Genomic DNA, 143,470 nt, shown 5'->3' on the forward strand with positions numbered 1-143,470 from the left:
AACAAGCAAAGTCCTGAGATCTACTGTCCAAAGTTCTGCGTGCAGGCTTGTTTGGGTGGGCCACTTCTGCCAAACTGGCTTTCCTCTATTTAACGCAGATTAGGCCAGTTTATCAACTTGACATAAAATAAATCAAGCAGCCCTTAAACCCTCAGGCTTGCAGTCTATCGGTCCCCTGAAAGCAGCTTGGTGTAAGGCTGTTGCCCCTTTGCCTTCTCTTTCTCTATCTGCTCTCCTTCCTTTATAGCTGGGTTTGCTTTCTTTATTGCTCCCAGCTGTGGGTGCTTTTCTCCATGGTTGGCAGTTCTGGTAGCTGTGCTGGGGTATGGTCAACTTGGTTCTATGAGCTGGGGAAGGCTCTTTTCTGCCTATGTTCTGTCTGGGGTTTGTGTCATGGAGTCACTGGGCATGCTCTCAAGCAGGGTCTCTCCTCTATGCCGTATGCTCAAACTGGGAAGCTCCAACCCCCTTGCCCCTTTGTTAAGCTTGCCCCACCTGCAAACCCTGCCATAGAAAAATCATTGTTCTATAGGAGTGGGCCAGTACTTGAGTTCTTCACTCAATATTGCTCTGTGATGGTCGTTCAGCAAAGTGTTATTCCAGGGCAGAGCAACTAGTCTGGAATGCAATTCAATATGCTGCCCTCAGGCAAGTTTAGATGTGTGTTCCACTCATCATATAAAATGGAGTTAATAAATTGATACTCCACTCATGTTATACCCTGCATACACCAGTGCAAAGTAGGTATAGCAAGCTACCAAATCAGAGTGAAATGAAAGTTTAATCTCTTAATAAGTTCTGTGCCTTTGTTCTATTATAAACCAGCATAAGATATAGATCAAATATCATAGATCAAAGGGGGGCAGAAGAGGGTGCAGGAAAAAACACATAACCCAACATCCCCCAACTAACACTACAATAACCTAGTACCCTGCATTAACATATAACATGAAGAAACATCTTAAATATCTGCTTCCTTTAAAGGACAGAACATTTTCTAGTAGTTAAAGGACAAGACAGGGAGCCAGGAGATCTTGATTCTATTGCTTGCTCTGCCACTGAAAACTTTACAGTCTAAATAGGACAAGACACACAAAAGGTGTGTGGGGGGGGAAACTGAGGCACAGAGCGGTGAAGTGACTTGCCTAAGGTCACACAGGAGGTCAGTGGCAAACCCAGGGACACAACTCAAGCCTCCTGACTCCCAGTCTAGTGCCATATCCACTAGCCCACAATGGGTATCCACCAAACTAGGAGGAAAAAATATAATGGGGCAAGCAGGGGGCATGCTCTGCAACCGCAGGGATTATTACTGGTCCTTTAGCTCTTACGCACCTAGGCGGAGTGCCTCTTGGTGGCATCTACTGGCTCCTTGGATTCCTTTGAAGAGAAATGGGTGCTGTCTGGGGTTCTCTCTGCAGCCTCTGGGGTTGGAGCATACTGCTTCATACTGTAGAGTGAGGGTTCCAGCACATGGTGATATCGAGTGACCCCAGAGTGTAGGCACTTGTGTACCTAGTGATTAATCAAGCCCTGGGTGGAGAGGGCTGATCCTGCAGGAGAGAAGGTTGCAAGAATCCATGGGGTGGATGCAGCAGTGTGGGGGTGCAAGGGGCTGGGCTCGGGGTTGTGGGGGGAGGTTATAGTGTTGGAAGGGCTAATCCTAAAGAGAGTTGCAGTGGGAGTGAGGGGCAGGGGCAGGGGCTGCTCTTATGTATGGGTGTCTGTAAAAGTGTGGTCCTGGGGAAGGGGTGGGGTATAGTTAGGGATGCTGGGGGCCCTGAGGGAAGCTTGCAGTAGGGCAGGTCAAAGGTGCTGGAACTGGGGGTGCTGCTTCACCTCCTGGCTTCAAGTGGTTTCCATGAAATACAGGGCTCACAGCTGGAGTCAATGGCTCTCACCACTCCCACTACACAAATTGTTCCAGCAGCCCTGGGGCAGGTCCCAGTGGGGCTGGGGGAGCAGCAAGGGGTGGTCCCACGGCGGGGGGGCTGGAGGAGGTTGGGCGGCAGGGGGCGGTCCCAGCAGGTCGGGGGGCCCTGGAGCGGCTGTGCGGAATGGGGGGGGGGGGAGATGTCCCAGCAGGCGGTGGGTCCCGGAGGGGGCTGTGGGGCCGGCAGGCGGACTGCAGGGCGGCTAGTCCTGGGGGGCTGGTCCCTGCGGTGGGGCGGGGCGGTGCTGGGCACAGGAAGCGGAAAGCGGCGGCGCTAGCAACTGCAGCAGCGGGGCTGGTACCGGGAGCAGCATGGAGCGGCCGCGAGAGGTGGGTGCGGGCGGCCCGGCTCCCCCTGCCTGGGGCTCCCCCGGCCCGCCGCGGGGCGCGGGCTCCCCCTCCGCAGCGCTGCCCGCCGCGGGGCCGGGGCTTCCCCGGGGCTCTGCCCTGCACGCGCCCAGCACCCCCGGGGCTGCTCTCGCCTCCCCGGGCTGGCCCCACATCCCCTCCCCCGGGGGGGCGGGGGTCCCGCTGCGGCTTGCGCCCCTCAGCCCTCCCCCCGCGGGGCAGGTAGCCCCAGGGGGCTGCGGCCGTGCCACCCCTTCCCCGGCTTCCTCCTCCAGCAGCCCCCTGCCGGGCCTGTTCAGCCCTCGGCCCCAGCCGGGCGTGCTCTGTGCCTGGGGGCTGGCGGGCCACAGCCCCTCTCCCATCGGGGGCCGCCCGGCATGGAGGATGGTTCTTAGCTGCTGGGCTGCATCTGAGCTCAAGGCTGGGTGGCCCCTCGGCTCAGGCTGGCAGGCATCTCGCTGCCTGTGTTAAACCAGGGTCGGGGAAGCAGTAACCGGGCTTCTGTGGGTCTCAGCTACCCGCCAGCGTGTACTTCACTTGCACATCCTGGCTAGTAGGTGCCTGATCCGTTTGGGCACTCCACGCTCCTTGTGGAAGGGAGAAGGAGCTTTTTGTCACTTCTCCTCCCCCCCCAGCCTCCTGGCTGCTGCAAGGGTTGCCCCAGCCTCTGTTTCCTAGATCTTCTGCCTTTGTTGCTCAGAGCTTTCCCATGCAGCGGCATAAATCGGACCAGAGTCTTGTCGTTTGGCATTGCTGCCCACACAGTCCTGAATAACAGCAGTGCACACAACTGGAATCTTGCTAACTTCAGGCAGGGCTATGAGCAGCGGCTTAGGCACACTGGGGCTTGCCTGCAGACCTGGGAAGGCAGCACTGCCCTGCGCAGGGTTGCCAGGGAAAGCGTCCCACTCACCAATGGCAAGTGAATTTTTAAAGCCCTGTGTTTGGAGCAAATTAGTCATTGATTAATAAATCAGTGAATTAAAACTGAGTTCAGTGCTCTGCAAATATATCTTAATTCCCTGGATGACGTTTAAGTTGTTTAAATTCCAAGTCTGTTTGGGTAGGTGTATAAGACAAAAAAGCTAGTAAAGCATAATGTGATCTAGTTATACAGAACTTAGTTTGATCACTTGGACTAATGTGACAATTCATGGCTACACAGGTCTGCATGGCTGTCTGTTAAGTTTAGACCATGGCAACTTACAGCCTTTCAGTGATAGAGAGAAACCTGAGATCCTTCTGCTCCGAAAGCACAGGCCTGCACTTGGGCTGCAGGGGACACTCCTTTTAGTTTTTAGCAATATAGGTGGTGATTGTGTCCCCTCAGAAGACTGAGTTATTACTTTTGCCAGTTTGTTGTAACAATTGCGAACTTTGAATGGGTGCTAAAAAAAAAAAGACTTAATTTCTTTGTTTAGAATGTTACTTAATGGTTCAAAATAACCATTCTTGCACCAAAGGCTGAGCTCTTTAGCTACCTTTCCTGAAGGTGCAAGTGACAGGTCATCAGCTTTATTACTCTAGGGAGGCAGAACTAACAATTGTACATAGCGTTAGAATATCAGTTAGGGAAATAGTTTTGATTAGTGGGAGAAGAATTGTATTTTGCTGTTTGGGTTAGTAATTCTTGCCTCATAGTTGCTGAGTATTTAACCTTCTAAGAATTTGATTTTAAAGAGGCTTGGCTTTTTACTCCTTTTGGGGTTTGAATATATAACTGGCTGCAAAGCTGAGACCAGTATTGGTCCTATAGTAATTTAACTTGTTAATCTTTAAAATAAATGGTGAATAGAGTTACAGAAAACCTCCTATTTAAAAAAAACTTCTTGCAAGTCAAAATTCTGGAAGGATTTCCAGCCCACATTCAGCCACACAGAGAGGTAGCTAACCGCCGATGGCTATCAGCCAGGAGCATGAAAACTAAGCAGATATACAGACTGTGTCTAAGTTAGGATACTGCTTCTAAATTCCCATGTTTGCTATTGTCCTTTCGCCTCCACCATTGGAGTGAAGGTTAGTGCATTCAGGGCTCCAGATAGCCACTAACAATCTAAGCACCATAACATCTGACCCTGATCAGAGCAGTGTTTGCATGAAAGAGTGGTTAAAATAATAGTGGCTGCTGGTACCTTGGGTATCTAGTGCTCCAACAGAAGAAGAAAGGGCTGACTGGGTGCTATGGGTAATATTTTTTGCAAATAAATTGCTTACCATCACTTCAGGTTTACTGTCCCATTGAGATGAATAGAAGGAGTTTACACTTCTCTTTGGAGCAAATCCTGCCACTTCCTCCATCGTTACTGAGGACATTGCAAAGCCAGTGAAATTCTACTTTCAAAAGGATGGGGAGCCCCTGTAAGAGGTGCATGTTATGAAGCCCAGCTGGGTTGCCCAGTTCCACCCCCTGTAGTTGAAGTGTAAGTTGCACAAAGGATGGGGTACAAACAGACATCTCAGTTGTTCTCCAGAGTCTCAGCTTTCATTTAGAAGAACCCCCAAAAGTCTAGCTATTACGGTTTCAGAGAAAACCTTGAAAATGTGACCTTTGTATAACCAATGCAGATTACTATGCCTGAGTTTGCCGAGGGCCTGAAACAATGGCTCCAAGGTTGACCTGCCCTGTTCGTTTCAACAAAGGCTAACTCGGAGGCCAGGACCCTTTAAATGTCAATGTCGTTCACTATGTCACTGCTCATGAAAGCATAGATCATATAATGAAGACCAGTGTTTCCTAAAGTGTGGGTTGTGCCCTCCTCCCCAAGGATACCACAAAAGATTAGGGGCGTGGGGGGTATGCAAACTAAGAGGTACAGACTCAGCTTCCAAAAATTTGGAGAAGGCTGCAATGAAGCGCTGCTGAGTAACTAGCCGGGGCCCTAAAGAAAGCCCGGTAGGAGCTTTTCAGGACGCAGTCTAGCGGCTGCACATGGTGTGGGCTGTAACTCAAATCTTTTGCTTGGCAAACACTTCCGTTTGTTACAAAGCAAACAGCACTGCTGCATTTTTGGACCTGTAATACATGTTCAAATGATTCACCCATGTGTTTGTATTACCTATTTAAAACAAATTCAGACTCTCCTCCTGCAGGAAGATCCATGCCATATAATGTGAAGGCCTTAACTTAGATATCGGAAATAAAAAAGCTGCTGCCAGAGTGAAAGCTGAAACGTGCCACAAACTCAAGTGCAAAAAAAGTACGTAATGGGGGTTGCGCACTTAAAATGAAAGTCCCGAGTCCTACAACTGGATTCACGTGGACAGACCATTCTGCCCTGGTGGGTGTGATTTCTGGATTGGGGCTTGAGTCACGAACTGCTGAAGTTAATGTTCTTGCCACATTAATTTGGTGAAGTTGCTCATATGTGGCTCTTTCTATTTGTTCTTAAGTGTGCAATTTAATATATTAAACTACATGACTTTTACACTTAAGGAAAAGAGGAATAGGGAAACACCACAGATATACTGTGCAGCCAAGTTAATGCTGCTGGAGGAACTTTTAACTTGTAAATTTCCTGCCTCTTGGTCTTTGGCTGTGCAATCCTAACATTGCCTTAACACAGCTTTTAGGTTTTTGTATTTAATTTCCAAGTCTTTACTAAATTAAATTGGGAGAAATTTCCCTTGTTTGCCAGCTTATGGGCCTCCATTGGCCAATACACAGTTGGTGGCATTTAAATATTGAGGCCAACTGCACACTTAGCTGAATATGTGTGTACTTGTGGATGCTTTCTGCTGCTTATGCTCCAAATGGCATTTTTAAATGCACGTAACTTCACAAACTAACTGCCAAACTCTAATTCAGTAGAAGTTCTAAACCTGCATAAAGATTAATTCCTTACTAAATTTGAAACTTCAAAGCTGAGCTGATCTAGAATTATCTTCCCAAGCACTCCATGAGCAAACCTCGAAATGGTGAGGAAACTGGTGGGGTAGCGTAGAAGGCTGGGTATTTTTGTTCACATTTGTAAATCAAAGGGCTGAATGCGACCAACTCAACTCAACCTTTTTGGTAATGGCCTGGATCTGGGACCTTGCTCTCTTGAAATCAATGACAGACTGACTTCACTAACAGCAGGCTTGGGCCCTAAGCAAGGAAAATGGCCATTCCAAAGAAGAAATTTTTGTGAGCGGTTTATGAGCATGTGAAACTAGGGAGTTACAATGAGTTACTTAGCAACCTCAATTACAGAGATCTCTACTGTACCCTGTGGAGACTGTCTTATCTAATATGCAGTGATTCATCTTGATGTGAGGGGCTAGTGCTCTTCTTGCCAGCATAACCACCTTCCCTTTAGGGAGCGTAGCAGGGCTCTGTATCCCCATGTGCTCAGCAGCTGGATGAAGTTTGAAACACCTTTATGGGCTGCGAAAAGGACACATACAGTCAAAGTCCTACCCAAGTCCTGCCCCACCACACTCTGGTACCCAAAAGGGCTTCCTTCAGTGCCAGTCCAAAGTGTCTGAACACAATCAGGGCATCCTTGAGTAGTCACACATGATGATGAACTTAAATTGGGGTTTAAACTGGTGCAAGCTTGTGACTAGATAAGGCTTCTGTACAGTACAGTTGCCCATCCCCTAGGGCCATGAGGAGATTTATTGTCACTTTTATTGTGATAGCATCTATAGGCCACAACCAGGTTCGGTCCCATTGTGCTAGGTGCTGCACTCATGTCCGCTCTGTGCAGAATGTTAATTTTAGGAGCCTTCCCATTACTTTCTGGGCCTGCCAGTCAAGGACTACTGTAGCTCACGAAAGCTGATGCTCTAATAAATTGGTTAGTCTCTAAGGTGCCACAAGTCCTCCTTTTCTTTTTGCGGATACAGACTAACAACACTGCTGCTCTGAAACCTGTCATTATACAAGGCACTGAATTTAGCCGTATGGCTTCATGAGCCACTGCGTGAGTCCGATGAAGTGGGCTGTAGCTCACGAAAGCTGATGCTCAGATAAATTGGTTAGTCTCTAAGGTGCCACAAGTCCTCCTTTTCTTTTTGTCTTCTTATGGCTTCCCAACCTAATTAGCCCTCCCTTGGGACTCTTCTTTTTTCCTTTCTCTCACCCCCATTGGCAGTTCTTAGGAGTTTATCCCAGCTGGTCTTAGCCATTTCCTACTGTGGGCTACATACCGCACACCCGTCCCTGCCTGACTTGGGTGTGCATGCTCCATGTCAACGGAGCATTGTAGGATTGTGGTCTCTGCAGTCTTCCAAAGGAGGTTGCCTGTGGTGTTGCTCTGTGTTGCTCAAATTGGGTCTGGTCTTCAGGCTTCTGGAAAATTGCCAGTGCAGCCCTGGGTTGCCCAAAGTTTGGGTGCCCTTAGCTGGCTAATAGGCAAAGCCAGTGGTCTCTCTATCCGTTTGAATTCAGTTGGGAGAGAGAGTGCCCATTCATAGCAGCCCTGCTGCAGCCTTGGCAGAGCGCTCTGTTTAACCGTCAGTGTCGCGTGGCCAAGGCTGTGAGGTGTTGCAGAACTCTCGCGTTAAGGGTATTGCTGTTAGTGGTGACTGATCCAAGAGGTTTTACTTTTTGGGACCCTCTCGTTGACTTTTTGTGGCGCTGCATCACAACCATTGCTTTTGTTTACATACACACACACACACACAACTTAGTGGGTGCCTGCCTGCCTGCCCTGGTGTTTCTGTGTTAGCTTAATGAAAATACTTCCTGGTATAGGGTGCGTGTTCTCCACTTGATCCCTTGTGTCACCTCTCCCTACCTCAGAATGGGAACTGCCCGCTCTTGATTCATGCGGGGAAAGCCTGGGTACTTTCGCTGTAGTGTTGGTCTGCTGAAATGCTACGTTGACTCTCAACAGAGATCCTCGTGCCTGTAAAGCAGTACACCATGTGTTATCTCTCTGCCGTCATCCCCTCAACAGGAGCTCCACTGCTAACACACAAGGAATTGCTACATCACAGCACTGGTTACTGCCTTAGGGTTGTAGTTAGAGGAGGGGTTGGGTTCTTGGCTCTGCCACTGAGTTGCTGTGTGATCTCTGGGCAAACCACTTGCCCTCTATGCCTAAGTTTCTCCATCTGTAAAATGGGGATAATACCGACTTTCCAGGGAGGCTCTGAGACTTAAGTAATGTATGTTTACAAAGTGCCTGGAGAACCTCTGAGAGGTAAGAGTGTTAGTCTCTATAGTAGAAGCTAGTGTAATTTCTATCCTGGGGTGGTTATCCCATCGTAGGGGCACATGTATTAGTGGAGAGGACAGCTGCCCTCACAGAATAGATTTGAATAAGGTCACAAACAATTTGTGATTGGAAATAATGACTTTGAGGCCATGCCTGTTAATTGCAACTTCTGTCTAATTCAGGTTGTTCCTCCTCTATTGCATGCAAGTGTTGCTGATTTACAGGAATTGCAGATTATGGCTGTAGGTGGTTTCTACTGATCATGTTCTGGTAAGGGTGTCTTCTTCTCACCACCATCCTTGCGCACACATCTGCACTAGCTTCCGATCTTCTCCTGGCTATACTTCAAGCCTCTCCTACTCGCTTTCAGATCTCTGCAGGGTTCTGCTCTTGCCTGGGTCTCTACCCTCCTGCATCCCACCCAGCTTTGTGCCTCCTTTCATTTGGAGACCTTCCTGCCTTATAGCTGCAACACCCTCCCAATTAACATGCACACAGCCAATGCCCTCTCCATTCAAATGACTCCTGCAAGCGCCCAACTATTTGACAAAGGCCTTGCAGCTCCCACCATCCATGTAACATTTTGTAATATTGTCCCCATTTGTTCCATCAGACTGTGAACTCCATGGGGCCAGCATTTTGTTCTTTGTTCTGCACACTTTATACTGTGTAATGTGGTGTGTGCTGTACACTTACATCACTAATTAGCACATGAGGTGTTAAAAAGATTAGCCCACATGAGTTAAAAAGCCAACTCTTGCTCCTTTTGAAGGAGGTTGAATATTTCTTGCAAGAGGTTTGAAGATTGCTGTGAACAGAAAATAATAGAAGGATTTAATGAAAGCAAACTCTCTCATTTTAGAACTTGTAAATAAGTGTAACACCGATGAAAGTAAAGGCCACAACGCTGATGAGAGGCAGGAATAGCCTGAGCAGGAAATGTATAAGATTGCTCCCTCCTTCCTCATGCCAAACACCAAGCTCTGCCAAGGGCCCGCAGTCTTGAGCTGCAGTCCTGCCACCTACTATTCTAGAGTCTGGGGATCTGTGTGGTGACAGTCCTGATTGTGTGCATCGCAAAAACTGGCAAATTGCTCCTCTCTCCGCTAATCAGTTTAACTTGTAACCTAATCCAAAGTGGGAATTTGGGTTCCCCAGAATGAAAGGGATTAGTGTCCACCAGTCCCTCGCACAGAGCTCCGACTCTATCGGACATGTTTGATTGTTGTTCCAATATCTTGTTCTTTCCAAAGCATGTTCCCTTTCCTGCTTGTTACAAAGATGTCATAAGCCAGAATGCCATACCAAATGTACTCCAGGAAAGAAATCTTGCACAGATCCAGGGTGTGTGTAAAATAAATGTGATCTAATAGTCTCTACCCTGACTCCTGTGACTTTTAAAAAGCTGCAGTTCAGAGCCCAAGTAGCATGTAGATGGTAAGTGATAGGAGGCCTTGTAATCGATGGTATTTTATAGTTAGTAATACTAATAAAATGGACACACCTTGTACTTTAGCAAACAGTTCAGGTTCAGGCACGGTGGGTCTGATTCTCTTTTGCCTTGCCCGCTGGTACGCACCTGCGCAATGTGAGTGTAAAATGTTATCACTGCGACTTGGTAACGTTTTTATATCTCCTTTGCACAGGCGAGGTGGTGGTGGAGACTCGAACCCACTGTATCTTTGTGCATTTTCCAGGAGTGAGTTACAGTCCTCCACTGTGCCGCAGGCATGGGCTGCGTTGCCTTTCCCTCACCAGACCCCTCTGTTTACCCAAAGATTCTGCTGTCCCCTGGAGACTTTGAGATAAATGAGGCTGCGTTGTGCGTAGCAGGAACTGCTTATTTTATAATTTATTACTCCACAAATATATGGACAGAACAAAAAAGATGTGATATCTCTCCACAGGAGTTTACATGCTTAGAACAGGTGTGACAAATATTGATAGCTGCTACAGGGGAAGGAGGGAGGAGGCCTACCACGGTCAGAATGTGGCTGCTTTGCTTAGTAGAGTATCAGTATTGTACGCCCATCTGTTTCTTTTTTCCTAGGTTGGTACTGAAGATTAAGGCACCTGCTCTTCCCTCCTTAGAGTTTCTTTAGGTGGAAAGTCATTGGCTGCCTGATGTTTTGGAGCTACTCATGATTGGGACGCTGAGAGTATCCAGGAAGGTACTTTCTCTGAGGACCCCACCTCAGGAGCAACAGCTGCTCACCCTCTAAGGAAGCCGATCAGTGCCCCTTCCAGCGCGGGGGCAGGCGTCTGCTGCCATGGATACCGAATCGACATACTCGGGATATTCCCACTACTCAGGTCACTCCAAAAAAGCCCACAGACAAGGGTATGGAAACCGTTATTAACAAATTAGTCCTTTAGGCTGGGCAGTGTCACAGTGTCATGACCTCTTCTGTAGGTCATGCTGAAGCCCCTCGCAGACCAAAACACTGTGGATCTAGAGGAGGCAAAGTGTGGGACGACTTTCTCTCTCTCTCGGGACACTAGGAATAGGGCCACGGAAAGTGGAGATGGAAAGAACTCGGTTAGTTCGGTCATTAACTGAGAGGGCTGGATAGAGTCCCCAGATGGAGGACTGACCAGCTTTTTAAAAAGTTCTTGCTATTCCTTCTCCTTTTTTCCACTCCTGTTTGTCTTTCTCAGCTAGGGGCAAAGTCTCTCTTCCCCTCAGCTGCCTTCCCCCTCAGTTAATACCTTTTGTGGGTAATTCAGGTGTTTAGAAAAACAGCTAAAAATCAAAGTTTGTCTGCGGCTTATATATATATATATATATATATATATATATATATATATATATGTATTATGGCAGCCGCTAACAGGTTCCATCTGAGATCAGGGCCCCATTGTGCTAGGTGCTGTATGGACCCAGACATTCCCTGTCCTGAAGATCTTAGTCTAAATATTGCTGTCAGTGCTCCCTTTAGTACTACCTCAGCCCCCTTGAGACAGCTTGATTACTGACCCCCCTCTTCTCCCCGCCACCCCCCAATCTCCCACTGAAATCCTTAGGGGAGAGGGAGTACTCCCTGAGTTTACACTGAGGATACGTGTGGGAGGCTTTCCCCTTCTCCAGGCCTTTTCTGATGTTGCTGGGCTAGGAGGAGTTTGTGACCAGGGATTGAGAAGGGAAGAAATAGGTACAAAGCTTCTAATTTAAGTCCTCTAGGCTGGGGACTGTCCTATACAGTGCTGAGCTCTCTGTGAGCACCGAATTAATGTGCCGTGCCCTGGGGGGACTGGCATGCAAGATGGCACCTGGAATCAGGCTGTCCTTTAAAGTTTGGAAAGAGGGTCATGTTGTATGGGCAGGTGCAGGCTCCTCGGTGGAGCGAGTCCTCTACAATCTTATTGCCAGAAACCATCTGCAGACGTGGGATCTACGTTGGCTCCCACCCTTCTTGGAGGCATAGCAGGTGGAGTTTATGTTCTGGAAGGTTGTATCGCAAAGGTGACTGGCAAGAGGCGAGGGCACCTCTTGATTTACAGGAGGTTAATAAAGTGGGTAGATCTCACTAGGAGGGCTGAGTCTGTGATGCCTTCTGGTGATTGGGTCCTGTAATCTTCTTCTCCCCTTGCCTTTATTTATGGGAAAGGAGTCGGGACAGGCACAAATCGCCGCGGAGTAAAGATGGCAGTAGGTCAGAGAAATCAGTCACCATCCAGACGCCTCCCGCAGAACCGCTGCTGGGGAATGATGCCTCTCGGACAGAAGAGGGTCAGGTAAGGAACGGGAAGCAGATGGAGACGTGGATGGGCGAAGTGTGGGCTGTGGGACAGCATTCTGCTTTGGTGACTGTCTTTGCCTGCCTGCGTGCTGATGGAAATGTGTTCGTTGCACTCTTGGTAGCAGGCAGGTATGGCTCGCGGGTCCCTTTGGATCATAGTTAATGCTGTTGGGGTTTTTTTTTCAGGCCTTAAACTGCTTTGCAAAACTCTCTATCTATAGGGACTGCATCACTTCACCTACCACCAAGATGTAGCCACTTCTGTGGTGGGATGTGGTAGCAATTTAACAGAGCACACCACATGATTTAAAGATAAATACGAAGAATTGAAATGGTCACAGGCTTTTAGAGAGGCAGAATGCAATGATCCAGTTATACCTCCACGCTTGTATTAAAAGGTATGGGACCTTTGAGCTTACAAGCTGTCAGGACTTTTGTTTTGTCTCTTCTGAAAGCATCACTTTCAGTAGTACAATGCCCTGTCTGGCCACACTGAGGGCTTTAGCTCACTATTGATTTCGAAGAGCACCTACTACTGAACCACAGGTGCTTTGTGTCCTGCCAAACGTACCAAGCCAGCTGTTTTTACCACTGATCAAGGATAGTTACCCAACCCAGCCCCCTTCGCTTTTCGGCTGAGCGACATGCCATTTTAAAAAAAATCTAGACCTTTTAAAAAAGAACTCTTTCCAAGAGTAACAGAACAGGCGACCAAGATGCTGAGTGGAGGGAGGAAAGCAAGAGACAATGTACAATAAATATAAGAAAAAGGAGTGACAGCAAAAAATTGAGTCCATGCAGTAGGTATATGGACACTAGGTCAGGCAAAGAATAGAAAGATACTGTTTCTATATTACATCTGGATCAGAACAGAGGCCCTTCTATACTGGGAGCTCCACAGTTTGAAGCAGTCATACTGCGTGAATAGTGGCCTTAAAGAGCTGTGACACTTCAAGACAAACTTGGAATAGTGTCCAAATAGTGTTTCAGTGCATCCTACGTTTCACTCTTCATCTGCATGCACTTTTTAGGTTAGTACTGATGCCATTACACAAAACCAGGAACTCTGTCAGGGAATTGGCCTGTCTACACTTAAAAAAAGCTGCACCGCTGTAGCGCTTTAATGAAGATGCTCCTACACCAAGCTTTCCCGCTGATGTAGCACTGTCTACGGGTGGGGAGAGGGAGGGGGGGAAGCGGGCAGGTGGGGGTTAGGTTCGTATAACTACTTCACTCAGGGCTGTGGATTTTTCACATCCCATGAGCGCCGTAGTTATGTAGACCAGACCTCAGTCTGCTGCCTCTTCCCTGCCAGCAATGTACGCATTAATAGTTGTTAGAGCACCCAGATGCCACTGCAGAGGGTGCCAAATGGAGGTACATAAATAAACCTTCTTTGTTTTTTAGGACAATAGCTTTCACAAACTGCCAGTTAAGCAGTTGTGAATGGGTGAGTTTGTGTCAGGTGGGGCAAAATATGCTGATGAGTTTTTAAGAAACAAGTCTTTATCTTCATGCAAATCTCTCTAGTAATGTAAACTAAAAAGCGAAGAAAAATACAGAAACAATACAAGAAGGATTGTCTCTTAGCAACTCAAAGACATTATGCTCCAGCAGGTTTTCAGCACAAATTTTTAGCCCGGTAGCTCCACTTGACTGCATGAACTCTTGGTAATACCATTTAAAATGGGAAGAACTGTTACAGCAGTGAGGCTGGGAACCAGGGCTTGTGTGTTGTTCTGTTTTAGGCTTTAGCCCTGGCTTGCTGTGATCTTGGCAAGTCAGTTCCCCCTCTGTCACTGTTTTTCCATCTGTAAAATGGGGGTAATTATATTGGTCCACCTCACTGAGTGGGAGAGGGGTTAAGAGTCGACAATGCCTAGATCATCATATGGAAGGTGCTAGCAGAAGGCAGAGTACTCTAGTACTGCACTCCATTTGAGAACTCGTTAGGCCTTTCCAGGGCCTGTTTTTACAAAAAGTGTTAATGTTGCTGAGGCTGTTTCAAGATGCTGGCTGTGGTTGGTCTCTCACTCTCCTTTTAAAACCTTAGTGCTTTAGGCCCAAGATTTTAATGTCTCAAATTGCACCAGAAGTGAAAATTCTTGGAGCTATTCTAAACAATTATGCTGCCTCAGTCTGCTCCTGTTACAAGGATTCTTTTAGACTTAATCTTTTTTATAACTCTTTTGAGAAGTGATTGTGATGATTTTATTAGATACTGGGCTGATGGAGATTAGATGGAGGCCCTGAAACCACAGTACAAGAACAACGCAACATCACTGCCTCTGTCAATTAAGTTAAGCCTGTTTGTTAAAACACTTTTGTCAGCATATTTCCATGCAGAAGCCCAGAGGGTTTTCTCCTATCAGTCACAGACACACTTGCACTGGGATATCTTTTTCTCTTCCAAAAACCATGTTGGGGTGCTAATGACTGACTGGGTGACTATAAAGGCTTAAGGTGCCACTGGGTGGAATGAAGGAATCTACCTACTGTCTAGAAGTTTTAATGCAGTTTAGAATGCACTGGTGTAAATTGTCAAGTCTTCAGAAGTCTGAGTCAGTCCCTGAACAGCAGCTCCACGTCAGATCCATACATACAAGGATAAAGAGTTAATCTGACCTTGTGTAGGTGTGTTCATGGAGTAGGAAGGATCTCTGTGGCAGAAGTTCTCTGAAGTTGGAATCCTTTTATTGCTGACTTTCAGACAACTTTATTGTAGACTGAAATTTGACTCTTTGGCAATTGTCTCTACTTTTCAAATATGCTGGCTTCAGGTTGAACAGCTTTTGGACACATCCAGTACTTTAATATAGGAGCTCACAAGTGTTGTAGAATCCCACAGAGTCACGTGGCCCAGCACCTCAAATTACTGGAGAGTTGGTTGTTAGCTTACCAAACATTGGCTAAAACAGTTCAGCAGAGGATGTGTGTAATGTTTCCTCCACTAGTGAGGGAGACTGAGAAAATATGCAGTGAAAGTGCAAACCATGGATGAGGTTTCACTATAACCATAATTGCACTCGACTCATTGCTGACCATTGAAACAGAATTTCTCTTGCAGGTGGATTCTGCACTGCACTTATAAATACTTGCGGACTGGAAGAGCACTAGTTCCTGCATTTACAGAATGTTCTGTATCTGCAGGAGGTGGGCTCCTCTATTTTTAACTCTGGCTATCTTTATCAGGGCTTGTTCTCCAGATCTCTAAGTAGCAGGAGCAAATGCTCCCAATCTTTCTCCCTTCATGAATCCCCTTCCTTCCTTCTACTCACACTCACACCGTAACATATAATCTTTGTTGTCCCTACAGATTGGGCAGGGTATTTGATTGTCTTTCAGGGAACTGAAAGGAAAGACCCATGCACGGTAATCAGCATGTAAAGTTGTTATGAAGGCCAAGACTATAACAGGGTTCAAAAAAGAACTAGATAAATTCATGGAAGTTAGGTCCATCAGTGGCTATTAGCCAGGATGGGAAGGGATAGAAAACCATGTTCTGAGTGTCCACAGTCTCTGTTAGCCAGAAACTGGGAGTGGGCAACAGGGGATGGAACATTTGATGATTGCCGTGTTCTGTTCATTCCCTCTGGGGCACCTGACATTGGCCACTGTCAGAAGACAGGATCCTGGGCTAAATGGACCATTGGTCTGACCCAGTACAGCCGTTCTTATGTTGAGTCATCTCTCCTGGGGCTGTAGATGCAAGAAAAAATTCCAAACTCGGTTAGACCATTTACCCCTGCTTCCCACCCTCTCACATTATCGTTGAATACATTTTTGGGGGATTCTAAACCTGCTGTTCAGCTGTGTTGTGGCAGTTTCCAGTCCTCTTTGGTGACCATGTGGCCCTTTGGCTTCTAAACGCAGAATATCAGGAATTGATATAAACTGATGTTTCCTTATTCTCTTTCCCTTTCAGGATGACAACTGGGGTGAGACCACAACAGCTATCACAGGCACCTCGGAGCACAGCATCTCCCAGGAGGACATTGCCAGGATCAGTAAGGATCTGGAGGACAGTGTTGGCTTGGATTGCAAACGCTACCTTGGTTTAACAGTGGCTGCTGTCCTTGGACTCCTCGTCTTCCTTACCCCCATTGCCTTCATTCTCTTACCCCAGATCCTGTGGCGGGATGAACTGGAGCCATGTGGCACTGTCTGCGAGGGACTGTTCATCTCTGTGGCTTTTAAACTCCTGATTCTTCTGATTGGGACCTGGGCTCTGTTCTTCCGTCAGCCAAAGGCGGATATACCAAGAGTGTTCATGTTCCGGGCCCTCTTGTTGGTCCTTATATTCCTGTTTGTTTTTTCCTACTGGCTCTTCTATGGCGTCCGCATCTTGGACTCCAAGGACACCAATTACCAGGGGATAGTGCAGTATGCAGTGTCTCTCGTAGATGCTCTCCTCTTCATTCACTACCTAGCCATTGTGCTGCTGGAGCTGAGGCAACTGCAGCCCATGTTCACGGTCAAGGTGGTGCGGTCGACAGACGGAGAGTCGCGATATTATAGCTTGGGGCACCTGAGGTAGGTTGAAAGTTCTTGGGGGCAGGGGAATGTCTGGAAATCTGTGTCAAGATCCAAGTGCAATAGCAGAGAATGCAATCCGTGGAGCATGTTTTTTTTTATTGTGATATCCAGTGGGTTTCTCTAACCTTCCCCACCTGAGGCTCTCTAAGTCCTTCATGAAGAAAAGATTAAACCTGTCAGCTCCCCAGTGGGGTAGGAAAGGAATGTTCCAGCTTCACAGCTTGTGGAACAGGTACAAAGGCTGTGATTTGCCCACGGTAAGGGCCAGTAGAGCTGGGGATTGAATGCAGATCTCCTCTAGTCCTTGCCTTCCTCTCTTCTCTTCCTATGAAGAGCCAGCATTGGGACTGCCTGAAGAATCCCTAAATGCTCCTGCATTGGGTAGCCAGGGGGAAAGGGGTCCTGTCTGTAAGTGATCAGCAGTTGATGAGATTAGAATTTTTTTCAAACTGATGATTTGGCTTGGCAAGCCTGTGATCAAGACGGCGGGGGCTATGTTCAAGGCTTGTCCTGTTGTGCACCTGGAGCCTGACGCTACTTGATGTGAAGGGGTTCTGTTTGCATGCCCTAGGTACACAGATGAGCAAGCTGTTGCTGTGGCAGCTCCCAGGATGTGGCACTAGCTCCTTGTGAAAGAGCTGTCCCAGCTTCTCTCTCCCCTCTTAGGGTAACAGAAGACACGCACTCTGTAGTATTTGTTTCTGCTGCTGTCAGCCCCATGTGTAAGCTTTGGCTGCCTTTTCAGTTGCTCTGTATTGTTACTAATGTACTTAGTTTGGTTTCTGGATTATTTGCTGCTTCAGGTGGTGGTGGGTGGTATGCTCTACTTTATAGGTGTCCAGGTGGGGCCGTGGTGCCTAAAAGTTATTAGATCTTCTTAGCACTCCGGCACCTCCTAGATGTCATTTGATACCCTTAGTTGTATGACTCACGCCTGACAGCCCCACCCCTTGTGCTGAGGTACCTGCCTCTCTCAGGTGTGGGAAAGGCCAGGTCACACTGGCTAGAACTTTTTTGTGGGGGAGAAGACTTATTTCTGGTTCCCTCACCCCATGAAACTGATGACTCCTCAGGCTGGGGGAGGGAATGACTTTTTAGGGAAGATGCTATCAACTAGTGTCTGGATTAAACATCTGTCAAATGTATCCTGTCCAGATCCCTGTGGCACGCACAGATCTACTGCAGATGGAGAGATTAGTGTCTGCTGGTTTAAATGGATATATGAACAGTCTCCTGCAGCCTGTTAGCAAAGCAATGGAATTGCTTTGAAGTAGGGCTTAGTGGTTAGAGCAAGAGCCAAGGAGTTGGGATTCTTGGTCCTCGTTCCCGGCTGTGCTGGTGACTCATGTGACTCTGAATAAGTTAGTTCAACTCTTTGCCCCTGTAAAATGGGAGAAGATACCTATCTTCATAGAGGGTGGTGCAGTAGCGGGGCTTAACTTGTTGTTTGTAAATCACTAAGATCTGTAGGACTACACTGTTGTTATCAGCATAATTAGTCTATTGCCTGTATGAGAGTTTAGATCACGTAATGTTAAGATTCTTCAGTGATAGGTTCTAGTGTGTTTATCAGACAAAGGACCAAGACCCTTCAGCCCAAAGAGATTGAAGGGTAGCCACCAAAGGAAGAATTCATCTATACACTAATGCTTCACACACTGGGATGTGAAGATACCATTGTTACAAGAAAAAGAGTTCTGCGTTTTTAAAAATTACTTTTGTATCTGTTTTTTCCTAAAGAAAAAAAAAATGGAATTCTTGCTTTTGAGTGTTTTAGTAGAAAATGGTGGGAAATCCTAGGTTTGTATTCATAGACAGTAGGGCCTCTGTTGCAAACGTGTTTGAAACTAAGCTCGTAGATGTGAATAGTCCATTGACTTTGTGCTTAAGGTTAAGCACCTGCATAAATCTCAGCAGGATGAGGCCTAAAGTGGTAACAGGTCTTCTATTAGAGCCTGATATATCTGGCTTTTTTTTTTTTTTTTGGAAAACCCCTAGCTGCACCTAACTATTCTTTCAGTGACATTTAACTGGCATGGTAACTGAAATAAATGGACTAACTTCTCATCCTAAGACCAAGCAGTTTACTCCTGTCTTCACTTTGTCTGTCTTTCTCCATCTCCACAGTTTTGAGCCCCGCTTCTCCTCCTCTACCCCCTTCCCTTGAGTGTCTAGCATGCTTTTTGGGGGTGGGCTGGGGTTGGGGAGAGCTTTCAACATATCTCCTCCTAATGTTTTCTCAGAACACTTCCAAACTGAGCTGGTCAGTAAAAAACAAAGTTCTGTGGAAAAATTTCAACTTTGTCAAAACTGAAAGCATCAGGAGTTTTGTTTTTTTTTTTCCAATGGAACAACCAAAATTCTGAGGCAAGCAGACACTTTCTGCAGAAAGTCTTGTCACAAACCTAATTTTCTATCAGCAAAGGTTCAGATGGAAAACTTTCCGCCAGCACTGGCTCCAAATGAGCGAAGGAATGGAGAGGAGCTGAACTTGCCAGTAAGGACTTCTCTCTACCCCTGCTGAGCTGGCAGGCTCAGGTCACTTCTCTTCCCAGAGTGGTTCCTATTAGCAGGCTGGCTGAAGTGCTGACAGAGGGGCCACACCAATTCCAAAGATTTCAAGTTTAGCTGCCCAGTTTAAGATCCTCCTGGCCTGTGATTTTTTTGTTTAGGAGAAGGGGATTGCAATGCAGGTGGAAGGTGGAGTTGTACCCATGATTGTGCAGCCAAACCTAAGCCCTGCTTTATTTGGTAAGTTTATAATGTTTGCCGCACTGCTGGTAACTGTGAAATCACTTGAGGGATGCGGAGGAACACAACATGAGGGCTGTTTGCAACCCTGTTCAGCAAATGCACGTGGATACAGAGAGTGAGAAAGAAAGAGGCGAGATGATCAAAACTCAGAGAAAGGAAAACTGAGGAACATGCAAGTGAGACAGGGTAAGGAAGCAGATGGTAGGAGTGAAAGCAGGAAAAAGGGGTGTGAACAGAAAGGGGAAGGGAGAGAGAAGGAAAAATAAAGCATTCTCTATCAGCAGGACTGATATTCTGGGGACTTAATTTTTTAATGTCCCTGTTTATATCACAAAACCCAAGCATTGGTTGCTCTTTCAGGCCAGTTCCTCCCAAAATTTTCTGGATGCCTCATAGGTTGTTAGCAAAGGCCCCATTAAAAAACCCCTCCTATTCTTAATCAGGCCGCTAAATGTATTCTCTTCCTTTCAAATGGATAGACATTCTTCTTCCCTCCCTTTTCCCTCCCACCCTTCACCCTAGAGCAGTGCTAGTCTAGACAGCTCAGGAAAATGAATGGTTTCAGAAGCACATGGTGATTATTGGTCTGTAAACATTGACAGAATTAGTGTCAGGCGCCTGCATTATCTCTGAATGATTTGGGTTAAACAGGGCCATTAGTGGGTCATAGTCTATTTCCACCCTGTTACATCGGTGGGATGCCCAGAACAAGGAGCAGTGGAGGAGGGACAGGTGACACTGTTCACAGTTGCCCATTTATAAATCACAGTTGCCCATTTATATGGGTCTGTACAATGCCAGGTCAGTGGTGAACACCAGACTGCCCTAGCCTTTCACCTCTTGGGACATGGACTCACCTCTTAAAACAAGCTTCCTGTAAGATCAGCTTGTGAGTCTCAATCTAGCTTTTATTGGACATCTGGCCACAACATTTGCAGTATGATCCACACAAGTGGACATACTTGGCTGTCTTTAATCCAGAGAGGCTGAGTACTTGGAAAGGAATATAGCAGAGGCGGCCAAACTTACTGACCCTCCGAGCCACATATGACAATCTTCAGAACTTCGAGAGCTGGGGCTCGGGGCTTCTGCCCTATGGAAGGCACCTGCTGGGGCTCGGGGCTTCAGTCCCGCTCCTGCTGAAGCCCTGAGCCCTGGCAGGCACACCCTGTGGGGCTGAAGCCCCGACATCCCCTTCCCCAGTGGGCAGAAGCCCCTATCCCACAACCGTGCTACAAGGCAGAGGTCCCAAGCTCCCCTCCCTCCGGGTGGAGGGGAGATGGAGAATGGGGGCGGGGGCATGGAGGGCTCAGTGAGCCGCACTTCAACTGTAAAAGAGCCGCATGCGGCTTGTGAGCCACAGTTTGGCCACTCCTGGACTATAGGTTTCAGAGTAACAGCCGTGTTAGTCTGTATTCGCAAAAAGAAAAGGAGTACTTGTGGCACCTTAGAGACTAACCAATTTATTTGAGCATGAGCTTTCGTGAGCTACAGCTCACTTCATCGGATGCATACTGTGGAAATTGCAGAAGACATTATTATATACACAGACACCATGAAACAATACCTCCTCCCACCCCATTGTGAAGAGAGTGGTCACTTTGGATGGGCTATTACCAGCAAGAGAGTGAGTTTGTCTGTGGGGGGGCGGAGGGTGAGAGAACCTGGATTTGTGCTGGAAATGGTCCATCTTGATGATCACTTTAGATAAGCTATTACCAGCAGGAGAGTGGGGTGGGAGGAGGTATTGTTTCATGGTGTCTGTGTATATAATAATGTCTTCTGCAATTTCCACAGTATGCATCCGATGAAGTGAGCTGTAGCTCACGAAAGCTCATGCTCAAATAAATTGGTTAGTCTCTAAGGTGCCACAAGTACTCCTTTTCTTTCTACTACAGGACAGGCCTAACAAAGAAAATAACAGAACGCCACTAGCCATCACCTTCAGCCCCCAACTAAAACCCCTCCAACGCATTATTAAGGATCTACAACCTATCCTGAAGGGTGACCCAACACTCTCACAAATCTTGGGAGACAGGCCAGTCCTTGCCTACAGACAGCCCCCCAACCTGAAGCAAATACTCACCAACAACCACATACCACACAACAGAACCACTAACCCAGGAACCTATCCTTGCAACAAAGCCCGTTGCCAACTGTGCCCACATATCTATTCAGGGGACACCATCACAGGGCCTAATAACATCAGCCACACTATCAGAGGCTCGTTCACCTGCACATCCACCAATGTGATATATGCCGTCATGTGCCAGCAATGCCCCTCTGCCATGTACATTGGTCAAACTGGACAGTCTCTACGTAAAAGAATAAATGGACACAAATCAGATGTCAAGAATTATAACATTCATAAACCAGTTGGAGAACACTTCAGTCTCTCTGGTCACGCGATTACAGACATGAAAGTTGCGATATTACAACAAAAAAACTTCAAATCCAGACTCCAGCGAGAGACTGCTGAATTGGAATTCATTTGCAAATTGGATACAATTAACTTAGGCTTGAATAGAGACTGGGAGTGGCTAAGTCATTATGCAAGGTAACCTATTTCCCCTTGTTTTTTCCTAGCGCCCCCCCCCCCCCCAACGTTCTTGTTAAACCCTGGATTTGTGCTGGAAATGGCTCACCTTGATTATCATACACATTGTAAGGAGAGTGATCACTTTAGATAAGCTATTACCAGCAGGAGAGTGGGGTGGGAGGAGGTATTTTTTCATGCTTTGTGTGTATAAAAAGATCTTCTACACTTTCCACAGTATGCATCTGATGAAGTGAGCTGTAGCTCACAAAAGCTTATGCTCCTGGACTATAGTGTCAACTAGATCCTTGCCCATCCCTTTGCAAAGGTAGGATATAATCCTTGCTGAAAGCTATATGGGATATTTAACCTGACCTTAATTGTAGTCAAGAGGCCAAGAAAGAAACTGGTTGTAGCTACACCCCCATCTGCTACTACTCTGCCCATCCCTTCTAGACACATCTCCCTCTAGTAGTCATTAATGCCTCCAGGTTAGAGGTGCAGTTGCTCTGTTGATCACTGTGCATGCAGATGCAGTCACCACATCTAGGCCTATATGAAAGGCCCCAGGGAGAGCTTGCCACCCACTGTAGCAGAAGATAATATAACCGTGGCATACGTGGTGAATGTCCACCCACACCTATGGACTGTAATGCAAAGCAGGAGTAATTTGTGCTGGCAGAGCTGTATAGGGAAAATTTATGCAACCTCTTTTCTGATTGTATGCAGTACAAACAGCTTCTTTCATCAATGCTCAAACTTAAACAAACAGCAGGCCAGGCACTTGTGAAATTGCTCTCTGGGTTTTCAGCACTTAATGATCTCATTTGAAAAGCTGCCTCTTGTATCCAGGCTCCTCCAGCTGGTGTAGTGGGCGTAGGTGGAGTGTGGAGGGAGGGGAATGGATGGAAAAGGAACAAAGGGGTAGAGGGAAGTAGGTTACTCAAACCAAAGTCTGCATGTTTAAGCCTTTCCTTAAGCGTGGCTCACTAACTCCAGGCAATGCTTAAAGACTGACACGCTCTTAGTCAGCGAGAGCACTTGTGCATCATCTGAATGGAATAGAAAACTCTGCTTTCTGTCCAGAGTCATGTTGAAACTTTTTTTCTTGGTGGCTTCTCACACTCTGTCTCAGCCCCACAAATGCAAGCTCTTCATGGAGTACCACCTCTTACCCCCATTCTGCATCACAGGATTTACTGGCCCAGATCAGAGCAATGGCCCATTCAGTTGTCTCTTGGTTCAGGCAGGGCATGATCTTGCAGATGATGGTGGTGAAACTCCCGAATGTATCTGGCCAATTTGTTCCTTCCTGAGGACTAGTCTACGCTGGCAATGCTAAAGCGCTTTAACCTGCCTTGTGTGGTTGCGACGTGGCTCCACGGGGGGGCGTAGCTCCCAGCGCTGGGGCACTGTCTACACTGGCCTTGACAGCGCTGAAACTTGCTGCACGCAAGTTGGGTTGGGTTTTTTCCACCTTCCTGAGCGAGAAAGTTGCAGTGCTGTAAACTGCCAGTGTAGACGATCCCTGAGATTCATAGATTATAAGGCCAGACAGGATCGGTGTGATCTAGTCTGACCTTCTGCATAATACGGACCACATAGGACTTCCCTATTCATGTTTGAACTAAAGCATATCTGTTAGAAAAACATACAATCTTGACTTAAAAATTTCCAGGGATGGAGAATCCAATCCCTTGACAAACAGGTTAGGAAAGTGTGTTCTTCCAAACCTCCTGCCGTGATCAGCCTTTGCTCTGAAGCATGAGATCTGGTTACTCGGAGTTTGGCCTATAACTACCAATTTTATCAGTAATTTGAAATATATTCAGCTATGGCATCAGAGACGCTGACCTCCTGCAGCAGTAAGTTCTACAGGCTGAGCATATGCTCAGTGGAGTAGCACAGCCAACTCTGCAGTCAAACCCAGTAGCCGAAGCGGAACTGGACACCCTCTTGCTCATTCCCTGCTAAATTGTGCCATCTCTAAAATGTTCACGTTGGTAGAATTGGAGGGTGTTCTCAAATCAAAGCTAACCTACCCACTTCTGTATAGTACAACTCTTCTCTACTGTTTTCATTCCCCACAGCTGCCCCGCTTCCTCACGCTAGCCAGTCCAGAACTTCCTGGGAAGCTGAGTGTCATTCTGCTAAAGTGGCTAATTGCCACTGAGGATGTAAAGCGCTCTCGGAACCTATGCAGTCAGCCCCAAGGTAGCCTTTTAGTGCTGGTGAAAGGTGCCAGACTGATGCCCTGGAGACTGAAGTCCTTCCGACTACAGAACTGGCCCAGCACAGACAATCGCAGTGCAAGCTTCCCCATACCTGTGTGTGCCACTAGACTGCACCAAGAACAGGAGTACTTGTGGCACCTTAGAGACTAACAAATTTATTGGAGCATAAGCTTTTGTGGGCTACAGCCCACTTAATCGGATGCATAGAATGGAACATATATATCTATGTATGTATGTATATATACACACAGATAAGTTGGAAGTTACCATATAAACTGTGAGAGGCTAATTAGTTAAGATGAGCTGTTATCAGCAGGAGAAAAAAAACTTTTGTAGTGATAATCAAGACGGCCTATTTAGACAGTTGACAAGAAGGTGTGAGGATACCTAACTTAAGGAAATAGATTCAATACGTGTAATGACCCAGACACTCCCAGTCAAACCCAAGTTAATGGTATCTAGTTTGCATATTAATTCAAGCTCAGCAGTTTCTCCTTGGAGTCTGTTTTTGAAGCTTTTCTGTTGCAAAATTGCCACCCTTAAATCTTTTACTGAGTGTCCAGAGAGGTTGAAGTGTTCTCCTACCGGTTTTTTAATGTTATGATTCCTGATGTCAGATTTGTGTCCATTTATTCTTTTGTGTAGAGACCGTCTGGTTTGGCCAGTGTACATGGCAGAAGGGCATTGCTGGCACATGATGGCATATATCACATTGGTAGATGCGCAGGTGAACGATCCCCGATGGCGTGGGCTAATGTGATTAGGTCCTATGATAGTGTCACTTGAATAAATGTGTGGACACAGTTGGCATTGGGCTTTGTTGCAAGGATAGGTTCCTGGGTTAGTGTTTTTGTTGTGTGGTTGCTGGTGAGAATTTGCTTCGGGTTGGGGGGCTGTCTGTAAGCGAGGACTGGTCTGTCTCCCAAGATCTGTGAGAGTGGGATCATTTTTCAGGATTGGTTGTAAATCTTTGATGTGCTGGAGAGGTTTTAGTTGGGGGCTGAAGGTGACAGCTAGTGGCGTTCTTTGTTATTTTCTTTGTTGGGCCTGTCCTGTAGTAGGTAACTTCTGGGTACTCTTCTGGCTCTATCAATCTGTTTTTCACTTCAGCAGGTGGGTATTGTAATTTTAAGATCTAGATCAAGCATTCTTGTAGGTGTTTTTCTTGAAGGATTGTCTGAGGGATTGGAGCAAATGCAGTTGTCATAGAACTTGGCTGTAGACAATGGATCGTGTGGTGTGTCCTGGATGGAAGCTGGAGGCATGTAGGTAGGAATAGCGGTCAGTAGGTTTCCGGTATGGGGTGGTGTTTATGTGACCATCGCTTATTAGCACTGTAGTGTCCAGGAAATGGGCCACTTGTGTGGATTGGTCTAGGGTGAGGTTGATGGTGGGATGGAAATTGTTGAAATCATGGTGGAATTCCTCAAGGGCTTCTTTTCCATGGGTCCAGATGATGAAGATGTCATCAATGTGGCGCAAGTAGAGTAGGGGTGTTAGGGGACGAGAGCTGAGGAAGTGTTCTAAGTCAGCCATAAAAATGTTCGCATACTGTGGGGCCATGCGGGTACCCATAACAGTGCTGCTGACTTGAAGGTATACATTGTCCCCAAATGTGAAATAGTTATGGGTGAGGACAAAGTCACAAAGGTCAGCCACCAGGTTTGCCGTGACATTATCGGGGATACTGTTCCTGACAGCTTGTAGTCCATCTGTGTGTGGAATGTTGGTGTAGAGGGCTTCTACATCCATAGTGGCCAGGAGGGTGTTTTCTGGAAGATCACTGATGGATTGTAGTTTCCTCAGGAAGTCAGTGGTGTCTCGAAGATAGCTGGGAGCGTAGGGCCTGAAGAGAGAGTCCACATAGCCAGACAATCCTGCTGTCAGGGTGCCAATGCCTGAGATGATGGGGCATCCAGGATTTCCAGGTTTATGGATCTTGGGTAGCAGACAGAATACCTCTGGTCGGGGTCCTAGGGATGTGTCTGCACAGATCTGTTCCTGTGCTTTCTCAGGGTGTTTCTTGAGCAGATGGTGTAGTTTCTTTTGGTAATCCTCAGTTGTGAACAGAGGATAATGGCCTGTAGAATGTGGAGTTAGAGAGCTGCCTAGCAGCCTCTTGTTCATATTCCAACTTATTCCTGAAGACAACAGCACCTCCTTTGTCAGCCTTTTCGATTATGATGTCAGAGTTGTTCCTGAGGCTGTTGATGGCATTGTGTTCAACACGGCTGAAGTTATGGGGCAAGTGATGCTGCTTTTCCACAATTTCAGCCCGTGCATGTCGACGACCAGTCTGTTGTTTCAACCTTCGGGAGGAGTCCACCCAGAATCCTTCTTTTTTGTAGTGTTGGTAGGAAGGATTCTGTGGGTTAGTATGTTGTTCAGAGGTGTGTTGGAAATATTCTTTGAGTCGGAGACGTCGAAAGTAGGATTCTGGGTCACCACAGAATTGTATCATGTTCGTGGGCCTGGAGGGACAAAAGACTTGCTTGGGCCCTCTCCAGGGGTGAGAGGCTAGCTCTTCTGCCTCCAGACCCATTCAGTTCTTGACCACTCTGGGCATGTCAGCAGTAGATTCTGATATGGGCAGTTGATCACTGGGAGTTGCACTGAGAGCCAGACACGTTTCACCCACCAAATAACAATCTGATCCATCTGAGTTCTGGTTGCTGTCTAGTGCCGGGTTTCCCAGACGCTTGACCTACCTGGTCCTCCCCTACCCCCACTTCCTTGTACACACAAGGAGCAACAGCTGCCTGCTGCGTCATCCAGCTGTGGGGGGTGGCCACAGCGATAGAGGTATCATACAAGTGACTGTGCCAGTGTTCTCTGAAAATCCTTGTTGCCTTCCCAGCAGCTGGTATTGTGAGCTCCTTCACACCTGGAAATGAATGCTGGTAGGAGCATTTTATTTCTTAATTCCCTTTTATGAGGGTTCATCTGTCTGGCAGCTTGCTCTGACGCAGTCTGTATTGTGCACCAGCAAAGGGAGTATCAGGATTTCTTATGGCAGTCGGAGCAGTGCCACTGTCTAACGGAGCATTTCTTTGTGACTGAATCTAGCAGCAAAGTCTGGTACTACCAGCCCGCTCCTGTTACAAATGAGCATTCTCAGAGATCTGTTGGAGGGTGATCTGGCTGTGTGCTACAGTTTTCCCTAGGTTATCACACTTAGAAATTCAACACCCAAAGTCTGTTTGGTTGACTGGTTTTGTGTGTGTGTGTGTGTGTGTGTTTGAAGAGCGTGGATATAACCAGCATACTCCCTTATTGCACAGATTTGCCCAGCAGGCTTTTACATACTGATTTAAATCTAGAACTGGACTTCTGCCTCCAAAAACTGACTAAGCAGTGGGTCAGAATGAAAGAATGGGAGCTGAGATGGCCTGGGTCCTATTCCTGCCTCTGCCCCATCCACTGTGTGACCCTATTCCTGTCATTTTACCTCTATGCCTCAGTTTCCCCATCTACCTCACAGGTTTGGAGGCAAGGCTAGTGTAGTGAAAGTTAGTGCAGTGGGATCCTCTCCTGAGATGTGCAGTTGTAGTACACAGCTATTCTTGACAATCTGTTGAAATTGGATATGTTAATGAGATAATGATGCAGCCCTGGGGCCTTCCAAGGGAGCCTGAGCTCGTTTTTTCCAATTGTTTTGCGTCCCAAAAACATGAGTGTGGAGTGGCGTATGATGCACACCAGCCAGTGCAACAGTTGCTCTCTGCTACTAGCAGCTCCAACCAAGAGACTGGGGAGTGACCTTTATTCCCTGGAGTGATGGTTTCACATTTTTGGAATACTTGTAACTTAATATTTTAACAGTCCTGATTGTGTACTTGCAGGTGAAGGGCCTAGAGTTAATTATTAATCTCTGGCTTTCTCTTCCTCTTACTGTGTGATCTCCTGAAGGGCAGACCGAGGGGCTATGTCTTCCAGACCGAGAGGTAGCAGAGGAAATGCCATGGCTTAGTCTGCTGGGATTTTTCTCCTTGTTTTAGTTCTGCAAACTGACAGCACACAGCAGTAGATGTACAAGCACTTCAGCATACCCTGTACTTATGGGTTTGATATCTCATTTCCTCTTCCATTGTTGTCCTGCTACCCAAAAGGCTAGATGACCTTCTCTGAAGTGCCTACTGTGAACTTTTTTCAGAGTAGCAGCCGTGTTAGTCTGTATCTGCAAAAAGAACAGGAGGACTTGTGGCACCTTAGAGACTAACCAATTTATTTGAGCATAAGCTTTCGTGAGCTACAGCTCACTTCATCGGATGCTTATGCTCAAATAAATTGGTTAGTCTCTAAGGTGCCACAAGTCCTCCTTTTCTTTTTACTGTGAACTTTGTGGCCACTACAGAAAAGGCTCAGGCATCTACAAACACTGAAAAAAACAACCCCAAAACTTTTAACACAGACTCCCTGTGACAAATCATGGGGTACTAGGTTTGCATCAAAGTAGCACAAGTCCAGATCTGGTGTACAAGAAATTGTTTTCAATAAATATGTAATTCTACCTATCTATACATAATATTAAAAATATCAAGTAAAATGGCAGCTAATCCTAGACCCTCCCCTTAGGGAACAGGGGAGAAGTGCTAGGGAATTCAGTCTGTACTGCTGACCTTAAGTCAGACTCTGCAGACTTGTCTTCACTGCAAAGTTAATTTGACTTGAGTGTTGACCCTAACTTGAGTCCCCTCCAGTGTCGATTTGATTTAAATCAGGGCAATTTAAATCAGTGATTTAAATAATGATTTAAATCACCAAGTGGAACGCCTTGATTTAAATTATCAATTTGAATCACTTTTCCATTTGTAGTTCAGTTATTTTTCTAAAGAAACATGCATTCTCCAAGGCTGATGTAAATCAGCATGTTTTAATGGTTACAACTAAATAAGCATTTACACTAGAGTTGGTACACCTTTTTGTGACCTAGGAGGATACACTATACCTATATACATTTATTAAACAATTATACAGTTTAACGTTTTCAGATTCTTCTTGTACAGTTTAGTATGTTAGAAAATGGTGATTATTGCTGCTTTAATAGAAAATTAACTTTTTGCTCATTTGTGTCAAGCTGCATTAGGATGGTAACTGGAATTAAACACACAACGGCATTTACAATCTTTTTATTAAACAAAACAAACCCTTAATATGGTACATGACTTGTGGCACCATATTTATTAATCTTGATCTCAAAAGTTAGATGTTTTTCCCCCCTGATTCTTTCTTTATCTAGAAAAGCAGCCTTTAACACGGTTTTTGATAGAGGCTAATGGAATCAGCTTTTTTTTTTTTTTTTTCCAATTTAAATGTCTTAACAGATAATAGGTTTAGGCCTTAACACTTTCTGTATTATACTCACATTTCATTTTAAACAGGTTTATTTTTAAAATGAAAACTTATAATAATTTAAATCATAGAAAACCTGAATTAAATTAAAAAAAAAAAAAAGTTTTCCCCACCATGGTCCCCTCCACATATACAAACCTTAATCCAAGTGTACTAGTGCGTTTAACTCAAGTTGGCTGTCCTGTTTAGGGGCAGGGTATAAGCTAAAACTCGTACGAGCACAACTACTCTAGTACTGGATGCAGGCTAGTATCACTCAAGAGCCACTTGTTCTCCAGCGCCCTTCCCCCCAATTCCCCTGTGTGCTCAAGTTCTCCCGCAACTCCCTGGGGAAGAATTTATAGAGCAGTTCCTCTTATTGCAGCACTAAGAACCATGGGATGTGTTCCCAGATGTCCCAGTGACACACACAGGGGTGAATGCAGCGCCACTGTGGACACTGAGGCTGTATCTATGCTATGGATGCTACAGCGGCATAGCTAGGGTGCTGTAGCTACACTACTTTAATCCCACATCATAGATACTTCCTACAGCAATGAAAGAAGTTTTTCCATTGCTACAGGAACTCCACCTCCCTGAGCGATGGTAGCTTGGTCAATGGAAACATTCTTCCATCAGTCTAGTTGTGAACACAACATGGGTTAGATTGGCTTGACTATGGCTCTTAGCAGTGTGGATTGTTCGCACCCTTGAGTGCTCTAGCTATATCGACCGAAATTTTAAGTATGGACTGGACCTGAGTCTTGTTTCACAGTGGGCTGCTCTCACTTGAGTTGGACTAACTTGAGAGGAGTAACTCAAGTTAACTCTGCAGTCAAGACGTGCCCTGCATGGGAGATTGCGATCTGGCTTGGAAATAGAGTGTGAGAGATGGGGTCCCTCAGAAGCACAGGGCCCTGTATGGCATAGTCTCAAAACCGCCCCCAAGAGCTGGTCTTTTGTGCACAGACCTGCACAGAAATAACAAAAGGTGTGAATTTAACCAGTTTAGTTACTTCCAAGCAAGTCTGTGTGGACTTCCAGTTTGGAAGAAAGTGGCTAATGTTGGTTTTGTTTAGTGAAAGTCTAGCCACTGACTTTAGCTGGTTCCCATCTGAAATGAATGTCCTCACCCAGACTGACAGATCAAGGAGCAATGGTCTCAAGTTGCAGTGGGGGAGGTTTAGGTTGGATATTAGTAAAAACTTTTTCACTAGGAGGGTGATGAAGCATTGGAATACGTTACCTAGGGAGGTGGTGGAATCTCCTTCCTTGGAGGTTTTTAAGGTCAGGCTTGACAAAGCCCTGGCAGGGATGATTTAGTTGGGGATTGGTCCTGCTTTGAGCAGGGAGTTGGACTAGATGACCTCCTGAGGTCCTTTCCAACCCTGATATTCTATGGTTCTGTGACTGACACTGAAATAACTCATCTGTTTTGGGACAGAGTAGTTACATCTCTGCAAGTCCATGTGCAGACTAAGCCTAAAATGTAGTTTAGGTTATTCCCCCTGTACGTATGTGTTCAACCCCATTGTTCAGCTATGATTAGCTTCGTGGCAAAATTTGGGGGTTTGAGAGAGAATCATGAGAAATCTCCCCAAAAGAGATTAAAGCTGTTCTAATTCAGAGTAATGGCAAACTGCCTTTGCATTCTGAATCTGCTAATCCTGGGCCCTGCCAGGAATCAAGTAATGGAAGATCCTTTCCCTGGGATGGCACTCAGTCAGGTTGCTGGCCAGGACCTGGAATGAGACCAAGTGCTTTTGTCTTGTTGCAACAAATGAGACCCTTTAAACAAAAAGACTCTCTTCCTACATTGATGTATGAATTTAAAACTGTTTTAATGGTTACTTAGAACATTTCCTCCTGCTTATTTACTTTGAGGTAAAACTGGGCAAATACATTAAATATAATTTCCTTCCTTAACTTTCAAAGCTATTATTGTATGTGCATGGGGGCGAATTTCCTAGTAACGCTCCCAAAGGCTCTTCAACCATCTCACCGAGCATAAGAAAGATAATTGATTTAGCCTTACGCCCTTTTAAAAACATTATTTTTAATGAGGTTTTTTTTACGCCCTTCTAAAAACATTTATTACCTAGTGATCTGATTCAATTTTGCATATGTACAAGAAATAGAATGTTTTTCCATATTTAAAAAGAAAAGGGAAATTGGAGGAAGGTAGAGTTTTTATATTAGGGTTTCTTCATTTGTTTTTATTTTTACTGTGTTTTTTCAGGTCTGAATCCACCGCAGGTATAAATTGGGACAAATCCACTGATGTAAATGGAGATATTTGCTTAGGCTAGTGATGAATTTGATGTAGAAGGATGAGTCTCTATACCACCACCCCACCTCAGGAGCCATAGATGTATGGCCAGTGACCAAAAGCAGCAAGGTTAGGGTGCTTCTGTATCCTGGCTGTTTCCTGGGTGCTACGAGGTGCACAGGGGTCATGGTAGCTGGAGTGCATCTAAAAAGGGGCAGAACTTGATTGTGGGAGCCCAAGCCCCTATCCCCTTCTGTTCCTGTGCTCACCTATACACTGGCACTTAAGTCCTGGGATCCTAGGCATGAGTTTCTGTTGGGTCTGGAAGACTTTTAGGAAGTGATGAGCACTCCCTGTAGACAACTTTCATTGTTAGGAAGCAAGAAAATGGGAGGAGGTGGTGTTTACTCAATCAAGCACCAACAATACGCTCTGTACTCTTTTGGTGTCTACCTTGTTTCTAACTCTTTATCCAAAGTGCTTTGGTGGGAGTTTAATCCAAAACTAGAAAGTTTGTTTTACACTAAAATCCTTTTTGGAAGTTAAATGTTTCTGTGCCTCTTAGAAACACACACTCACACTCTTCTTGTTGATGTTCTTTATGTGCTGGTGTCTTATGTTACTAAGAAACCTGAGAGAAAAGGGTTGTGTCTACCTGTTCGGTGGATTACTGATGAATATTGAAACAAACGTGTTCATTTTCTAGGTCTCTCTGCAGTTGCTTTTTTAATTGCTAGTGGACAGTGTGGAGGGACAGCATTGGAGACTGCAGTCTATTTGTCTGCAGAGCAAGAACAGCACTTAATAGCACATGCCTCCCCCAGTATGGTGCCAATTGTGTGCCTCATTCCCTGTCCTAAAGAACCCACCTCCAGAGTGGAAGTGACATTGACTCTCCATGGCCTGGTCAGTCTTTGGCACCCCTGCCAGCAAAGGGGACTGTTTGTGATTTGGACATCAGGAACGGAGACCATCAACTCGCTTTCTCATAAACTCCCAGATATTGTGTGATAACTTCTGTTCGCTACAGACTTAGTCTGGACTGGAAGAGCTGACCTAGAAATGAGACTCAAACTCACTTCCAGTCTCCGGAGCCCTCCAGATCTCTTCCTCCAGCACTTCTTGGCACCTGCTGTTCCACTCTCTCCTCCTTCTGAGATCTTTCTCCTAAGACCAACTTCTGTAGCAAGCATTGATAGTCCCCAGCAGTAGTTAGCCTGCAGATTGTTCACTTGGATTGATTTAATTCAAGCTTTCAAAGAGCTAAGGGCGGATGGGTTCACATTACTGTAAGGAAGCTGGAATGACCAGCTGGCTTGTGCCTGCTTACTGCACCTGAGTGTGCTAAGCTGGGTGATGCTGTGCAGGTTCAGAGTGCCTGCTGAGCCGTTAATTTTGAGACTTCGTGGATCAACTTCCTGAAACCATCCCTTCGTGTAAATTGCCATCTCTGTGGTTTGGTCAGCCTTTCCCCCTAGCCTTGTCGATCAATTGATAATGGAGGCCTTTCACTGCTTAGGCCTGTTTCAGTGCTAGCAGTTGGTAGGTTTTTTTTTTTTTTCAAATGAACAAGTTAGTCTTCTCTCTCACTCCCACAGGGATACTGAGCCACTTCACAAAGCCACGGTGTGGAGACAGTCGGCATGGCACACTGGCAGCATGCTTGGCAGAATCCTAAATCTGAGATAGCTTCTGAGATCCAGTCCCCGCCTCCTCCTAGGATTTGATCCAGCTACCGTTAGCTTCAATAAGAACTGGCTCAAGCCTGTAATGAGGGTTTTGGGCATCTGGCCAGGCCTTGGTTCATTTCTCATTGGGTGTTCTTGGTTTGTGGTGGTGGTGTGGCTAGGGAAAGACAGTGACTTATTTCTTCTTTCTGTTCCTTGTGCCAGCCTCAAGTGTGAATTGGCAACAATAAGATGGGCTGGCGCTCTGCTCTGTGAGCGTTAGCGGCTTATACGTATATATTTTTAAATCTGTTCTAGGGGAATTAATGCTTAGGGCTTCTAGGTGGTATGGTAATACAAATAAATACTAACTGGACACAGGGCCATTAGCTTCTAAGGCTGTGTGAATACAGCAGCTGGGAGCATGCCTTCCTGCCTGAGTAGACAGATATGCACTAGCTCTGCTCAAGCTAGCATGCCAAAAGTAGCACTCTGGACGTCATGGCACAGGCAAGCCACAGGGTGGGACAGGCTTGTACCTATGCCATTACGTCCCTGCTGCTATTTTTAGTATGCTAGCTTGAGCAGAGCTAGCATGTCTGTCTCCCCTGAGTGGCTATACTCTGTTGATGCCTTCCAAATTTGTATTATCAGCAAATTTCACTAGCACATTGCTACTTTTTTATGCCACGGTCATTAATAAAAATATTGAGTAAGACTGGTCCCAAGACCAGACCCTGAGGACTCCATTAATAACCTCCCTTCAGCATGATAGTTTACCTTTTAGCACAACCTGTTGCCTTCTCCCCTTTAGCCAGTTCCTTATCTGTCTTACAAGTCTCATACTAATCCCCGTCTTCTCTAATTAAACAATTTCCCATGTGATACTGTGTCAAATGCTTTACTTGAAGTCCAACTATATTAAATTTGCTGCATTTCCCTTATTTAAAAAAAAACCATATTTTTCTCAAAAGAGGAAATCAAATTAGTCTGGCATGTTCTACCTTTAGTAAACCTATGTTGTATTACATTCCCTTTACCTCCAGGAACTTAATGATTCTTTCCTTCACAATTTGTTTTTAAGTCTTGCGTACTACTGAGGTCAGACTAACAGGTCTAATTGCCCAGATCTGTTTTGTTTTGTTTTTATTTCCCTTTCTTAAATATAGGTATGACATTAGCTATTCTCCAGACATATGGTACTACCCCCAAATAGTTAATTATTACAATCCTTGTTCTGGACGAGCAATCTCATGTGCCAGTTCTTTCAATATTCTGGGGTGGAAATTATCAGGTTCCCATGATTTGAGCACCTTAAACTCTTTAAGTTTTTTTCCTTCCACCTCTGATGTGGTACCTTCCATTTCTATACACTCACTTCCATCAGCCATCCTGTCGTTCATGGCCATGTTCCATATTATCACCCTTATTGAAAACAGAGGCAAAGTATTCATTTAGTTTTTGGGCATACCTAGTTTATCTTTAAACTCCATCCCATCCACACTCTATAGCAGCCTAATCTCCTCCTCCTTTATTCTTTTTATTTATATAACTGAAAACCCCCCTCTTGCGTATTTTAATTTCCTTGGCAAGAGCTAATTCAACTGGACTTTTGGCAATTCTCACTTTATTCCTCCATTTTCTAACCTCCATGATGTAGCTTTCTTTGCAGATCAGTCCCTTTTCCCATTCCTTGTAGGCTCTATGCTTATACCTACTAACCTTTTTGAGGAGGCTATTCATCCAGCTGGGCTTGGAGCCTTTTCCTGCAAGTTTTGCCCCTTGCTTGGGATGCAAATGGCAGATGGAATTTCTTCAAATCAGCGATACAAAAGCTAAGTTTCCCCCACATTTAAGTCTTTGAGCTCTTCAGACTGGTTAACTTTAACTTCCCTTAAAACCATAGTTGTTCCATTTAATTTAAACTAAAGCAGCTCTTGATCACTCAATCCAAGGTTATTTCCTAGGGCCAGCTCTTCTATGATGTCCTCAGTACTTATCAAAAAGTCTAAAATTGTATCATCTCTTGTTGGTTTGGTGATGGTCTGATGAAGAAAACTCATCTATCATATCCAGGAAAAACTAGACCCCATCTGTATTAGTAGCATTTATTCTCCAATCTCTATCTGGGAAGTAAGTCTCCCGTCAGGACACGGTTCCCAAAGGTAGTTCTCTCTCTCTAATGTTCTTGAAGAGATCTCTGTCCATATCGGAGTCTGACTGTTGAAGGTCTGGAGGAGACCCAAACGCTTGCCTAATACAGCCTCTCTTACAATCCTTCCCCAAAGTGATTTTGATCCAAACAGGTTGTTTTGTTCATACTGTCGCTTCTTGTCTCTTTACAATTTACCACTTCTTTGGTGCACAGTACTACCCTACCACCGTGACCTTTTTTCCTCTTTCTCCTAAACAGCTCTTACCCTTCAATACCTCTAGGCCAGGGGTGGGCAAACCTGCACTGGGAAACCATGGCCAATGGGAGCTTCGGGGGAGGTACCCGCAGGCGCGAAGCCCTCTGCCCCCCTAACTCCCAGGGGCTGCAGAGACATGGTGCTGGCCACTTCCGGGAGCGGCATGGGGCCAGGGCAGGCAGGGAGCCTGCCTTAGCCCTGCTGCACGCTGCTGCCACCCCGGAGCCACTCAAGGTAAGCAGCGCCAGGCTGGAGCCGCACCCCAAACCCCTCTTGCACCCCAACCCCCTGCCCTGAGCCCCCTCATTCTTCCTGCACCCCAACCCCTTGCCCCAGCCCTACATTTATGGCCCTTCATGCAATTTTCCCACCCACATGTGGTCCTTGGGCCAAAAAGTTTGCCCACCCCTGCTCTAGTCCATTCATAAGTGTGCTATTCCACCATGTTTCTGTCATTCCTATAATATCTGGTTTGACCTCCTGCATCAGTAGTTCAAGTTCTTCCATTTTATTGCCCGACTCCTTGCATTCATATATGAGCTCTTCAGTCGTTTTGCTCAGATCTCATCCACTTTTTCTCCTGGATTAGGTATAGTCCTTTACTAATTGTAACATCTACCTGACTGCTACTCAAATCAGTACTTTCACCTTGCTGTCCATACTCTCACCTTCTGATGTTCCTTTATCCCTTAGCATATCTTCATTTAGCTGATTTTACTGCTCTGTGTATTGAAGCCAAATGTGGAGATTTCTCAAGGTCTCTCCCAACTTTCTCCCCTAGTCTCCTAGTTTTAAAACCCTTCTTATCAATCATGCCAGCTTTGATCCCAGAAGGTTAATACTCCAGGTACTCAAGTGAAGTCCATCAATAGAGGAATGTCTTCTTTCTGTGAATGTCTCCCAGTGGTCGATCATCCCAAAGCCTTCCTCGTAGCACCAATCCTTGAATCACCTGTTCATCTTCGTTAACTTGTCCCTCCTTCTCTGGGGACCAGAAGTATTCTGCTGAAAATCACCCAAGCTTCCACTTTAAGTGTCTTACCCAGCATAGTGAAGTCACTCTTTGACACTGCTAGATTCTCTCTAGAACGGATATTCGTTCCGACCTGCAGCACAGTTCTCCTCGGGATCCTTTTCAGCCTCATGTCCACATCTCATAGCCTTGCTCCTCACAGACCGCACGCTCTTGTGTTCTCTGGATGTGTTGTGGTGATGACAAGCTTGTTGATTCTGCTGACTATGGAATCCCTGATCACATAAATCTTTTTTTTTTTTTTCCCCCCTTGTGTAGGTATGAATCTCTTATGTTCTCTCTCTCTCTGTCCCCTGTACATCCTTATTTTTCCCCCTAAGCTCCAGTCCTTGATACCTTCATCTCTTCCTCTCTCCTGCAGGGACTGGCTTCCCTTCTTTCCTTCCTTGTCACCCTATTTTCTGCCTGCTTCTCCTTCTTGTTGCTCAGTGCAGCAGAGAATTAATAGACTTTTAAGGCTGGAAGAGACCTTTATGATCATAGTCTGACCTCCTTCATGACATAAGTCCATAGAACTTCACCCATTAACTCTTGCATCAAGCCCATAACTTTTGGCTGAGCATATCTGTTAGACATCGAATCTTGACTTACACTGAAAGTGATGGAGAATCTACCACATCCCTTGGTATGTTCCACTATTAATTATCCTCGCTGTTTAAATGTGCAGCTTACTTCTAGTCTAAATGTATCTGACTTCAGCTTCCAGCCATTGGATCTTGCTATGTCTTTGTCTGCTAGATTAGAGAACCCTTTGCCCTCATATCTTCTCCACGTATAGGTACTTTCTTATACTGGGGAGTAAAATGTTTGGCTATTTGGTTGTGGAGGGATTAGTGAAGTGTGACACATCTTACTAGTCATTTTCTGTCCCTGACAAGCCAGCGTCTTATTGGACCTTTTAAATCATATCCCCCTTCACACACACCAACAGTATCTTTGAATTTTGCCATGACTTATTGTACTAGTTGCATTCTCAAACTTCTAGAGCTAAAACCAATGCCACTTACCATCTGAAAGTAGCTTGTACTTCATCTTACAAATGGCAGGAAAACATTAATCTTGAACTCTGTCAATTGAAGTCTCCACTACTAAAACTGCCTGTTGCAGAATTGCTTAGTGGGCAGTCCAGTACAAATGCTCTAAAGACCATAAACGTCACCAAGCTCCTGGCCTGGTCAGTTTCTCAGAATAAAAGTTTCAACCACTGTGTGTCGGTAATATAGAGTGTTACAGGATTTATAGAACCGCTATGAAAGCGTTCTGGATGAAATTGTGGACTTGAACATTGGCCTGGGAATATTTGTACAGTTACTTTTTAAAAATAGGTTGTTCTGGACACTTCATTTGAAGTAGTGCTTTATTTTTTTTTAAAAAAAAAAGGTTTGCTGATGTCATGCTGCAATGAAACTTCCTTTTTAAAATGTAATTTTTCATGCTGTTTTTATCTCCAGTGTGGACTAAATTTTATTTATTTATTTTTAAATAAGCTAACCGCATTTGTGGTAGACTTATAAAGACTTTTTTTAAAAAATATCAGATGAAAAAAGTCTATATTTCCTGAAAATTTTAATTGAGGTTGTACAAAATCCCTGCTGAACTGTTACCAGGGATGTTTTGCACACAGTATTTTGTATGAGGTTTTTATCTTGTTAAATATGTAACTTGATGTTCGGTGTGATGTATGCCAAAAAATATTTGGGATGTTCAAAGCAGCTGAGAAAACCCTGCTGCTGGAAACTTAACTAATGCATTTCCTGACTAATGTTGCAGTGTGTTTGTTTTTTTTTTAAAAAAATCCAGCTAACGTTGCATTAATATAGGTGTCTTGCACTTAATTTCCTAAACTGTCTTTAAAGGAAGGGAAGAAGCTGACATAGGAAGCGATTCCTGGAGCCAGTCCAGCAAATCCCTCATACTTGTATGAAGTACGTGTTCCTTTAACTGAACCATTAGCACGCATTCAATTAATAGAGCCAAGGATGAAGTGTTTACAAGAACTGTTCTGTTGCTGCCATACAGTCAGCGGGGGAGCAGGCTGGGGACTCCTTCCCTCCCGGGACACGGTAAATCCAAGGATTGGCCGTGTGGATCCCCTCCCCATCCCCTTGGAGAAGAATGTCCAACAATTGCCTGGGGTCCTGCTCCTTAGTCATGTATTTAAAACAAATTCTGGCCATCCCAGTGCATTTCCTGGGCAGGCTTGCGGGGTGAGGAATTTTGCGCACTTATTCTTAGTTGCCTGTAGGCTTCAGATGTGGTGGTCTGACAAGAAAATGTGGTTTTCCTCTCGTTTGAGAGAATGAAACCACAGCCCAAGTAAACTAAAACGGAATATTGTTGCTGTTGCACTAGTCTGACGATCTTGTTCTGACACAATAGTTGAACGGGTTTCTTAAGTCGTTTTACGTGTGTGTTCTCAGATATAAAACCGAAACGCTGCTCCCGCTGCCTCCAGTTTGACACCACCTTAACCCTGCGCCCTGACAGCCACCTGGGTCAACGGAAGAGCACAATAACCTTCCCCTCCCTTAACCTCTTCCAACCAGGAGCAAGTACTTCCTGGATCAGTGGTGCTGCCCCAAGCACAGTGCGGGTACATATGAATGATGCTGACTTGGAGTTGTGGTAGGCACAGGGACCACAGCACATTTATTGAGAGAGGGGTAAAGTCCTGTGATGTTCCTATTCCATACTGCCATCCCTACAGGGGCAGATTCCAGTTTGTGTGGGAAGTATCCTCTTCGTCCTGGGTTTCCAGGTTTTGCAACACTTGCGTTTTGGGAGCTACACTGTAATATCCTTGCAGGACATGGCAAGCACAGGGCAGTGCTGAGTGGCTTCGGCCTCCGTGCTTGCAAGGGGGTTTTGTGTGTGAATTTCCCTTGGTTTTTGAGACAGTGGGAGTAACGAGGGGGGCAAAGTTGAGGGACAATTTTGGGAAGATGGGGAAAGTTTCCTGGGCATTTCTCACAGCCCCTCAGCTACCAGCGGGAAACAGTGCCAGGGGATGAGAGTAGTCCTGAACTGGCTTACCCCTACGTGTACCCAGCAGATCCATATGTTTTAGACTTGCTGTTGATCGCCTACACTGGATGAGCTCAGGGCAGCCCAGTAATTTGACATCTCTGTGGATATGGCTGTAGTTTTAGGCTTGGTACAGAGCCCATATGCACAAAACTAATCACAGGAATCTGCCTAGAGGGGGACTCGAACTCATGGTCATTGGGACTGCATGTTGGTGCCACTCTCTCTAAGCCATCAGCTGCGTGAGGGTGTCCCACTTAGCTCTTCCTTGAGGATCCAGAGCTCAGTTTCTGCTTCTGCCTGGTCTCAGTATCATGTGACTGAGCATGGAGCGTGTGTCCTCTCAGCTACCCACCTCAGTTTCAGTGCATTGTGCCAGTTTCTAGAGCACTAGAAAATTTAAAAGTAGGTCATTTGGGGGAGAAACTTCTCTCAGGAACACTTTGACCAAACAGACCCCAGTGTGCACCACTAACACAACCCAGGTCTATCAACTGGCACAGGAATCGTCAGGCCCATCTGAGTACGCCTGTGGATTTTAGATACTTTGTTTAGAGCCACCTCTTCAGAAACCTCTGCTCAACCTTACCCTGGGTGCTGGAAGGGTTGCCCAGTAACATACCTGGGAAGACAGGGACTCCAGTGGTTAAAAGTCTAGCTGCGCATGTCTGTGCACTGTTACTTGTTGCAGATTTGATTTGGACATAACTGCCAGGATTGCCTTTCTCTGCTCTAAGCTTCATCCTAGCATTTCTGGTCTTCTGCAAAGCCTCCAAGAAGAATCTTCTCCTTGAAAAGAGACTTCAGTCACAGCGTGATTAAGTCCATCACTGAAGCCAAGGTTAATGCCATTTTGGCCTGCAAGTTGCAAAGTGTTTCGTGATCTCCTAAAACTGAAATCACATTTAGCACCAAGTTTCCAAGTGCGGCTGTTCCTGAGTTACCTATGGCAGGAGGGGGAAGTGTTTCACACAAAGAAAAAACAAATCCCTTCTACTCAGGGGCATTATAACATTTAATTCATTACTGTTTTGTAAAGGGCTTTGCAATCCTCAGATGCAACATATTACTGAAGTTATATCTGCTTATTGGCTTCCCCTAGTCGCAGCATGCTCTGACATGACCCTCTTACTGATTTCACATCACAATATCCAGGAACTTATCTACATTAGGAATATCCTGATTTCTGCAGCCTAGACAAAGGGCAAGTGTTTTCTGCCTTGCCCCAACAGTGATTTGAGGCTGACCTCATGTTGTAAAACACTGAAATTCTTGATGAAGTTTTCTTTACGCTGTTGTAGGTTAGCATAATGCTAGAAGAAAAGGAGGACTTGTGGCACCTTAGAGACTAACCAATTTATTTGAGCATGAATAAATTGGTTAGTCTCTAAGGTGCCACAAGTCCTCCTTTTCTTTTTGCGAATACAGACTAACACGGCTGTTACTCTGAAACCTGTCATAATGCTAGAGCATGCTTTATCTCGTAGCCTATTCTACTGGATGCTGTCATATGTAGGATACAGGTGAGACTTCCAGTTGCAGCCATCTGAATGGGTCATTTCAGTACAGTGCACGGAAATCTTCCCAGCCCATCCCCTTATTTTAATTGTAAATGGAAGGAATAACCTGCAGGGGTGCTGGGTGAAGTGTTACCAGCTAACATAGGGCTGAACTCCTTGTAGAGATGCTCTGCCAGGAAAGTCTCAGAACGTTGGCCTGGGACCTTAGCCAGTTTCCATTTGATCTGGAGTCCAGGGTGTGTGGGAGGAGAGGAGCAGGCTTTCTGCAGCAGCCACTTTACTTCTCTGTGCATTACTAAAGAAGCAGCGTAACCTGCCTGCAGCAGAAAGTCTCAGAGAATATAAAATCAGAGCTGAATTTTGTGTGTGTATTTAGCATTCTACTCTAGTCAATTCACTTACCCATCTTAATCCCTCCCTCTAAGGCAGGGGTTATCAGCCTTTTTCGCTCTTAAATCCCCCCCCCACACACACACACACTATAAAAACTCCATAGCCCATCTCTGCCACAACAACTGTTTGTCTGCATATAGAAGCCAGGGCCAGCATTAGGGGGTAGCAAGCAGGGCAACTGCCCAGGCCCTATGCCACATGGGGCACTGCGATGCTAAGTTGCTCAGGCTTCAGCCCTGGGTGGTGGGGCTCAGGCTCCTGGGCTTTAGCCCCATGCAGTGGGGCTTCAGTTTTCTGCCATGGGCCCCAGCAAATCTAAAGATGGCTATGCTTGGTGGCCCCCGGACCCCTGGTTGAGAACCACTGCTCTAAGGCTTTCCATCTACTCGAGGCTACACTAGTCCCTGCACTTTCCCCCAAATACATCTGGCCACTCTGCATTCCTTCTCTGTGCCTTTTTCTCACAGCTGTGGGAAGGGCTGGGTGTGTATTTGGGGGCGGGGGATTCTTGTTGCTTTATAGCTGGTAAGGCAGAGCAGAAATAGTTTTCCTACTGCACAGTTGAGGGCGGAGCTTCCCCTTGAAGTGGGTAGAGAGGTTGAGCAATACAGCCTGGAGGCTCTGATTCAACCATTTGCTCACTCTTCTAATTATTGTGACCCTTCTAATTTTCTTATCTGTACCATCGGTGTCTTAAAAAAATTCAAGAGAATTTAGCTTTAAACCAAACACAAAGCCCTGCAAGTGAAATTCTAGCTGTTTCCTAATTTCATGCCCACGTGACTGTATGTGAGCCAGAGTTGGGCTGACAGGAGGATTTAGGAAATGATGAAACTTTACTAACATACTCTGTAGCAGCTCTGGAGTGGGGAGGGACTTGTAGTTGAACAGGCCCCACTGAAGGGGATGTCTTAGAGTGTCTATGTGGTAGTGACATTTTTTGCAAGTTAAATTCTTTCTTTCTTTTGGGGGAGGGGGGTCATTGGGGTATAGGGGACGTCTACATTTTAATGTTCTTTCTAGATTGCAGGAAAATTTTTGTTAACTTTAATGTAACATTCTTTCTCGGAGCTGTATTGCCCCTGCTCACTGAGGGGTGAGTCACTCAACACACCACCTCCCTGGAGATGCTCCGCCCATTTTCATGTAGTCTTATGCAGCCCAAACTGTCCACAAGCAGAGCAGGAGCATGACAGTCTGTGTTCTAACTTTGTTCTCAGGAGCTTGTCACTTTCCAAACCCTTCACCTTTCCAGGCATGTGGGTGAAACTTTGGGAAGCTTGAGCAAAAAAAGTTGTCATGTGTAAGTATGATGGGGGGGACAATAGGCACTTATTTAACAGTTAGAATGACTGGGGTTGACCAACAGAAATTTGGCAGGGAAATCACCCTTGTTGAGGAGAGATACCGTTGAAACTTCAGGTGAAAATTTGGTTTTGATTTGTCATTGGGTGAACCGTTGAGAACTGTGTTCTGTGTGCGTGGTTCATTTTATTCAACTTTCTCACCAAGACTTAAATTTTCAACAGTGAATGGTGGAGTGGAGCGGGGGGGAGAAATATCTCAAAGATTGAGATGCTTTTAAGGGGACCATTCAGAAAGTGACAAGCACTTGCCTTCTGAAAATCAATCACCTTTCAGGTGTCTCAAGTTGGATCCTCAAGAATCAAGTCTAAAATCACTGTTCACTTTTGAAAATCTAAACCTCAGCTTTTAATGTACACAGCTAAGGAAAGCAATCTAGCTGTGCAGTGAAACTTAATGAGGAAGGTGCCCAACGAAAGAGGAACAGCTTGCTCCTCCTTGCTCCGCTAACCCTAGGTAGTTGAACAGGTATCTGGATTTTGACATTTTTTTGGAAGGCTATTTATGTATTATGTGGGCTCAGAGTAGCATGGTATGAAGGCTTTTATCAACATTAGACACACAGGTTAAGTAACTTGTCCAAATTCATACAGTGAGTCAGTGGCAGAGCTGAGAATAGACTCCAAATGCCATTTCTTGATTCGAACCTTTCCTGCAATGCTGTCCTTCCTATGCATACGTGTCCTACAACCACCACCTTATAACATGTGTGAGAATCATCTGCTGTTGTTTTCATGGGGGAGTTTGCTTGTTAACGACAAATGTAACTTAATTAAAACAGATTAGGTTGGTTCTAGGAGCTAAAGTGCTCGCTGTTGAGTTCAACTGCTTGTGAGTTAAAAGTGAAACCAGCTTGGTGTTCTTGGCTGGTTCCCCGGGTAGTGACATGAAGAAATCTCTACTGATGGTCTGTTGAGGGGGATGCTGAGGAAAACGGTACATTGGCAGAATTGTGTGATGGGAGCCAAGGGCTTGTCTACGCTGTGCAGTCACAGCCTTGTCACTAAAAGTCAGCATGTGTAAACGCTCTGTCGGTATTTTGTCGGCACATTTGCCAACAAAATACTTCCAGCCCCGTGAGCGGCGTTAGCTTTGTCGGCAGGAGAGTGCTCCTACCGGCAAAGCTGCGTTCACGCTACCGCTTGCGTCGGCAAAACTTTTGTCTTTCGCGGGGGGGGCTTTTTTAAGTATCCGTGAAAGACAAAAGTTTTGTCGACAACTTTGCAGTGTAGACAAGCCCTAATCTGTGGAGCATCTCCCTGCAGCGTGCCTGATTTAGCCCTGGGCCGTGGCTCATTTTGAAACACTTCAGTTTGTAATGTCTTTAAACAATGCCTATCTTTATATTTTGCTTGACAAGCTGATTATGAGGAAAGGAAACCTTGCAGCTGAGCACTTTTTTGTGTTTGCTTTGCTTGTGTTGGCTGTTATATTAGGAATAGAAGCCAACTCCAAGGGAGGAGGTGACACTATTTTACGTCCCAGCCCTAGTGTGGGATGTAATCAGAAATTGTGAATGTTGCTATAATGCAGCCATACTACCTCCAGGCTGTGACCTTATCTGATCTCACAAGTTGTAAAGACTGTGCCATGTCAGTACTTGGGTGAGACACATCTCAAGAACCACTAGGTGCTGCAAGAAGTAGTATAGAAGATTTGGAGGGGAAAGCCTCAATCGGTACCGAACCAGTGCCTCAACCTGAGGCTGGCTGGCTGGCTAATATGAGCTAGTACTGCATCAAAGCCAAGATGAGATGAGCTATTGTTTTTCCAGGCTGTCTACAGATTTGAAGAGGATACTATGTCAGTTTACCCCCTGTTTGCATTTAAGAAGCTTTTCTTAGCAACTGTAAAGGCAAATTCTTCACTCAAAAATGAAAGCTAGAAGATCCTGGAACCCAATTCCGCAAGTCGTGGAGTCTGACAGATTTGTCAGTTGCAGAATTGCATAGTACACAGAGCCATGACGCTAACAACCACTTTCCCATTAATGGGGTTATCTGTTTTTCTCTATATAATGTTAAGTTGTCAGTTTTAAAATGTTTTGTTGCATTTTATTTCTAGCATCCAGCGAGCTGCATTGGTGGTTCTGGAAAACTACTACAGAGATTTCACCATCTATAACCCGAGCTTGTTAATGGCCTCCAAGTCTCGTGCAGCCAAACACATGGCTGGCCTGAAAGTCTACAATGTGGATGGTAGGTGAGGTGGAATAGTTGCTGAGAATTGATGTGTGGGGTGGAGACGAGCAGGACTTGTTATCCTTTGTTCCAGGCACATGCCCTACCTTCTCACCATCCAAAATTCTTGTCAGAAATCTTCCTACTACTTCTGAGTACATTGCTCCCAGATCACTTCAGGCTTACAAAGCACAATAGAACTTTGTCTTGACTAGGAAAAGTGGCCAAGTTTAGGTCAAGTTTAGCTAGTATGTATTAGCTAAGCCCAATTTTAATTTGATTGTACTTCCTACTCAACACAAAGCCTAGATGGGTATGGCACTTTATAGATAAATATAAGGACGGGCTTAGTGTCCTGCAAGCCTTTGTGAGCTTAGGGCTTGTCTTCACAAGTTGTACCAATTTAAAGGGGTGTTTCTTCAAAAGATGTAGTTAAACCATTGTGAGGCCCTTTGTGACCCCTCTGAACCTGATTTAAACTAAACTTGACTCCATTCTTTGCTGATTAAATCTAAATAAGCCAGGTTTAGAGGAGCAGAGGTTGTGTCAGGACACACAAGCCTTGATAAAATCAGGTGTTCCAGTAATCGGGTAGCTTCAGTTCTATGGGGAAGCTTTTAAACTCCACAGGGCTGAAGCTAAAATACAAAGGAGAGAGGCTGTCCCAGGAAACACGGCCACCTTTAATTTCACAGGCGTTGGAAAAATCAGGGCTGCATTATACATGTGTGGATTAGCACTGAAAGGCTTTGCAGCAGGATGTGTTCAGAGGGGATTTGACTTTGCAGAGAGCGACTGTTTTCCACGCACAGCAGGAATGCGGGAGATGAATCTAAGACTTCTTCTGCCGTCTTTCGCACATGGCTTATATCTTGCTTTGCATTGTTCGGTGCTCCCAAAGGGTTCAGAGGTTGTGTGGATGCTTCTCCAAACCTCCTCTGAACCTTTAGAGACAGCAAAAATTGGACCTGGAAATGTTGCCAGAGCAGCCTCCTCTAGCGAGACCTACTGCTGATGGTGGGCCCAGAAACCCAGAGAGGGGCAGCTTTGTTTTGTAGCACTTCTGGTCCTGGCTAGTGCAGGAAGTGCAGAGTGGTGTGAAATAGTAAGTAACATCAGTAACAAGGGATGTAAGCTAGCATATTCTGTTGTAGAAATGGGCTATGTTTGTGTGTATGTGGGGGGGGTCTTGGAGAAAAAATAAACCATTTTGACCAGGTGGAAACTTTCTCTTTCATTCTGGTCATGGGCTAGTGTCAGGGGGGAACTTACCTTCTGGACAAGTATTTCCAAATTTGATTCCGCGAAAGTATTCCCAGCCTTTTCAGGTTGTAAGGTATTAGCCTTAATTAATGTCATGTTTTCCAGTTACCATCTTGCCTCTCTTCTAGTGCAGTTGCAGCATAACTGTAGGAAGTGGCATGGCACAACTGGTGCAGGAAGAGGCTAATGATGTATACCACTGGAAAGCTGGGACTCCAAACTTTCAGAGGAAAAATCCGTGATTTTTTTTCTAACACTAGCAGTCTGTGAGCTAGCATAATTTAAAATCCGAACTCAAGTAGACAAAAGCAAGCTAGGGATCTGGATGGGATGCTTTTTCAGTTCCAAAATCTTTCAGTCTGGCAGGGCTAGAAACAAGTGCTTCATGACATTGGATAGGAGGAACTCCCAACTTTCCAGGAGCATAAAGCATTTATTTGTGGCACTAGTGGCTTCTAACACAGGATCTTACAATCGTTGTCAATTCCTTGGTCTCTCAGTACTTCTTGGCTTTATTGCCGTAATGAATACAGCAGGGCTTTAGCCGTTGCAATATACTGTGCAATCCCAGAGTTGGCAGAGGTATTGGATAGCTTCTCTTGCTACGCAGCAGGGTTTTTTTTAATGCACACTGAACTCAGTGGCATAGAAGCATATCCTTTAGAAGAATTCCTGTGGATTTACTAAGTGGACTGTGTAGCTCTAGCCAGGACCCTCTTAGCAGAGGAACAATCTGTCTCGCATGCTCTCCGCGTGAGAGGACAGTAATGCTGTTAAGACCTCTAATTTGTTGGCAGCCTTTGAGTTTGGTGTTACAGCAGCTGGGTGTGGGGGGGGGTCGTCTTGCTTAAGTCCCTATTGTGCTGGCAAAATGGGGGCTAGCCCAAAGGCTGTATTTTCATCACCATGCATGATGAATCAGACAATTAATAACTCTAAACCAAACTGGAACTGCGCCTCTCCTAAGCCGTACCACTACACATCGCGGCTGTCAAATGAAATCTAAAGTGTTTACTCTTGAGAAGCTGTTTGTTTGAATTCCTAGACTATCCATCATTAAACATCAAACTTATGTCTTGGAACTTAAAAAAAACCTTACTTTTTTAAAGAAAAAAGCAGCCTTTATTGTGTGAGCAGAGCATTCTTGGGACTGTCTACCCTGCAGAATTGATAATGCTTAAAGACTGCCAGTTTAATGGCGTAGACTGGCTCTTAAAGCATAAAGAACAGGAGTACTTGTGGCACCTTAGAGACTAACAAATTTATTTGAGCATAAGCTTTCGTGGGCTAAAACCCACTTCATCGGATGCATGCAGTGGAAAATACAGTATACTGCATGCATCCGATGAAGTGGGTTTTAGCCCACGAAAGCTTATGCTCAAATAAATTTTTTAGTTTTTAAGGTGCCACAAGTACTCCTCAGTCTGAATCAGCATAAAGAACAACACGGCTACCACTCTTAAAGCATAGTTACAGTCAGAAAAGTGGCTTTTAAAAATGTATACATTTTGGGGGTGGTTTTATATGTCTCTTTCTCTGACTCCAGGTCTGATGTGCTTTGTTCATCAAATGACAACACTTTTCCCTAACTCATAGCGCTGCAGGCTGCATGTGGGATCACAGAACCTAGCTGGGCCATTCCTGCACTTTAAAGCATCACTAGTAATCAAGTGATAGATACTTACTTGATACTGATGTGCGATGTAGAGCAGACTCCAGCTCCTTTTCCTAGAGCTAAGTGGGCTCTGCTAATAGGCATAAAAACTCTTGAGACAGATGTAACTTTCAGCCCCACAGAGAATCAGTATGGAGCCCAGAGTTACATTCTGCAGAGTCGCTTCTCTGACAGTAACTACATTTTTGAAAGTGTCTGTCTTTTTTCTGAAGATGATGCCACTGCCCAGACATCCCAGTGTAGCTCTGTGTTTTCCTGTGTGTGGCTGTTGTGTCCATGTCTCTTGATGTTCTTCTTTTCTGTCTGTCTTTCTCCCCCTCCCAACTCCTCTTGTGCTCTCTCATTGTCTTGTTGCTGAAATGTGATGTGTTCCAGCTGCCCTTGTGGCCAAACTGAAAATGTATATAGCGGATGGTAAGTAACATCCTTAGCACTCTGTTTCCTAGTTTGTGTAGTCAGTCACTGTAACTGTTTGGCTACTTCATTCCCTCTGAATTCTCTTTCCCATCTCCACTGACTGCAGCACTTGGAGTGGACAGGAAATATTCCCTCCATATGCACACTTCCCAGGGAGAGTATCTGCAGGGAGGGTTTTTCACCCCCTTTTCCCCCCCAGAGCATTGGGCAGGAACAGCCCAACTTGGCCCACAGATTGCCTGTGACAGGCACTCTTGGATTTTGAGCCTTTTCAGCTCCCCTTCTGCAACAGTAAAGTCTTCCTCTGACTTCTGTTTCCCCTTGAAGGCCCAGGTAACAATGCTGCTGGCCAGTCCCGGGCCATGATCGCTGCTGCTGCCCGGCGCAGAGACTCCAGTCACAATGAGCTTTACTATGAAGAAGCAGACCACGATCGCAGAGTTAAAAAACGTCGAGCAAGGTAATGCTGTCTTCTTCACGTTGTAGCGATTGTTTCCTGCTGCAGTCAGTTTGCTGGCCTGCTGGATTCTCTAACTGTATCTGAACAGCTGGGTGGGCCCATAAAAGAGGGGAATTGGATTGAGAGGTTTTTGTTGAAGGGACTGAGTGTTTGGTATAAATAAAGTCCTTTATATTAAAAAGGTATAGGAGAAAACAGACATCCAGGGGCGGCAATGGCTTGTGACAGGAAGTGCTTATAGAAATGCATACGCAAAGAACATGTGTAAATGTTCCAGATCAGCTAACAGAATGTTAGGGATTAGGGAAGGGTCCAGTGCCTGCGAAATCCATAACAACTCAGTGCATGAAATCCCATTATTTCCCCAAGTAATCCAAGGGCTGAATCCATAGCGCTGTCAGTGCCACCTGGTCTCTACAGGGAGGAATTCTCCCTCCTTCGGAAGCCGGCGAATGCAGCATTTGATATGGCAATGCAACACTTCAGCTTAAACTCTGTAGTCTTGCTGTCCATCTGAACAGGTCTGGTAGAGGCAGGGACATGACTAGCTGGATGTTTCTGCTGGAATGGTCCTCTGTGCATTACCAGTTCAGCATGTTGATTGCAGGGTGGTGTTCACCTTCGGAATTAACACCCAACTGAAACTAACCTGGGTAGGTAGCACCTCCGAGCTATTGTCTGAGGCAGGTCACCTGCAGCAGGCCGACGTCCCTGAGCTGAATCGCAGTGTAACCAGAGGGACTAAACGAGTTGCCCTAACTGAGGGTTTAGAGTCAGCAGTAAAGTGCTGATATGAGGTCTGTCTCCGTGCTGGCTGAGCCTGACCCCTGGCCGCTGGTCAGGCTTTCTCCAGTCTCTCGGCAAAAAGGGAAGCATGTGTCTCTGGGCTTCCACGGGCTTCCTTCTGTGTAATCTAGCAACTTGGGTTCTTTTCACATACTCACTGAGCTCAGCTGGAGCAGCTGCTGGCTTAAAGACAAACCATCATTTAGCGGGAGATGCCGCCTGCTGGCGTATACATGGGGAATCTTTCTAAAACCATCAAAACCTAACTAAAAAGAGCTCTGAGGACCTCCTGGTGTTTCCTGCACGTGTCTGTCTGAAGCTTCCTGTGTATCTGGCTCGTCTGTGATATTTCTGTCTTCCTACGCGTGATCAGGCTGACAGCGCAGCTTCTCCTTGCATTAATATCTAAAGGTTTTATATGCAGGGCATTGTAGAAAAGTCATTATTAGTGACTTAATTCCATTCATTTAATCCAATGTGAAACATGAGTATTTTACAATCCAACAGCTTTCCTTTAACTGCACTATTCTCTTTTACTCGTTCAACACGGGTAGCGTAGCTTTTAAACATCCTCTGGCATCTGTGTTGCTTTGCTCCAGGGGGGTCTGAGTTTGTTTGCACAGCTGTGCTGAAACAGGGATAGTTTGCATAGGATGCGTTCTTGGCTGCAAGTGCCCTGAGCTAGGGCAGGGAACAACCCAACCCTTGCCGGATGCAGGGCCACTTGTGCAACTTGCCAGGAGCCTGAGGACTGCAACCCGGTTTGTATAAAATGGAATAGAGTGCAGGTCATGAACAGGGAGAGGTATGTGGAGACTGTGGGTCCCAGTGTATGCAGCGCTCTATCTTGAGCCAAGCACCTTCCCCCAGATCAAAATTGGAGTAATGCATGCTGGTTCCACTACTCTCGTACCGCTGTACTCAATATGAGAGCAGCTGTGGGCCAAAGTTACAGCTGGAGGCAGGACTGTCTAGTGACCTGAACACAAGACTGGGGCCAGGAATTCTTGGGTTTTAATCCTGGCTTTGTCACTGATGTGCTGGGTGACTTTCTGAGCGAGGAAAAGCAAACTCCCATTCACCTCTCCATGCCTCCATCTCCCCCTCTGCGGAAGGGGTTAAGTGACTTGCCTGACGTGTCACGCTGGGCCAGCGGCAGAGCCAGGAACAGAGTCCAGATCTCCTGACTCCCGAGCAATCTGTGCCCTAACCACATAACCGTCCGTCCTCCCGGGTGGTGAATCTGGCTTCCTTATGTCTTTTTTTTTTTTTTTTTTTTTTCTCTAGGCTTGTGGTTGCAGTGGAAGAGGCTTTCACTCACATTAAACGTCTCCAAGCGGAGGAACAGCAGAAAGCTCCAGGTGAAGCGATGGATCCCCGTGAGGCAGCCCAGACAATTTTCCCCTCCATGGCGAGGGCGCTGCAGAAATACCTTCGCACCACCCGGCAGCAGCACTACCACAGTATGGAGAGCATCCTGCAGCACCTGGCCTTCTGCATCACCAACAACATGACGCCCAAGGTAACGCTGCCTTCAGCGGAGAGCTGCAGGAAGTGTGTATGTTAGGGAAAGTGGGCGTCAGGCAGGGAGTAACGAGACTTGAGGGCTGCTATTGATGATACAGTTGGTACATTTCAGTCCTTTGCTTGTAACTTGGCTTTAGGTCTTGGAGTGAACTCAGACCCCACTGCCCCTTCTCCTGTCTGCCTTTTTAAGCTGTGAGCATCAATGAGCTACGATCGCCGCAATTCTAACAAGCCGAGTGGGGTCAGGCCTGGCTGATCCTTGGTTTGGAGACCTCCAAGGAAAGCACAGATTGCTACAGGAAGTGGGGTTCGCAATTCAGTAGGGAGCTCTCTAGCTCTGTGCCTTAGTGTGGTAGGGGGGGTGGAGTGGGTGATTCAGGAAGGAGCAATTTTCCCGCTGCCAGCACTGACCTCAGAGGCGCAGTGTTGGGCGTGCTATTCTTTGGATTGGATTTCTACCCAAGGAGCTGTGGCCGCTAAAGACCCCGGGGCACGTCGTGTGTGTGTGTGCGCGCGCATGAATAGGAGTGTTAGTCTTCATGACCTGGCCAAACACCCAGTTTGTATGACTGCATTCTGCCTCCCTACATTTCCCTGCAGATGCAGCAGAATAATTATGCTTCACTTCCTGCCCTAAGTTGCTGTGCAACTGTTAAATGGCTGCCACAGTCCTTTCCAGAGGGGGCTGCATTTGAGTGCTGGGGGAAGTGAGGCTTGGTGCTTTACATATAGTCCTCTTTGGGGTAAAGGCCGCTGCAGAAATGCAAAAGCACTTACTATCTTACCCCGTATTAGTAGCCATATGTGATAGTAGCAGGGACACTGTGGGCAGGATGGGCGTTTAGGCTGGCTTTCGCACAGGGTCTGTTATGACCTTATACCCGTGTTTGAATCCCAGCGGGCTCTTGGCATGATGTGTGTTGACAGCTGAACTTACCCCCTGAGTTTGCAGTGGGAACTTTAAAATACAACAATATCAAGTAAACTGCTTGAAGTGATGCTTGTTCTTCCAGGTGTCTGAGTTAAAGTACTTTCCTGCCAAGGACTGAGTGGGTCACGGAGACTGAAATCTCCTCCCACCAGGACAGGGGATTTCTCCAGGTCAAGGATGGGGCTTTTTTGGCAGTGGGTTGTATACATGGCGGAGGGGAAGTTGTGCTTTGCCCAGGCTGCACCTTTCTGGAGAGAGAGGCCTCAGCTCTCCAGCGCTGTCGGACCTTTCCCCAGTGCTAAATTTATATTTAAAAGGCAATTTTGAAACTGGAATTGGAGCCATAATTTTGTGAACTGACTTGGATGACATAAAGCAGATCTCTAGCTGTCACCTACTTGTTCAGATCCTGGGGGTAGGAAATGGCAGGAGGAGAGGAAGGTTTACCAAGTGTGCTAGCTGAAACAATTTGCTACAGGGAATACCTCTGTCCACAGGGCTAAATCATGAGATTGAAAGAAAGTATCAAGGCAGACCTGAGTCATGGGAGGTGGAGTTCCCCTGGCACTAATTCATTCTTTTTCTGTCTGTGTCTGTCTCTGTCTCTGTCTCTCTCTCTCTGTCTAGGCATTCCTGGAGCGTTACATCAATCCAGGCCCAACCCTCCAATATGACAGGGATCGCTGGTTCTCCAAGCAGTGGACGCTTGTCAGTGAAGAAGCAGTCACACGTGGATTAAGGGATGGTGTTGTTTTTGTTCTCAAGTGCTTGGACTTCAGCCTTGTAATTAATGTGAAGAAAATCCCCTTCATCAAACTCTCGGAAGAGTTCATAGATCCCAAATCTCACAAATTTGTCCTTCGCTTGCAGTCTGAGACTTCGGTTTAGGGTGCAGGGCAGTGTTCTCTTCTTCTTGTGCTTTTGGATTTTGTGTCCCCAATTCTGACTGAAACTGGCAGATGACAAAGACCAGTAATATTTGACCATCTGCACTTTATTTGGAAGAAGGGCCGGGGGTAATGGGTTGGGATATCTATCTAGAAAGTAATATCTTAAAAGCTCACAAGGCAACTTGGTTGAGTTAGCTCAGCCTTTAAGACAGAATGGTCCTCCTTGTTTTCCAGGCTTATTGTAGACACTGTGAACAAACAAACGGCCTTTATATTTCCTTTGGAGCCCTGCCTTGCAGTGATCAATACTGTGCGTACATCTCCCTTACTCAGGCCTGACCTGTCTCTGCGTCCTGTGCGTGTAGATTTCTATTGGGAAGCAGCTTTTAAAAGTCTGCGTATGAGGGAGAATTTACAGTTCCCCTTCTCTCAGGAAGGAGAGTGTGGTGGGTGGGGAGAGAATTGATAGTTGTTTGTAAACCAGGCTGTCTAGTGGTTGAAGAGCCCTTCCCCCTCCAGGGATGCTCTTCTCCAATAGCACTGGACCCCTGTGAACCAGGGGGTAGCAGGGATGGGTTTTGCCATCTGTTTCCTTCAGTCTCTTCAGTTGATTGTATTGCTGATCATTGTACGGGCACTACTCATTTTGCAGCTGTTTGAATTATTACCAGATGTCTTAATGAGATGTCAGGGGATTGGTGCATGATGCAACTCTCCCCCTCGGCCCCTTGATCTCTAATCCCTGCCCCACTAATTTGAACGTCCCATGCTCCCTCTCCTCTGTCCCCCTTGCAGCTTTCTGAATGTGTTTCTCTAGCAACGGCTCCTCTGGGGTCAGTCGTGTTATCACGTCCTCCCCACCCCCCTTTCGCGTTATATTTGCACAGTTACAGCCTGGCTGAGTAAACGTTCTCCTCGGAGGTGTGTGGCGTTTACCTAACCCTGACGGCCTGGTCCCAAACAAAGGGAGCCTGCGCAGGAATGTAGTATCGTATTCTAGAAGGGCTTCAAGAGCATCTTGAAGGAAGGCGGAATGCTTAACCCCTGTCCCTCACAGGGCCCAGAGAGAGTGTGAGCAGGGGAAGGGCAGACCTTGGCTGACACATGTGGTTGAGTGCCATGGTTCTTTAAGACCGTATATATAAATGCACTACAGTATAGTCATCGCCCCCCACCCCCACCCCGCTGTAGCTAAGAGAGACCAAACTGCGTCTGAATGTTGCAACTGCTTTTTAGAAAAAAAAGTCCTTGACCGTTTACCCCTATGTTACTGTTCTCTTAGGTATTCGTCACCAAGCTAGCCTGGAATTTGTCTGTTCTTGGGTGAGGGAAGCTTAGCTCTCCAGAGAACTTACTTTTTAAGCCTTTTTTTCTGTCAGTACAGCTCTGTTCTCAAGGTTTTTAAACAGGATTGTTTTAAAGCTGGGCCTAAACAGAACCTCTTGATCTGAACACTCTCCCTGCACTCTGAATTCAAGGAATGTTTGGGTCCAGGTCTCCACTCCAGAGCCAGCTCCTACTTCTGTCATGAGCTAAACCAAAACCCCAGTTCCAGACGACCTCCAGACTCTGGGAAAGTTCAATACAGGATCTGGAGGGGGATTTCCTGGCTTGGGCCTATGTCTAACTTTATTTTGATGAACAGGAAAGTCTGGGGGGAAGTCTCTTACAATGTGAATGTCTTTGTTTTGCTTGCCTGTCTTTGTTACAGACAGATGTTTAACACACTAAGGCAAGGTACTTAAGCAAGTCCCATTGAAGTGTATGGGACCAGTCACGTGTTCAAGCAACTTGGTGAACCAAGGCCTAAAGTGGTGATTTTCAAGTCATGGCCTATCTGTGGTCTGCCAGGCCCTTCCTGCTGGTCCTAGGTATCTCCTATGGTATTTATAAGGACCCTATCCCCTTTGTATTTATGTACCAGTAACGATTACAAAGAAGCCAAATTGCACTGGTGGTTGCAGGGTGTGGGATGGGCCTATGGGAGGATCTCTTCTCATTGCCACATGCGATGTTTATAGATATCCCCTGCCCTAAAGCACACCCAGTTCTTTCAGTCAGGCTTTCTGGCAGTTTTCGTTGGTTTTTAACAGTTGTGGCCTTTTGCTGTATATTCATTTTGAAAACGCTGTTGGTTTTGTACCATTTTTTTTAAATGAAAGTCACATAGTGTTGTGCATGATGCATCATAAAAAGTGAGTTTCTTTAACCTTTGGGTAACAAGTGCAACTGGAGAGGGGAGACTGTGGGGCAGGGACTGTGGGGGTAATTGGATAAAGCTGTGATCAGGGCTGAACTGGCTGTCTGAATTTAGGGCCCCAACCCTGGCTTAGTTGGCTCAGACGTGTGAATTTAGAACAAAAGCACCCAGTATGAATTTCCTCCTTTCATGATTCCTGCCGTATCACCTCAGAACTGGAAGTTGTTTGACAGTCGCTTTGCTCAGGAAACGTGTCTTTCTGTTTTTAAATGTGTGTAAGGATTTAACACAAAACCAAATAGAAGCCGAGTGTATTCACAGCTGCTACATAACCTACCTGCTGCGGTTCAAAGTGCCACCATTTCTGTCTGTCACTGAAAGGGGCACTGTTAGCGTAAACCTCCTTTAAATGGAATGCCCTTAATTTTGTTACTGCTAATGCTTGAGAGGTCTCAACCCCAATGAGAGAGAAAAGGTCATTTACTCTTTGCCATTTACCTTTCTGCACTTCGCTGAGCTTGGAAGGAGAGGGAAGTGGTTGGAGTGGAGGACTGGGCGCCAGGACTTCTGGGTTCTATTCCCTGCTTTGCCACAGGAATCACTGTGAGACCTTAGGCAAGTTACTTCACTTCTCTGGGCCTTCATCTCTCCATTTGCAAAAGGGGGGACCATGATGATATCTACCTCACAGGGATGTTGTGAGGCTAAACTTAACCTTTGTGAAGTGACTTGAGATTGTCTATCGAAGCACAAACTGTCTTCTAATAAAGATTTGAACAGTGAAACTAGACCGGCCTGTTTCACTTGCCATTTATAGTCTGTTAGTGGATGAGAATCAGGTGTCGGAGACAGCAAGGTAGTGTCAGCATTTCCAACCCAATCCCACAGTCCTTGCTTTACGTTCATGTCCATGGGAAGCATGGCTTGCAGGGTTTGCTCTGAAGGGGACTGTTTCACTCCGACCGCCCTCCCCTTTTCTCCTCTCTCTTATTGGAAAGTTCTTAAATGAATGGAAACCTACTTTAAAGTGTTTAAGCCTTTGACCATAAGCTAAGTGACCGAGGAAATTCCTATTGAACAATGTCAGGTGAAGACCATGTAAGGCTAAGCCTTTCCCTAGGGAGCTAGGTCTCCTGGTTGCTCAGGGACGAGCGATCTCCTTGCTCCCTGCTATTTCCCCATCTCCCCACTATGTAGCTTGGACTGCCAAAGACACTATTTCACGTCTTTGCTCTCAGTCAGCAGCATGGTGCAAATCCTAAAGCCTGGAGGGGTCGAGCAGAACCTCCCAAGTAGATGCAAGCAAAGCTGCTGTGATCAGTTTGAGATCCATGGAGATTGTTGAGGTGGCTTTTCTGTAGTAAAGTGGTATGTGGTGTTTGTAGGGTGGAGTGGATGGATAGTGAAAATGGTAGGGTCCCTGGCCCCTTGTCGGAACGAAGGGGCAGATGCTTGTCTCCTGGTTCTTGCCAGTCCCATAACTAGGGCCGTAGCATAGGGAAAGGCCGTGTATGAACTGAGCAGTCCACCAGAAACGCAGTTGAGGTGCTGCTGTTTTCTCCCCATGGCATGCGGGTTCAGCATGCTGCCCCTCTGCTCTGCAGGGTGAGGAAGGAATGGAATTGGAATGGACCTAGAGCAAGGTGATTGGTGGTAGCGCTCCCACCCTGTGGGGGCGGAGGGGAGAGGATTTGGTCCCCAACCAACCCTTGCTGCCAGGGGGCTACGGTGACTTTCTGCCTCCACCAAGTGCTCTCTATCAATAGCGGAAGAGGGTGGTAGTGGAAGAATAGGTGGCTGCTGGTCATCTCACTGCCCTTGGGGGCAGGGGTGCTTGAGAACAGAGGCAGCAAGCAGAGCGAAAAGGTGGCATGACACAACTCTTGCAACTGGGTCTGATCTAGCATAGGCCTTGACAGCGGCCCCCATTCCTGCATAGCAGAGGGATAACATAAGTGTCTTTGGATGGGGCCAGTGGTGATAAATATAAACCAGCTTTCAGCACCTCTGCCCATGGCTACTCCTATCCTCTTCCCTCTCCCCCTGCCCTCTGCGGGGCTGGCTGCCTCTGATGACCCATTTGCCAAAAACACCCACTTCCTCCTCTGTTGCTCCAGCCTCCACTCCCATCTCCCTGTTGTGTTTCTCAGGCCAAGGTGAGGAACTAGTAACAGGCAAGATGGATGTCATCAGGAGCACAGGCTGGAGCTCATGATAAGGCAGGGCTCTTGGGTGGATCCCATCCTCACCCCAGTCTTGCCTCCCAGCTGCAGGAAACACTTCCATTTCCCTCATGCACCCACCCCTGTTGCCATGGACTCCACCAAAAATCCTATAAAATCACACCACTACCAGTTTCTTAAAAACTGGCAATTCCATTTAGCCCCATGCACTGCTTTAAAGTCTTGTTGGCATAAACATATTTAAACAGTAATGATAAAGAAGCCTGAAAGATCACAAACTTGTTTGCCCCGCTTCGTAGGAAGACTTATTCAAGTCGATTAAGCTAACATAGCTATCCCATTAAAAAAGCCTGCAAACCTGGCCTCCCCTCTTAAAAAATTGACTTTGGGTCTTTGGAGAGAACTGTGTTCTGGCTCCAGACTTTATCTTCAAAATGTCCTTAAGTTTTCAGTCTGCCATCCAATAGACATTTAGATGAATAGGAGATGTATGTGCAGATGTCTGTTTTCATGTTCAGCTTGTATTTGTACGTGCTGTCCCCTTGTAGGTGTGTATTATTCCTGTCTAATGCCTGAAAAGCCAGGGGTGGTTGTTCAGTAATGCCCATTAGGACTGTATGGAGAATGAAGCACTCTTGGGATCGAGTCATAAAATTACTTCTGTAAAGGGGCTGTGTGGCTGCAGGTGGGCAATGGGATGGATACACAGATCCTTTCACCTCCCGTTGGCTGGCTCCGACTCCATTAAGGATGATGACCACAAGTGACCGTCTGACAGGTGTTCAGTAACCTGTGCGACTTCAGTGTTCATCTGTTTGGTTCCTCTTGGGCCAGGTCTCCACAGCACCATGACTGCCACGAGTATGGCCTCTCCGAGAAAGGGGCCCGTTAATAGAGACCGAATTTTCACCCCACGTGGCAGGGCAGTGTGTAGGGGAAGCGTTGTGCCTCTGCCACCCGTGCCTGTCCTGGGCATAGAGAGGACTGAATTCTCTAGGACTGTTGCTCTGGCACCTTTCACCAGCACTAACTAATTCACTGGGGACGGACGGACAGGGACACACACACACGGACGGACACACACACTTGTTTTGCTGTGGTTCGCTGCCTGCACGGAGATCTGTCTGTGAAGGATTCTTACACTCCTCTGTGCCTATATCTTGTAACGAATACGACGTTATTCTGTATTGGGGGCCAGGATCTCCTGGCTCCCACACAACTCTTCTGATCACTGTGTAATGTACAGCCTGGTACTTTTTTCTACATAAACTGCATATAGTAAGGTGGGTTCTGCTGAGGTTTTCTAATGAATAGACACTAACCAGCCTCTTGCTGCACATGTGGCTTTAACTGCAGTGTTACGTGGTCTGAAATAAATTCTGAAATCTGTTTTTGTTTTTTCCCCCCCTTGTCCCAGTTGTGAACTTGAGTAGCAAACTCCTGGTGTCTGTGATGTTCATGCACTGTGTGTCTAGCAGAGTGAATTGTTCTGTTCCAAGCTGGGTTCTCTTAAGTTATAGCTGGATGGTTTTGTTTTTGAACTGAAACATGAAACCATTTTACACTTTGCATATTTTGTACAGTAAAAATCTGAAAATAAACTGAAAACAGAAATTCTGTGCTCCTACGTAGTCTTCTTTTGATTATTTCAGCCTGGGAAACGTCTTCCCCCTCTCTGAGCGTTCTTTATGCCTCGAGAGTGGTACCCTGTAAACAAGTGCCATAGCCTTTTCAGGCTAAACCTCCAATCACCCTCATTGCCCAATTCTAGGCCTCTTTCATCTGTCCTGCCACAATAGGGGACGTGTTCATTTATCACTCTTCAACAATGAGACCTGTAGGAGGCTGTGCTGAATGCCTTAAAAAATCTCAGATTCGTGGGAGGAAATACAGGACATGGGGCTGGAGCGAATTGGCAGTGGGGGAAAGGAGTTTAGAATTCAGTAGGTAAAACTACCTGCTCCCTTTCATTTACTTTGAGCTCACGCCACCCGGCACACAACCTAATCATGAAGTACCAGAGCTGTTCCTCAAACTCGCTGGGACTCCTGATTGGAGTCTGACCTCCACTAGAGTCCGAGGGGGCCGGGGGAGCAGCTGGAGCAGCAGTTCTTAGGGGTGGTGCCTTTGGTGTCTACAGAATTCAGGCCGTGTTATATTCAAAGCAACCAACCAATGTAGCTCTTGAGCTCTTTCTCAGCAATAAAGCAAAAAGGTACTGCTACCACCACTCTGGTTACACGACCCAGCTTACAGAGCCTCACCTCTCATCTGTTGCCAGAATCAAGGTGGGGGAACAGCCCTCCAGCAGGTCTTGTCACCAGCTGGACTTGTACAGTTTCCTTGCAGACTGAAGGAACAAGAGTGTGGAGTGATCCCACGGGCACTGCAAATGGTGGTGCCGAAGCGCTTGGCCTCCCGGCTTCATCCCGCAAGCTGTGCCCCCACCACAGGCCAAGCATTTGCCAGGCTGCTGTCAGCACTGCTGGAGAAATGGTTGGAAAAATCCACAGGATGCTGCTGTGCTATGAAAAATACAATGCAAGGGTTGCAGAGATAAGAGCAGTTAATGGATAAACATTAGTTCAGAGAGCCTCCAAAGGGGATTGCTCCTCCTGGGATTACCAAACAAGGTTACAAAGCATTAATTTCAAACCAGTAGGAAACAGGAAGGGTGGTGGGGGAGCACTTGGCACTGCTCAACACCACTCCTCTCCCGCCCCCCCGGCTTCCTGATCCTTTCCCCATTGATTGGTGTATCCCTCTGGGAGCTATTTGCCCTTGTCCTGCGGTGCCATTTGTGGTGGCCAGCCCTGGGAGTTGCCCAAGGAGCAGTCCCTGGTGATCTGAAAGAAATAATAGAGGGACTGCAGTGAAAAATAAATTACAGGCACGAATGAGGGCAAGCTGCTCTATCCCTCCCTCCAATAAATAATGAACCTCAGATTTTCCTGGTGGTGCTGCAGTCACTGCTGGCCACTCCTTGTGCCTGAGAGGAAGTGCCAGACTGGATCAATCCCAGTGTCCATCTACTCTCCTGTCTCTGGTAGTTGCTAGCAGCAGGGGCTTGAGGAAGGGGTGAGATCCCCACAGCAGGCTGAGGTTGGGTAATCTACCCCTCATGTTAGGTCTCATCCTGATCCTGATGGAATCCCTAGTCATGCCCCCTGGCCCTGCTCCCCACCCTCCTGGCTCAAGGAGCAGAGGTGGTGGAAGGAACTGGCTTGGCTGGAGGTACCTGCTCCTACTGGCCTCTACCTGGCTGACTCCCGTGTGTGGATCATAGGGGGAAGCCATGAGCTCATCGGAAATATGGGGCTGAGGCTGCAGCTCCGGTTCAGCCAAACTCCCATCAAAGTCATGTGGGTTTAGCTTTGTGTGTGCGCCCTACGCGCAGGATCCAGCCCCACGACTGGTAACTAACAATGCTCAGCCATGCTTGTTTATCACCGTTTTGTGGAGTTTAAGTTCCTTGCTGGGGTTGCTCCAGGAGCGTGGACCTCTGGCCGCCCTCGTCCATGGTGCCCTCCGCCCGCAGGGAGGTAGAGCTTCAGGGGCTGTCCTCGGGCAGGACAGAGCCAGCTGTTGGAATGGCCTCTCGACTCTGAATGAGACTAGTAGGTCCACTGACGTGTTGGGACTAGACCCAAAATCCAGGGCTGCTCAGAAAGCAACTCCTCTTGAGAGCTGTGCGGGGAAGTGTATATGTGTGTGAGGGGGTCCCATCACTGACTGGAGAAAACACTGTGTAGGGGCATGGTCTACCGCTTTTACATGAGCTGGGTGTACAGCGTGGGTGCTCTGAAGCACTGCAGGGAGTGATGGTACTAGCAAACATGGCTGCTGCATGTCCCTCTGTCCTAAGGTCTGAAGTTAATGGCTTGGCATTTTCTGCTGGCAAAACACCTTGAGTAGAGGGGAAAGGTTTCAAGGCCACAGAACCAACCTTCTGCTTATGTCACTGTCCTTTATTGCTGGTATTGAGCCATGCTGGTACTCACTCCAGCATCCGAACTAGCAGCTAGTTTTCTCTGGGAGGTGTGGGAAGAGCCTAAGTTTGGGGCCAGTCAGAGGCATGGGTGCTGAGTATTTGGGCCCTGAAGCACTGGAAGGGGTGGGGTATCTTGGGGAATAGGATCCCTCTGCAGCACGCTATGTCACATCAGGTATGCAGAAAGGGCGGACGTGTTGTTGGGATTGGCCAGCAGAGCGTGGTGTTGAAAGATTGATCTGAGTTTATCTTGGACTAGGAAGGCCCTGGGCTCGGGTTACAGCCCATTCTGGTACTGACAGATAAGCTATCGGGTGAGTGTGTCTTGCCCCTTGTCTCTCTCTCTCTCTCTCTCTCTCTCACACACACACACACACACACACACACACACACACACCCATTGGTCTGCTACACAGGCGCACAAACATGTGCACAGGATGTTCGTGGGAGGGGGAGGATGGTGTGATACTGTGCGTGTGTGTGTGTGAGAGAGAATATGCACAAGCAGGATTCTCAGCAGGGCCATCCCTAGGAGGGTGCAGGACCCAGGACAAATCAGCCTCCCCACTAGTCTCCTCGCTGTCCAGCCCCCGCCCCTGTCCGCCCACCCTCCACTCTCCTCCTTGCCGCCCGCCCGCCTGCCTTCTCACCTGAATATCGGGGGGGAAATGGTGTCCCGATCGTACATCAGTTGGGACAAAGGGCTCTATATCAGGACAGTCCTGATTTTATCAAAATGCGGGGGCCCCCCCAAAGCACGGGGCCTGAGGCAGTTGCCCCAGTTCGCTCCATCCAAGGGCCGGCTCTGATTATCAGTTACTTTTACAAAGGAGCCAATGTCTATTTCAGGTCCCATGCCCCATATCTAACTCATACAGCCCTGATTCATGTATACCTGTTGGCCTGCAGTAGTAGATTATCAATAATGCTGAGATGCTGCCTTAGCATGGCAGGAAGGGCCGTTTGTACAGCTTTCCCGGCTTTCTGAGAGTACTGGCACCCCTGTGAAGAGGGCTTTCTCCAGCCACACATTAGATATTGATCGCTAATCAAGTAGGTCTACCAGGAAATACTACCCTCCTCCCTCCCATATGCTTGTACCACCATTAGGACTAACTCATAATCCCTGACCTGTGGGAAATTCCTTCCCAATTCCACATATGGCGATCGGTTAGACTCTGAATCTTTGAGCAAGAACCAGCCAGACAAGCCCCTGAGAGAGAGAATGCTCTGTGCCACCTCAGAGCGCTGCCCCACCCCATCCAATGACCCTTTGCCAGTCATGGCTGTACATAGTACTTCAGAAGGAGATTTAAAAAAAAACCCTCCCATGATGCATTTGGGGGGAAATTCCAGCTGCTGGTGGCTGGCTGAAATCCTGAGGCATGAGCTTTTAGGAATATAAGACACTTGTTGCTTGTTCCATTTGTTATGCACGGAGATCAGCTAGATACCATGACCCTGAATTACTTCTATTTTAGTTTAAGGAAAAAAGAAAGAAAAGGCAAGTCAGTAGGAGAGAGCTGTGTGTGTTTGTCTTCTCTGTAACATGCTGCAGCATCTCCGATTTAGGGCATGGCTATGCTACAAACTTTTGCCAACACAAGTTATGGTGGCATAAAGCTGTCGCAGTTTGTATATCACTTGGGTAAGTGCATACCGGGCTCCTGGCATTGGCCGTGTGTGTACTCACCAGGAGTGCTTCTATGGATGCACAGTGCAGTGCACCATGGGTAGGTATCTCACTGTGCAACTCATCGTCCAGCCCGCTGTGTTTTGGGAAGTTCTGGCAATGCATGCTGGGGCAGAAACGAGTCACGCAGGGGTTGAAGATTTTTGGTGGTATTCATGAAGCAGCTGCAAAGGGTGGAGCACCACTTCTGCACCTGAGAAATGAGCACGGACATTGTAATGCAGGCTTGGGATGACGAGCAGTGGCTGCAGTACTTTTGGATGTGCAAAGCCACGTGAGCACCATGTGAGCCACCTGTTCAGGGAGGCTAGCCCCTGGCCCCGCCCCTTCTGCTCAAGGCCCCACACCTCCCCTGCCTCTTCTACCTCCCTCCCCTGCTGGAGCCCAGATTTCCCCCCCCGCCAATTGCAGCTGCTGGTCCCTCAGCCCCAGGCTTCTGGAACGCCCCCAGAGCACTGGGCGGGTGGTATGGCCCCAGTGCCCCCAACCCCAGTGCTCCCAGCCCCAGAATTCTGGGCCGCACAAGCACTGGCCCCAGCCACCCCGAGTCCCAGCCCCAGCTCGGGCCACAGGGGAAGAGCAGGAAGCAGGAGGGGGCCTGGGGGCAGAGCATGGGTGGGGCCACACCTAGCTGTTTGGGGAGGCTCAGCCTCCTGTGGCTTGTGATACCTACCACCCATGCAAGGCCACATTCCCGGCTCTGTGTGCAGAACTCACCCCAGCCCTCCTGCACAGGGACACCAGAGTGAGATCTGCACTGACAGTGGAGATGCAAGTGGCAGTCATATGTGTAAACTTGCAAGGTCATATTTCTGCCAGTCATTGGGAAATCATCTTGGAGTTGGAAAATCCACTGTGGTGGCTGTTGTCATACAAGTATGCAGGGCCATTCATCATCTCCAGCTACGCAGGACTGTGACTCTTGGCAACATGCAAAACCTCATGAATGGATTTGCAGCAATCGTGTTCCCAGACTGCGGTGGGGTGATAGATGGCACACATATCCCTATTTTGGCACCAGCCCATCTTGCCAAAGAATATACCAACAGAAAGGGCTACTTTTCTATGGTTTTGCAAGCGTTGGTGGATCACCAGGGACATTTCACTGACATCAGCATTGGCTGGTCAGAGAAGGTGCACAATGCTTGCATCTTTAAAAACACAGGACTGTTCAGAAAGCTACGAGTAGGCACTTTCTTTCCTGACCACTGGATTACCATGGGCAATGTTGAAATGCTAATAGTGATCCTGGAGGACCCAGCCTACTCCTTACTCCCCTGGCTCATGAAGCTGTACACTGATCACCTAGACGACACCAGGGAGTGATTTAACTATTGGCTCAGCAAATGCAGAATGACAGTTGAATGTGCTTTTGGTAGATTGAAGGTATGCTGATGTTGTTTACTCACAAGATTGGGTCTCAGTGAGAAAAATATCCCAATGGCTGTAGCTGCCTGCTGTATTGTGCATAATATCTATGAGGCAAAGGAGGAAAAGTTGCAGATGTGGTGGAAGTGGAGTGGCTGTCTGCTGAGTTTGAACAGCCAGGCACAAGGGCTATCAGAAGAGCTCAATGTGGAGTTGTACGGCTCAGGAAGGCTTTGAAAGAGCACTTTAACAGCAAGCTGCAGTAACGTGTTGTGATGGGCTGTGCTCTAACTGGCCCTGTACTTTGGGGCTCTGTTAGGAATTGTGCAGTGCTTGGTGCACATTTATGAGTGTAGCACTGACAATGCACCTATTAGTTTTGTGGTGCATGCTGTACATTAATGATTAGTAGCAATTGGACGTCAAACATAGTGAATGTCAGTGAAAATGAGGTAGGATCAGAGGGTAAAATAGGGAAAGAACAAGTTAAAAATTACTTAGAGAAATTAGATGTCTTCAAGTCACCGGGGCCTGATGAAATACATCCTAGATTACTTAAGGAGCTGACTGAGGAGACACCTGAGCCATTAGCGATTATCTTTGAAAAGTCATGGAAGATGGGAGAGATTCCAGAAGACTGGAAAAGGTCAAATATAGTGCCCATCTACAAAAAGGGAAATAAGGACAACCTGGGGAATTACAGACCAGTCAGCTGAACTTCAGTACCCCGAAAGATAATGGAGCAAATGATTAAGCAATTTGCAAACACCTAGAAGATAATAAAGTGATAAATAATAGTCAGCATGGATTTGTCAAGAACAAGTATTGTCAAAGCAACCTAATAGCTTTCTTTGACAGGGTAACAAGCCTTGTGGATAGAGGGAAGCAGTAGATGTGGCTTAGTAAGGCTTTTGATACTGTCTCGCATGCCCTTCTCATAAAAAAACTAGGGAAATACAACCTAAATGGAGCTACTATAATGTGGGTACATAAGTGGATGGAAAACTGTTCCCAGAAAGTAGTTATCAGTGGTTCACAGTCAAACTGGAAGGGCATGTTGAGTGGGGTCCCTCAGGGATCAGTTCTGGGTCTGGGTCTGTTCTATGTCTTCATCAATGATTTAGACAATGGCATAGAGAGTACACTTATAAAGTTTGCAGATGATACCAAGCTGGGAGGGGTTGCAAATGCTTTGGAGGGTAGGATTAAAATTCAAAATGATCTGGACTAACTGGAGAGGTGGTCTGAATAGGATGAAATTCATTAAGGACAAATTGCAAAGTATACTCCTTAGGAAGGAACAATCAGTTGCACACATGCAAAATGGGAAATGACTGCCTAGGAAGGAGTACTGCAGAAAGGGATCTGGGGGACAAAGTGGATCGTAATCTAAATACGAGTCAATAGTGTAAGACTGTTGCAAAAAAAGCAAACATCATTCTGGGACGTATTAGCAGGAGTGTTGTTAGCAAGACACAAGAAATAATTCTTCCGCTCTACTCTGCACTGATTAGGCCTCAACTGGAGTCCTGTGTCCTGTTCTGGATGCCACATTTCAGGAAAGATGTGGACAAATTGGAGCAAGTCCACAGAAGAGCAACAAAAATGACTACAGGTCTAAAAAACATGACCTGTGAGGGAAGATTGAAAAAAATTGGGTTTGTTTAATCTGGAGAAGAGAAGACTGAGAGGGGACAGAACAGTTTTCAAGTACATAAAAGGTTGTTACAGGGAGGAGGGAGAAAAATTGTTCTCTTTAACCTCTGAAAATAGGACAAGAAGCAACGGGCTTAAATTGCAGCAAGGAAGGTTTAGGTTGGACATTAGGAAAAACTTCCTAACTGTCAGAGTGGTTAAGCACTGGAATAAATTGCCTAGGGAGGTTGTGGAATCGCCATCATTGGGGATTTTTAAGAGCAGGTTAGACAAACACTTGTCAGGGATGATCTAGATAGTCCTTAGGCCATGAGTGCCGGGGACTGGACTAGGTGACCTTGCAACGTCCCTTCCAGTCCTATGGTTCGGTGATTATCACACTGTGTCACTGATCCTTTGAGTTGCATTACATTGTATAGTACCACTAATTGGGTACTTTTACTACCGGCAGGCATCCTGAAGCATATGTTGGGAACTAATAAAGAAGAATTCTTTCCCAAACAACACAGTTTTATTGAATGATGAAAACACTTAAAAAAAATACCCACAAAAAACCCCATGTTGTGCAAGTTAAAAGCAAATACGTTAAAACCTTAATAAATGTATGAAAAATAGCTTAAAGAAGAGGAAGGAAAATTCTTGTCCATTTTAGCTACTCATTCATCAACTGTGGCGCTCTCAGGTCAGTGTATGTGAAGCTGTGCTTGTCCTTACTGTCCCCTCGAGTGGGGGGGGAGGGGAGAGGGCTTGCAGACCCTGATGCCATGTGGAATATTTGAGGGGGTGATGTAGGGAGGCTAGACTAGAGTTCTCCATGGACTGCAAAGGGAAGCAAGCCTGGGATTGTTGGACCTCTAGGTCCTCAGGAGTCTGCAGCCTCTGTGTTCGCTGCCAGAGAAGCTCCATTATGTCCTGGTTCATCTCCCTTTCCTTTTCCTGCTGGGACCCGTGGGTGCTCTCCTGTCCGCTCTGTCCCTCTCCATATGGTCTGCAGAATTCACCCACCAGGCCCTCTGCTCACAGTCCAGTGCCGCACTGGCTTGTGGGCTCTTGCAGAACGTGTCATCCCGAGTCCTCTCACCTGTATCTGGCTGAGGCATTCTGTAGGTGTGGATAGGGAACCCTTCAAGGCTGCAATGTTAGCAGCTACAGATAAAACACACAGAGGCACCATTGTCAGTGTAGTCACAATGGAGAGTGACCGTTAAGGTTCAGAACTCCCTTCCCTTGTTCCCCTGAAGTTTTAAATAAGACATGCCCATTGTCACGTCTACTTCGGAGTGCTTGTGCCTGGCACCACTCAGCACCAGCAGTTACCTCTTCTAGTACCAGTAAATCAATGAAAAGCCAATAGCTGTGTCCTGTTAAATTGAGAGGCACCAGCAGTGCATCACTGAAATGGGAAATACATTCACGCGTTGGTGGCGACTCAGTGGGTGCTCCGGGGCTGGAGCCCCAATGGAAAAAATTAGCTGGTGCTTAGCACCCACTCGCAGCCAATCTCTCCCCTCGCCCCGCCCCACAGCGCCTCTCACTTGATTGGCTGTTTGCATCCCTGGCCTTTGGATAGGCCTACTGCAGTTCCTTCACTTTCATGGGCCGCTGCTGCTGGTCCCTGCCAGAGCCCTTCTCCTGTAGCCCTCATGCAATCTGCTCGTAGCTGTTACTGTTTCTATGGCTGGTCCCTAGCACATCATCTTCTCCTCACAGGCCCAGGAGATCCAACATCTCCTGTCTACTCCAGGCCAGTGCATGTCTGGAGCGTGTAGCTGGCATGGTAAGGTGGATGATTGCATACAACAAAGGAGCACTGCTAGGTGTGCTTGCCACGCTGGACAATCAGGAAAAGGCATTTAAAAAATTCATGAGGTTTTAAAGCATAAGGGGGGAGGGGGCTTCCAGTCTCCATGAGCCCTGGGCAGTGCAGTTCACAATTGTGACCAGAGTGGTCTGTGTCGGGCATTGTGGGAGAGCTGCTGGAGGCCTCTTAGAGTCAACAGAAGTAGCGCAATGTCTACTCTTGCACTGCATCGACCTCAGAACATCGACCATGGCTCAGTCCCACTCGGGGAGATGGTGTTATTGTGTCGCCATAACGGGGCACTTACATTGGTGGGAGACACATGTAAGTGTAGACACATGCACAAGTAAGTTGGTGCAAGGTAGCTTATGTTGACTTAACTTTCTAGTGTAGACTACTCTAGCAAGTTAAGTGTAGAAACCAAGGGTGGCGGGTAGCATAGGCCGGGGAAGGCTGTGCCTCCTCAAACAGCCTGGAGTGGCCCCGCCCACACTCTGCTCCCAGGCCCCCTCCTGCCTGCTTCCCGTTCCCTTCCTGCTCTTCCATGGCAGAGAGCCTGGGGCAGGCTGGGCCTGGTGCTCACAAGGCCCGGGGCTGGGGCTGCTGGGACTGGGGCCACACTGCCTGCCCAGCACTGGGGTTGAAGGTGCTGGGACTGTGCCTCACGCTCAGCACTGGGGTTGGTGGGTGCTCCAGCCACACTGCCTGCCTGGCACTCTGGGGCTGGGGGCGCTCTGTTCATGCTGCCCGCCTGGCACTCTGGGGCTGGGGGCGCTCTGTTTGCACTGCCCGCCCGGCACGCTGGGGCTGGGGGCGCTCTGTTCGCGCTGCCCGCCCGGCACTCTGGGGCTGGGGGCGCTCTGGGCCTGGGGTTGGGTCATGCGGGGGGGGCCAGTGCCCATGGGGTTTGTGCTTGTGCTCTGGGCTCTGGCGGGGAGTGGGAGGGGCCGAGGACTAGCCTCCCCCAACGGCTCATTCACCCTCTGCCCATGGTAGAAACATAAAAGTGCAGAGCTCTTAAAAGCAAGACATGACAGACATTGCCACATGCACAATGCTACTCTTTAAGCCCTAATATTTTTCCTCCTTCCTCCTTTTACAAGGCGATAATCTGTCTCCCAAGGGGATACATGCTTGTGTGCTGATTGAATTTTAGTTTTTTACTGCTCGTAAAGGTAACCTCAGTGGAGAGTGGGCAGGGGGCTTCCTGGTAAAGTGTCTTTAATCACCTCAACAGTCTTTCAGCTTTCTCAGAAAATGTTTTAGGGCCAGCACAGAACTGCTTCACATGTTGGAACAGCATGAGCAGTACAGACATATGCTGTGGGCAGTCCTTAAAAGCTCTGGGGGGTATGTGTGTGTATGTGTCTGTAGTGTGGTGGAGAGACAAGGTGGGGAAGCTGTAAATCTTTTGGTTTGGTTTTTGCAAAGGCCAACCTTGAGTTCCTGGGCACCGAAAATACTCAGCCCAATATTTATACCAATTTTGTTGTTCTGTAACTATTGAGGGGGTGGCCATAACTAGTTTGCTGTTGCTTTGGCGTGCTGTCAGTACTGTGGTTTTGTATGGGATTTTTTTAAAAAAGAAATTCTGACTAATCTGATTAATGGTTGCAGCTCAGTAACCTGGCTGCCGAATTGTGTGTGTTTCTATGGAAATAACTGGGTGGGGGCCTATGACATTTAGGATTCAAAGCTTAAAAGAAAACCTAGGAGCAGGTGGCAATTTGGTGTTTGGATTCATTCTCAGGCCAATGTTTAGCCACCCACCGAGAAGGACATTATTGGAGTACGAACTCAAGCTACGTTGCATCTTTAGTTACTGCAGGTCACAATCTGGGAAGAAATTCTGCTTTGCAACTGACCAGGGCTTTGCGACAACTGGAAAAGATCCTTCCCCATAGAATTCATCCCAGGTTTTACTCGCTGAGGCAGGACTAGTCTATGAGAGTTCAGTGGGTGTCCATGCAGTGCAGACAGGAACAGTAAAGCTCCCTCATGATGGAGTCTGTTGGGGCCTGACAGTGGTTGTGCATTCAATGGCCTGAATGGAATTTCACAGCAAGGGGAGCTCAGCGTGAGCCAAGCCCACCAAGTGCCTTGCTCTAGGGAGCCCGCAGTGAGCTGGGACACTGCCCTGCACCATGTGTCAACCCTATTCCCCCAAAGCAAAAGGAGCTCTGGGTCCTGTTTGCCCTGGACTCTCCCCTAAGGAGGGGGAAGCTTTATTCTCTGCAGGTTGGCTCCTTGGGAGCAGCCATCTCCTCTCCCTGCTCTCAGCTGCGACTGAGTAATGAGTCCCAGACCCACTTAGAGCAGTGGTCCCCAAACTTTTGAGGGTCATGTCTCCCCTTATCTCTGTCCCCATTCCCCCAGGCTGGGGCTGGGAGCTCCAGGGGGAGGGGAGGACTCAGACAGGGGTAAGGGGGCCGAGGCTGGGACTGCAACTGGGGGTAGGTCTGGGGTCAGGAGCAGGGATGAAGCTGCGGTCAGGGGCCGAAGTTGGGGGCAGGAGAGGAATCACAGCTGGGCCCCTGGCCAGGTTCAGAGCTGTGCCAAGGCTGGGGATGGGGCCAGGTGCAAGGTCGGGACCTGGGGCCATGGCTGGGGGCGAGGCCGGAGCTGGGTAGCACTCCTCCCCCACCCCTCCCCTCCCCTTGGGGGCTGGCCTGGGCCCGATGCACCCCCCAGAATGTTCCTTCACATTCTTCTTGGGGGGGCACACCCCACAGTTTGGGGACCTCTGATTTAGAGGCAGTTCCCCCGGCTTGGAGCAGATGGGGAGGTGGCAGTAGCAGCTCTGTGGGTGCTTCCCGGACCGGTGGGTTTGTGAGCAGCAGTGTGGTCGCCTGGCCGTGACAGAGCACGGAGATGAGCTGAGGTAGTGGGGACAATTTCTAGCCCTGTCCTTAAATGGCCATTGACAGCAGATATTGGAGGGCAGGAGAGAAGGGAGAGGGAGGAACAGGAGAAAATCGGCATAGGGAGAACTCAGGAGAGAAAGCAAGGGACAGAGGGGGATAGATGGAGAGAGAGAGAGAGAGAGAGGAAAAAGAGGAGGACGGAGGCAAGGGATAGCTTGATTTCCCCCTCACATTGGTTTTCCCCTGGTATGAGTCCATTGACTTCCTCCTCACTTACACTGGTGTGAGCGAGCACTCTTCCATGGTTATTGCTATTCATTAGCTAAGTTGAGTGGCAGCTGTTTCATGCTTGACACGTGCCTATAAGATGTAGTAGTCATAGGACCCAAGAGACTATGGTCCACCAGTTGCAGCACAGAATGCCTCAGTATCCCACCACTTGTAGAATAGAACATCCTACCATCACAGCATGGAATACACCAACATCCCACCAGTCACAGCAGGGAACATATTAACATTCTAATCACCCCTTTTTTTCCAAAAGAGATATTGCCCTATTCTGTAAAATCATAGCAGACAAGGTACTGAAAAGAGACAGAAAACTACCGAGCATTTGGGACATTCCAGATGAATGAAAAAAATGCATTTGAATTAGCTTTCCCTCCTACTTTCTTCATTGCCAGAACTGCCTCCTTCTCCCCTCCCTTAAAATTTTACTTATTTTTTAAAATGGCAAAAACCAGAAGAGAATTAAACATCTGTAGCTTTTTAATTAAAAGGTAAAGTTAAAAAGATCCCAGATGATATATGGGTGAAGAGAAGCAGAGAAAGCCATGTTTGAAGAATGGGGCGGGAGAAACGATAGTATCAAAAGCAACTTCACAGGCCACAGGGATGACAGGTGCATATTTAACTTTTTATTTTATAATACAAAGAAAAGCTTTCTAGTCCAATTTATGAAGCACTGAAACCCCACAGCACAGGATACAACATCACCCATCAGTTTCTGCATGGAACGCATCCGTGTTCTAAGTGCCCCTTTTCCCAAAATAAATATTGCCTGATGCTTTAAAATGCCTTTTTGTATCAGTGTAGCTTTACCCATACAGCTGCACCAGTGCAAGACACATGGTAGGTGGGGCTTGCACAAATGCAACTCACTCCGTTTTACACTGGCACAGTGCATCTATGGGAGAGGTTTGCACCAGTGTAGCTAATGATGCAAATATACCTAATGTAGCCAAGTGCTTAGAGCAGAAAAGGCACTGAAAAGAGGCATGCAGAAAGCTAGTGAGCATTTGGGATGTCCCATTAGTGATAATGACCGGGAAGGGATAAAATAACTAATTTGTTTTTCTTCATGTTCACATAAATTAATTATACTTTCAGATTACAAATCAGTGTTTCAGTGTCTACTCATGTTGGAATTATCCTTCCATGAGCCAGTTCAGGCCAATCAAAGAACTGCTCAACTGCATCACTCAAACAGCTCCTGAGAACGGGTCATAATTTCAGAGAGAGAGAAGCCAATCAGGAAATAGTATACATAACTAAAATGTGTTTTGTAACAGGGATTATAACAGGGGTTGCAGTAGTGTTGTGAATGGTGAGGACAAAAATGCATGGGATCTTTATTCCCTTGTAAACTGCAAACCCTTCTGATTAGCCAGGAAGGGTGAAACCCTGCTTGTCTTACTCATGTGTGTAGCCCCAAGGTGAAGGCAAAGCTGGTAGTCTTCCCACATGAGGATGCAAGCAGGATCTGTCCCTTAGTGGTGAACTGAGAAGAGAGACTGAAAAATGTTGGCTTTACCCTTTCCTGCACTTTACAATGCATAAAGATGACCTCAAACTTACAAGAAAAATCCTGCTTGCTATTTACACGAGGCATCCCAGATCCTCACATCCCTCTCCGTGCTGGAGGATCTTGGGTAGAACTCTGGAGAGCCTGAACCATAAGATCATCTCTGTTGGTTGTAGACAGAGCTGTGACTCCCCCTCACCTCAACCAATGGGAGAAGGGTTAAGACTTAGCACCCCCTTTCCAGAAAGCAGTAAGAAAGCAGGAGACAGCTCGCAGCACAGCCTAGAGTGACATCATCCTTCAAGTCCTCCAAAGATCTCACCAAGTCTTCTAGAACGGAAAGGGAAGTGAGCGCTTGATGTTCCAAATGTTAATACTGTACATAGAAAATCCCCCCCTCCCCCACGCACGTATTTTAAACCTTTGGGACAGAAGCAAGAAAGGGCAGGTATATAGATATATGTAGATATAGATAGCGCTATAAAATTTTGCTTTGCAGTTCACTTAGAGGCAGTTTCTGGAGTGTAAATCTTAGCTCTTGTTGGGCTAATTCACATTAATACAGTGACCCAACGAGTCCTGATTCTCATCTCACCTCTACCAGTTTTACATCGGTGTTAATTTCATTGACTTCAATAGTTACTTCTGACTTGCCCCAGTGTAAACAAGATCAGAAGGCTCTGTATCTCTAGTAAGAGAGAAGAAACAGACCCTAACTAAGCTAAAAAGACAAGACAATTTGAGGATTAATTCCTAAGGGTAAGAATGTCCTCAGATTGTCCTTCTCTTGCACTAAAACCTAATAAAGCAGGACAATTGAAATCTACAGGTGAGGGAAATCCATGAGCCCTAAAGATGTCACGTTGGTTTATATGTGGATTTCTCATGGATGGCCCTGCATTCTGCAAGATCAAGTTTCTGACCCCTATTGTGAGTGACCCTTTGACTGCAAATGAATGCTGTGATGTACTTTAGACTAGAGTCTGCAGCCAAAAGAGGCTGCACCCTTAGTACTAAGGGATGTGTGAACATTTATGTGGAATAGAACTTTCAAACCCAGTCCCACGTCTACTTAAAAGCCAGACAATTTGATCCTTTCACTGATGGTTACCACACCAAAATTATTCATCCAATGAGTTTGTCTAGTGAAGCTGAACAGACCTGTCCCCGGCTGACAATTTGTTCACTGGAAAAGATGCCATGCAGGAATAAGGTTCAGAGGACTCTAGGGTTGTACAGTCATATGGAATGGGAGGGCTTTAGGGTGGAGTACTATGAATGTTTCTTTTGATCTCCATGTGTGGCAGGGTGAGCCTCTGTATGTAATTTCCAGTTGTGTATTTCATGTGATCTCAATGCCCAACAATAAATCAGCTAAGGATCCCTTAAAAGAAGAGATGGTCCTAAGCCAGAAAGTTCAGATCCAGATTCAGATGTGGATGCAAACTTCCCCAAAATTCAGGTAGGTCGTATATAGTGCTCTGGTTCCACCCATCATACAGATGTATCAGAGTGGTAGAGTTCAGATCTGAATTATCTCAAAGCTCTGGGGTCAGGAATCAGTGTTTCATTTCAGTCCATTGGGTCTGAACCTCAGAGTTTGGATTCAGACCTTGATCTGAACTCCTCAGGAGCTTTCAGACCTGATGTTCTGACCCATCCAGATTTCTACGCTTTTACCAACCTTGCCTGAGTTTGGAGCCTGCAGTGTCACACCAATCCAGGCAGGTTTCATGAGTTTGGGTGCAATTTTTTTGCACAGCTCTGCACAAAGGGAATATTCTTTCATTATACAGATAATTGAGATTTTAACTACCATCCTTAAAAAAAAACAAAAACACCCCACGGTGTTTATGATGTCATCAGTGAAGAAGTACCAGACACCCAGAGCAGAGTTTGTGGGATACTGTGGTCTCTGCTGTGCTGTTTAGCTGAGCAGATGTGAAGGATGTTTTGTTTAATGAAATTGGCAGTATTTTTCAGTGACCTTCCTGATGTCTTACAATGAGATTAGGTCTTAAAATATAAGAGGCCGATTATCATGGGAATAGAAATTAGTTCCCCATGCCCTTTGGTGGCATGAAGAAAGGCCCTCTACCATCTACCCACTACCCAGCAGTAACTCACAGAAACGTCAGGGGAAATTCCCTGCAGATTTCTGTTGTCCATACCGGTGAGGCCTGATTTTCAGCAGTACTGAGCATCTGCAGCTGTCGCTGATTTCACTGAGAGCTGGGGGTGTGCAGAACCTCTGGAAACCAGGCCAAGCAGTTTTTTTGGCGTGGGGAGCAGGAGGGATGGGAAAGGAGGAGGAGACGGGTGTTCTGTGACCGCTGGAAACAGTCTTCATAAGGCCGAGGAGGCGGGACAGCCGTTTAGAAGGCACAGCAACCTGCCGCAAGTGAAAATGGCTCACTGTCCAGAAGACAGACTGTACAGAGTCAAATCTAATCATCATCATCGTCGTCGTCATCATCGTCGTCGTCATCATTGTCGTCGTCGTCGTCGTCATCGTCATCATCTTCCGTGTTTATCTTCCCAGAGAGCACATCCTCTATCCAGTCTTCCAGCTCCTCCGCTGTGGGCAGGTCATCATCATCCTTGATTTCCATCCAAACACTGTCTGCCTGAAGGAACAGATACAACAGCAAGAAATCAGAGCACCTCCCTCCCAGGGACTGGCTGGTGGTAGGATTACTTCACCTCTCCAATGAGGGGGTAGAATTAGCTTGTTTCTCTAACTGGGTGTGGTGGGATTAGCTCATGTGTCAAGTAGGAGCTGGCAGGATTAGCCCCCCTGCTTTCTAACAGGGGGGACTCCGTGCTGCTTTATTAAGGCCTGGGCTACACTTAAAATTTAGGTCAGCATAGCTACGTCACTCAAGGTTGTGACAAATCCACCCACCGTAGCTATGCCAATCTGGCCCCTGGTGTAGATCCAGCGAGGGTGACAGAAGACCTAGCTACCGTCACTTGGGGTGGTAGTGATCCTACACTAACAGAAAGACCCCTTCCATCGCTGTAGGCTGTGTTATGCCGGGATAGTCCCGGTAGTGGAGACATGGCCAAAGATTGTAATAGATGTACTGCATGGAACTGATCATGTTCTTAAACTGACTGTTAGGAACTGGGCAGGTAATAGCATGTATTTTGATCACATTTTTCTCATTATTGGACCAGCTAGCTAATTATATTAGCCAATAGTCCATAGGGACGTAGCTCCAGTGGTTTTAGCCCATTTCACAATGCAGTTTCATATTCCCCTCCTTGTCTCCAACTCTCTCTGTGGATTTATTCCGCTGGACTTTCCAGACCTTGTCATCTCTACTCATCTCCCTGATCCTTCCACTCTTCTCCTGCCGGCACCCTCTCTGGCCTATCACACAGTCTGGAGGGACACTCTTGGGGGTGACAGCAGCTCTTGCCATCTGGAAGAGCCTTTTCCCATAACACCTCTTTGCCTCACTGACTCCACAGTTCATTCCAAATCTGCAGAAAACACTGCCCATCCCCCTTGTCTGTATGTCTTAAACTCTTCTCTCTCTCCCTGCTCATACCATTTAAAGCTGCAAACCACTGTGGCTTTCTGTTGGTATGAAAGACACTGTACAAAATAAAGTTATGGAGTAGTGAGAGGAGGCATGGTCTAGTGGGAGGGGACTCAGGTGACCTGGGCTCCGTTCCCTGTTTAGCCATAGATTCCTTGCATGACCATGGAGTTTCCCCAGCTGTAAAGCAGGGATAATGACATTGTTCATTCATGCTTTGAAAGGCACTGGAGCAGTGAAATCTCCAAAGCAAAGTCTTTCCTTGCCCGAGGGACCTAATTTGCTTGGGGTCCTGATGTAAGCTTTGATAAAATATTTGGCCACATTTCTGCCTCCAGGGAGGGCTTAGATCCCCAAGTATTTCCTTTATCGAACAGGAAGCTATCAAAAGAGATACAGAACTTGATCCTGATGCCCTGCGAGTAGTCCCATTGAATGAAATGGCACTGTTTGGGTGAATGAGGGCTACTCTTGTGAGTAAAGACAGCTGAATCAGACTCATTGCTTGTGTGGAAAATATAGCCGCAGTATATTGCAATCCACGGTGGCAGGGCTTCTACACCATCACAGTGAGAATAGGCAGTGGGGACCTGGAACCCAATGGTATTTTTATTGGCGGATTTCTAGAGACATGAGGGTCCTACTCCTTCTGAGGTTAAGGAAAATGTGTCTGTGTATTCACTGGGCCTGAGTCATCACTGTGTTACTCCATTTTGTATCACTGCATCTCAGTGGATTTACATCGCTGTCACACTGGAGCATTGCAGTGCGGAATCAGGCCCACCATTTTTCTTTTCTTACACTGCACCAACATGCACCTTCCTCAGAACACCCTTCTAGATAAATGGAAACCACACTTAGGAGAATGAACTAAAACTCTCATAAACCCTACGAGCAACAATCTAGCCCCGTTTACAAAGAAAACGGTAGCAAAGCCATGGTCAAATGATGGGATCCACCTCTTCTGAAAGATCTCGAGATAACCTCTGGATTTGCTCAAGGTCACAGAGAAAGTAGGCGGCAGAGCCAGGAATAGACCCCCCAAGGGTTGGATCGTTAGCTGGTGGAAATTGACATAGCCCATTGAAGTCTCTCTCTCCTCTCCTCTGAGGTCAAATTAAACATTCAGATTTTTTATTAACAAAATTTCAAACACAAAAAGGGTTGTTAAATCCAGACTCCACGTTATGGTATTTACATAGTTGAGGGAATTCTGATTCCCAAGCTGCTGTGTTTCCAGACAGCTCCTTTTTAAGGTTATAAAAGGTTACATTTCACAGAATCCAGCCATGGAAAGAAGCCTGTAAATCTGGAGTATGTGTTAGATGTTCTCAGATAATCTCGACGTTGCCGTCAGAATGAAGAAAAAAAAATTTTTTCTCCATTATCTTGCCATTTGGCATGTTACGTGCATTTTATTTTCCTGACTGTTCCTTCTGGTTGGTTGTTGCTTGGAAGCAGGACTGGGTCCCTAGCCTGACGACCAATACATACATAGGGAATTTGCAACCTGACATTAGTCCCCCACAAGCCTGGTACAACACAATGGAAACAATAGCATTTTAATGGCAAGATTTACTGCTCATAAAACCCAGGCAGGTAGCACAATGGCAAAGTCTGAGTCACGCAGGGCCTGATCCTGGGATGTGCTGAGCACCCCGGACTCCACTGTGAGTTAGGACTCAGCACCTCTCAGCAACTGCATTGGTTACATGGGTATGTTTTGAATTGATTTGCACTCTCCATGGTAACACAATGGCATGACTTAGAAACAGTTGCCAACCTGGTAGGAAAATTCCATGTGTTTGTGAAGTGCAATAGGGGCTGCTTAGCTTTTGTTATATTGTGCATGCATGTGAAACAATGTAAGATCATGTGCATGGGTGGGGAGGGACTCAGGGAACCTCCCTCCCTCCTCTGGTCTAGTGCACCCTCCCCAGGGCTAGGCTCACCGTGGCTCTCGTCACTAGGGAACATGAAGCGGGGAGGGCTGGTTAGTGCTGACGGCAGTACTAGAAGCCCAGGCTGTGTTTCTGGGCTGGGTGAAGCCAGAGCTGTGTCCCTTCTGCGCTGGAATGGCTGCATGGTGGAATGTATTGGATATACCTGTTGAACAGGTATGACAAGGGCTTCCCTAGCCTAGGCACCGAGAAGAATTATGCCTTTCTTCCTCCTCTGCCCCATTGCAGCTCGAGCCGTACAGGAGCCCAGTGGTTTTGTGATCGAGCGGTGTAGTGGCTAGAAAAGGGCCTTTGGTTTTAGACTCCAGGGGGTGTGCAGTTGGGGAGGAGTGTCTACACTCAGAGTTTGCAGAAGGCCTGGGGGAAAGTGAGGCTTAATTAAATTCCATTAGAAGAACTCAGAGAGAATATGATAGTGTGGTTATCATCAGACAGGTGCCTATGTAAGAACGGCACCTGCTTATGGAGCCGTTCTGCTCCCTGTGCATTAAACCCAGTGCTGTGGTCTAAGTACATGAGTTCACCCTCATCTGTTTCACGGTTGCGAAGACTGATAGATCCACTGACAACATGCTACGCCTGTGATCAAATTCTCCATAGTGCCACTGAACACAATGGTCTCACAGTGGGCTGGAAACATAGAGCAAGCCCTGCTATTCAATATTCGTTCCATGAAGATCCCACCATTGTCAATTTATACTGCATCCTTCTGGTTTCTTACTGTATTTTTAATCTGTGCAGCTGCTCACTGTTTGTTAGTGACCGTCTTTCCTCGCACAGTCAAACTGTGCCCTTCTTGTTTTGCCACGCAACTACCCTCTTCCTTCTTTCAGTCCCTAAGCTATCTTTTGCTGCTCTGTTTCTCTGCTGAGACCTATAGAATTCCATGCAAATAAGACCCTACTGTGAGTGACTGACTAGGGAAGACCCCAGGGGAAGTGATGAAAACCTCATTGTACGAGTCATTTAAAATTAAACTGGATAAAGCACTGGGGAACAGTCTGAAGGGAACAATTGTGCATTGGCCAGAGGTAGCCCACAAGTGACTCAGTAGTAGAACTGAGCCCAAACTGAAACTGGATCTGAACTTTCCTGCACTTTGAAGTGTTGAAAATCCAGATCTAAAGGTAAATTTTGTGGCTTAACATTTGCTCTGCTCACTGGGGTGAAATTCTGGTCCCACTGACGTCAATGGCAAAACTTCTATTGACTTCACCAGGGCCAGGATTTTGCCTTAGGACTTGTCCTTCTTAGCATCTCAAATTCTTACTGGATTTGCTGTGTTTGTCATACTCACATCTGTGACATTTACCACCCCGATCTGTGGCTTGAATAGGTCGATCTTGAAGATCTTCTCCCAATAGGTGATGAGCTGCAGCAGGGGGGGAAAAAAAAGCTAAGACAAAGGTGTTTAAACAACCACTTCATATTAACACAGCCAGCTGGCTATTGAAGAACAAGCCATCCAGCAATCAGACTAGTCCTGGAAATCAGAGATGGGTTCTCTTGTGTGGCAGTGTAAAATGCTAACCAGTGGGCTGTCCCAACAGCATCCATTTAATGGTGGAAACACCAGATCAGTTTCTTCTCCAGCACTGTCATGCAGATTTGACTTTGAGGTGGATCCTTGCTGGTTAGTTCCCAATTTGCCATGCTATGTCTCAACTTCTCCCATATCTTCTCTTCTCTTCCTCTACATTCTGTGAGTTCTCTGGTAGGATGAGTGCACACACACACACCAGCCAAGGAGGGAAATGATCCTCCGCCACTCACCAAAGGAAAGTCATCAGGGTCGATCCACACAATGCTAAGGTCAGGATTGTTGGTGTTCTCCTTGGCGACTTGCTTCAGAATCTCCAGGAACTCAAAGCCATCTGAAATGATATATGTGAACCTCCCAGTCTCTCAAACAAGCACCCCGACACACGTTCCTTGTTTTGTTGCAATGTCCAAGCTAAAGATGGCGTACAAGGCTCCTTTTTATTTAAAAAACTTCTAGCTACCCTCCGTTCCTTATGATGATGGCTGCTACATGACAATGCTTTGCACTTCTCTAGCAGCTTTCCTCCAAGGATATCAAAATGAAGCGAGTGAAGGGTGGGGTTTTCACTAATGCCCAAGTGATTTAGGACCACAAATGCCATTGACTCCTGCTCCTAAATCACTAAGGCACGTTTGAAAATCTCATCCTAAGTGCTTCACCCAAGATCACACAACAAGTCAGTGGCAGAATTGGGACAAAAACCTAACGGTCCTGAATCCCGTCCTCTGCTCACTCAGCCTGTGCAGTAGGCCTCTAGGAACTACCATCCAAAACTAATTAATAGTTCATGCAGAATATTATTTTATCTCCAACAGCTGCCAGAGTCAAAAGCTTCTGAGGAAGATGTAAGCCCCTCACGAATCTCCTGTCTGTGCCATGCTGACCACACAGAGGGGTACATTTCTTCCTAACCCCAGCTGGTCACCAGTTTAAGCTCTGGAGCATGAGGATTGATATTCTTTGCAATTTAATCCTAACTGGTATAATTGCTGAGGCTATTCTTATTCACCGGCTAAAAGTTCACACAAGCATCCTGACTCCAGATCCCTGCAGGACCTGTCTCCCTTTTACCAGTTTGCGTGTGGGGTTCTCGCTGCTTGATGGAGGCAGGCCCTGCTGAACTGGTCTGACAGGCTTGCCAACTGCCAGACTGCATTTGCTTTGGAAACTTTCTCATGCCAGGTAAGGTATGGTAACTGAACTGCAAAGCAACAAACACACCTTCCTTCTGGGCGACGCTTCCTCGTGGCTGCACTAGTGAAGGGGAGAGAGACTTCTCTTTAGAATCAGCACAGATCCTGGGGCGCTCTGTGCAGGGATTGGGATTGGTAAGGGATTGGGAGGGGGAGAAGGTGTCTCCAAAATGTGGAGTCAGTTTAACAGAGTGTAAGATGGTGTAACTAACACACTCCGAGGCTGGGAGGGAGGATTCTTGCAGGAAAAGCAACTTGCAAGAAGGAGTGACAAGGTGTAAGTCCTTGGGGCTGAGATGAGGGCCTATGTGTGAGGCTCATACCAGGTAACCATAATGCAAGTCAAAGATGATCCTAGCTGATCTGATAGATTTCCAGGTAGGTGTGGGGAGAGACAGGAGTTATGTGGGGGTAAGGAAGGGCCTCCTACCCGGGTCGTCTTCTTCGGCGAAGGCCACAATGTGGATTCCATCCAGGTCATCCTCCTGTGGACAAGAAAACTGTTACTGGCTGGTCAGGAGAGAGGAGGAGAGGGCATTGAGAGGGGATGGGGCAGCTTGAGTGCGGGTTGCTGTTGGAGATGAGGACTGAATTATGATGTGACATTAGAGGGTGGGGCTTAGGTGGGTGGAGATGTGGAGGTGATAGGTACCACAAGGAAGAGTTTGGCTGGAGTTGCTGTGGAGAAACGCACAGCATTGGATGGGATCTGTTGTGAAAGAGGAGGAGGGGGCCACCACGTCAAGGGTTAGGGCTGGAAAGGGGGAAGAGAAGGAGGAGGAAGAGAGCACTTTGCAAGGCTTGGACGCAGTTGCTAAGAGCGATCAGGATGGGCCTGCGGGCCTGGCAGTGGTGGAGAGGCATTGTTCCTGTAGAAGGCCTAGTGCCCCATGGCGTGCTGTGGAGAGCCAGGTGAGTACAGAGTCTTTCTACACTAGCTGGAGCCTGAACTCTCCAAAATGCTTCCCTGCTGCCAGTGTCAGTGTGCAGTGTCAGTGTGCCCTGCTGTCAGTGTGCAGGGTGATGGCCATGACCCACCCCCACACAGACATGCCCCTTCTGGGCTGGTGAGTGATGCCAATAGCATCAGCTGGTGTTCCTCCTCTCCCAATAATGGAAGAAATGAAGTGGCTCAAATGAGTCTCTGTAAGGGGTGAAGAGCCCAAGGTTTTGGAGGGGGGTCACTGTGAATAGTGAGGGGGCTCAGACGGGGTGGGTGAGAGGTGAGGGGGCTCAGACGGGGCAGGTGAGAGGCGAGGGAGCTCAGACGGGGTGGGTGAGAGGTGAGGGGGCTCAGACGGGGCAGGTGAGAGGCGAGGAAGCTCAGACGGGGTGGGTGAGAGGTGAGGGGGCTCAGACGGGGCAGGTGAGAGGTGAGGGGGCTCAGACGGGGTGGGTGAGAGGTAAGGGGCTCAGAGGGGTGACTTTGTGAGATCTGACAGACTTAGATGAGGCTGACGTGAGGGGCTTGGGTTATTTGCTCCATGAAAGCTGTGGGGGTGTGAGTAGGGCTTGGCTAATGACATTGGCAAAAGCCAATGTATTAGCCAGGCTGTTTATTGTGCACCTGCTATGAAAGTCGTCTCAGAATTATCCCACGGTAAAGCCTCGGTTTCTTCATCCTCTGCCGATGCCAGTTTCCATTTCAATTGATTTTAATGCAAGAAAAAATTCCCATCTAAATGCTAATTTCTTTTCCCCTTTGAGCCCAGAGGTGACAAAACCACTATCAAAAACTAAAAACAACAACAACAAAATAAAACAAGCTAAAAGATTAAGTGGAAAACATTATCTTTGAAAACAAGAGCGGGTGTCGGGCCTGTCCTAGCTTCTTTGGGGACACCCATTTTCACAGGGACACTTAGGGCAGATTTGCTACAGAAATCAGACCACAAACAGATTGTGTAGCCTGCAGTTTTGTTTTTCCTTTACATTTGCCAGCAAGATCATTGCACAACAGACTAAAAAAAAATCTACATCTCCTTAGACAAATGGAGCCAGATTCTGATCTCAGTTGCACTCGTGTAAACCTGGAGTAATTCCAGTGATGTCACTGTGACTATTCTGAATTTACACCTGGGTAACTCAGATCAGAATCGAGCTCCTCATCTCTTGTGCATAAAAATCTCCTTACCTTAATGGATGTAAACCCTGTATTTTAACACTGTGTTTATTAAGCAAACTTTCCACCACTGACAATCCATGCTTTTTTCAAGACTATATTATGACATATTTAATATTAAATCAAAATCACTATGGGTGAAATCCTGGTTCCGTTGAAGTCAATGATAAAACAAAATGACCATTAACAACACTGGAGCCAGGATTTAACCCAGTATATCAAAACCATATTTAAAAAATAAATGAAAACCCTGGGTCCAACAAGACATAAAGCCTAAACGACTCAATCTTCAAGGTTTTGTTGCATCATTTCTTTCCTTATTGTCTCAAGGACTAATCCTGCAATCAGAGGCCCGAGGTGTCTCAAGTTGGGCAGCCAAGCAGACACTGTTGTAAATGTTGGTCCTGAGCTCTTTGGAGAAATAATTGTATCTTCTTCAATGTCTGCAAAGCACCATGAGTGGGAACACGATGAATGAATAATATTAAAGTGAATTTGTCGGAATGCTGGACACAATTGGAGCTCCTGACTGGCTTTCAGTGTCACACTCATGTTTATTAGAGCTGAGTCATTTGCAGCAAATAATTTGTTCTATGAATGTCCGATTAAGTGAGCTGTAGCTCACGAAAGCTTATAGTCAAATACATTTGTTAGTCTCTAAGGTGCCACAAGTCCTCCTGTTCTTTTTGCGGATACAGACTAACACGGCTGCTACTCTGAAACCTGTCACTTTCCCCCAGTTCACAGATCACGGAATTCTTGCCTATGTTCTTACATTTCAAATTTCTGGTGAATTTCTTCAGAATCTTTTACCTGCAGTTCATTCAAACTGTACCTATTACAATCAATGTACAATTTCTTCTGTAACTCATGTGACTAATCTAACTATTCCAGCCTGAATTTCAAATGGGATATTCTGTTGTAACATTCACAATTCATGCTGTGTAAGTTCCATAAGCCATCCAGAAACAACACTACATGGCTGAGCTATCTAATTAACCCTGTGAACACTACAGGTGAATAGATGATTCCTTACCCAAGGACGTTGAATATGAGTATATTGTAGTCACCATTATAGACTCAATATTGTTACCTCTTGAACCAGAGTGATTACTTAACACTGAACTGAGAATATCTTCTCCTCTTCTGTACTCTAGAACCAGCTGTTCCAAGATGCAATTATTTAAGGTGCTGGGAAATTGCTTCTTTAAACCTTGACCCAGAGTGCCATTTGACCAGTTTATGCAAGCAGATGGATTGTTATAGTTATTATGTTTTGATTTTCCTCGGCACTGTGCATTCAACACCATTATCCCCGATTCTGGCCCTGATTCAGCAGTCTAGCTCCAAACAGCAAAGCACTTAAGCATGTGATTTAACTTTACACACTGGAAGCTATGGATGAAGCTTTCCCTGCTGCATAATCACTCAATGTGCTTGTAAAGCTGCAGAGGCTTTGGGGGATAACGCTGCTGTCTAATCATCACAGCTTGGAGCTTTTCTGTAGCAATTCATGAGCCAGAGCAGATTTGTTTCTCATTCAAAGATTTCAAGGGACTAAAGGCTTCCCTCCCTTGTGTGCTTACCCAGGTCTCAAACATGTCTTCTGGACGCAGCTTCCTCAGGGTGGCTCTGAAAAGAACAAAAGCACCTTCTCTTAGGATGCAGGCATGTTATTCATATTGCTGGTGTGAATGGAAAAAGCAATCATGAAGCAGGTACCTACCAGTGGGATTCACCACTCTAGGCCCCTTCTGGGTGTGGACAGAAGGGTCAAATTCTGCTCTCATTTCATAGATTCATAGATGCCAAGGCCAGAAGGGACTGTTGTGACCATCTAGTCTGACCTCCTGTATAACACAGGCCATAGAACTGCCCCAAAATGATTCCCAGAGCAGATCTTTTAGAAAAACACCAATTTTGATTTAAAAATTGTCAGTGATGGAGATTCCACCATGACCCTTGGTGAATTGTTCCAATGGTTAATTACCCTCACCATTAAAAAATTATGCCCTATTACCAGTCTGAATTTGTCTAGCTTCATTTTCCCTCCAATGGATCGTGTTATTCCCTTCTCTGCCAGATTGACGGGCCCATTATTAAATATTTGTTCCCCATGTAGATACTTAAAGTCTATGATCAAATCACCCCTTAACCTTCTCTTTGTTAAGCTAAACAGACTGAGCTCCTGGAGTCTATCGCTATCAGGCATGTTTTCCGATACTTTAATCGTTCTTGTGGCTCTTCTCTGAACACTCTCCAATCTGTCAACATCCTTCTTGAATTGTGAGCACCAGAACTGGACACACTATTTCAGCAGCAGTTACACCAGTGCCAAATACAGAGGTGAAATAACCTCTCTACTCCTACTCGACATTCCTGTTTCTGCATCCAAGGATCATCTTAGCTCTTTTGGCTACTGTGCCGCACTGGGAACTCATGTTCAGCTGACTTTCCACCATGACCCCCAAATCCTCTTCAGAGAACCCGCTTCCCAGGATAGACTCCCCTATTCTGTACGTGTGGCCTACATTCTTTTTCCTAAATGGATACAATTACAGTGAACCATATTAAAACACATATTGTCTGCTTGAGCCCAGTTTACCAAGCAATCCAGATCACTCTGTCTCAGTGACCTGTCCTCTTCATTATTTACCACTCCCCCAATTTTTGTGTCATCTGCAACCTTTATCAGTGATGAGTTTATATTTTCTTCCAGGGGATTAATAAATATGTCAAATAGTGTAGCCCCAAAAACCAATCCTTCAGGACCCCACTGGAAACACCCATTTGATGATTCCCTGTTCACAATTACATTTTTAGAACTATCAGTTAGTCAGCTTTTAATCCATTCAATGTGTGCCATGTTAATTTAATATCTTTCTAGTTTTTTAATAAAAATGTCATGTGGTATCAAGGCAAAAACCTTACAGAAGTCTAAGTATATTACATCAATGCTGTTACCTTTATCACCCAAACTTGTAATCTCAACACCATTGTACTGGTACAACTCTGTTGTCACACCCTACTGGAGACACTTTGGAGATATGGTTCCAAACACCATGGTTTGTCCCATCTGTGTGTAACTGACAGCATAATGTGGCCCATCAGCTTTTTGAGATGACAAGGTGTAGTTCTACAAGGATCCAGGGCCATTTACACTCACTCTTCCCAATTGAACCTCATTCTCCCATCACTTCTGCTGGTTTTACCTGAGTGTAACTCAACTGACTTCCATGGAGTTACACCAGATTTACAGAAGAATTAGGACCTATGGGTTTTATGTGAATAATTGAGAGCAGAATTTGATCCAATATATCTATGCTAGAGATAGGGGAACCCCCAAAGAATTGGGAGGTTAGATTCAAATAAACACCCAAAATTTTGGATGCTTATTCAAAATGTCTGAACTGCTTAGGGCTGTAAAAGAACTGGAGATCCTGAGAGAGCAAACACCCTAATGAGAAGTCAGTACATCAATCAAGGTTAAAAATACCTTTCGGTCAATGTTGCTAAGCTGGTTTACAGCAGCTGAGGATCTGGCCCCATACGATAGTCTCTCTGATGGAATTTGGACACTAACCACTGAGAAGTAGGAAGGACAGAGCCGTGGAAGTGGGCATGGTCTAGTGGTTAAAGCAGAGTGGGCCAAATTCTGTTTTCAGTTAAATGGATGTAAAAGTCCAAAGAAATGTCTCTGTACTCAGTGGAATTACTACATAATTTACACTGGTACAATTGGGAACAGAATTCGGTCTGGTCTGGGAACTGACAGTCAAGTCTCCTGGCTTCCATTCCCAGCTCTGCACTAATCTGCTGGTGATCTTGGGCAAGTCATATCACTGCTCTATAGATCAGTTTCCTAAGCCATGCATTGGAGATCATACTGTCCTGCTGTAGCACACAGGTGTATTGTGAGGCTGAATTTATGAAGCCTTTATATTTTTCGCCTTCCTCTGCAGCATGGGGCATGGGTCACTTGCTGGAGGATTCTCTGCATCTTGAAGTCTTTAAACCACAATTTGAGGACTTCAATAGTTCAGACATAAGTTAGGGGTTTGTTACAGGAGTTGGTGGGTGAGATTCCGTGACCTGCGTTGTGCAGGAGGGTCAGACTAGATGATCATAATGGTTCCTTCTGACCTTAAAGTCTATGATTCTATGATTCTATTTGGATTTGAAGAATCAGGGTTCTAATTATGACTCCCCCAAGTGTGTGTGGGATTAGGCTAAGAATTATATACTCATAGAATCGTAAAACTGGAAGGGACCTCGAGAGGTCGTCTAATCCAGTTCCCTGCACTCATGGCAGGACTAAGTATTATCTAGACCAGGGGTGGGCAAACTTTTTGGCCCGAGGGACACATTGGGGTGCGAAACTGTATGGAGGGCCCGGTAGGGAAGCCTGTGCCCCCCAAACAGCCTGGCCCCTGCCCCCTATCCGCCCCCTCCCATTTCCCGCCCCCTGACTGCCCCCCTCAGAATCCCCCACCCATCCAACTCCCCCCGCTCCTTGTCCTCTGACCGCCCCCTCCCGGGATCCCCGCTCCTAACTGCCCCCCAGAACCCACCCCCTATCCAACCCCCCCTGCTCCCCGTCCCCTGACTGCCCCCTGGAACCCTCTGTCCCTTATCCAACCCCCCGACCCTGGCCCTGGCCCCCTAACCATGCCACTCAGAGCAGCATGTCTGGCCGCCGTGCTGCCCGGCCGGAGCCAGACACCCATCCAGACACCAGACACCGTCCAGAGCGCTGCCCAAGCGGCAGTGTAGCTGCGGGGGAGGGAGGAGAGACAGCAGGGGAGGGACCGGGTGCTAGCCTCCCAGGCCAGGAGCTCAGGGACCGGGCAGGACGGTCCGGCGGGCTGGATATGGCCCGCGGGCCGTAGTTTGCCCACCTCTGATCTAGACCATCCCTGACAAGTGTTTGTCTAACCAGTTCTTAAAAATCTCCAATGGTGGAGATTCCACAACCTCCCTTGGCAATTTATTCCAGTGCTTAACCACCCTGACAGTTAGGAAGTTTTTTCTAATGTCAAATTTAAACTGACCTTGCTGCAATTTAAGCCCATTGCTTCTTGTCCTATCCGCAGAGGTTAAGGAGAATAATTTTTCTCCCTCGTCCTTGTAACAACCTTTTATGAACTTGAAAACTGTTATCATGTCTCCCCTCTGTCTTCTCTTCTCCCGACTAAACAAACCCAATTTTTTCAATCTTCCCTCATAGATCATGTTTTCTAGACCTTTAATCATTTTTGTTGCTCTTCTCTGGACTTTCTCCAATTTGTCCATATCTTTCCTGAAATGTGACACCCAGAACTGGACACAGTATTCCAGTTGAGGCCTAATCAGTGCAGAGTAGAGTGGAATAATTACTTCTTGTGTCTTGCTAACAACACTCCTGCTAATACATCCCAGAATGATGTTTGCTTTTTTTGCAACAGAGTTACACTGGTGACTCATATTTAGCTTGTGATCCACTATGACCCCCAGATCCCTTTCTGCAGTACTCCTTCCTAAGCAGTCATTTCCCATTTTATATGTGCGTAACTGATTGTTCCTTCCTAAGTGGAGTACTTTACATTCATCCTTATTGAATTTCATCCTGTTCAGACCATTTCTCCAGTTTATCCAGATCATTCTGCATTTTAATCCTATCCTCCAAAACACTTGCAACACCTCCCAGCTTGGTATCATCTGCAAACTTGATAAGTATACTCTTTATGCCATTGTCTAAATCATTGATGAAGACATTGAACAGAACTGGAACCAGAACTGATCCCTGCAGGACCCCACTCATTATGCCCTTCCATCATGACTGTGAACCGCTGATAACTACTCTCTGGGAATGGTTTTCCAACCAGTTATGCACCCTCCTTATAGTAGCTCCATCTAGGTTGTATTTCCCTAGTTTGTTTATGAGAAGGACATGTGAGACAGTATCAAAAGCCTCACTAAAATCAAGCTATATAACATCTACTGCTTCCCCCTCCATCCACAAGGCTTGTTACCCTTTCAAAGAAAGCTATTAGGTTGGTTTGAAACAATTTGTTCTTGACAAATCCATGCTGACTGTTACTTATCACCTTATTATCTTCTAGGTGTTTGCAAATTGATTGCTTAATTATTTGCTCCATTATCTTTCCAGGTACTAACTGGTCTGTAATTCCCCAGGTTGTCCTTATTTCCCTTTTTATAGATGGGCACTATATTTGATCTTTTCCAATCCTCTGGAATCTCTCCTGTCTTCCATGACTTTTCAAAGATAATTGCTAATGGCTCAGATATCTCCTCAGTCAACTCCTTGAGTATTCTAGGATGCAGTTCACCAGGTCCTGCTGACCTGAAGACATCTAACTATGCCTGTTGCCTGCAGCACATGGATTCACTACAGACTCTCTCTGCTATTCCTTTCCTACTCTTCTTTTGGGGTTTGAACCTCCACATCCCTGTTTCCTAGCCCACTTTCTCCTTTCTCTCACTGCTGGGGTGAAATCACAGCAGCATGCTCTGGGGTGGTGGCAAAGTTGTGATTCACCAACTCCTCACCACAGGGTGGAGTGTGTACCTAGTGAAGATGTGCTGTGAGATGGAGGAAAGCCCTTGAAAAGTCATCATAGTACATGAGAGGGAGTTGTTGCTTCTATACATTTGACAACTTTCTACAATGCCATGGCACCAATACAAAACAGTGATTCCAGGACCTGGCTAGTTCCCGAGTGGAGAACTCCCAACAACAAAATGTCTGAGGGACTTGTAGATGCTAGGTAGCAGGCACTAGTGTAACACACTCTTTCTGCACAAACATGTTGTCCTCCCACATGACCCCTCTATCCATTGCCACACTCCCTTTCTGAACTCTGTGCAACCTGCCTCTCTGTTACCAGTTGCTGACTTGACCACTGAGAAACGATCAAATGGCAGGTGGATTGGATAGAAGGAGAGGTGCATAGGAGTCGAGCAGAGAAATGGCAGGAACCTACAGAAGGCAGTAGCTGGGAGATGTAGGGAACCAGCAAAAAGGAGAAGAGGCCAGATTAGGGTACTTCTGAACGGTTGAGAGATGGCAAACTGGGAGGAGTGAGAAATGCATCTTCAGCTGGGAGGGGGTTGTACCTCATCTGTTGGCGAGGAAGTGATATACTCCTCATCAGTTGTCTAAAGAGCTCAACTGCTGACTTAACCTCATGTTCCATACCGGCCTGGTCATTTCCATTTCCAGCTAAATGCACCTCCCGGTTTTGTCTTACGTAGCTGTATGGCCCAGGTCCTGAAGCAGGATAGGAAGAGCTTGTCTGTTGTGAGGGGCTCAAAATGAGCTGCTAGGAACACGTCACTAGGAACTGAAGATTTTCTACATGACACAATAGGATCTTGATGGGCTGGATTTTCACAGATATATGATTTCATTAAACCTCTTTCCCCCCCCGCCCTTCTTATCCTGGGTGCAGATGGCATCAGTCATCCCCCACCTCCTGCAAACCTGCCGTATCATCTTGCAATCTGTGAGGCTCAGAGATTTTCCTTTTCCTTTTCATTGCTGATGGTTAGCAGCAGATGGAGAACCCCAGGGCCTGGCATTTGTCTGAGTGTTTAATCAGCCTCCTGTTCCTGCTGTTTGATGGAAAGAACGTGTTGAAAAAGACAGGAAGAGCTGAGGTCAAAGTCTCCCACATCAGTCCAAGAACAGCAGGACACTGATGACGGGGACGAGCCTACCTGATGGACTGAAGCTCCCCTCAACATTCCCGAGGAAAGTGAAACCATCTCTGAGTTCTTTGCCCACACATCCAGGGGCAATTCCCTCCTGACTCTAAACCTCACAATGAGTTTAACCACTTGTGCGTGAGCAAAAATCATCAATCTAATCCCATTTACGACCCATGAGACCTTTGGTGACCATGTTTTCCTTGAATCCTTTCTTGATCCTTGGTAGCCTATTAGATTAATTTGGATACGTATAACTGTTGGGAAAAGCAATTTATGTGTGCGGGGCGATGCCCTGTCTGAACTCCATTGCACTTTATGTTTAAAGGTGCATATTCACCTTGTCTCACAGGCAGGTGCATACATAGATTTAACCCCTGAGATGGGAATAACCTCGTTAGTCATGTACAGAATCTTGGGCTACCAGGTTTTTTTTTTTTCTTCCTGCCCCATCCCTAGTCAAATATAAAGCTGGTCTGATCCCAAAAAGTATGGAACACCCACAATTTGCATTGACTTGAGTGGAAACTTTTCCAGACCAGGCCCAATATAACCACATATGAAGTAGCTTCCTTCATCAGCCAACTCAGAACAAGCACACCGTACAGTATTGTTCCTCTTATCCCACCTCAAATAGTGCACCGTGGTCTTAGCACGGTACACGTGCTGATGGGTCATTTCTAACATCAGGAGCAGGAGATAGTCAGGGGTGGGGTGGGGTTGGACTGTATTTAGTGCTGCCTTGATAGCCCTGGAGAATGAGGCCTTCTATTTCTCCACAAAGGAAGGAACTGCACGAGCAGTGTATGCTTTCCACACTCTGCTATCAGTATGTCTCAATCTGGACCTAGATCAGTGGTTCTCAACCTATTTACCATTGTGGGCTGCATAGGCGGCTCTCTATGTGTTATGTGGGCTGCATCTACACAATATATATACTACCTATACATCTACATGGGCCACAGCTGTGTGCTGATTGGGCTGCAAGTGGCCCATGGGTTGCGGGTTGAGAACCATTGACCTAGAGGGACCACCTCTGGGAAGAAGAGGGGAGTTCAGTCTCCATTCAATCCTTAGCTCAGAATGCCTGGTTGTGAGGCACTGTAACCTGTACGCTAGGAATTAGGCACAGTCTCACAAAATTAATGTCACATAGGCCACTGGACAGCTAACAGATGGTAGTAACCTTCACTTACTATTGAGATGGTCTGGGCTGGCACCAGCAACCATCAGGTGACAGGCTTCCTAGGCCAGTCCCAACTGCCTGAGCCAGCCAGTCCCTGAACAGCAGGCTATGTACCTTTTGTGCTCCTTCACAAACTCAACCAGCTCCTCTTCTGTGTAAGGCTTGTCGGGGACATGAACTGGCTCATCCATGAATGGCTCGTAGAAATCCACCTCATTCAGCTTCAGAGCTAGTTTCTTTGCAACCTGTGGCAATCACAGAAGTTACAAGTGAATAGGTCTGACGTACCCACCGGAGTTAGCAAATGTCTTCCCCATTGCAGGGGAATGGTGAGTATGATGTCCTCTGAGCACACCTTGTAATGGGCATCTGTCGCACACGTAGCCCAGTCCTTCCCTTGCCAATACTGCTTTCTACAGTAATGGCCTCAAACACTGTGTCAGAACTGGGCCCACACATCTCGCCCTTTGGTTTTCAGATCCAAACCAGGATCTGCATCTGAATTGCAGCAATGGCCTTTATCCTTATAATAGGGACAAATTAAAACCTGAAGTGTTCAAAACCCTGATCTGGAACCAAATTTTAGATATGGGACCATCTCTAGATCTTAGAAGCACTATCGCGAGCTGTTGCGTTTGCGGAGATGGGCACTGAATGGGTTTTTGATAAGCAGAATATTCTTTTGTGTTTGATAACCCTTTTCCCATCCACATGTCTCTAAGTGCTCTGCACCCATCACTTTCTCCAAACACCCACTGGGAGGCAGGTAATTTAATTATTACTACCTTCATTTTGCAGCTGGAGACCTGCTGCACAGAGAGATGAAGACACTTGCCTAAATTTCATAGTGACTCATGCGCTGAGCTGCAAACAGAACATAGTAATCCTGGCTCCCAGGTCTGTCCCTAGAGACTGCACTTCTCATTGCCAGCATGTGCATGGCCTGCCTATCCATGAGGAGGCAAAACTTCCATGTGCTTCTCGTCCTCTAGCTGACAAATGTTCCCCTTCTTGGGGTGGGCCTCTCCACAGTTGAGTCTGTTTTACCTGCCAACTTACGGTGTAATACTTACTGCACCTTCTTGTCTAATATTGCTCTCCATGTGTGAGGCTATTCACAGTTGCCCCAGAGTCCTGTATGACCCCTCGTCTGCCCCAGCCCATTAACTTGCTTCCCCTTTCAGCCCTTGTCCCTTTCCAAGCCTATTGCCTTCTGTCCCCGTCCCTCCTTCAGTCTCCACTCCGCGCCCATCTCGCTTCATCCCCTGTTCTGCTAGCCTGCCCCTGTACCACAACCTGCCCCTGCTAGAGAGGCACCGGGGCAGGAGTGATCCCACTCACCCACCTTCTGCTCCCTGCTACCAATGGATCCTCACTGGCTGGGAGAGGAGGAGGAGAGACAGTCTCCCTGTCCTCAGTGACAGCCTCACAGCTGACCCCATTTAGTAGGAGCAGTCATTGCATGGGAAGTGCCAGTTGGTCCCTGCAGCCCTGCTGAACGGGGAAGATCATTCCAGCAGGGCTAAGGAAATGCATGACAGAGTGGGAGGGCCAGAGACATGTGTCATGTCCAATGTATGACACTTGGAAGTGCTGAACAGAGGGAAAGGGGTGAGTGGCTGCAAAGCCCCCACGTTTACTGCCCCTATCACCCCAGGATACTGCTGTGTGCATGTCTGGAGTAGAAATTACTGGAGAATCAGGATGGTCTACTTTTTTCACATACACTAGAATTAACCACCAAATTATAGCTAAAGGGTTCACTTTACACATGCAACCCAGAATCAATCCCCCCCTCCCCAGTGAGCAGGTTACACTTGTTTTATACACTCATCGAATGCCAAATTGGTTCAAGCTACATGACGTCACCGCTGTTTTCTGACTAATTTCCACCTGATGTATAATGTACACTGCTGAATTTAGGCCAGAGACTTCTAGCAGAATTGTCTCTTTGGGACAAATTCATCCCTGATCTAACCCCACTGAAGCCAACAGTCTCTGGAACCTGCTTTGTGTTTAGACAATGACCTAGATCAGAGCAGTCACTGCTTTGTTTGGCTGGGGATAGAAGCCCCTCTTGATTTCCAGTAAGAAGAGAATTTTCTTTGCCAAGGCAGAGTAATGCATCAGGACTCAGGATGAAATTTAGAGTCAGGTTCTCAAAACCCTGACTGAAAACTCCCGATCTGCTGAGCTTTGGGAAAGTCCTGATCTTAACCTCACTGATTTCAGTCATTGTTAGCCTAATCCGGAACTCTAAGTTGAATGCACTTTGGCTGTGCAGAAAGGAGACTGTGAGCTCTCAGGAGGGTGTTTCCGGATGCTTACCCCTTTGTCAAAGGTGGCAAAGAATTTGATGGATGGCTGGAAGTGTTCCGCTGCTTCTTCAAATGCCTTGTAATCTGAAAGGAGAAAAGACAGAAAAGAGTGTTAAAGAAGAAATCCCAAAGGTATCTGACCCAACTGTGCTCTACACAAACCCAGTGGAACTTGTCAGTCAGGACCCTGAGGACTCAAGCTAATATGTAGCAGGGAAGGGAGGATGTTTTTGTAGCTAAGGAATAGGCCTTGAGGTCAGGAAACTGGGGTCTATTCCTGGCTCAGCTGCTGTGTGGGCTTACCCAAGTCAATTGACTGCTCTGTGCCTCAGTTTCTCCATCAATAAAATTTGGATAATGGTGCTTACCCACCCCTTAGGCAGGTTGTGAAGTTAAGGTCATTGCTGTTTGTGAAGCATTTTGAGATCCTTGGGTAGAATATTGCAGATAATAACAGTACTGAGCCTTTTTCATCTTTATTGGACTTACAAAGAAGAATTATTTAGTGCTGATTTATAGTTTGTATAAATGTTTGCAGGTTCCCAAGGTATCTTTGTAGAAGGGTAGCCCATGGAAACTACAGATCCCAGCAGGCAATGCTGCCATGCAAATACTTTTTCAAGCAGCCCTACTGGGCAAGGTAAATTTCTGGTCCCAACTCCTACCCATGACAAGAGTGCCCGCAGCCACCCTCCCACACACAAAGCTGCAGCTTGGTCTGAGAAATGTACCATCAGCTGGAAAGTCCTGTTCAGCTGAACTAGTGTTAATGATTTCAGTGAGTTCCTGGATGACCATACAAGCTCCCTTAGCCATCACTGTGGGGGTGGAGGAGAGGGTGAGTTTCCTCTATGACTGGTGATATCAGCTCCCTGGCTGCAGTCAAGAGCATCTTCTCACTATAGTATAAGCATTGCACAGATAGGTGCTTTGTTTTGGAGGGTTTGCATCATCCTCTGAAACATCCGCCGTGGACCATTATTAGAGACAGGATACAGGACTAGCTGGATGACTTGTGGCAGGGAGATAGGAAACCAGAGTAGATGGGCCAATAGTTTGTTCCAGAACAGCAGCGCCTACCACCCTACAGTGGGATTAGGATCCGAACACCTATGCTTTTGCTATACAGTTTTTTGCTGTTTTATTTAACATGTGAATAAGCTCAAATGTAAAGAGCAGATAGAAATTTCCAGGTGCTCTCAGCCCACCTCCACCTGTTGGCAGAGATTTTGACCCTCTTTGGCACACCCTCCCCTCTTAAGATCCCTGATCAGGAATCCCCCACCTTGTTCCTAAAGCCCATCCAGACTAGAGCAAGGAACAGGTCAATCTCACGTTCAGAGTCTTCTCCTTTGAAGTAGCCAATGAGTTTGATCTCATCCTCAATGCGGTCGAAGGCCTGTAGCTCCAGCTTGCTGTTGATGATTTCCACGGGGTCCTCCAGCAACTGCCATGACAAATGTATTTGATAAGCAATCCTATGTTTGCAGCACCAGCCTCCTACAGGCTACTTTTACAGAGGGCCTAAAGGGGAGGTCTTAGCTTGCTTCCCTGCTGCCAGAACCTTACCCAACCTCCATGGCAGGTTCCCAACCCAGCGCTGAGGCAAGGAACCCAAGAGTTGAGTTGGCTGAGAGCACCCTCAAAGGGAGCTGTCTGTAAAGAAGTCTGGACCAGGGAAGTGAATGGTTGACAGAAAGGAGGTGGACAGGGAGAATTTGGGACCTGGCCACAGGATGGGACATCTCCAGGGGGTTTGTATGAGGGTAGGATAGCTGGGTGAGGAATAGGTCTGCTGTGGGAAGACAGAAGGAGCAATCAGCAGCCCAAAGGATCACAGAGAACCTGGTGGGGTGGGGGAATGAGGGTTAGGAGGCAGGATGGTGGGTGTCTTGTGTTGTGGGGAAGCGGGGGGGATGAGTGATCAGCAGCTGAGAGAAGTTGGAGGGGTGGTTGGGAGCGTAGCTGTTGATGAGGTTGAGTGTTGACACTTAAGATAGGCCAAGAAAGATGTTAAGGTTTGCCTGGGAGCAACACTCCCATAATGCTTTGCAGTTAAGATAACGATATCTAACAAAGACTGGAATTTTACTGTGCAGTAACCTAACCCTTCGCTTATTTTGAATGCTATTTTTAAGATCTATTCTTACAGTATGCTGGCTGCAAGATGTGTAACAGATGAAATGATCCAAAAAAGGGCATATTCACTGAACAGCCACTAGGTGATAAGACAGTTGGAGAGTTGCAATGGAACAGGGAACCTTGGAAATAAGGTAAGGAGATGTATGTACCAGAAGGAGAAATTAGATAAAGACCAGAATGATACACAATAAGGGTAACAAGGGTGTGATTGTTCAGAGGGGAAGTAAGATCACTGGCAGACTGGATGCCAACTGTTAGAAAGTACAGGGAAGGTCTTCCATGGTTATTGGTAATTGTATGCCTCCCTGTGTATATACTGTCTTTCTTAAATGTTTGATTAATAAATACAATCAAAACTGACTTATCAGAGGTCTGTTATTATTAAACTAATCTGAACTGGAGAGAACGCTTCTCACTAAATATATAATCACAGTTAAAATTCCTACCAATTATTGGTTATTGATTATTAATAAACTATTGATTATTGATTATCAGCATGAGGTTATTTGAGTTCCTTTAGTGCAAATGGTTGAGGTTAAAGAGGGAAGACACTGTAAACAAATGAATGATGCTGGGTGACAATGTAATTTCAAAGGCCAGTCAGAGTTAGGCCCAGTGCTACCAGGGACTTCTGGAAAGTTTGGATCTGGATCTGAATTTTATGGCTGACCCTATCTGTGCAGTGGGTTATATCAAACCTGGGGATCCAGACACCTCAGAACTTGGGGGAAGGAGGGGTTCCAGACCTGTCTGCAGCTCAAACCCAAGTCTAATGCAGATCTCAGCCTTTGATTTCTTAAGCTGCCACAGACAAGGAAAGGATTGGTCTGATTGCCGTCTCAGTGACACTGGTGTAAATCAGAAGTGACTGCACTAGAACCAATGGAGATAGACCAGTATAAAACCTGTATGAGGGAGAATTGGGCCCATTTTCTTTAGGGACAATTCTGCTCACACACTAAATATTTTCTGTCATTCTTGTCCCTTGTTTGTTTAGGATTTTCTTTATTATAAGGCACCTGTTAAAAGAAGAGAAGATCTTTGTTTGCTTTCTTTTGTCACTGCTATGTTTTATATGCACATGTCAAAATACAGCAAACAAAACATCACACCGAGCGACTTGTGCTGCATAATAAATGACACTTGGGTGTACATCATGTGTGTCTGCTACCTCCTACTAGAAACTAGATGGAAAGCCAGAACAGCTCCAGTGTTTGTTACTATAGTGCCCTCTAGTGGATGGCCGACAGAGGATATGAACCCTATAACAGCAATTGATAGTTCGTTGCCACAGAATCATTATCACACCAAAGCAGAGACCCTATCCCTATCCTGAGCCCAGCCCTGAAGCAATATCAGAAGTAGCATCCTTCTGGTGGGAAGCCAATATGCAGCATTGTTCCCTGCAAGTCTGTACTGACCCAGTAACCCAGCACAATACTGACAGATGTGCCATCCTCCAGATGAGAAGCTGAGGACAAGTGGCATACACATATTGTGGGCCTGATTCTTGTCTTACTTACACTAGTGTAAATTAAAAGTAGCGTCACTACCATCCATGCAGTAAGCTGTTATAAACCACACCCTGCACCATATCTCTTGCCACCAATTTCTGGTCTCCTGTAACTTACGCTGGTTTTAGGCAGAGATGGAGTTTTTCCTGCTATTCCAGAAAACTAGCTGCCAGCCCCCATTACAGATTTATCTTTAAACAGGTGGGGATAAACAGCTGGATTTGACAACATTTCATGAGAAAATGAGTGGCCTAGTGGTTACAGCAATATATTGGGGGACTGGAGATATGAGTTACTGATGAGCTCAGGGCTGCCATGTCATCTCTCAGTGTCCCCATCTGCAAAATGTAGATAGTAATAATCACAAGCCTTGATAAACGCCTTGGAGCTCTTCAGATTGAAGGAGCTACATAGAGCAGGACCACATTTTTTCTCTAGAGCAAAGATCTTGTTTCCAAGCTGATGTCCCTCCTTGTAATAAAGAATAAGGGTAGAGAAATAGAGAGCATCTGTCAGACCAGTAGCATAATTTCTGTGTTTTCAGCAGGCACGAGTACCTCTTTGTGCACTGGCAGAAATAGACAACATAACCTGATAGGTCCAAGTTCTACCGACCATATTCTCCTCTCACTTACACTGGTGCAATTTCATTGTTTTCATATGTCTGATCATGTCTAGGGATGGGCAAACTGGTCAGCAAATAATTTAATCACGGAGCTATTTTTTAGTACATTACCTATGAACACACTTGGATTATAACTAATTTGTTCTTTCTTCCAAATCAATGATCACTTTATTCAAATGTATTGCCATTTGCAAGTTATTCACTATTTGTGGTGTGTGACCGGTCACCTAAATCACATGGCATTGTTTCTTGCTCCCTGATTGGATGACTGAACATCTTATAAGCAGGAGGAGGGAAATCAAAGAGATTCCATGATGGCCATGTGAACACTTTGGGTGTCAGCCTTGGTGGGGAGTATTCATGAAGTTTTCAAACAAGAAAATCATATGTATGCATGTTCGCAGAAAACAGACAAGAAGGGGTTCCAAATAGGACTGAAGCTCATTCGTGGCGAATATTTGCAAAAACATTTTGGAAGTATTTGCCCAGTTCTGATCTTATCTGTGCTTACGTCCAGGAGGAATTCAACCAAGACATCTGCAGCCAGTTCCCCGTCAAATTCAATCATACGCTCCCCCTTGAAGATATAGAGGCTTCCCTCTTCATCCAAACCTGGAAGAAGGGGATGAAGAGACACAACATGGTCAGTATGCTCAGAAAGGGTTAATTGTGCATTCTGGGAAAATATGGTTAGCAGCCCAGCTGCGTGTGCCCACTTGTCAGTGAAAGTTCCCTGTGGGAAACAAATCTGATCTATCCGCTGAGAGACGTCACAACTAGGGACAGGCTGGATCTGGAACCCTGGATCAGTTTTCTCTCAAACTTTGAGAAAGTTCAGTTTCTGATTCAGATGTGAGCTTCATGACTTGGGCCTCTTTCCCTTTAAACTGCAAGAATTTTGCTAAGCAAATAATAAAAATAAATAATCTTGGGCTCTAACTGGCGTTCCAAAACCAAACACCCCAGAACTTTCAGAAAATTGGTTTGGATTCAGATCTGGGATCTAGACTTCATTGTTGTGACTGGATCCCTAGAGATGGTTGTGCCAAGTCTGTATAAAATAAGAACTGACCAATAAGCCAAAGTGAGTCTCAAACTCTCTAAGACTCACCTAGGCCTAGCATATGTTTGTGTGGCACCATGTATATAGATGGATTCCAGAGTGCTTCACAGACTAGATATAAAGATATCACCCACCCTTGAAATGCAGCAACTCCTGGGGTGGAACGCAGCAACCTTACACCTCTATAGTAGGTCATCAGTTCAAATCCATTTTAGGGAAGGCAATGTTTCACAGCTAGAGAGGCAAGCCCCTGTAGGGGTTATCACAACTAGTCTAGGGGGCAGAGGACAGAGGAGAACACTGGAGATGGAGAAAGTAGCATGACTCCAGATCTACCATTCCCAATGTAAATATGCTCCCAAAACCACAAAATAATGCAATGACTGGCTTCTTGAGAGCCAGTCCCGTTTCCTCTTCTCCCATAGGAGCCCCTATTGTAGAGGACCACAGGAGTGCTCACTTGTATAGAGCTGCAGGCTCAAAAAGCAGGCTACAGAACCAAGCTATTCTCCCCTGCTCTTGTGGCATTCAATTGAGCGGCAACCTGCCACCAGCGAATGCTCCTATCCAAAGAAGTTTGTAGCCTCCTGCTAAGTGGGGTGCAGGAAGGAGAGCCACAAAAAACACCACCATGCTCAGAGGAAGAGAAAAAAGAGTTTGAAAAGAAACAACAGGAGAGAGAAAAGGGACAGAAAAAAAAAAGATCTAGTAACAGTGCCTGAGCATAGTCATAAGGGGATGGGTGCCTATCTTCTGAGGGGTGGGAGGGAGGGGAGAGAATCTTCCAGGAAGAGCTTGGGATGTGTTAGGGGACTGGATGATTTCCTGGGGATTGGTGATGTACTACGGAAAGTTTCAGCTCTACATCACTGCTTCAAATCTGCGCCACTGTGACATACCAAGGTATAGTCCGGAGCAGTGGGGGGCTGTCACCCCTGCCCTGCAACCTTGGGTGCCTTACAATGCCTTGCTGAAGTAGCTCCCACCTGGGCTGCTCACAAACAGCCTTCCACATGCAAGCCACACCCTGACTCTCACCAGCCTGGGTTATACTGCAGGGTGACCCCAACACACCCCAGTCCTGCATTTCCTCCCAGAAATGAATGTTCTGTACTGCCCAGCCCTCTCCTGGACAGTACAAATATATTAAGTCCATTAGTTCTTTAAGGGAATTGGAGGGTTGTTACCTTCTGACAACACTCTGATGGCCTCTGTTAAATGAATTGTGAGTCTCCATCCAGCCATCACAAATAGCAAGGACTGGCTTCTTTGTTGGCAGTCTCCGCGAGGAAGCTAAATGGGGGAAAGGACCATGGATCCTGAACTCTCCTCTGGCCCTTACACAGTGAATGATTCCCTTAGAGCTGGGTGGGGCAGCATGCACATGGAAAGCTGTCACTACCATTCTGTCCTGTGGATAACCAGTTGGCTGCCCTCTCCAGGGCTGCCAGTCTGGTGCCTTTCCCATGTGCTCTGGGCATGTTTTCAGAGACTTTAGCGATAACACTTACCCAGCTTTTTGGCTAGTTTTGCATCTTTCTTGGAATCCACAAACCCAAAGCCGAAACCTTTCATTTCCAGGACCTGGGCAGCCAGCTGTAGGAGAACCCAGACATGAACATAAATGCCATGAACATAGGCCACCCAAATACCCCAAGAGAACCTACTTCAATACCAAAATAATGCCCCCTCTGACCTCACACCCCTAGTTGTCACCTACCACCCCACACTGGAACCCATGCGGGGTATCATCAAACAATTACAACCCAAATTACAACCCCATCCTGAAAGAAATCTTTCCTGAACCCCCTCTTCTGGCCTTCAAACAACCTCCCAATCTCGCCAAGCTCATCATCAGAAGCAAGCTCCCCACACACAAGAGCACACTAATTCAAAGCAGCACCAGACCCTGCCAGAATAACAGATACAAAACCTGCAGGCATATCCCCACTGCGTCTGCTACAATGATCAACACTCCCCACAACTCACCTTTCAGGCTTCAAAGGTCCTACACAGGTGGTTTACCTCATCCGGTGCACTAAATTTATGGTGACCCAGATATCCCAATTTTATAGGGACAGTCCTGATATTCAGGGCTTTGTCTTATATGGGTGCCTATTACTCCCACACCTCCTGCCCCGATTTTTCACCCTTGCCATCTGGTCATGCTAACTAAATGCTCACTACGCTCTTGATGAACTCACACAGGAAAATGCTAAAAGACAAATTTCAGAGTAACAGCCGTGTTAGTCTGTATTCGCAAAAAGAAAAGGAGTACTTGTGGCACCTTAGAGACTAACCAATTTATTTGAGCATAAGCTTTCGAGAGCTACAGCTCACTTCATCGGATGCATACTGTGGAAAGTGTAGAAGATCTTTTTATATACACACAAAGCATGAAAAGCTCCTCCCACCCCACTCTCCTGCTGGTAATAGCTTATCTAAAGTGATCACTCTCCTTACAATGTGTATGATAATCAAGTTGGGCCATTTCCAGCACAAATCCAGGTTTTCTCACACACACCCCCCCCCACACACAAACCGACTCTCCTGCTGGTAATAGCTTATCTAAAGTGACCACTCTCCTTACAATGTGTATGATAATCAAGGTGGGCCATTTCCAGCACAAATCCAGGGTTTAACAAGAACGTCGGGGGGGGGGGGTAGGAAAAAACAAGGGGAAATAGGTTACCTTGCATAATGACTTAGCCATTCCCAGTCTCTATTCAAGCCTAAGTTAATTGTATCCAATTTGCAAATTAATTCCAATTCAACAGTTTCTCGCTGGAGTCTGGATTTGAAGTTTTTTTGTTGTAATATAGCAACTTTCATGTCTGTAATCGCGTGACCAGAGAGATTGAAGTGTTCTCCGACTGGTTTATGAATGTTATCATTCTTGACATCTGATTTGTGTCCATTTATTCTTTAACATAGAGACTGTCCAGTTTGACCAATGTACATGGCAGAGGGGCATTGCTGGCACATGATGGCATATATCACATTGGTGGATGTGCAGGTGAACGAGCCTCTGATAGTGTGGCTGATGTTATTAGGCCCTGTGATGGTGTCCCCTGAATATATATGTGGGCACAGTTGGCAATGGTCTTTGTTGCAAGGATAGGTTCCTGGGTTAGTGGTTCTGTTGTGTGGTATGTGGTTGCTGGTGAGTATTTGCTTCAGGTATTTTTTCATGCTTTGTGTGTATATAAAAAGATCTTCTATACTTTCCACAGTATGCATCCAATGAAGTGAGCTGTAGCTCACGAAAGCTTATGCTCAAATAAATTGGTTAGTCTCTAAGGTGCCACAAGTACTCCTTTTCTTTTTTCTAAAAGACAAAAACACCCTATCATGTGTGGGTGAGCTCTCTGTGTCTGACCTCTCAGGCCTCATCCTCACAGGAAACCTGCACAACACCTTCAAAAGACGAGCCTGGGAGCTTCAATTTATAACTCTGCTGGACACTAAAAATCATGGTCTCAATAAAGACACTAGATTTATGGCTCATTACAACAATCTGTAACCCACTAACGCCCCCTTTTTGTCCTATGACTACAGGACACTTCACCTGGAATGGTCCCTTAGAATCAGTGATGAGCTGCCAAAATCTTAACAATGGGTTCCCTCCTCACCCCACGAGGGGGTCGTTGCCCACCCCCGCCCCCTGGGACTCCTGCCCCATCCAACCCCCCTGCGTTCCTTGACGCCTCCCTGCCCAGGACCCCTGCCCCATCCACCCCGCTCCCCTGTCCCCTGACTGCCCCCAGAACCGGGCAGGAGGGTCTCGTGGGCCACCGTAGTGGGTGCCCACCCCACTCCTAAGAGTCAGAGGCACCTGCCAGGGGACGAGGTGGGGAGTCCCGGAGGTGCTCACCTGGGGCAGCTCACAGGAAGCATCCGGCAGGTCTCTCTGGCTCCTAGGGGTGGGGGAGTGTAGCTAGGGGGGGAGAAGGGGGAGCGCCCACTCCCCCACCGATCACATCAAAAGTGGTGTCTTAGGCGCCGACTCCCTGGGTGCTCCGGGGCTGGAGCATCCATGGGGAAAATCTGGTGGGTCAGCAGATCCCTGCCCTGCGCCCGGCCCCAGCTCACCTCACCTCCGCTCCGCCTCCTCCGCTGAACGCACCGTCCTGCTCTGCTTCTCCAAGCCCCCTCCCCCCTGCCGGCTTCCTGCGAATCAGCTGTTCGGTGGGAAGCCTGGGAGGGCTGAGAAGCAGACGGTGGCTTCCCGCTCAGGCTGACGGTGGTGGAGGTGAGCTGGGGCGGGGAGCAGTTCCCCTGCGTGGCCCCCCCCTCCCCCCCCGGGTTACCTGCTGCGGAGCGGGCGGCCCTCCTCGCGCTCCCCTGCCCCAGCTCACCTCCGCCTCCCTGGGCCTGAGCGGGAAGCTGCCGCCTGCTTCTCAGCCTGCCTCAGCTTCCAGCGCGAACAGCTGATTCGCGGGAAGCCTGCGGGGGCGGAGAAGCAGGGCGGGGCAGCACATTCAGGGGAGGAGGCGGAGCAGAGGTGAGCTGGGGCCGGGGGTGGGGCAGGGAGGGGAGTTGCCGGTGGGTGCTCTGCACCCACCAAATTTTCCCCTTGGGTGCTCCAGGGCTGGAGCACCCATGGAGTCGGTGCCTAAGGTGCCACTTTTGGCCGGTTAAATTTAGAAGCCCTTTTAGAAATGGTTGTCCCTTGCAGAACAACCGGTTCTAAAAGGGCTTCTAAATTTAACAACTGGTTCTAGCGAACCGGTGCGAACCGGCTCCAGCGCACCACTGCTTAGAATATGTGCTAATTACTTATGTCAAACAGTCTGTTCAATCTTGTATTTAGCTGTGACAATCTAAGCACCTTTCCCAGGTGGGAGGAAGAGCTCTGTGTGGCTCGAAAGTTTGTCTGTCTCACCAACAGCAGTTGGTCTAATAAAAGATATTACCTCACCCACCTTGTCTCTCTAATGAACACCACAAGACAGTTAAAAGTCATCGTGACCAACCAGGATGGCACCATAGTGACAGGTGACCTACATTCTGCTTTCTGAGCAGAATTGATGGGTGGATCATATCACATGCCATTTGTTGGCTGAGGTATGCTATCCGTAGGTCACAGTGACTGGATCTCATCCCACTCGTTCACAGACCTGGGTTGGCTTAAGATAGTATGTGCTGCTAACTACTCTCAGATATTCAGGTATTGGGAGAAGGCTCACAGCCCGAATCAGGGACAATGAAGTGGGAGGCACAGTTGAAAAAAGATCCATTTGCATTGATATAAAACAAATAGTCCCCAGCCTATGGCACCACGCAGAGGGGAACCCACTTATTTTAACTCAGAGATTTCTACCCACAGTAAGCAGCAGATAACATCTGGAAACTCGGGGGCCAAGCTCACTGCAAAGACAAACTGTGCCCAAGTCATTGCCTTGCTCAGGACACGTGTAGGGGAAACAGAGATGAAGAGAGATGAAATGACTTGCCTAAGGTCACATAGTAGTCAGTGGCAGAGCTGGGGTAGGGCCTGGTAGAACCCTGAAATACAGGCCAGTGCCTTATCTACTAGAGTAGCCTCTGTGTCTGTCTGCGTCTGTCTCTCTTGCTGCTCCACTTGGTCACTATGGGGGTTTCTTTTTGTCTCCACTCTCTGCCCCCTTTGTCACTGTCTCTCCTGAATGAACCAGGAGCATTCAAGGCAAACATGCTCCAGCCATTTGGGAGAGATATTGTGCTGTGGGAAGCAGAGAGCTATGATGTCACTGGGATCCAAATTAGCCAGTCAGACTGTTTCAATTAACTTCAGAGGCCAGCTGGATACTGGCAACAACACAAACAAAATCCCAGTACACATTGGCTGAGATAGCACAGGAAATGGCTTCTAATGACTAAACACAGCCCGCTCCACTGCATGGCGACCTCCAGTCCCACCCAGTCCCAGCTCCCAAGTGACAAGCCTTTTTGACTCTGCCACACAGAATGCCCCAGACCCTACCGGTGCCGTAATGACAGGAAGAGGCTGCAAAGCAGCTGGAAAGCCCTGCCCCTGGAGAATACTTCTGGTGCATGGGCCTCTTTGCCTTCACAAGAGCTGCTTCTTCAGGGTGTGTGCTGAGGGCAGATCGGGGGCGGGGGAAGTGGCAGAGGCAGTACCTGGTTTACCATGGCGCCGGGCCCAGAGTCAGAAGGGGCCCCAGCCAGCCTGATCCCCCAGCTGGCTGAGCCGGCCAGGAAAGCTGCCCCTGGCCCTCCTCCTCTCCCACCCTGCCTCTTCCCACCCTACTCCGCCCCAACCCCCGCCCCCACTCCACCCCTTCCCCTGAGCTACGTCCTGGGGGACTGCAGCAGGGGTTGGGCCCACCCTGCACTCACCGCGTGGCGGGAAGTGGAGCGACCCAGCCCCAGACCGCTCTCCTCCGCCAGAGGAGTGCTGGGAGGTGGCTCCCCCTGCCCCCCAAGTCCCAAGGCTGGGAGCCAGGGGAGCTCTGCTCCTCCAGCTCATGCTGAGGAGCGGTTTCCCCTCTGCCCCCCAAGTCTGGGGAGGAGATGGAGCAGTGGGGAAGGGGCATGGGATGCGGAAGACAAGGGGATGGGGAAAGCGGGGGCAGGGCGGAAGCTGGAGCCCAGCATGCGGCATCCCCTGGACAGAAGCTGACAAGCCCTCACCCTGACAAGCCCCACCTCCCCTGCATCTGTACTACCCTCATGAGCTCCCCCAGACACCCTCCCCACTGAGCCCCAACCACCTGCACCTAGACCCCCACCCAAATGAACTCCACCTCCCCTGCACCTAGCCCCCCTCCCCACCCGGCTGAGCCCCAAACACCTTCACCTGGATCCCCTGCGAGTCCCATGGTCCCTGCACCTGGAACCCCCCAATTAGCTTCTGTGCATCCAGATCTCCGCACCCAGATTGCCCCACAGAGAACTCTCTTACCCCCACCTGGATCCCCCCACACTAAGTCCCTCTGCTCTTGGATCCTGCTGCTGGACTGAGCCTGCTCACCTACACATGGTGCGCCTGGCACAGGGGGCAGGGCCCCAGGGTATTTCTGGGGCAGGCCTGGCCCTTGCACTGTGTCAGAGTCGGGTGCAGCCTCACTGCCGAGTCCCTGTCCCGGGGTGGGGTGGGGGGAGGCTGCAGGGTAATCTCCCACCTGCATGCAACCAGTGGCCTGTGCTCCCCACTGCCATGTTGGAGCCTCCACATTTATTTATTGACAAATAATAATTGCAGAATTTTAAAATATTGTGTGTGCAGAATTTTTAATTTTTTGGTGCAGAATCCCCTCAGGAATATGGGGTGCTGTGCAGCTGTCATGGTGGGACTGTAAAGAAGGTGGTGGGGAGGTCTATGGATGGGGGGGGCGCTGGGCGAGCAGTGTGGTATGCAGAGTGCTGTACAGTTGTGGTGGGAGGCCAGCAGGGGAGGTCTCTGGGCAAGGGGGCGCTGGACATAAGGGTGGGGCACTGGGCAGGGGGGCGGTGTGGTGCGGGCCTGCCCTTAAGGGGAAGAGGCATGCTGGCAGCACAGGGCTGAGCAGGCCTGTGTGCATCTGGCAGCTGCAGGTTCGTAAACAGTACCCTCCTGCTGGGCTGCACAGAGGGGGGCTGCTCCAGCTGTGCTGTGCCTCATTGCCCCCAGCCCACCCTTCACTCTGGAGACTAACCACCCTGCCCCCCTGCACCTTGCCCCATGGGGTCCCACAAATATGTTTGGCGCTGGGCCCACAAAAAGTTAGTCCTGCCCTGGGCAGAGGGCATGCAGGGGAAGGAGGAGGCATGGCCAGGGCATTCCTACATCTCGGCTGTCACAAGGCAGCTCACCACCACAAAACCCCACGGCTCTTTTTTCTGCATACTGGTATTTGAAGAACATTATGACCCAAGGAACGGAGCTCCAAGGCTTGTAGGAAAGGGATGCCCCTATTAGGACATGGCTGCTTTCAGATGTCACCACAAGACTAGATGGAGAAAGAAAACCTTCAGGCAGACTGTGGCATGATTTATGAGTGACGCAGGGCCCATTTCAGGGCCTAGCATTGTGGGCATCCTGTGTTCCCCACACCCCGCCTCCCGGCTAGTTTGAATGTCACATAATAGCGCTGAGCTGCTGCCGCCCATAGAAGTGCAGTATGCTAACCTCCCTCCTATAAATAGCCAGGGTCTGAACCCAAGGGTGACAGGAGATTAAGGAAGATAAAGGCTAGCTACAGAACCGAGTCACTCATTAGGGATGCATGGTTAAGTCATCACCATTCACTGGCAGCAGTTAAACCCTTTGCCAAAATTTTAGGGCAAAACAAGGCACTTTAATGGCTGGACTGATAGATGCTTTGCTTGGGCAATGGGAAATACAATTATTTGTGAAATTTTAATTCTCTTCTCCCCTTCCACAAAGTACATGCTCCCAAGCCTGCACCCCACTTCCTTACTCTTATACTCTCCTTTCCCCCACAAAAAATGCCCTCGACTACCACCCCACCCTTACAATCAGACTCCCCCTTGCTCCAAAGGAAATCCCCTCCCCCTCTTCTCACTCCCTTCATCTGAACGATGTGCCCCCAGGTCCATCCCCCCGCCCCTCACATGTATGCTTCCCATTCCCTCAAAGGACATGTTCCCAGGCCTGCTCCAGTTTCTTCACCCAACCCCCCAGTCCTCTCCTTTGTAGTATAGCTAGCCATACAACTATTCTGATTTTGTTTCCTCTCTACTACAACTTCCTGGGGTCTGCCGTTGGTGAAGGAAGCTGCCATTTTGTGAGGCAGAGTTGATGCAGCATGTTACAAAGGAGACACACGCTGGGCTCTCTTTCATGGAGACTTTATTTTTGTTCTTTCTTGTTTTGTTGTTTTCCTTATTTAAAACAGATGGCAGACTGAAAGTTTATGGTTACTGTTTGTATACAGAAAAACATAAAGAATTCTGCCATAGTGGAGTATACCATTAGGGCACTTAATTCTTATTTCCCTTATTCTACCTCTAATTATACTGGCTCAGCACATTGGTCTCACTAGCCAGGTGCCCCACCTCCTACCCTACTGGTTCAGACCACTGGTCCATGTAAACCAGCATTAGGCGTCTGGTAGTAGCCAATGCCTGATGATTCAGAGGAAGATTAAACCCTCTTTTAGGGTACTTAGTCAGCTAAGCAGAGGTCTGGGGGGTGGCGGGGGGGAGAGAAATCCCTTCCTGTTCCATGTTATATGTGGCTGCCTATCCAGAGAAACTCTTTGCTGAACACAGGAATGGTGAGCACTGGAGTGTAAGAGGTTCCTGAACAATACTCAGTATTGGAAGCAGATTGCCACAGTGAGGACGTTTAACAGACAAATAACAGTTTCCTCAGGCCCTGAGTCCAGCACTCGAGCCCATGCCTGCCTTGTGACCAGAGGAGAGCACTGAGGCAAAATATGTTCAGCCCAAGAAACTAAGACTATGGCTATTATCAGCCAAACACTCCTTGAACCCACACACTGGGATCAGGGCTGGTGTGTCTGAAGGCCTTTAACTGGGCCCTAAAATGTCCCCATCTTTTGAGGTTTAAACACCTGCTATGGGTGGGGGTGTGTGAGGGGATGTGAGTGAGTGAGGGTGTTTGCGTGATGGGATTGTGAATAGGTCCGTGTGTACATGAGCGTTCAGGTATAAGAGTGGCTGGGCGAACAGGGGTGAGTTTTTGTGGGGGCATGGTGTGGGCAGTGGGGTGAGTGTGCAACTGTGAGCATGCGTGGTTAGGGTTAAGCATGTGAGGGATGGAATCAGAGCCTCTGGGGTAGGACAGTGTGTGCGTATGTGTGTGTGTGAGAGAGAGATAGTGTGTGCATATGTGTTTGTTAGAGTTTGTGAGGGGGAAAGTACAGCGTGTGGCTGGAGGTATGTATGTGTGATAGGAATTCTGTGTGTGCATGTGTGTTTGGAGCTGGGTCTGTCAGGGTATGTGTTGTGTGTGTGGGAGTAGTTCTGGAAGTGTCTCTCTCTGTGGGTATGTGTGTTTGGCGGTGTTTCTGTGAGGGTGTGTATTAATATGCCAGTGTGTGAGCACTGAGCAGGGAGCTATGCAGGCAATCAGACTGCTCTGCTGGGACAGTCACACTGAGATAACGTCGGGTATACCGTACAGCATGTGCCCATGTGCGGCACTCCAGAGTCCCGCACTGGGGAATCTCTCCATAATGCCAGCTACACAGGAACTGACCAGCCTGACTGCCCTTGCCCTAACCCCAGCTGGTTAGGGGAGTCTTATGCATTGCCTAGGTATGGCCTTATCCAGGCTACTGCATTTGATCCACCATCAAATATCAGAGCACAGAGAATGCCAGAGACACAGCACCTTGGCTGGCTGCCCATGCTTTATACAGTATCTGACATTTATGTATTCACTTACAGTATTTTCTGATTCCAGTGGGATTTGAAAACAGATAACGTTTCTAACCTCAACAATCCTTTTGGCTCAGGACCATGGGAGGGAGGGAGAGAGCTGTAATGCACGAACACAGCCATCTCTTCCCTGCCTTTTAAAATCAGATCCCTTGAAGGTTTGGCCTACCTGAACCCTTGTCATGGTGTCTGCTTCAACAGTGAGAAATTTGGCTATAACAGCTGCATGGTGAGCGGGAGGAAAAAGGCTGTATTGGAAGAACTGGACCTAACTGGTCATGCTAGATTGTCTCGAGGTGCAGCAGGAGTTCAAGGCAGGCAGGGGTGGATTTAACCATGAGCAAAGCAATTGGACTCTCAAGGCTCCACATTCCACACACATTTGGTAATGCACAGCCCATCTCTCTCCTATCTGTACTGTGCCTTCATAATGTGTCCCTCCCCGTAGGACCTAGGTGCTATGTACAGCATTCGGAATAGCAGCTTTGTGTCTGAGAGGACTCCTTTCTCCCTAGTATTACATTCCTCCCTTAAATGGGATGATCCTGTTATTTGTTTCCATGTCATTCTGCTCGCACTGTTGTTGTGGGAGGGCCTTATGCAAAGAGACGAGTCCTACATTTTCCCCTGATCGTTGCAAAATTCAGGCTCATTCTGATTTACAGTGGTGCGGAGTTCCACAGCCAAGGGACTTCTGCTATTAACTCCTTGCCCTGCCAATTAAGAGTCTCTGCCTTCTCTCAGTCAGACAGAACAACCCTATGGATCCCAGCAGCTATGGTAGGGCGTGGCCTCTGAGTTAGTCAGGGCGCAGCCCATACAGGGTGTCCAGGTAAGGGATGGCTGGGGGTCAAAGGGTCCGGGGCAGCCCCTGGATTAAGGGAAGATGATGGAAGGTGTTATTAAGGCTACTGCTGCTATCTGAGTGTCCAGGACCACCCAGGAGTCCAGTACAACCCTCGCACACTGTCTTGACCCTGGGGGTTGATTCCTTCTGTGGAGCAGAGTCACAGCTTCTTCCACTTCCTCAATGCATTTTGTGTTCCTAACAGCATCACCTCCATCTTCCCTGGGGCTAGTCTTGTCAACTTCCTGCAGACTTTGGGACAACTAGAAGTCAGCATTGTTCGCACTGGATGCAGAAGAGATGTGGAGCAGGGTTTCCAGGCACACTGATGACGATGGAGCTCATGGTGCCTCACGAACTGTCCTAGAGGCCTTACACAGATGATGGGTAAAGGGGCTGACAAGACAAAGACCTGTGGAGTGGCACTGATGAGAGCTCAGGGAGGAGGGACATTGCTTATCTTGGGCCTTTGGCATCTGTTGGAGAGGAACTAGTGGAGTCAGCCCAAAGCAATTCCTTCTACACACGCCAGCTCTTATAGGCAAGTCAGCACGACCTCATAGCTGATGGTGTCAAAGGTCACAGAATTCTTTACCAGGTGTCTGCCTGGTGGGTCTTGCCCACATGTTCATGGTCTAACAGATCGCCATATTTGGGGTCAGGAAGGAATTTTCACCTGGGTCAGATTGGCAGAGACCCTGTGGGGGTTTTACCTTCCTCTGCAGCATGGGGCACGAGTCATTTGCTGGTTTAACTAGAGTAAATGGTGGATTCTCTGTAACTTGAAGTCTTTAGATCATGATTTGAGGATGTCAGTAACTCAGCCAGAAGTTAGGGGTCTATTACAGGAATGGGAGAGTGAAGTTCTGAGGCCTGTGATGTGCAGGAGGCCAGACTAGATGATCATGATGGTCCCTTCTGGCTTTAAAGTCTATGAGTCTGAGTCACTGACAGCTGGAATATCAGCAACATGAACCTCTGTCTCAAGCAGGGAGAGGAAATATCTCCTTTCCAGAGCTGTTTGGGCCTAAGGGAGCGCTCTCTGTATCTACGTGGGCTTAGGCTTTGGAGCTGAAAGCTTTTGGGTGATTAATAAGACCCTCAAGGCTGTTTCCAAAATCTCAGGATGTATAACAGCAAAAGTGAAGTTGGATAGACTAGAGGAGGGGCCGAGAGAGGCATCCTGACTGGGCAGACTGTGAGAAGGCAGTTCTTGAGATCTGCAGCTGACCAGTCTCCCTTCATTTCGCAGAGAGGGATGATTATAATTCTGATGGAAATATTAATGCTCATGCTGAGGCTTGTATTTGATGTCAGTTTTTTTTCTCAAATGGCAGAGAAGCCTACGGGGGGGAGGGGAACAGCACTGGGGAAATCTCAGCTTTGACTGCTTCCCATTGTAGGGTGGCAGCTTGTTTTGTGGCCTGAACTTCCCTTGGCCTCACCTGGCAGGGCCCCACTAACTGTAATGCTAGCATTTCTCAGCTCCCCGACTGGCAGGGATGGACAGGGGTGATGAATTTGGATCCCTGGGGGAGTGTGATGAGGTGTTCACCCTACACTTACCCTGGAGGGGTTAATGGAGGCCAGATGGGCCAATTAGCCTATTAGGCTGTAAGATGGGACATTGAAGGCCGAGAGGAAAGCCCTAATTAGGGGAAGCTCACCTGTGTGGAAACAGGCCTGGCTTTTATAAAGCCAGGGAACTGATAGCAGAGAGAGGCTGAAGGGAAGTGTCTGTAGTCACTCCCTGGGAGGAGGGAGATCTGTTTGGAGCTATAGAGGCAGTTAGGCTATGGTTACTCCCTGGGAGCAGGGAGTCATGAGGCTGGCAAGCTCAGAGAAGGGCGGAGAGCCAGAAGGTAAGGAATGGCTCAGGGAAAAGGGAACAGACCTTGGCTGCTGACTAAAGGCTCCCTGAGCTGGAACCTGGAGTAGAGGGCCTAGGTTCCCCTGCTAGCCACTGGGGAAGTGGTACCATAGGGCAATGAATGGGAAGATTGCCTAAGACTGCTGGTAATAAAAGACTTTGGTACCCCAGAAGGGGGAAACATGCAGTGACCTGACTGGAGGGTCAAGTCATGAAGAAGGAGCAACTGGTGTTGTGGAGAGAGAGAGTGGCAACAGAGAGCAGAAGGGGACCCCTGACCTGGAACAAGCTGACTCCACAGAGTGGCCAGAAGGAGGTCCCACATGCAGGGAGTGGATCCTGTGAGAGGGAGTTGGCATTAATAGCTTCCTGTTAAGCAAGGACAGTTTCTTTTCCAGTTTGCATAGCTAGAAGAATAAGAGACTGGAAAGGAAGGTAAGAGAATGAAGGGAAACCTCCCCAAGGTGCTGCATTCTCCCATTTAAATTTCCCGGTTATCCCTGCTCTTCTGGTGGCTCCTCTATGCTAAGGTGACTTATCTAAGGGAATACAAATTTAAGCCAGTGCTACTCAACTGCCTCAGGCCCAATAACCTGAATCTTCTTCCCCTCCCCCCATTTCTTTTCAAGATCTCTGTGCAGCTACAAGTGCAGGCAGCCTCCGGGAGCAAAATCTACATTTCAGCCATGGGAGTCAATTGGAAGGCCCAGATGTGCTTCCAGCAGTGCACATTTGATAACAGTGAGCTTTGGGATTGAGGGTGGTAGGATGTTTCCCATTTTTAGCCTCCAGCCCATTTTAGAGTGCAGGGTTATTCAGCAAACAAAGTGACGCTTTGTCCTAAATGAAAGGCCAGTGAGAAATCAAAGGTGGGTGAGAGTCTGTGGCCTGCGTTGTGCAGGAGGTCAGATTAGATGATCATAATGATCCCTTCTGACCTTGGTATCTATGAATCTAAGGGGCCATTGTGATCATTTAGTCCAGTGGTCACCAACTGGTTGATCGCAATTGACTGGTCAATCCTGGAGATTCTCCTGGTCGATTGCGATCTCCGGCAATGCAGTGGTGCTAAGGCAGGCTCCGTACCTGCCCCAGCCCCACAGCGGAAATAGCCAGCATGGCCCCAGGGGAGGTGGGGGCCAGGGGGCTCTGCATGTGCAAGCAGGCTGCCCCTCTCTGCAGGCACCGTCCCTGCAGCTCCCATTGGCTGGGAATGGGGAACTGTGGCCAATGGGAGCTGTGGGGATGGCACCTGCAGAGAGGGGCAGCGTGTGGAGCCATGTGCCCCTGCAGGGATGTGTGGGCCTCTTCCTGGACTGACGTGAGGCTGGGGCAGGCAAGGAGTGGCCAGGAGGTCCCACTGTGCTGCTGACTGGGAGACGCCTGAGGTAAGTGCCGCCCGGTGAGAGCCCATGCCACTCACTCCTGCCCCAGCCTTAAGCCCCCTCCCAGAGCCTGCACCCCAAGCTCAGCCCAGAGCCCCCTCCCACACTGTGAACCCCTTGGCCCCAGCCCAGAGCCTGCACTCCCTCCTAACCCCTAAACCCCTACCCCAGTCTGGTGAAAGTGAGTGAGGGTGTGGGAGAGCGAGTGACCGGGGGGGGGGAGGGCGGGGAATTGAGTGGGCAGGGCTTTGGGGAAGGGGCAGAGTAGATCCTGGGTTGCCCTTAAATTCAAAAAGTGATCTTGGGCATAAAAAGGTTAGAGACCACTGCTCTAAGCTAAAGCATATGTTGATGGTCAGGAACTGGCTGTCAATGAGTGTTGAAAATGCTGGGAAACTGTTTGGAGCAATGGCCAAAGATGTTTTGAGTTCACATGCAGCCTTGCAGGATAATAGACTGTCTCCCTCCCTGCACCTCCACCCAGTGATTGTCTTCCCCTACCTTTAGCACTAGGGGTGACCTGTTGGGCAGAAGGAGACCCCCTTTTCCCTTCCAGCTGCAACAATAGCTGGGTGGTGGTGCCCAGTTGCCTCTCTCTTGCATCTGTCACTGTAGCTCTGGCAGTGGCACTCTGGGGCTTTTGAGAAGAAGCCCCACAGGCTTCTGAAATCTGAGTCTTGGAGTGTTGGTAGGGTGAACATAGGTGGTGGGGCTCAGCTGAGTGGCTACTGGGGATCATACCCTCTGGCACTGGGGCTAGAAGGGAGCTGACTTATCACCCAGTCTCACCCTTTCTCCATTAGAACCAGATGGGGAGGCCACTCACCGAGGCTCCCCCTCCAGAAGGCTGCTGCCCCTCAAATCAGAAAGCAGGCCTTGAAAGACAGAACGCCAACATCAAAAAGTCACTTTTGGCCGAGACCCTTCTCTGGCTATCCCCCCACTAGAAGGTGGATTTCTCAGCTAGTGATCCTGGCATGCAGCTTTGTGGGCATTAATTACACACTGTGGAGTATCTCTGCACAGTGGGAACTTAATATGCTCTTTGGATGCCTCACAAAAGGTTGAACATTGTTAGGTTTGTATTTTTATTTGAACTGGGCATTCCTAATGTGAAGTGTGCTCTCAGCCAAGGCACAAGTTTCCAACCGTGAGCTAAAAGGACGCTGATGGGGGGGGGGGGGGGGTCCAGTCCTGTCTCAGCACGATTCCCACACAGCTCCTTGGCACTTCATTTAACCACTGCTCAGTGGCATCACCAGGAAGGTTATCTTGCTGACTAAGCTGGGCAGCCAACACACTGAACATCCATGTGGAGCTGGGCATGTCATTTCTCTATGCTGGCCTGCCCCTCTGTTTGCAGTATTTGAAACCAGAACTGCCCTAACACCATGCAACTGTTCCACAAAACTAAACTCCCCTCTGAAGAGAACTGAGGCAAGAAGAACAGGAGGACTTGTGGCACCTTAGAGACTAACAAATTTATTTGAGCATAAGCTTTTTGAATGTTATGATTCCTGATGTCAGATTTGTGTCCATTTATTCTTTTGCATAGAGACTGTCCAGTTTGGCCAATGTACATGGCAGAGGGGCATTGCTGGCACATGATGGCATACATCACATTGGTAGATGCACAGGTGAACGAGCCCCTGATGGCGTGGGCTAATGTGATTAGGGTCTATAATGGTGTCACTTGAATAAATATGTGGACAGAGTTAGCATCAGGCTTTGTTGCAAGGATAAGTTCCTGGGTTAGTGTTTTTGTTGTGTGGTGTGTGGTTGCTGGTGAGTATTTGCTTCAGGTTGGGGAGCTGTCTGTAAATGAGGACTGGTCTGTCTCTCATGATCCCTCACTCACAGATCTTTTCTCAGAATAGGTTGTAAATCTTTGATGCGCTGGAGAGGTTTTTAGTTGGGGGCTGAAGGTGACAGCTAGTGGCATTCTGTTATTTTCTTTGTTGGGTCTGTCCTGTAGCAGGTGACTTCTGGGTACTCTTCTGGCTCTGTCAATCTGTTTTTTTTTCACTTCAGCAGGTGCATATTGTAGTTTTAAGAACACTTGATCGAGATCTTGTAAGTGTTTGCCTCTGTCTGAGGTATTGAAGTAAATGCGGTTGTATCTTAGAGCTTGGCTGTAGACAATGGATTGTGTGGTGTGTGCTGGATGGAAGCAACAAAGCCTGATGCCAACTCTGTCCACGTGTATATTCAAGTGACACCATCATTGGCCACACCATCAGGGGCTCATTCACCTGCACATCTACCAATGTGATATGACATCATGTGCCAGCAATGCCCCTCTGCCAGGTACATTGGCCAAACCAGACAGTCTCTATGCAAAAGAATAAATGGACACAAATCTGACATCAGGAATCATAACATTCAAAAACCGGTAGAAGAACACTTCAACCTCTCTGGCTACTCAGTAAAATATTTAAAGGTGGCAATTTTGCAACAGAAAAGCTTCAAGAACACACTCCAAGGAGAAACTGCTGAGCTTGAATCGGATGAAGTGAGCTGTAGCTCACAAAAGCTTATGCTCAAATAAATTGGTTAGTCTCTAAGGTGCCACAAGTACTCCTTTTCTTTATGCAAACTAGATACCATTAACTTGGGTTTGAATAGAGACTGGGAGTGGCTGGGTCATTACACACTGAATCTATTTCCCCATGTTCAGTATCCTCACACCTTCTTGTCAACTGTCTAAATGGGCCATCTTGATTATCACTACAAGTTTCTTTTTTTTTTTTTTTTTTCTCCTGCTGATAATAGCTTATCTAATTAGCCTCACAGTTTGTATGGTAACTTCCAACTTCTCTGTATGTATAAGCTTTCGTGAGCAAGTGAGCTGTAGCTCACGAAAGCTTATGCTCAAATAAATTTGTTAGTCTCGAAGGTGCCACAAGTCCTCCTGTTTTTTTGCAGATACTGACTAACACGCCTGCTACTCTGAAACCTGAGGCAAGAAGGCACAGATTTGGGGGGGGCAGAATTCAGTAGAGATGAGGCCATTTCTCATCCCATCTCCTCTGCCTTGCTTTGTCTACGCATAAGAGCGTCTCCTTTTAAACTTCAGGCCTGATTCCATCATTAAGGCACACGTCCATGTTGAGGGCAGTGCAGTTGCCTTGGTTCAGTGGGAGCGCAATCCCTCCACCAGCACCGCAGCGTCCAGGGCAGGGGCTGCTGCATAACGCACCATCCCCTTGGTCAGTGCCACTTACCCCGCTCTAGTCTCCATGCTTGGCTGGTGCTGAGCAGGGCTCAGGGCTGTGACCATGTTGTTCCTGCTAGGTACAACTTGGGTTTTTGTGTTGATACCGGAAATGGTTCCGAGGCAGACTCCTGGATCTGAAACCCCTCTAGACTTGGGAGAACTCACATCTGGATCTGAACTCTGCAGCTGGCATTTCTTGCCCCCTTGGGGGAGGCTTAGCCTCCCCCAGCCTCTTATATCTGCTGCCTATGCATGACGGATACATGTCTGTGTTTAACCTGTACACCACACCAGTGAAATTCATAAAATCAGAAAGGCTGAGCACTTAAAAACTGGACCATAACTGATTGCAAATCCCAGTGATGATTGAACCTGGTGATCTTCTGAACAAAAGGAGCTCTCCTCCATGATAGCTGTTGCCATCGCTTCACATTGGCTCAACAGACGTTTTAGGCTTCTTTGGCACAATGACAATCCTCAAATCTTATATAGATTCTATAAGGGAGGACAATAAAAAGATGAAGCAAGCCATATGGCTTATTGGGCTTGCATGGAAGCCCCAGAGCGTGATTACTATCCAGATGGGCAAACAGCGCAGCTGCCTACCCAGTGTTAGGAGCACCTGGGGCTCTGTAGCAGCCCTGGCTTTGCATAGTGTCTGGATACTAGCCCAAGCCCTTCTCCCTTAGGGCTCTGTAGTGTCTCCATGTGGCAGATGCATAGTGTTGGTTATATCCAAGGACCAGTTGAATGTTGAACTTTCTTGGAGAGAAGAGTTCCCTGCTCCCAGAACAAACAGCTGTCATTTCTAATTTCATAATGCTTTAGCCAACAAGGAACTTTCACTGATGGCTTCTTGATGACATCTGGCCATGAACAGCTGGAGTACCAGAGGGTGATCTTAGCACATACTCTCTTTCAAAAATTGGAATGGGGCCAAAACATAAAGTTTTGTATTACTAACCCCTCACACCTAGGCAAAACTCCCTGCTGACACTTGGTAAGGGTGCTTTATCTTTTAAAGAGGGAAGATAGTCAAGTAGGTAGGGCATAGACCAAGGTGTGGGAAGACTTGCATTCTATTCCTGACTCTGCCACTGATTTGCTCTGTGACCTTGGGCAAGTCATTTGGCTGCTCTGGGCCTCGTTTCATGCAACTGCAAAATGGGGAGAATGATGCTTATCTGCACTTTTTTTTTTTTTTTTTAAAGTGCTTTGAGCTGTACAGAGACAAAGCTCTAGATGGTGTTACTACACAGCCATGCTCCTTCTCAGCTATGCAGTAACTAGTGGATAGAGAGCACCACATCTGGCCCCCAGGGCCGGGGTACTAGAGCATGATCTCTCCTCCCCCTCTTCATGAATGTAGTGCTGATGAAAGTTGCTGGACTGGCCGACAGCCATGGACTCTGAAAGCTTCTCTTTATCCCCAGAACAGGTATGGTAAAGGCAGCCGTGCAAGCTTCCTCCATGTACCCTGCCCTACACGTCTTATCTGTGCCATGGACAAACTGTCCTTCAGGGTTAGAAGCATGTTCAATCTCTGTAGCCCAATCAGTCTTTGGCCTCTCTTACTCATGCTGCAAGCAGGAGGGCCAATCGGTGCTAATTAACCTGGCTTGTGCACTGTGGATACCTGTCCACTGGGTACTGGACTAAGGCCCCCATCTCATGAGCATATTCATTTTCAGTGAAGAAGGATGACGTCCTTTTCGGTCAATCAAGGAGATAGGATCAAATGTACAATGTGGTTGCCTAGAGAGAGGTTAGTTTTATGTGCACTAATACTAGACTATAGCTGTGGCAATTCTAGATCCTCAAGCCCTAGCTCCTTTGAATATCTGGGGTGAATCAGATTCAAAGCTGAAGTCACACCTATAATTTCCATGTCAAAGGCAGAAGGGTCTTGTGGTGAGCTGGGGAATATATGTACAACTTATGAATTCTGGTTAATTTTATGAAATTGCTATATTACTGAATGCCTCAATGGGTAGTGACTCAAATATTGGCTGACAGTGTATCAGCATCATGACCATTCCCTCATTTGGACAAAGCTACAGAACAAACAAGGGGTTGTTAAACTTAATGACTGTGCTCAGGCCAAACAATGGGTCTGGGGGGAGGATGTCTGAGCTGGGAGGTGGCCTGATGAGAGGTAGGTCTGGAGAGTAGAAAATCCGCAAACAAAGAAACCAGGTGGTAGTGCTAGTTTTTTAAAAACTCAGAATTCACAGAAAAGTTTGGGCGGGAGACAGGAACAGAGGGGAAAGTTTTGGAGAAGAGCAGAGAGGTCCTTTCCAGCTGAGGAAGAAGGAAGCTGGCTGCAGAGGCGAGAGACAGAGAGAGACTCCTTGATTTGGAGAAGCCATGTGCAGTGACGGGAGGAGAGGGCAGATTCTGGACTCCTTAGAGGACTTTGACCTAAGCCCAAAAAACGCTGAAGAATGGTGAGGAAACTGAGGCAGGGAAATGCTTCCAGGTGTGTGTTAACTTGTCTAGATAGCACAAGAGAGATACAGATCTAATGTGGAGAATAATGGGTTTTGGAACCCTTTGCGAAGCCTCTGTGTTATGTGCTTCCACTGTCGCATGTCCCTGAAGAGGTGAACTGTAAAACCAGGGAAGCCCATAAAGTTGGAGGGCTAAATTCTGGGAATGCTTGGAGGGTCTAGCACTAGTCCTGGGAGCCTGTGGCAACAGAACTGCAGAACCCATTTCCATGAAGGAGTAGCAGACCATCTGTGTTCAGAAAGGTTTCAGAGTAACAGCTGTGTTAGTCTGTATTCGCAAAAAGAAAAGGAGTACTTGTGGCACCTTAGACTAACCAATTTATTTGAGCATAAGCTTTCGTGAGCTACAGCTCACTTCATCGGATGCATACTGTGGAAACTGCAGGAGACATTATTATATACACAGAGACCATGAAACGATGATACCTCCTCCCACCCCACTCTCCTGTTGGTAATAGCTTATCTAAAGTGATCACTCTGTCCAGCAGGAGAGTGGGGTGGGAGGAGGTATCATCGTTTCATGGTCTCTGTGTATATAATGTCTTCTGCAGTTTCCACAGTATGCATCCGATGAAGTGAGCTACAGCTCACGAAAGCTTATGCTCAAATAAATTGGTTAGTCTAAGGTGCCACACGTACTCCTTTTCTTTGTGTTCAGAAAGTGTGCCAGAGGCCGAGGAAAGAAACTGTGCCGGAGCCTACCGAGACTCAGACAAGCTTAAAAGCACACGGGTCCAGTGTGTGAGGCCTGGTGAGTGTCTAGCAGTGAGAGCACAGCCAGGGCTACGACAGGCCTATTTTCTATTTCAGATACATCTGCATTCTCGGACGAATCATCTCTTCTCAAGGGATTTCAGCCCAAGTTGGTGGATCTATCCTGAGAATAGCTGATCTCACAAAATTTCCACTGTCCGGGCCCCAAATCTCATGAGAACAGCTGGTGAGATTTCAGTGCCACCTAATCCAAACAAGAAAAGGAGTACTTGTTTTGTACAAATTTGTTAGTCTCTAAGGTGCCACAAGTACTCCTTTTCTTTTTACGGATACAGACTAACACGGCTGCTACTTTGAAACTAATCCAAACACACACTCTTGTCCCATTTGGGCCTTAAACCTGACTTCTATGTTGGTTCTAATCCAGTGCTGGATGCAAAAGCTGCCTTTTCATCTCTAAGAACATTGGTCCTTATGTGCTAGGGAAGAGATAATTAGATCTCAGGAGCTGATCTCCCCAGGTACTCTAGATGACGGACTATTCCTCCTTAGTATTTCAGAACTGGCCAAGTATGTTATGAGCGTAGGCATTGTTCTGAAGCAGCCTGGGTTGGCTGTTGTCAGAGGCACAACACCAGTGTGCTACCAGACCTGTTCTGGAATGGGAAGCAGCAGCATGTTCCTCTTCTATTAACTGAAATAAGACTAGTTTGTGCTAGGGCAATGCTTCATGAAATTTCAGCCTACGGATGCTGCTGCTTTGGTACTTTAAATGGTTGGGCTAGATCAGCCTCTTTATTCAGGATCTTGCACGTGCCTACACGGCTAGAAACAAAGGCAAGAAACAGGGATGCAGGCCATGCCTGATTGCAACCTCCCTGGTCAGTATTTGAAAACCTGAATTCCTTTACTAAAGCCTCCCATTTCAGAAGCAAAGCCCTAACCCAACAGATTATTTATTATTATCCCTATGGCTGGATGCTGTCCCACTGGAAGGAGGAATGATTCAGTTTACAATGTTTGCTGCAGAGATGGATCCAGTGGCAGGTGTCTCAAATGGGAGAGGGACTGTGAAAACACAGGAGAAGAGGAGGCAATGGGGAAGGAGAAACAGGAGGAAGTGAGGTTGGGATGCTGAGGGAAAAAGGAGAGTGCCAAAGGAAAGGGCAGGAGAGGGGATGTTTCTCCCCTCAGCTTCATTGTTCTGCTCCTCTTTCTTCCTGTACTTTGCCTATTTAGATTGAGATCTTCAGGGAGCTTTTCTGCTGATTTATCTGTGAAGCACCTAGTGCAGAGGTGGGCAAACTATGTCCCGCAGGCCACATCCAGCCCGCGGGACCCTCCTGCCCAGCCCTGAGCTCCTGGCCCAGGAGGCACGCCCCTGGCCCCTCCCCTGCTGTTCCCCCTCCCCTGTAGCCTCAGCACACTGCGCCTCGAGTGCAATGCTCTGGGCAGCTGGGTAGAGTGGTTGCAGAGTCGCGGCCTGACCCGGTGCTCTGGGCGGCACGGTAAGGGGGCTGGGAGGGTTGGATAGAGGGCAGGGGAGTTGGTGGGTGGTGGGCAGGGGTGTGGATAGGGGTTGGGACAGTCAAAGGGCAGGGAGCAGGGGTGGTGGATGGGGCAGGAGTCCCAGGGGAGCTGTCAGGGAACAGGGGGGTGAGAAGCAGGGGTGGGGGTTAAATAGGGGGCAGGGCCATGCCTGGCTGTTTGGGTAGACACAGCCTCCCCTAACTGGCCCTCCATACAATTTTGGAAACCCGATATGGTCCTCAAGCCAAAAAGTTTGCCCACCCCTGACCTAGTGTAACCCAGTGATGAGTGAGTGTTGTGGCCCTGGTCCACAGAGGATAGGAGTCTGTTCCAGCCTTGCTCAGGCTGTAGACACTAATATTTTTAGCTCTGAAGGTCTCTGCTTCAATTCCCAGGATCAACCGAGATGGCGGCTGTTACAGTAGCACACCGTGAGTGCTGTACAATAACAATATGAGTTAACAGGGTGGGAGGGGAAGGGGAGAGAAGAGCCCTTTAGCCACAGCTTAGACACTGCTGGCACACATCCCTCCCGTCACCACTGCTGCCATTTTGCAACACCCCCTTCCAGCCCCTAGTGGCACCACTGACCAATCAGGGAGTGGCACAAAATCAGAAGTGCAGCTGCCTGAGGCTGGCAGAAAAGCCCCAGCTCCAGCTGCTGCTTCCCCACCAGGTGCCACGCCGGGAGCTGGTGCCATGGGGGAGCTACAGGAGCCATAGTTCCTCCCTGCCAGGCAGCAAATGCAGGAGCAGGTCCAAGGAACTGCAGCTGCTGAAGAATGCCTCCTGCCTGCTTGCACCTGGAAGGAGTAGTAGTTGCCAGATAACAGGAGCCCACTCCTTTGCAAGCCAGAGAAGGACTCTAGATCCCAGACCCAGTGAGGGAGCCCAACACACTCCAGCCTCCAGCGTGGGACCCCATCGAGGGACCTGAAGACACAATGAGCAATCCCACTGCACCATCGCTGTCAGTTATGGCGTTACTCTTCTCTGTTATCTGGTTGTTTAAGTTGTGCCCATGACCATAGTATCTGAGCATATGGGCTTTGAGGGGGTGGGGTTTGGGTTGTGGGTGGGGCTGAGAAGAGCACCACTGCCAGTTTGACCCTTGCACTTCTAATAAAACATAAGCAACCTGTGGAGGCTCCAATATATACTTATTGTCTTACTCCAGGCTGTCAGCGTCTTGGTCACTTGGGCCAGAGACCCTTACCTCCAACAAGTCAATGGCTTGTTCACAAGACACATTTTCTCACCACCCTGAAAATGAATGTGTCAGAGAGAGGACATATGTGATCAGACTGTGCGGCTGTCTTTGCAGGTGTACGTGAGGCTGTGCTGTGGCTTCCTTGGAAGTGTATTACTCTTCAGTCTGCTCATTGTGGCCACATTTCAGCAAAGCACTTAAACGTGTGCTTAACTTTAATCAGATGCTTACTTGCTTTTCTGAAGCAGGGTCTGTCTCTGCCTACCCCCTCCCTGTGCCACTGTCTCATCTCCTTCCCTGTACACTCCTCCTCCACCACAACATATATCTTCCTACTGTATTTTCCACTCCATGCATCTGATGAAGTGGGTTTTAGCCCACAAAAGCTTGTGCCCAACTAAATGTGTTAGACTCTAAGCTGCCACAAGGACTCCTTGTTCTCTTTGCTGATACAGACTAACACGGCTACCACTCTGAAACCTAACATCGTACTAGAAGTTGTTCTCGTGCCTCAGAGTGCCCCACAGCAGGGGCCGCTAGAGAACCATGTTTCCCCACCTTCCCCCAACCAGGAACTGACAACTAGCACAGGTTGAAACATGGATTTTCCATCTTACAAAAAAAATTGGCAATTTTTTAAAAAAAATCTCCCATATGGACAAAAAGCCAACATTTTTTGCACATAGAAATGGGGGGCGGGGTGGAAGAGGGATTATTTAGCTAAAGCCAGAATGTTTCATTTGACTTCAACCCGTTTTTATTTGATTCTATTATATAAAACGTTGAAACAAAAAGCCATTTTGAAATGAAAAATTGAAACTTTCCATCCTGAAAAGGTCACAAGGGGAAGTGTTGACATTTTCAAAATGTTTTTTCTAATCTGTTTCCACATGAAATTTTGCTGAACTTGAGCCAATTTCATGAAAAATGGCATTTTCTGATGGAAAAATGTTGGAACAAAAACTTTCCAACCATCTCTGCTGTGAATGTCATGTCAGCAGTGTACTCCCGGCCCCCATCAACCTGTGGACACCAAAACATTCTATGAACAGACAAAGAATAAGGTCCATTGGCAGCAGCAGTACATTCTGTCCTGTCGAGGTGCCACAACCCTGTCCCACAGAAATCACCTCTAGGAGCGAGAAGAGACATGAATCTCCATGGCTCATTCAGTTTGCATTGGCCTCACTGTGGAGATTGCCAGAAAGGGGGGCAGATGTGAGGGCAGTTTTGTACTGTGGACACCCGTCCACTAGGCACTGAAACAAACCCCACCAACACACTTCATTCAGGCCAACAGGCAGATTCTTAAGAATACATTTTAAGTGAGTTTTATTTTGGTAGCACTTTGAATGATAGTTCTATCCATCTGTGGTACTTCTATGGCCCCGTCACGCTAGTGTCTGAACACCTCTTACTCCTTAATGTATTTATCTTCACAACACCCCTCTGAAGTGCTATTATCTGCATATTACAGCTGATGAACTGGGGCACAGGGAGATTAAGTGACCTGCCCAAGGTCACACAGGAAGTTTGTGGCAGAGCCGGGAATTGAACCCAGGTCTCCAGAGTCCAAAGTTAATTATATCCTAACCATTGGACCGTCCCTTGCAAAAAAAAAAATAATAAAGTTCTCACGTACACATTTAATAAGATAGCTAGTGACAGACTATCATGGACAGATTTTTGGCAGGGAATAACACCTGTAATATATAATAGATACCTTCTGTCAAGCCTCCATAAATATGTATGTAGTAATCAATTGCCATTTATGTAGCACATAACTACCCTATTAAATAACAATGCAATTATAGCATCAGTACAAACATCTCAGCTAGAGATCTGCAGTTAAGTTACCCAGTTGATAACCCAGTTTTGCAAAGAACTCTACCTCCTCTTTCCCCCGGGGCAAGTAATCGTGTTTTGATGGGTGAATATAATCTCCTTGGTTTTTCTGTCACCTTCATTGTTAAATTGTATGGGTACATTCTGAATCTGGATTAACATGCTGTCAGGATAGTGAACCCCCAGTGGGTATATTTTTCTAGCTTTCAGTTGCCATGCTATTAGGATGCAACACATTTAAACCCCAGATCTGGGAAGCAAAGTGTAACTGTCCCTTCTTCACTCCTTACTTTTTCCGAGCTGAGATTGGGGGAGCCTCCTCAACCAAGGTGGAAAATGAATATCTAAAGACACTTCCCTGCTTCCTTAAATTCAGGTGCCCCCCTCCCCAATATGACCCAGTAGCTTTCAGTGCCTTTATGACCAGGAACCAGTGCTACAAATCTACCATGTAATTTTTACTGTATTTCCCTTTGCAAAGGATCAGTTCATTAGAACCTCTCCTCGCTGGGTAATTAATCAAACATTCTCGGAAATGGATGGTTATATTGAAGAAACTAATAAGAATCTACAGAAAGACTCCAAGCAGGCAACTGAATGTCAGGGGAGCACAAAGGATTAAGCATTGGCAGGGACTGAGAGCTTTTTTAAAAAGGCAGCCAAGTATTGTCTTTGCAACACTGTTTAGTAAGGGCTCTCTGCTGAGCCCTCCTAGTGGGCTAGAAGATTGGGTTCAAGTCCAAAATATGGACAGGCAAAACAGCTTGGATAAAATACGAAGTAACCTGAACATTTGCCCAGCATTCAAACTGGAGCCTCAACTCTTTCCAGAGAGTTGGAAAAGCTCAGTCATCTTGGTTTCTTTTGTTTCTGTGGAAAAAGGGTTCTTGGTTTTGGATGGATGCAGAAATTCTAACAGCAGCACCGGAAAACCTATTCTCATGAGATTTCCAGACCGAAGGGTTTCAGCTGAATTCAACACCCAATACTTTGGGGATCTGTCCCACCTGAACCTTATGAGTCCTTTCCCCTGGCTAGTCTGGATGACCCCAAACTGCACTGCAGTAGTAAACCCTGGCTGAAACAGCTGTGCAGCCAAACATGCACCAGCACTTACCTCCAGAACCATCTCTGTCATCTGGAACTGCTTCTGAGAGACTTTATCAGAGCCCACAGGCTCATGGAAGAGTAGGCAGAGCACGTCATACTTCTTCAGGGCCTGCTTGTAGTTCTTCTCGTTCAGGTCAAACACCCGATCCTTCCCATCGTAGGTGGGGAAGTCCAGTCCCTCTTCAGCCCTGCAGCAGAAGAACAGGTAAGAACCTGCCAGTAGCCAGCAAGCTATCTTCATTGGGAGATAGTGTGGGGTGTCTTTTCTTATATATCTGAGAAGGGAAGGAAAAAGAGCCAGCAGAAACCAGAGTCTCAGGGTGAAGTTTGAACTTAGTGTATGTTTCCTCTGCCTTCCTAATGATCAATCCAGGCCAGTGGGAAGCAGCAAACTTTGCAGTCCTGGGCTGAAGACAAAGAGACAGACAGGAGAAGCTGCGAGGCCAAGCCCTGGATACCTTACATAGCTCTGCCCAGCTCCTGTGTCATTAGGAACTCCATTTTTAGGAAGCAGTTGTTTCAGGCTAAAAATAAACCCTGCAATGAATAAAAAGGACAGATATGACACCATTGAGGGACTTGCTGGCACTCTGCATCATCTGAGCGAGGGAGAGGGAGTGGAGGAGATTGAGATTAGGAATGCAGGCAGGCAGGCTTTATCAAGGGAAAGGGTACATGGGGCATCAAGGCACAATCCACCTTATTAGGACTTTAAAAAATAGACAGTTGATGGGACACTAAGTGGTATCTTTCTTTCTCAGTACTGTGTGGTTCATGCCTAGATATCACAGTAGTTAGGCTTTAGATCAAGGGATTGATCAATCAGTCTTGGAATATAAATGCAATTAAATGTTTCATGATAGTGATTCTCATTCACACTGCAAAGAAGAATTCCATCTCCCCAGTCTCCAGGGAGTGGAGACAAGTGAGGACCTTGGGAGTTTTCTTCTTCTTCTGGGGTATTAAGCAAGGATCATCACTGAGGTTCAGATAGGCCACACACCTGACTTGTTCAGTTTCCTCCAATCTCCACATCGATCCCTGGTCATTGGTAGAGCTTGGTCCTTCCTGTCTCTATGTACCTGTGATCCTGGAACAAATGGAAACTGACCATGCCATTTCTGACACCCAGAGTAGTTAACATGCATCCAGACCCAGGCATTACTGAGATGTGGCTAAAGCATTCTGATGTCAAACAATATGAGTGGCTGGTCTTACTGACCACACTTTGTGTCCAGCAGCTGGGAGCTTTGGGCAGAGGTCAGTGATCTCGTCAGGACATTGGACAGAAGCCGGATGTCTTTGCTGATCCTCCTCAACTTCTGGGAGGCTGTTGATCACCAGGTGTTGCTCATACAGCTACACAATCCAGCAAGGGTAGGTGGAATCACTGTAGAGTGGTTCCCCTCGTCCCTTTCTCTTCCTTGCCAGCAGGTGAAGCTGGCTGACTGCTCCTTCTCCCCAGGGACTCTGAGTTGTGGGATCCCTCAGGGCTTAGTCCTGGTACCCCTTTTCTCTTCCAGCTACATGAAGCTACTGAGAGAGACAGCGTGAGAAGCTGTGGGTTGCTGATGCCCCCTCTTTGTGTCTTCCTCTCCTCTGACCCAGAGAGCACTGCTGACAGACTCCCCTCAGTGTCTGGCAGTAATTGGGAGCTGGAATAAAGCCAGCTGGCTGGAGCTCAACCCAGACAAGATGGTGGTGATGCTGATCTGCAGGGAGAAGTGTTTTAAGGGCCTGGTGAAATACAGTTCAACTGGGCATCAGAGAGGCGTTTACAACTCTTGTTCTTACTAGACTCCCCACTGCTCCCAGGTTTCTAGACTCACAGATTGCTTTGGTCACCCACACAGCACTCCTTCCCCTACAGTGGTAGAGACTGTGTCACTTCCTATTAGATACAGATCTCACCTCAACCATCCATGCCTTTGTAGCCTCTTGGCTGCTCTACAAGAATAGGGTCCACATGAGGCTAAACTTGGAATCCACCTAGAAGTTCCATCTGGTGAACTTCCTCTCTTCTGAGCGACCCAGGATCCTCTCCCTGCACTGGCTCCGTAGTGCCTGTCAGGTGAAATTCAAGGTGTTGGTTACCAAATGCAAAAACCTAGAAGGTAGAGCCCTTGTTATCTTAAAAGCCTCCTCGCTATTTCCTACCCCCCATACAACCAAAATTTGCCTGGAACTTGACATCCCAAACCTGAAGCTTCACGGAGCTGAATACCAGGTATTCTTTGTGACAGGCCTGCACCTCTGACATTATCTTCCTACTGAACCATATACTAGCACAAACCTGGCTGTTTTTAGAAGGAGCTGCAAGACTCCTCTCCTAGCTGATGAAACTCCTAGCTGACTAGACACATTAAAGTGATCATTCACTGGATACTTAGGCTGTAAAATTAGAACTTGGTTTGTAAGCTCCTCAGGGTATGGAACAGGTTGTTTGTTTGTCTTTAACAAACCATATCCATTTATGATGCTGTGTAAACCCCCATCAGTAACAGCATGTGTTTTAAAGCACACATAAATCAAACTGCATCATAAAATGAAACACTCGCTGGAATTTGTGTGCCTTCACTTGTCAAAATCAGGTTCCCAAAGCCTGCTCTCCTTTTATTTCAGTAGGTCACAGATCTTTGGAGAGTGGTCCACTTTCATATTTCTTGAGCTATTTTTAAGTTGTTTCTCTTCCAGAACAACTTTCTGAGCTGTTTAAAAATAGACGCAACCCCATTCTCTTTTACAGTATTTAAATGACTTTAATTCTACTGAAAGGTGCTCGATTATTAGCTCTGGAGAATGAACACCTCTGTTTATCTTCAGTGTGTGTGTGTATATAATGTATAATACACACACACACAGCATGAGTAGCAGCAGGGCAAGCTTTTCTCGCTAGTGTGCCTCCATGGAGGGACCTTCTGTAGCAGTGCCATTGTCAATCATAGAATCATAGAATCATAGAATATCAGGGTTGGAAGGGACCTCGGGAGGTCATCTAGTCCAACCCCCTGCTCAAAGCAGGACCAATCCCCAATCAAATCATCCCAGCCAAGGCTTTGTCAAGCCTGACCTTAAAAACTTCCAAGGAAGGAGATTCTACCGCCTCCCTAGGTAACGCATTCCAGTGTTTCACCACCCTCTTAGTGAAAAAGTTTTTCCTAATATCCAACCTAAACCTCCCCCACTGCAACTTGAGACCATTACTCCTTGTCCTGTCCTCTTCTACCACTGAGAATAGTCTAGAACCATCCTCTCTGGAACCACCTCTCAGGTAGTTGAAAGCAGCTATCAAATCCCCCCTCATTCTTCTCTTCCGCAGACTAAACAATCCCAGTTCCCTCAGCCTCTCCTCATAAGTCATGTGTTCCAGACCCCTAATCATTTTTGTTGCCCTTCGCTGGACTCTCTCCAATTTATCCACGTCCTTCTTGTAGTGTGGGGCCCAAAACTGGACACAGTACTCCAGATGAGGCCTCACCAATGTCGAATAGAGGGGAACGATCATGTCCCTCGATCTGCTCGCTATGCCCCTACTTATACATCCCAAAATGCCATTGGCCTTCTTGGCAACAAGGGCACACTGCTGACTCATATCCAGCTTCTCGTCCACTGTAACCCCTAGGTCCTTTTCCGCAGAACTGCTGCCTAGCCATTCGGTCCCTAGTCTGAAGCTGTGCATTGGGTTCTTCCGTCCTAAGTGCAGGACCCTGCACTTATCCTTATTGAACCGCATCAGGTTTCTTTTGGCCCAATCCTCCAATTTGTCTAGGTCCCTCTGTATCCTATCCCTGCCCTCCAGCGTATCTACCACTCCTCCCAGTTTAGTATCATCCGCAAATTTGCTGAGAGTGCAATCCACACCATCCTCCAGATCATTTATGAAGATATTAAACAAAACCGGCCCCAGGATCGACCCCTGGGGCACTCCACTTGACACCGGCTGCCAACTAGACATGGAGCCATTGATCACTACCCGTTGAGCCCAACAATCTAGCCAACTTTCTACCCACCTTATAGTGCATTCATCCAGCCCATACTTCTTTAACTTGCTGACAAGAATACTGTGGGAGACCGTGTCAAAAGCTTTGCTAAAGTCAAGAAACAATACATCCACTGCTTTCCCCTCATCCACAGAATCAGTAATCTCATCATAGAAGGCAATTAGATTAGTCAGGCATGACCTTCCCTTGGTGAATCCATGCTGACTGTTCCTGATCACTTTCCTCTCGTGTAAGTGCTTCAGGATTGATTCCTTGAGGACCTGCTCCATGATTTTTCCGGGGACTGAGGTGAGGCTGACTGGCCTGTAGTTCCCAGGATCCTCCTTCTTCCCTTTTTTAAAGATTGGCACTACATTAGCCTTTTTCCAGTCATCCGGGACTTCCCCCATTCGCCACGAGTTTTCAAAGATAATGGCCAATGGCTCTGCAATCACATCCGCCAATTCCTTTAGCACTCTCGGATGCAACTCGTCCGGCCCCATAGACTTGTGCACGTCCAGCTTTTCTAAATAGTCTCTAACCACCTCTTTCTCCACAGAGGGCTGGCCATCTACTCCCCATGTTGTGATGCCCAGCGCAGCAGTCTGGGAGCTGTCCTTGTTAGTAAAGACAGAGGCAAAAAAAGCATTGAGCACATTAGCTTTTTCCACATCCTCTGTCACTAGGTTGCCTCCCTCGTTCAGTAAGGGGCCCACACTTTCCTTGGCTTTCTTCTTGTTGCCAACATACCTGAAGAAACCCTTCTTGTTACTCTTGACATCTCTTGCTAGCTGCAGCTCCAGGTGCGATTTGGCCCTCCTGATTTCATTCCTACATGCCCGAGCAATATTTTTATACTCTTCCCTGGTCATATGTTGAGGTGGGGACTTTGAAGAAGGGGTTGGAATGGGGGCAGGGAAGGGGTGGGAAGAGGCAGGGCAGGGGCGGGGCCTCAAGGAAGGGGTGGAGTGGGGGCAGGGCGGGGGACAGCAGGAGGGATGTGTGTCAGTGATGCGGCCCTCGGACCAATGTACTAGTCCTCATTTGGCCCTCATGGTGATTTGAGTTTGAGATCCATGCTCTGGAATCTAAAGAGGCCAGACTTCTCATCCCCCCCCCCACTTTCCCCCAGCCCTGCAGAGATACAGGGCAGGGCGCCTGCTGGAAAAGTGTAATACATGAACATAAGGTGTGTCTCTTCTCACCGTGTGGCTATTAGGAAGGAGTTTGGAGTGTAAATTCTCTCAGCTTCCCCCCACTCCACACTGACATGCTCCCCTTCATTTCCCTGGCTGGTCAGCAGTGCAAATGAGCTCTCCAGCTACATCAGATACAAATGGCTCCAAGGAATCTGGCTGGTTTTTTTCCGAGGCTTTCGGATTTAAAGTTCTGCCTTAGCTAATCTCGTTACAAGCCTCTAAGACCTTGTATGTTTTCCAACATAGGTGTATTCAGAAAATGTACCTTTTGCCACAAGCTGGCCTCATTACAGGGACACTAGATAGTCAAACAAGGTCATGGTTTGTAATAACTCCCAGATTCTTACTATTATTAGCACAGAAGCCTTAGAGAACCATTGATAGCTTATGGGAAACTGAGAAAAACATTCTCATTTCAAAGGCAATTTTTCAGCTTGAGTCTCCACTGTCTTGCACCTTCCCTTGCGTCATTTAGCCCTGCGCAAGCTGAATGTTAAAGGCTCCCAGTTGAAGCACTTTGCACTAGTGTCAGTGATGACAAGTGCAAGGCAGTGAAGAATCAGGCCCATCAAATTTGCTGTTATATAGGGCTTGAGATATTTGCAACTTCCATCTGGCAGCTGGAGGCACTTTGTACACTTGAATTATTTAAGCTTCACAACACCTGCTGGCTCCCATTTACTAATGGGGAAACTGATGCACAGAAAAGGGAAGGGATTTGTCCAGAGTCGCACAAAAATTGTAGTGGGAGAGCCAAGAAGAGAAACCGTGTGAAAAACTGTTGTCTCAGTTCACTGGCTGAACTGAAAAATTTAAATAAATGTATTTGGGGCAGACCCGAAACTGAAAAATTCTGATTTTTTTCAGTGAACCAAAGAAGTAGGGGGAAAAAAATCTTTTGTTTGACCCAAAATGAAACATTTCATTTAGTTTTTGACTATTTTTACCCTTTAGAAAAAGTGAATAAGCTGGAGGTAAATTTTGAAATGCTCAGACATTCCAAATCAAAAACCTGAACCATTCCACTTAGAAAATGTCAAAATGAAACTTCTTAGTTTTTTTCTGAATTTTTTTTTTAATTGAGCCAATTTGGCAAATTTAGCACAAAGTCATGAAGTGTTTTGGTTGACCTGACTGCATTTATTTTTTTTTTGACAAAACAAAGTTTTATCAGAAAAATTTCACCCAGCTCTACCCAGAGGCCCTCCCTGCCTCTCTCTTGCTCTATGCATTAGACCAGATAGGGTCCTTACTGCACAGGCATTTAATAAGCAAAATTGGTTACTTTAGAAATCTTGTCCTCCAGAGCTGTCAACATGTCACATGATTGGGATGGCTGCATCTGCTTACCCTAAGCAGATACTCTGGGCTTGTTTCAATGTCCCACCCAAATGGGATATACTTCAAGGGACATCCTTGCCAAAACTGGAGGTGTCCCACGAGAGCAGGGTACTACCCCTAAGTCAGGACAGGGTGGCTATCCCAAAAAACCTTGAGTGGCAGCACTGCTCCCTGCTGTGGTGCTGAGATGATGCTCTGTACTTTGTCATTGCTCAGTCAATATCACTGGGTCCCTCACACAGAAATACTTCCCCCTTCACACAGTATGATGAAAATCTTAACTGGGACTCCTGGTCACCCCTTCCATGCAGTAAAGTACAGCAAGAGACTTGCACCCTGCCACCTCATGCTAAATTGGGGCAGGAGAAACTGAAAAAAAAAATGGATCTGGAAATCTCCCAGGAAAGACCCTTCTTATGAGACGTCTGGCCATAGGGCCCAGTTCAAGGGACCAGTCATACAGCACAGTCTGTGCACATACCTGTGTTCAGACTTCTCTCCTCTTCCTCAGCCCATGTGCTGCTGCCTGCAAAGATTATCCTTGCTAGACGAGGAGCAGTCTGCACCAGGTCTGGTGCGTTGACCTATGGGGTACATGCCGCATCCCTACAGTGTCACACTTACAGTGTGTGACCACTCCAGGCTCGTGCAGAGGTGGGAATGGGTGCAAAGATTATGCCTCCCAGCTCTCCGGGCATCAGCTTTTCAGGCACACATGAATTACGCCTTCTTTTGGCAGATGGATTAGTTTGGAAAAGATCCTCAGGCAAGCATCTAGACTTTTGACTCTTTGGCTAATCCAGACCTGGGGAGGTTTCATTGACACATCATCCGTGCTTGTACTATCCTCCTCTGCCGGGAGCCACAGGTCCTTTGAATGCCCAATAGGCCTCCTCCGACCATACCACATTAAATTCAATGCCATGCAGCACAAGTTCAAAGCTAGTCTAATTCCAAGAAAGGTTTCTGACCATATTTTGTTTATTTGGTAGCTGAGAGCAAGAGGAGGCAATTCATTTATTTAGGGTGGCTAACGTCTGGCTCTGAACAAACTCTGTTCATCCCATGAAAACCCTTCCAGATCGCTTCTTGCTATATCTAGGAGTGCACAATTTATTTCTTTGATTTACTTAGCTCTGTTCATTTAAATTACCTGGTGGTAGTGACAGTGCTGTATGATTTAACCATCAAGTCATTCTGCTTTGGCTCATCACTTTACACACAGGCACTGGCCATAGGGGCCAGATTCTCTGCTCATGAAAATTAGCACAGCTCCATTGACTTCAATGGAATTGCACCAATAGCCACCAGCAGAGGTAGCATGTTTCAGAGGTTAGGGCATGAGCCTAGCATTTGGGAGATCTAGGTTCAAGCCCCTGCTCTGCCATAGTCTTCCTGGATGACCTTCTATGTGCCTCAGTTCCTTTAATAGCACTGTCCTATCTCACAGGGTGCTGTGAGGATAAATACATTAAAGATTGTCAGGTGTTCAGATACTAGACAGTAATGGGGGACATGTAAGCAATTTAGATAGAGAAATCTGGATCCAGATTTCAAAATCCCTGAAAGAGGTGAGTGTTTAGAGCTAGGTTTTTGGTTTGGCCTGTTACAGGACTAGTGGGGATAGCCACTGGTGGCCAAACTTTCCAAAGAGCAGTTTTCAAAAACTGGTCAGAAGTGTCCCAGTAGTCGATGCTGAGCTCTGTTGAAAATCTGGCCCCAATTCTGGCGGCTGAACACTCCAAAAAGAAGAGGGGGCAGAGCTCTTTTGAAAATTTAACTCTAAACTTGTCTCTTCAAAGCAGGGGGGTGGGGTGGATTTAGTGTTTTGTTTTGGCCCAGAGCCCCAGGAACTTTTAAAACTAGACTCGACCAAACTCTAGGAACTAAACTGTGTGGAACAATCCTGCACTAACAGGATTGGAGATGGACTGGATGATCTAATGAGTCATCCCCATCCCTAGTTTCTATGACCAGCATTATCTAACTGGCATGTTCATTTGCAATGAAAACTCCAGGGTAAGTCATAGGGTTCTGAAATCAGGGGTGCTGGAACAATTTCTATGGTGGGGGTGCTCAGAGCCATTGAACCCAACTATAAACCTTGTATATGATGGAAACCACGTCAAGCCAGGGGATGCGGCAGCACCCCAGCACTCCAGGTTCTGATTTTTATCTGAATATATGGTTTTAACTTAGTGATGTAAATCAGCATAGCCCTTCAATGGGAGCTCCGCTGAATTACACCAGCTGCAGATCTGGGCCTAGCAGCTTCAATATTGGCATCACTGGGCTACTTTTCTCCTCTCACTTCCTTTCCCCTCCCAGTGCACCGGCTTCTGTGTTGCCTTTTGAAATTGACATTGTGCTGTGACTTGAGCAGCCCAGGAACATGTTATTGGTTGAATGCACTGGGCACATTTTGGCAAGCACAGTGAAGTGTTGGGGTGACCTGATTCATCAGAGGGCATTTCGATTTCATTTTGCTGATGATCTGGACAAGCTTAGGGCTCTTCTTCACTTTACAGGGGGAACAAAAAGGATTTTCTGCTCTTGAGTTTCCCTTCTCTGTTAACCTGGCTCTCCCTCCTTCGCCTGGACTTCTAAAAAATCATGATTTTTGGCCATTATTTTTGAATGTTTGGTGCTGGCAAGACTGGAGCCATCCTCCCTGTTGGTGTGTGCTGGCTTTTGGGCTGCTTTGTACTATTGGAGCAGCCCCATTGTAGCATATATAAGAGGCAGAACTGGAAGCAAAACCTGCTTAACACTTCACATGCTAAGATCTTGTTTACAGCTGTTTATAACTTTGCCAAACTGTAACCGTTTCTGCTGAAATTTTCCATGCTGGGTGTCTGCCTCAGGCTGAATGGGTTTTGAAAATTTCAGCCAAAATGGTTCAGCTTTTCTGAGAAAGAGACTATGGGAAAATATGTTGTCTTGTGTATGTTAAAAAATTATTGAGACTTCTTTTTAAAATGCTCCCCCTTTCCTCCCCGATTTGGAGCAGGGACTTGAAATTTGGCAGTGAGGTGGCATACTGAGTTAAGCAGCTGAGTTAAGATTGCACAGGTAACTTTCATTCTGGCATTTCCTAGCTTTTGATTGCTTGACTTTGCAGTTTTAACAATGTTCTTCTAGTGGGTTTGTGTGTGTGTGTGTGTGTGTGATATCATTGAAGCCAAAATCTGATTTCCAGCTCAGTTCATGCTGAATCCAGGAGCAGTTCACCTAAATTCAGAGAGGTTACAATGTAAAGGAGTAGGAAGGGCGACTAAGTTCAATATTCACTGGTCCTGAGTCTCCTCTGTCGTGCACCTTGTATTACCGTTTATACATGTGGAATATGAGTGCAAGGTGAACATAAAACATTACCAGTCAGCATTCTCCACTCGCTCAGAACAGTGGTCGTGTTTTACACTCATTTCTTTGCAGAGGAGGAAATGACTAAACAAGGTGCAAAAGCAGGGAAGAATCAGGGTGTATGGGCCAAAGGCTGGGGTAGGGATGAACGACAGAGAGCATAGCCGAGGGGATGGAGTGGAAAGGTGGCTTAAGCTCACATGTGCTTTCCTCGTGGCTTCTGTGCAGGTTTGGTCCCCCTTCCTGACCGCTGCTCTGTCTTATGCTGGTTGCAAAGGAGCTGAAGCTGGTTGCAAGGAGCTGAAACCACAGCCAAGAACAGGTATGGCTTGGGGGCATTTTAGCCATGGCCTCTTTCCTTTGACCACACTTCCTTTTCCCATAATACTGGCAGCTGAGAAGGGTTATGCATAACAGACTGTACAGTGGCTCAATGTCACTGCAGAATCACCTGTGCACTGGGATGATCCTCCAAGGCAGTTAAACCACCTACTGAGCCTAGGGTTGCAAATTTTGGTTGGCTGTATTCCTGGAGATTTCATCACATGATATAATCTTTAATTAACAATTCATCTTTAATTCCTGGAGACTCCGGGCCAATCCTGGAAGGTTGGCAACTCCAATTGAGCTGGATTGCACAGGTGTTGGTTGTCTAAAGGAGACACACCTCACCAGTGATCCTGGCCCTGTTTTTTGATAATCAAGTCTGAAGAGAAGAGAAAAGAGAGAAAAATAAACAGAAGAAAGTGAAAGCGTAATAGCCGCTAATAGGAGAACCCATGCTGTGCAGTAACTGTTGCTCATTGCTGTCGTGTAGTAAGCAGTCCCTTCTGTGACCCTTTTAGGTGCTCCTAAAAGCACAAGCGTGTTAGACAGAGTCCTAGAGAGACCCATAGGATCTGCCTGTGTCCGACAGTCTCCATTCCCTTTATATTCATTGCAACCCAGTCCTGTGGCTTCTTTACTCAGGGAATGCTGTCAGAGATAGTAGGAGAGAGGGAGAAATTAAGCTGTAATGTATATTTCTTTTTCTTGCTAATGAGACACCTGTCACTAAACAACACATCAAGGTTGCAGGCTTTTTGAGGCTTCCATAAAGGGTTCCTCGGTTTGTTCGTATTTATAACACTTGCCTTCCATGCACTGTGCCAGCTTGGAGAGGTCAGCTATCCGCTGAACAAAGGGAAACCATGCCACTCGAAGGACAGGGTGTTCTGCTCTTTCCATTTACATGTTAAAAGTGGCCTCCCAGCTGTCAGCAGATCTGCCATAGATCACTTGTGTCTGGGGGGCACTGAAGAATTGTGAAGGAAGGGCCAGGACAGCAGGCATCAGGCAAATGAGGCTGTAACTTCTAGTGCACACTCTGTGAACTCACACCTCTTTCTAGCAGTACAGGCTAAACCTTGATTTACTGAAACTCCCGTTACCCAATCTCTAGGTTATTAACCAGTTCTCTTCCCTGGAGTTACTCACAGAATTCCTAAGTAGAACTGTCCAGGAGGTTAGGATACTTTGGTGGTGGGGGTAAAAGTCAGAGAGGTGGGGTTTGGGTTTGGGGCACCACTCATCGCTGGCTCAGACTCCTCTGTTCCACAGCACATACCCAGAGTCTCACAGTCCAGCTCTGCAAATCCAGCTGTTCCATCTGCCTTCAGAGCCATAAGTCTTAGTTATGTGGAGCTTCTAAGCTCTGCAGGACTGAAACGAAGCCCCTGTGGAGCTCTTAAAACTTTGCAGGAATGGGACCACAGAGGAGGTATGAATCAATTTGCCCTTAAATGAAAATTCTCTCCAGCAAACTTCAAATAAGCAGGTGGGTTAAGGATCTCAGATGAGCTGGAATATGTAGGTGCTTGGGAACCAGTTTGTACTGAGTTCTTATTATTAGCTGGAGGAGAAATAGATCATTTTGTTTTGCTAAACATTATTGAATCCCATTCTCGCTATGTCTGTTTTTTGCTTTCTTTCCCATTTTGGTCTAATATAGGAGGAAAGATTCCAGGGGAATTATGCAGTTTTCCTATTATCTGTAATATCTATGACATTTTGAATAACCTATATTCAGTGCCTGGCTTGCTCTGAAGTGATGTGTTGGTCTTTTTATATTACATTAGTAAATACTTGTGGACTTATATAAGCACAAACAATTGTGAGTTCAATTTTTCAGATGCATTTCAATAATTTCTGTGTCTAAGTGATTTATAGGTATAATAGTATACTTCTGCACCTAAGGGCTAGATTTTTAAACACATTAACTTCTCTTTTTGACACTCAGTTATTTTCAGGCACAGTTTAGGTTTTATAAGTACCAGACTGTGTCCGCAAATCAGGCATTTTAAACAACTAAAGGACTTGGGCCCTAATTCAGCAAAGCACTTAAGCACATGCTTAACTTGAAGGCTGTATCTAAGTCCTATTGAAGTCAATGGGACTTAAGTACGTTTTAAGTGTTTTGTTGAATCAAGACTCAAACCGCACCTGCAATTATATGTACCTGAGCAATTGCACTTGTAATTATTTTTATTTGCATAATTGTTGGTGGAAAAAGGGAAGCCCGGTTAAGGTTCATCTCTGATCAGAGTCTAAATAACCTAAACTGTGCCTGCAAATAATTGCAGGTGCAAAACTGTCCTTGCAATTATTTGTACCCTCAAATTGTGGTGGGGAGATCACTTTTGAATAATCTGTCCCTGAAAATCTAAGTTCCTTGGGGAACTTTGTGGTGGAAACTGAATTAACCCAGTTCTCAGTGAAAAGAAAGGTCAATGGGTGGGAAGTCTTACCACTCTGATGTTCTGGGGGACTTCCCCTAAGTGGATCCTTCTGTACCAAATGCTATTCTCTGCCTTTGTATCAGTGACCAACTCCTCCTCTATGGCTATCCAGTGACAGAACTCTGACTTGGGCTGCCAGTATATGAGTGAGCATAGATGGAGAGTTTAATATTATAAGAAAAAATCAGGAAGCAACACCTTGCCTTTCTCCAGCCTGTTTTGCAGCAGATACAGACACATTGTAGGGTATTGACCTTCTCATAGGTATTGGTTTATAAAGCCCTAATCCAGCAAGATGCTTAAGCATATGCTTAATTTAGAGTCCCATTGAACTCCTCATGTGCTGAATGTTAAGCACATGCTTAAGTGTTTTGCTGGATCAGGGATCAGCTTCTGAAAGTCCTTCAAGAATATACCAGATAGAGTTGGTCAAAATTATTTATTTCAAGTAATACTCATGAATTCGCCCTTTTTTCTTTTATTAGCAACTGATTCATGAACTGATCTTGACCTATGGGCAGATGAACCTTCCTCTCTGTCCCATGTCTGTCACCTTTCCACACTGAGAAGCTCTTAACACCCCCGCAATATATGTTAAGTTACACATGTGCTTTGTGATGGTCAGATGTCACATACACAACTTGCCTAGACATATCTAACCACAGCTTTTCCTGATGCTGAACTCAAAGATGTATTATGACATTAAGCAAAATGCATGCTACAATGGTGATGAGATGAACATTAAAACAAGAAGGGAAAAAGAGTCACAGCCCCAGGACAGAGGAATGTCTAAGGATGCGGCCTGTATGGGTGGTCTCTGGTACCCTAACAATGGTTGCTCACAAACTCTTTGCTTCAGCTAAATACTACTAGCTATTTGTAATGAATCAAGTCCCATCTGGGGTGCCATTTTGTAACAAATTATGGCTGCATCCTCTTACAGACACCAAGGGCACCAGTGGAGATCCAGATCAGGACCTTCAACACCAAAAGCGTAAGCCTCTAAAGCAGCTAGCCCAACTGTGAGTAACTAGAAAGTTGTCATCACTGCTGGGACCAGCCACTAGAGGGACCCATGATCAGACAGAGAAGGCTAGTCTACTGTATATTTGTAGCATGTGACTGGTCTCCTTAAGTCATGTGTTATTGTTTCTGCTCCTTGAATAGATGACTGAAACTTTTAAAATATATGATATGATATGTTTGTATTACCATGGCCCAGGAGCCCGTTTTGCCAGGAGCTGTACACACACAGAACAAAAAGTCAGTCCCTGCCCCAGTGAGCTCACAATCTAAGTAAATGGTAGAAAATCACAACAGGGAATCACAAATAATGGACTTCCTGGTATGAATAATCATTGGTGCACATCTGTGGTGCTTTAAAGATGCATGCACGTTTTCACAAACACTCAGCACCAACCCAAATTCTCATAAATTACAAACAATGAGACCACAAATAATACCAAATCGAAATTGTTATATTTTTCCATACACAAAAAGCTACAGACACTTCCAGTCTGAATTTCCTTTAGTTCAGATTTGGAGAACAACAAAACTAAAAAGAAGAGTAAAGTCTCCATGAGAGAGATTGTGTGTATTTCCTTTGATAGTTTGCACAGGATTTATCACAAAATGGCTGCCTGTCTCTGCAGACAGTATAGTACTTAAAGATATAAAGGTGCAGTACACAAAGAGTAAAGGCATAATAGTTACGTGGATAAATTCACCACAGAGCTCACTGCTTTTTTCAAAGGTGTATCATTTTTTTATGTTGTTAGTCCTTCTGATGCCATTGTCCTGTACTGACACCAGTGTCATACCAAAGCCAAGTAGTAGCAGACATAGGGGGCCTTGCAGGTTGGCTTCCTAGTGCAGGAGATATCAGTGACACAGTGTCTGGGTATATTACATGTGTGACTTGCTTTATTTACATACAAACACCAGTCCTGGGACAGAGGTGGTCACAAATAACATGCAGGCAATCCCTTCTTCCAGGAATCCCAGTCCAATACCAATGCCCAGTTTCCAGGAAGTCTCAGGTATTGACACTAATGAGCAACCAACACGAGAGAAGACTCACCTGCTGCTCACACAGCTCCCTCTACACGGAACCTTTTATAACCAAAAACTAACAACACAAACATTCCTTCCAAGACCAAGAAGTTAGAAGACTATGTGTAACACTGTGACCTGGCAGAGCTGTATCTAGGGGCAGGTGAGCATGGCCGTTGCCCTGAGCACAAACTTGCAGTGGGCACTCTAGCACTGGGCTACTCGGCTTTTGCATGGGTGCACACACTCTGCTGATTGACTGGCAGAGGGTTTTTGTTTTGTTTTTTGCTCAGATGCTCAGGGTGGGGAGGGGCGCTGCAAAAATGTTTTCCACCCTAACTGACAAAATGGCTATGGCTATATCTGCCCCCTCTTGACACCTTCCATAACATAGTATTTAACCAGCCATCTGAGAAAAAGAGATGGGCCAGAACAAAACCCTGGATCCAGACACCTCCAAACATAGTGCTGGAACTAGAGGTGCTGCCGCAACCCCTGGCTTGAAGGGGTTTCCATTATATACCGGGTTTACAGTTTGGTTCAATGGCTCTCAGCGCCCTCCCCTGCCCCATACAAATTGTTCCAGCGCCCCTGCCTCCAAACTTTAGAAAAATGTGGATCAATATCAAAGTTCTCCCTCTGCAGTAGAAAACCCATCACTTTGATGATGACATACATAGTTTGCTTGGCATGTAGAAGACAGGTAGCCTTTTTGTGTGTATAGGGCTGTATTTATTGTTTTGATGTTTCTAGGGCAAGGGACAGAGAGAAGGAAGTACAGATAAAGCACTGGGGAAGAAGAAGGATAGGTAGGTCCCTGTCAACTGACATCTTTTTCTTCAGATGCTGGCTCTAACTGTCAGGAAAAATATCCTGTTCTGAATTTACTGGTCATTACTTTTACTGAATCTCCTGATGTTACGGGACAGTGTACAAACAGGGACTGATTAGTTTTCACTGTGCCCTTCAGAATCTTTAATACTTTGACCAAGTCCTTGCTAACTGTGGCCTTTGCTAAACTAAACAAACCCACACAGCACACACAGCTCTTGCTCCTGGAAACTGTTCTTTTCTTTAGCTATTGGTCTCTATCTGGTGGACAAAGGAGAAAATTGCTTCTGCCTTTTACAAGCTGCAGACAAGCTTGCTGAGAGCAAAGCCTTGGAGGTGCAGTGTGCTGTTTGCGGGGGGGGGGAAAGGGAGCCTTTCCTATGGAGCTGCTTCTGCTTGTCACTAGATGGCGATAACGTACAATAATCTGAATGCAAACAAATACTCTGCTGAACTACTAGGCCCCAGCCAAAATAATTAACATTAAAAAAAAAAAAAAAGCCTCTGTTAATATGTCAGGAAGAACTTAATGGGGGCCAATGGGTACTCAACACTTTTGAAAATCAGACCACTCACTTACATGCTCAAACAGACACTGGGTGCACCTAATTTTAGGCACCTACTTGTGAAAGTCTTGACCAGAATGTGAATGGCCCTTTGTGTTCTTCTGGAGCATTGGGATCCATCAGATCTTCAAGGGAAGAACACCCCCTGCTGAGTTATCAATACTATTTCATTCAGCACTTGCATTTTCATCAGAAGTCTCCCATTCAAATAATGGCCGGATGCCCCATCTGCTTAAATTACATAATACCCCAAAAGCTCACAGTCCAAGGTAGTGAGGATACAGTCCTAAGATGCAGTTTGGCCAGGTTTAAAGTTATTTCACCTGCCTTTCCTCTGCTGTTGTTCTGTGCAGTGTAGATATAATAATACTTTGTCCTTCTCCATCTCCAAGCACTTTACAAACATTAATGAATTTAGATTAAAAACATCCCTGGAAGTTTCTGTGGATAAGACTATCCAGAGTTATAATAGTTCGTGCTAACAAAAAGTATTCAGTGTGGCTAACTCTTTCAATTTTATCATGAGTCTCAATAGTCTGTGTTTTTTCTTAAAGCCCCAGCTCCTGGAGTCATGTGATTTGTGAGAATCTCAGAGAAAAACTGAAAATGTGACCTAAGTGCATCCTAAGGGCTCAGAAACCAGAAGGCAAAGAAAAGGAACCCCAAATGTATTATTTTGTAAAAAATGTGTGACCTGACTCATGATTTTTAAACACTTGGGGTGGGTGATGCTGAGTTTTGGAAGGGTGATAAAATCTCATGTGTCGGGGCCAAAACCAATGTCTATTAGAAATTCGGACAAAACCTTCATGGGGGTCAGATTAACCCACATCTGCTTGCTGTATGGGGTTTCTTGCACCATCCTCTGGTACTGATCATCATCAGAGACAAGGTTCTGGACTAGATGGATCTTGAGCCT

At 46.9% G+C, this 143,470-nt stretch overlaps 2 protein-coding genes across 8 annotated transcripts; one reads left to right on the forward strand and one right to left on the reverse strand.

The window, feature by feature from the left end:
• The first annotated feature begins 2,049 nt into the window (after nt 1–2,049).
• Nucleotides 2,050–59,379, forward strand: VANGL1 (VANGL planar cell polarity protein 1). Of its 7 annotated transcripts, none has more exons than XM_037909393.2 (9): nt 2,196–2,263; nt 8,610–8,697; nt 10,519–10,768; nt 12,036–12,162; nt 16,093–16,700; nt 45,305–45,438; nt 49,103–49,235; nt 51,309–51,543; nt 53,107–59,379. In XM_037909393.2, exons 3-9 carry the CDS (start codon nt 10,698–10,700, stop codon nt 53,365–53,367), a joined length of 1,569 nt encoding a protein of 522 aa, XP_037765321.1. In that variant the 5' UTR covers nt 2,196–2,263; nt 8,610–8,697; nt 10,519–10,697; the 3' UTR covers nt 53,368–59,379. The 7 variants fall into 7 exon arrangements, with proteins under 7 accessions (XP_037765302.1, XP_037765326.1, XP_037765321.1 ...); XM_037909378.2 differs by having other exon boundaries at nt 2,222–2,263; nt 10,478–10,768; XM_037909383.2 differs by lacking the exon at nt 2,196–2,263 and adding an exon at nt 5,459–5,478 and having other exon boundaries at nt 10,478–10,768.
• A 15,287-nt stretch (nt 59,380–74,666) lies between these two features.
• On the reverse strand, nt 74,667–127,077 carry CASQ2 (calsequestrin 2). The gene is made up of 11 exons (XM_007062074.3): nt 126,450–127,077; nt 101,363–101,447; nt 99,300–99,400; nt 95,843–95,954; nt 94,518–94,591; nt 92,304–92,434; nt 84,883–84,928; nt 81,605–81,659; nt 80,212–80,312; nt 79,736–79,810; nt 74,667–75,556 (listed from the first exon to the last, which is right to left on the reverse strand). The coding sequence occupies exons 1-11, from the start codon at nt 126,681–126,683 to the stop codon at nt 75,377–75,379; spliced, it is 1,194 nt and encodes a 397-aa protein (XP_007062136.1). The 5' UTR covers nt 126,684–127,077; the 3' UTR covers nt 74,667–75,376.
• Nucleotides 127,078–143,470: the final 16,393 nt, after the last annotated feature.

Source organism: Chelonia mydas, chromosome 1 (genome assembly GCF_015237465.2).
Source record: "Chelonia mydas isolate rCheMyd1 chromosome 1, rCheMyd1.pri.v2, whole genome shotgun sequence".
In the NCBI taxonomy this organism is placed as follows: Eukaryota; Metazoa; Chordata; order Testudines; family Cheloniidae; genus Chelonia; species Chelonia mydas.

Bases quoted from the DNA above. Each gene is read 5' to 3' on its own strand.
- VANGL1 (XM_037909374.2), top strand. From the start codon at position 10,698: ATGGATACCGAATCGACATACTCGGGATATTCCCACTACTCAGGTCAC. The intron at 45,439-49,102 runs GTAGGTGAGGTG...TTCCCCTTGAAG, and splicing joins GAAAGTCTACAATGTGGATG to GCCCAGGTAACAATGCTGCT. The intron at 49,236-51,308 runs GTAATGCTGTCT...TTTTTTCTCTAG, and splicing joins GTTAAAAAACGTCGAGCAAG to GCTTGTGGTTGCAGTGGAAG.
- CASQ2 (XM_007062074.3), bottom strand. From the start codon at position 126,683: ATGAAGATAGCTTGCTGGCTACTGGCAGGTTCTTACCTGTTCTTCTGC. The intron at 99,401-101,362 runs GTAAGTGTTATC...CCCTTCTTCCAG, and splicing joins AAAACTAGCCAAAAAGCTGG to GTTTGGATGAAGAGGGAAGC. The intron at 92,435-94,517 runs GTAAGCATCCGG...TGATTGCCACAG, and splicing joins TTGCCACCTTTGACAAAGGG to GTTGCAAAGAAACTAGCTCT.